The sequence below is a fragment of the Miniopterus natalensis genome, chromosome 1, assembly GCF_054644295.1.
Source record: "Miniopterus natalensis isolate mMinNat1 chromosome 1, mMinNat1.hap1, whole genome shotgun sequence".
Taxonomy (NCBI): Eukaryota; Metazoa; Chordata; class Mammalia; order Chiroptera; family Miniopteridae; genus Miniopterus; species Miniopterus natalensis.
In genome coordinates this window covers 163,276,529-163,394,575 of record NC_142081.1, presented here as the reverse complement: position 1 = coordinate 163,394,575, position 118,047 = coordinate 163,276,529, and the positions used below count along the sequence as shown (strand labels likewise).

Genomic DNA, 118,047 nt, shown 5'->3' with positions numbered 1-118,047 from the left:
ACAGGTGTCATGGATTTAATGAGTTTATCCCTTCAGTTCGTATTTGCAGCACCCAATATTCCTTTGAAACACCAGGCAGACTCGATGGCGGCCAAGAGGCAATTTCAGACCTCCAGAGTTTGAAAGTTCAGGCTCCCTGAGCATTCCGTGTTGCAGTAGCACTCATCTAAACTGGTACGTCCCTGAAGTTGGGCAGCTTCAAATGTGCCAGTTAAAAAAGCTTTTTCCCTTCAAGGGGAAGAAAAATCACTCCTCAAAACCCAGCAGATCTGGCTGTGAGGTCTGTTCTGTCCCATGTCTTCAGGCTGTTTTTTTTGTTTGTTTGTTTTGTTTGTTTGTCTTTCAATGGAGCACGAGAGACCAAAACCTAACCTGTGTTACAAGAAACAAGACAGTGATGGCTACAAGGGGCGTGATCAGGAAAACCTGAGATCCTCCTTTACCTCACGCATCCAATGCATGTGCTTCACAGAAAACAACAAAATAACAGGTCCACAAAATACAACAGCTAGAATTACAAAATCCATTCCTCCAAAGGTGGCGGATGGCAGGAAGGGGAAGGGAGAAGGTAAATGGCACGGGGAGAAAAGCATTCACATCAGTCCAGGCACGGGAGCTGGCAAATGCTAGCAAGGAGCTGCAGGAAAACTTGCGGTCCTTTCAGACTTACAGGTTAAAAATCCACAATATTGGTGTCAGGAAGGTTGTAACTTAGTGCATCAGAGACAAAGGTCCCAGTTCCTCAGAGAGAAGGGAATATGCAGAGGGCCCTTGGCAGAATGCGTCCTGCCTTTCTTGGTGGGGGAGGTGAACAAAGAAAGAGCTGCAAAGCCTCCTTCCAAACCCATTCATCCCCTAGGGGTGGCAGGTGACTCAGTGGCCTGCGGATGGAGGTCTGCAGTTTGGCAGGGAATGGATGCGGTGAGGGGACCTCCTCTGCAGAGGTTGAGCCACTCGGTAGACCGTCTTGTGGAAGAGTCTGTTGCTTAAGAAAACCACCCAGGAGAAGAGGCTCACCCAGGGGTCTGTGCTTCACCGGTACTGATCATGAAGAAAGGAAGGGCCATTGAAGAAGCAGGCACTGATAATGGGCCATCGCCCTTGGCAGCCCCGGCCATGAGGCCCCCATTACACGATGGACTGTCAGAGTCTAACCCTGGGGCCTGCTCACAGGGACCTCAGCATCTGCAGGGCTTTCTGGGATTGCCTGTTCCAAGAGTTTCGGGCTCTCCCCAGCTCTTGGCTCCAAATGTTTCAAAGGGATGTGTAGGGCATGAGGCAAACATCACACGCCCAGCTGCACTGAGGCCTCCAGGGGCGGGGTGCCCCAGAATCCAGAAATCGCTTACTGCAGGTTAGTCGTGACAGAAACTCGCGCTCCTGGGCCCAGCAACTGCAGGGAGTGGGGCTTTTTGTGCCTGAGGGGCCACCCAAGGCTTTCGGTGCACTTCTGCAGGTCGGCCCGGCGGGCAGCGCCCCACCGGCTCCCCAGCCGCTCGCGGCAGAAATGCCCCCCGAAGACAGCCCAGGGTAACAGGCGGCCACTGTACAAGAGGCCCTGCCCTGCAGCCATCTCCAAGCTCCGGGCCCGCCAGCAGCCCGGGGCCCAGCTAGGGGCGCGCGCGGCCCCTGCGCGGCGGGGCGGCGGCAAGGCGGCGTCGGAGAGGGGGTCCCGTTCTGGCCCTCAGGGCTCCTGGCGCGGCCCCCGGGAGAGGCCGGCGGGCAGCCCAGCGCCGAGGCACCCCGCGGGGAGCAGCGGGCCGTCGCGGGAGCCGCAGCGCCCCGGGTCTGGCGCTGTGGCTGTCAGCGCGCAGGAGCGCAGGCGACGCAGTGCGGGTGGACCCGAGCGGCAGCAGCCAGGGGGCCCGAAGACCCCGGGCTCGCCGCCCGCGCTGACCCGGCCGATTCGCTGCGCCAGCAGGTGGCAGTCGGCGGCCGAGGCGCCGCACGGACTGCGGGCGGCGGGGAGCAGCGGGCGGGCGGGCCGCCAGGGGCCGCTGTGGGGCGCCCGGCGCGGGGGCGCGGCTGCAGCCCGGGCCAGACCTCCCCTGGCGCCTGCGGGCGGCGGCCGGCGGGGAGCAGCGGGCGGGCGGGCCGCCAGGGGCCGCTGTGGGGCGCCCGGCGCGGGGGCGCGGCTGCAGCCCCGGCCAGACCTCCCCTGGCGCCTGCGGGCGGCGGCCGGCGGGGAGCAGCGGGCGGGCGGGCCGCCAGGGGCCGCTGTGGGGCGCCCGGCGCGGGGGCGCGGCTGCAGCCCGGGCCAGACCTCCCCTGGCGCCTGCGGGCGGTGGGAGACCAGCCCCAGGCGCACCCGCTGCGGGGACCCCGCTCCTCCTCCCTGCGAGGAGCTTCAGCACCAGAGGCGAGGACTTCCTCCATAGATTCTTACGCTTGATAAATACTCTCTGTGTGACAATTTATTGACTCAGTTTACATGGACCTAAAAGCAGTGCCTTTGTTAGTGGCCATTTTTATGTACGTGAATTTCCTGTTCGTATTTGCTTCTTGGAATGTTTGTCTTTTTTGTTTGTGATTTGTAAGATCTTTCACTATACAATGATTACCAACTTTTATCAGTTATATGCGTTACAGGGTGGGTTTGAGGAAAATTAAGCTTATAGGCATGATTTAACATCATTATCCACAGTGGCAATATGTTACTTCTGCTTTTTAAAAATTATTTCAAATATGTACACGAGTTCTCTGGAAACTGAGTGATAAATGTTTCCTAAAATTTCCCCAGCACTGAAGTTTTCATTTGTTTTTAAAATGAATTCATGCCTTAGGACGTACAGTGTTTATTGTGAGACTCTGATGATGGTCTTCTTGACCAATAAAGACAGGAATGATTTCTCACCTGGACCACTTCCATCCTGGTGTGTATGTTTAGGAGGGCCTTGAGAATCCTTGTGATTTGATTTTCCTATTTCCATAACATTTTCATGATTTTTGTATTCTTTGCATTGCTATTAATAATGGTCAGTCATAGTGTGCCTAGGTTTAAAGAAAGAGATGATTGTATATGTATATCTATAGTCATGCCAGAGGATGTAATGTTTTAATATTAGGTTAATGTGAGGGATGAAACAACAGGTTTCTGAGGAAAGAGAGAAGGAATGAGATACCCTGATCTCATTTGGTTATATGGAATAATAATCATCATTTCAAACTGCCTTCATTAAACACATTGAATTGTTCAGTGTCTGAAAGTGGCTAAGTGATGCTGTGCCTTGTTTTGCAAGAAGTGGGTACATATATGTACACTGTACATTTGGAGGAATGAAAATTCAGTAAGTCCCTTTGTTACTGGGAAACCCCGGTGGGGCTCGAGGCTGCCTGTCTTTGTATCCAATTCAGTGGAGGCAGGGTTGAGTCATATAAGGTGTTATTGAGAAGGCCGCCAACCCGAAGACAGGGAGCATAAGAGCACCCAAAACCTGTCTTGTGGAGTGGCCTGAGGGATGGGGTTATATGGGGCAAACTGGCACTGGGAATGGAATGCAGCTACTGCAGCCCTGGAAGTCATTCTTTTGATCTTGGTGCCTGGGGATGTCTCCATAAGGTGATATCTTCACTCCTTGTTCACAGCTGCGCCACCTCCTTAATTGCTTCAGTCTGGGATCAAGGGGAGTGTAGGGTGCAAAGGCTTAGGAGAAGGAAGCTTAAGAAAAAAAACCTAAATCCTTGCTTACAGAAGTATGTGTGTCCTACAATTTTATAAGTAATATAATTATATTTCAGATTAATTCAGGTGCTCAATCTTTGGACATTATAAGTGCCCCTCTAGAGTATGGGTTCTACATTATCAAACCTACAATTGGGACCATATATCCATTATCAAAGGCCCAAACGAGAGTGAAAGCAGCCAGGTGAATTTTTTTAAGGGGCTGTGAGGTAAAGAAAATTCACTACTGAAACCGAAGTCTTTCATAAATAGCTCAGTTTTATAATAGGAAGCAATTAGCTGTTGTTATATTTCTCAATCCACATACATTTTGATGGTAAATTAACTTAAACTGGATGAAAGCAAATGACTTGCCATGTCTTTAGAAAGAAATGATTCTGAAGCTGGATGTACAGTAAAACCAAGGAGCACTGGTGGTCTCCCAAAATGAAAGGGAAGGATGAATCATTTTACACAATTCTAACTATTGAATAGTTTCTATAGTAAGAGATAAAACTATAGAATTTTACACCAAAATAAAGTTAAAATATTCTGAGTATTTGCAAAGTAACATTAATATGTGGATAAACTACTTAATGTTCTTGTGTCCATGTGTAATGTTTGAAAAACACTTAAGCTCATTTTTGGGGTATAATTTGCAATTAGAATAACATTTAAATATTTATCCACATGGCTTTATTTTTGTCTTAATTTTTACAAGTTTTTATCTTTTTTTTTTTAATAGATCTGGGACTCAGATTTGATGCTGCAGCCCTGCCCAGCCCATCTTTTAAAAAAGTGAGCCATTGTGTTTATTACTGTGATTGACTTTTCTAGGAGGGGTATTAATTCATTCAATAAATATTTATTGAATGCCCACTGTGTACCTGGCAGAGTGCTAGGTCCTAGGGATAAGATCTCACAGACGAGCCTCTGTCTTCATGGAGCACCCACCAGATAGCACAGAGGTTTCACCTCAGGGGCCAAATCCAGGTGGCAGCAGCTTCCTGTGACATTATTGTGAGAGGATTCTGAGCTACCTCTGGGCTCAGCAGGGAGTATAGTGGCTGATTACTCAGGTCTGCCAGGGGCGCTCGCTGTTAGGGAGTTTGAGTGTGTGCTGCATTTTAGACACCCGTTCACGTTTTTATCTTTGATGTGACATATTTATAACTCTAAAGCAGGTAGTAACTTGAAAACACATTTTGATCTGAGAAGCTAAATTGTGAAAAGTCATTTTGTCACAGGAAGAGGGGATCCTTAAATCACAACTTCATTGTGCTAGAATAAAGTGGAGGAGTCCCATCTATGGGGCATATCAGCTTCAGGCCTCAGAAACAACTACTCCCTTTTCCCCTTCTTTCCTGGGTTAGCAAACTTCCGGCAACAAAACAGAACACATTTTGTGATGACAAATATGGCAGTTGCCACACAGGCCAGCAGGAACCCAATCACATCCAAAGAGTGGTACTGGAACCAGGTGAGGTCATGGGAGGCTGGCCGCAGGTGTTTGGCTCCTTTGTGGCGCATGACAAACTCGATCCAGAAGACTGCTCGATCTAGAGGTTTCATGGGCTGGTCATGATGAATTCTTGATAACCTCATTGCATTCTCTTTATATCTAAAGGAGAAGCACAAAGATACCAACATTTAGAAAAAGTTAATTTGCTTAAGCAAATCATTCCCATGAAAGGTTTTGAAGAGTTATACATGTGTTTCAAATAAATGTCATAGAATTGCAGAAGAAGAATATCATTTGGGTCTACATAGAAAGTTTAGCTTTTAAATTGGAATTTTCTGATGACAAATATTTTACAAAGTGAAGATGGAAGAGAGGGTGGGAAAATTACATCTTTTTAGCAGAGGAAATGATAGGAGTTATTTTAAGGGCTATAAATGTGAATGAAACAGGGGCTACATGGCAGGCCTGACAAGCTCCATGACCCAAAATAAGCACGCAAGATGATCTGATCATAAATTTCTAACTGGGCAGGTCCTTGTCAGTTGTCTCTTCCCAAGCCTCTAGCTTCCTTAGTGAAAGGCTAATCTTTACGCTTAAATGAGCCTGTCCATTGTTCTAATGCATCTAGGATAATATACCTTTGAAATGCCAGAGTAATTTCTCGAAGGCATAACCGCAAGTACCAGAGCACAGTGACCACAAATTTCTCCTGTTGCCCACAAGGCAGCTGTATTTTCTATAAATGTTAAATGTTAACTGTTCTGTACCTACCAACGTAAAAGAAGTATGTATCTCCATTTTACTTTTTATCCAGTCCTGGAGATCCCCCCGCACCTCCCCCGCCGGCCACCTCCACTTTGCTTTCTCCTGCTTCCTTAATCTACTAATGGATGTCATGTAACATTTCTTGTGTCTTCTCCTTTGATTGTAAAGGCAAAGAAAGAGCTGCCAAACTGCCATTCTCAAGAGCGTTTTTTTCATTTGTTGATATTGCTTCTGGACCTCAGTTATTAGCTCAAATAAATGTTTATAAAAATTTTTCGATAGGTTTGGACTTTCTTTGTTCAACATAAATCAAACGGTGAAATGCAGTTTTAGGACAATGCATTTGGAGTTTTTAAAGAGGAATTGTATGATGGCGAGAGAAATGCCTCCTCACTAGTCCCTATGTTTCTACTCTTCTCTTCATAACTCTGTTATCCATTTTCTGACCAGAATGATAATTATTTTGAAGCACATAAGATTATTACACTCTCCTGTCAAAATTTCCATCTGGCTTCTCAGCCCATTTAGAATAAATTCCAAACCTTTTTTGGTCTACAAGACCCTACATGGTATTAAAGAGAAAACCATAGGCTCCAAATGGCATTACTCCTGCTAAAAGACCATGATGCCAAACCTGTATTTAATACCCGATTCAACTGATATTTCAACTTCTCCCAGAAATATAACCTTAATCAACCAGTCTGGAACTTTCTGATCAATACCAATGATCAGAAAATCTGTCACTTGGACCCTCTCCATCTCCAATAGGAAGAAGAGGCAATCTCCATGATAAAACCCTTGCCAGCCTGGCAGGGCATGGCTCTGTGGTTGAGCATCGACCTAAGACCCAGGAGATAGAGGTTCGATTCCCAGTCAGGGCACATGCCCGGGTTGCGGGCTCTCCCCAGTCGGGGGCAGGGGGCAGCTGATCAATGACAACTCTCTCATCACTGATGTTTCTATTGCTCTTTCTCCCTCTCTCTTCCTCTCTCTGAGATCAATAAAGATATATATATATTTTTAAAAAACAAAACCCTTGCCATTTCTTTCCTGGAAAAAGATGCCCACGTCTAAAAATAATCTTTCCTTTTCTTTTGTTACTAACTCTCCTGCCACACACCTCTTCCTATACAAACCTTCCATTTTGTACAATCCCTCTAAGAGCCCTCCTAGTTGCTAATGGTATACTGCCTGATTCATGAATTGCTTAAAATAGCCAATTAGATCTTCAAGTTTACTAGATTGAATTTTGCATTTTGCCAATGGACAGACCCCTGGCAATCTCCTCTCCTGTCACTTTGTCCTATGCACACTCTGTTTTAGGCACATTGAACTCCTGGCTGTTCAATGAAGTTGCCAAGTATGTTTCCACCTCAGTACCTTTGCACGTTCTGTCTCCTCTGTCCCTCTTTTGGAGAAGTCTTTCTTGCAACACCCCAAGGCTGCTTTTAACTTCTGATGGAGGCCTTGGCCTCACTGTCGTGTCTCAGAGAAGCTTTTCCTGGTCACACTTATAGCACCTCTAGTCATTTCTTCTATGTTTTTGATTTTTTTTCACCATTTGATCCCTAGATTTCTAAATACAAGTGCACTGGTTTAATGTGATTTCAAATCCACTTGTTTATGAGTTAAGTGAAGTTGTTTTAATCAACTTGTTTAAGACAAAGACAAAAGTTGCTTTGATACAAGAATGAAGTAAGTCCTGCGAGGATGTGGATGTCATTCTACATCTGGTGTTTGTTCATAAGCAGAGGCCTCCCCAGCCACCCTAGGAGCTTATTGATAAAAAGACGTGGAGGAGCAACTATATAGCAAGGAAACATTTAGACTACAAATATTGAGAGTTTGTGAGGACTGTATGAGAGTTTTGGTTTGGCAGGGTGACTCTTCATTAACCTAAAAGCTCTCCAGAGACCCTTGGTGACATGTGTCTCTTAGACAGTGGTGATAACCCTCAAAGCAGCCCAGTGAAAGAGATCGGCCAGCTTTCCAACGATGGTGTCTTTGCTCCCTGGCAACTTGCTCTCACAGCGGGGGACTTTTACCTTTGTGCTGGCAGCTGGAAATCAGCTCTTGGTTGGTCACTGATTCTTTATTAAATTTGGACTTTATTCTCCCTTTGCCAGGAACAAGAGTGTGATTAACCAGTTATTTGTTTGGTTTGTGTTATTTCTTTATGTGGCTTATTGAAGAGATATTATCCTGTATGCTACTGACTTGTGAAATTATTCTAATTCCCACATGAACCTGTGCTGTATAAATTCCTAGCAAAGACAGAAATCAGTCTTTGAGTATCACTTGCTGCCTCCTCAGAACATAAACATACATTTTGTAAAGTATACCCTTAATTTCAGTATTAAAAAATAAGAAAAATGCACATATCCTAAGTAAACAGCTCAAAATTTCATAATTACCTAGTAAATTATCACGAAGTAAATATACCAATGTACCTACTACCTAGATACTGATATAGGATACTACAAGCTACTAAAAGTCCACATTTTCTTGGACTTTTATTCACTAACCCCTTCCATAAATTAACTGCTATCATTACTTTTAATACCATCGATTAGTTTTTCTTGTTTATATATTGGAATCATATAGTAATTCTTACTTTTATCTTTTCTATAGCAGTTGTAGTTAATTCCATGGCTGTACAGTATTCAATGCATGACAGTGCCACAGGTTATTGCTTCGTAATGTTCAATGGACATTTAGATGGTTTTTTTTTTTTTTTTAGCTATTTCTAGTAATGCTGATGTGAATATTTTTGTATGTTTTTTGGTTTACTTATTTATGCATTTCTGTTGTGTATATACTTAGAAGGGGAATTGCTGAGAGGAAGGTGCACGTATGATTATGATTTCAGCATTGACTCTGAATTATTTAGAAATGTGTTGCTTAATTTCCAAAGTTTATAGGTTTTTTTACTTTAGGTTTTTCTTTTATTTCTAATTTAATTCTAGTCTGGATGGACATATGCTCTTTACAATTTAAAAAATTTTGAATACTGAGTCTTGGTTTTGCCCCAGCATGAATGTTCAATTCCATTACTATTCCTAATGTTGTTAAAGAATATATGTTCTCTACCATTTGTATATATGTCAAATTGGTTAGTTGTTTACATATTTATTTTTTCCGCTTTTTTATATTATAGAAAAAGATCTTTAAAAATATCCTATTATGATTAAAAACGTGTATTTTGGTCTTTCTTTTAGTCTGCTTTTACTGTTTTTTTTACTTGGGGATTTATTAATAGGTATCACCAATTACTAATTTGTATTGTTTTGAAAGATTAACTATTTATCATTATGAAGTATTTATCTTTACTTTTAGTAGTGCTTCTGGTTTACTGTGTCTGATAATAGTATAGGTACATCCTTTTATGGTCACTGTTGAAATAGATCTTTTTTGTATCTTCTTACAGTCTTCTTGTACACTTTGATTTAGCATGGCTTCTAAATAGTATATTTAGTTTTTATTTTTAAAAAATATATCTTTATTGATTTCAGAGAGAGGAAAGGAGAGTGAGAGAGAGAGAGAGAGAAACATCAATGATGAGAGAGTCATTGATCGGCTGCCTCCTACATGACCCCGACTGGGGATCAAGCCCACAACCCGGGCACATGCCCTGACTGGGAATTGAACCCTGGTTGCCTGGAGCCTAGGTCTATGCTCAATCGCTGAGGTACGCCCGGCCGGGCTGTAGTTAATTTTTAAAATCCACTCAGACATTACTTGTGTTTGAAAGATTTAGTCTGTTTAAATTTTACTTCTTTACATATGTTCACACAAAATCATAGTAGCAATATTCATAATAGCCAAACTTGGAAACAAGCAAAATGTCCAGAAACTGATAAGAGGATAAATAAAATGTGCTATATTCATATCATAGAATATTATTTAGCAGTGCAAAGCTACAACAAGGATGACAACAAGGATGAAACTAAAAAACATTATGCTACGTGAAAGAAGCCAGTTCCAAAAGACCATATATTGTATGGTTCTGTTGTTATGAAATGTCCAGAAGGCCTAACCTGTAGAGACCAAAAGTTGATTAATGGAGGCTTGGGGGAGGGGAATGGGAAGTGACTTCTAAGGCATATGATATGTCTTTCTTAGATGATGAAAATGTCCCGAATTTATATTATGGTGATACTTTCATAGCTCTGTAACCATACTACATATATTTGAAAAATATAATTTCAACAGGTGAATTTTATGGTATGTAAATAATATCTCATAAAATCTGTTAAAATGATTATAATAAAATAAATTTATGAGTGTAAAGAGACTTATAGTTCAGAAATTTTAGGTATTGAATTGAAAGAATTTATGATTTTGAAGTAAATGTCTGATTGAAAATAAAAAAAGATTTAAGATGGGTTAAATCATGTTAATAATGTCAAAATTAGCCTATTAAATATAAGATGTAACTCATATGCACCATTGGTAAAAGACTTAATCGATAAATACTATCTATTAAAAAATATGTGATACTTACGAAGGGTCATTGATGACTGTCTTCAATGCATTGAGCAGACCTGTACTTGAAATAGTGTTCACGTCCAATCTGACAGCCGCTCCCTTGGTCTGCATGCGAGCAATGTTATCAGGTTGATCAGCAAACATAGGGATGCCCACCATAGGGATCCCATGGTAGATCGCCTCATAGATACCATTGGTTCCACCATGAGTTATAAAGGCTTTGGTTTTTGGATGACCTAGGATTGGGTGAATTTCAGCAAATTATGAACTGTAAGTCTTGGAATAAAATGAGAGTTGGGCAATAAAGGCACTGACAGAGACAACGTATTTAGTAACAAATTGGTCTGCACTTCAGACTGAATTAAAATGTCTTTCTGAACTCATAGGAAGAGGCACCTAAGTCTGCTGGAGAGACAGTGAAGGCTTTCATAGATCAAAGTGTTTCTTGTGACTCAAAAATGAATAGAAATTGCCAGTGGACAGACTGAAAGAAAATATTCTGGATTAAAAAAACAAAGTATGTAAAACAGAAAAGTGGTGTGGCATGTTAGAATATATTCTCTTAATAAAGTAGTGAAGTCACTGAGTGTGATATGTAGAAGTCAAGGCAGAAGGCAAGGGGATGGCAGTGGCACAGGAATCAGAGGAAGGAAAGGCTGCACTTTATAATGAAATATCTTATTACTTCCGAAGGAGATTCTGAGCCTTTTCCCAGTGGAAAATGGAGAGTCACTGGTAATACAAGAGGAGCTGATCTTTTTCAGGGGCAGTGGGTTAAAGGATAGGTGTAAGGAGAGAATAGGAGACGGAGATAATCGGGAAAGTGTAGAGATGTGCTCTGCGAGGGGTGGTTACACAGGAAACAAAGGCATGTGGTCTGTGGCCCTAAGGAACGTGACTGTGAAATAAGATGCCAACGGTTACAGCTGACCCTTTTCCCCTGGGACCGGGACATAAATACTGGGACATTTTTAATTTTTATTTTTGAGGTTTTCAGTAAGAAATGTTCAATAAATGTCCTTCCTAGTGACCTGTTTATCATTCTGGCTGAACTGACCGATTTCAGTGTTTTCCAGAATCTTACCAAGAAGGTCATTCTGGGGGATCCACTTATAGAGCCGAGTATTTGGCCCTAAGGTGTCTGGCTTTTTGCCATCGTATCTCCATATAACCTGTTAGGGTAAAGAAAGTAACATATTTCTTGAGTCAAACTACAGTTATATCATGTTAGAATTCTAAACAGATTCAGGGGCATCTGGGTAAAGCCTTGCCTGTTACAGATAGGAAATGAGGGCCAGACACGTCAGATAATGAGGCCCAATGACATGCTGATGCAACAGGAGCACTCACTCGTGCGACCTGCACTTATTTTTATATTCAGTCACGAATGAGCGCAACCGTGACGTTTCACACTTAGGAGTTCGACAAATGCGATGATCCATGACCAATTCATGCAGATAAAGTTTTTAGGGAGTCATATAATTGTAGTGTAAAACCCAGCAAATTACTAATAATCTACACATTGATTTTAACTATTTATTATACCTGCTCTCATCTTCCAGATTTAATGTTAACCTGTTTATTTCTTTTTGAATGATGGAGAAGTGCTTTACTTATATTCACTACTTTCATAAGTTACTTTATTGCAGTCTTACATCATATGATTTACAAAATCAATGCAATCAGCTCTTTGTGAGAATTAAATCACTTAATTTAAATGCCATTTAACAGTTTATTATTAAAAATAAATAATTTCTGTTTAATGAGTATGTTTAGCTACTTGTTAATCACCACTTCCAAGTGGTAATTTTTGTATAAATCCAGTATTATCACCCTTGCCGGGATTGAAAATTTTCTTAAAATGTAGAAATGAAAAGCCCATTGGCACTTCATAAATAATAGTCTGTCTGTTGAAAAGATCAAATATGATGATGGTGGTGCATTTTATTCGATTGACTCTTAGCACTTCAGAATGTGCCGCAGTGTACTGACAACACTGATTAATGTGGTTAATTAATTATAAATGGTCAAGCAATTTCTAAGTCCACTACTAAGCTGGATTATACATCTGTTTGCTGTGTGAGTGTTAACATTACTTCAGTTCTCAGCCAATTAGCGTGCGTGATAAGGAGAGAGCTACATTAGTTAGGAAACTGAAAGTGGTTCAGAAATGCCCAGAGACTTCAAGGGTATTCTCTGTATTAGAATAATCGATTCTTCTCTTACCTTATGGAGAAGTGTGTGGTGTGGGGAGGGCGTCTGGAACTGTCTGTGCTAGGCTGGCTTCTGGTGGACTCTTTTATATTCCCTCCCTCTCCCTCAATCATGAGAAGTAATTTTTCTGAGGGTTGCTTTGGGGCCCATTTATAAACACTGGGTCACCTTGCGGGCTGGGCCCACCTGCAGCCTTTCTTTTATGTCTTCCTGCTTCAGAATTTAGCAGATCCCAGCCACCAGGGAGGTTTTCTCTGTCTTTTTTACAGGCTGCCTTTTCTCTTTCCCTAAATGACTGTGGCTGGCTTGGGTCCCTGGGTGCAGCTTGGTGAGCCCTGGGCATCGTTTCTCTGAATATCGCCTTGAAACACTGAATAGGCCTAACCCCAAGTTCAGGAAGACTGAGAGAGGCCTGGATTACCTGTCAAGCCTGAACTGTGTCATGCCTTTCAGGCTGTTGTCATTCCCCGTTTAATGTTACTGTTAAATTTAACTCCATTCTGAGAACTTCTGTAGTGTTTACAGAACCCTAGGAATCCTGCAAGAAAATGGAGCAAATGACTAGATAGAATTTGGTGGTATCTTTACCTGCCTACGATACTATTATAACACCAGACTTCACACTATGCCTCTTAAATATGCTTCTTTGTGATCACAGTGTTAATGCCAAAGTTATTGTCCATCAGAAATACTCTCTGTACTACTTTAGCACCTGCCATGAGTATTGTGTTTTTCAAATTGATATCTGAGATAAATTGGAGCTATCATGATAGTTTACCTTTCATGTAGCAATTTCTGTAATCCGAGACGCTTTACAGAGTTAACACACTCATTAGTTTTCTACTCTAAGGTAGTTTATCTAACCTTTTGAGGAATCTGGGCAAGGGCTGATGCAATCATATTCGCACTTTCTTCCGTCATGTTAGTGACCATTGACCCCAGAGTAAACACGACAATACCGTTTTCTCCAGAGCTCTGGGCAAACTCTTCCATTTCCTGTGAGGGAAGAATTTAACCATCACAAAAGAGCAACAGCACAGTGAACACTATTGAAAGGATTGCTACAAACAAGTAAAGAGAGAAAATTAAGTATTATAAGGAGTTATTAGTGTAGTGTAGTATTTCAACTTGCTCAATTGATTACCAAATTATGTATACGTTTACTTTTAAGTACTTCACAGGATGTGTTCTCTGTGACTCTGATAGAAAATATAATCTTGATCTATTAAATGAGGAATTATAGGCTGACATATATTAGGTTATGAAAAATATTCTTTTTTAATTTATTGATTTGAGAGAGAGAGAAAGGAGAGATTTGTTGTTCTACTTATTCATACACTCATTGGCTGCTTCCTGCATGTGCCCTGACTAGGATTGAATCCACAACCTTGGCATATCCAGAGGATGCTCTAACCAACTGAGCTACCCAGCCAGGCCAATAATATTCTTAACAGTAACAAAAACAACAATAGTAACAATATTTAATATTACTCTGTGTCACTATGTGCCAGAGATATTTTAAGTATTTCATATGCATGTTAATTTTTTTTCTTCCTAATAGATATATGAAGTTGATATCATAAGAGTAGGTGTCGTCACATCTTTAATGTCTAGATTTCCATTATTTGCCTGAACTCTTGCAACAACCCCCTCTTTGCCTTTCCACTCTAGTCCGAGTACAATTCAATCCAGTGACTGTATCTTGAGGGCTTTTTAAGAAAGGAAGTCTGATCATATCTCTTCCTTTTTTCCTTTTCATTGGCTTCCAAATGTTTTCATTAGCTGCTTCAAAGTCCTTGTAATTACTTATCTCTAACTCACTTCTCCAGCGTCATCTGCCTCTTTATTCAGCCTCTTCCTGATTGGACTTCTGGGGAATTGTCATTGTTTTTCCTGCTTTACCTTTAGTGTCTTCCTCTTTCCCATTCCTTCCTGCTTTCACTGCACATCTTCCAGGTCCCACATAATTATCAACGATACGAAATATTTTCTATAATCCCAGCTGGGTGTTCTCTAGCATTTTGGTCTTACCTTATTATAATACCCTTCACACAATTTTTATTACTTATATTCTGCCTTTCCAAGTAGAATGCCAGGTTTCTATGGGTAGGAATTGTGTCTACTCCTTTCTTCCTTCCTTTTCTTTTCTTTTCTTTTCTTTTCTTTTCTTTTCTTTTTTTTCTTTTCTTTTTTCTTTTCTCTTTTCTCTTTCTTTCTTTCTTTCTTTCTCTTTCTTTCTCTTTCTTTCTTTCTTTCTTTCTTTCTTTCTTTCTTTCTTTCTTTCTTTCTTTCTTTCTTTCTTTCTTTCTTTCTTTCTTTCTTTCTTTCTTTCTTTCTTTCTTTCTTTCTTTCTTCTTTCTCCCTTTCTTTCTTCCTTTCTCTTCTCTCTCTCCTTCCTTTCTTTCTTTCTTTCTTTCTTTCTTTCTTTCTTTCTTTCTTTCTTTCTTTCTTTCTTTCTTTCTTTCTTTCTTCCTTTCTTCCTTTCTTCCTTTCTTCCTTTCTTCCTTTCTTTCCTTTCTTTCTTTCTTTCTTTCTTTCTTTCTTTCTTTCTTTCTTTCTTTCTTTTTCTTTCTTTCTTTCTTTCTTTCTTTCTTCCTTCCTTCCTTCCTTCCTTCCTTTCTTTCTTTCTTTCTTTCTTTCTTTCTTTCTTTCTTTCTTTCTTTCTTTCTTTCTTTCTTTCTTTCTTTCTTTCTTTCTTTCTTTCTTTCTTTCTTTCTCCCTTTCTTTCTTTCTTTCTTTCTCCCTTTCTTTCTCTTCTCTCTCTCTCTTCTCTTTCTCTTTCTTTCTTTCTTTCTTTCTTTCTTTCTTTCTTTCTTTCTTTCTTTCTTTCTTTCTTTCTTTCTTTCTTTCTTTCTTTCTTTTCTTTCTTTCTTTCTTTCTTTCTTCCCTTTCTTTCTCTTCTCTCTCTCTCTCTTCTCTTTCTCTTTCTTTCTTTCTTTCTTTCTTTCTTTCTTTCTTTCTTTCTTTCTTTCTTTCTTTCTTTCTTTCTTTCTTTCTTTCTTTCTTTCTTTCTTTCTTTCTTTCTTTCTTTCTTTCTTTCTTTCTTTCTTTCTTTCTTTCTTTCTTTCTTTCTTTCTTTTGCATAAAAATTCTTTTTATCTTATGTTTTCTATTAACAATTTGTGAGAATTTTGCACTCCAGAATATTCCTATAGCTGACTCACATGAAAATAATCTCCCCCCATACTTAATTTTTTTAAATCTTTTCTGTTGAAAATATTATAGGTGTCCCCTTTTTATCCCCACTGATCCCCTCCACCCCACATCCATCCCACCCCCAGGCTTTCCCCATTCCAATGTCTGTGTCCATGGGTTATGCTTATAAACATATGAGTTCTCTGATTAATCTCTCCCCACCTCCTCCCCCTCCCCACCTTCCCTCTGAGATCCCTCAGTCTGCTCCATGCTTCTATGTCTCTTTCTCTGTATATTCAGCACTTATCTCTGGACTATGCTGGTCATTTTAAGAATATTCTTTGAATGAGCGATTCACACTTCCTTATGTGTTGAATAATGAAGACCATAATTTAACTGACCCTATTTCCAAAGTCTCCCAAGTATAATTCTTTATTCTGTCATGATAATATCATTCAGATTCTTGAAACAGTATAGAAATATGAGTTTCTAATTGGCAGGTCACTTTACCCAGGTTCCCATATCTCTCATAGTGTGATTGGATATTCCCAAATGAAGAACACAGAATCATTTCTACTGGAAGTGCAAAGTAAACAAAGTAAAACAAACATGAATAGGTTCACCTTAGGCAGAGGCTTAGCAGGTTTGCAGTGGAGGCCTCCAACAAATTCAAAATGTGGCAAGAGTGGGTGGGGAAACTCAAAATCCCAATAGGTTCGAATGAGCCACATTTCAGCTTTACTCTTTAACTCAGATAATGTGGTGGGTCTTCCTGAAGGGAAAAAGCAAAAACAAAGGCAGAGAAAATGAGAGTAGTGTAATGTGAATATACCGGGTGATTTTCTGAAAGGAGCTTGTAGTAATATAGCCAAAGATGTATAAAAGTGATTGGCTTGAAAATATATACATATACATATACGTATATGTATACGCAAACACACACATGTACATTATATATGTGTATATATATAATATAGACTTTTCTCTCTGTCACATCAGATTCCCATATCTGATGTTACATCAGTATATTCAGAATCATAAACAATTACTTATCTAAGCAGTAAAGAATGAAACATTCATTTGTTTACTCTGTAAAGCTTCTAAATTAACTAATGCAAATGTAAACAGAGGTTTCAACTCCTCAGTCAATTAACCCCTCTATACACACGGAAATGCCTTTCCCTAGAATACTCAGTCTAGATTCTACAATTTAGCAAGCTACTTCCTTGTTTCTAGATTTTACAAGTAAACTGTGAGGTTTTTGAGAGTATGGCTACTATTGCATTTGGTTCATGTTAGGAGCTTAATAATATTTGTGTATTAAATAAAAATATTTGCAAAAAGCAGCTGGAAAATTTTCACAAAGTATGGAAATAAATGTGCTCACCCTTAATTTTGGCTCATTTTGTCTTTAATGGAGAAATATAGGTTTCAAAAAATATAGACATAAAACAAATTATCCACCCTTCAACAAGATTTTAGGCCTTTAAAACAGATGATTTATAAACACTTAGTGAAGAAATGTAATTATTAGGAACTTCAAATTGTAGGTTCCCTAATCTGAGACAGAGCCATTCTATTTCTCCATTGTCAAAGAATTCTTCAGGTAATATGGCAAAACAGTTTAATTTTTAAATAAGAAAAATGAGGAGAAACAAGTGGAAACAATTTCCCCAATGATCCGTAGACATTGTGTTAGAAATATGTAACTCCGCAATCTACATTTGTGCTTTGATGAAGATGTTTAGTGAAATTTCCAATACCTTTATTAAAGATGAAACAATTATAGTAAAATTGATGTGTAAGACAAATGGGCAGAGCACAGAGGATTTTTAGGGCAGTTAAACTACTCTGTACAATGCTATAATGGTGGATACATGATATTATAAATTTGTTCAAAGTCACAGAATATACAACGCCAAGAGTGAGCCCTAATATAAACTTTGGACTTTAGATAATAATGATATGTCAGTATATTTTCATCAGTTGAAACAAATGTCCTTCTCTAATGGGGGATGTTGACAATAGAGGAGTCAGGGCATATGTGGGAAATCTCTACTTAATATTGCTGTGGCCCTAAAACTCTTCCATAAAATAAAGCCTATTATTAACAAGCAAATAAAGAAGAATGGATATGTGATTGCTTAAAGAACTCCCCAGTGCTTCAATTTGGGGTCTCTGACTTCCTGGAGTATTCTATACTAGTGGAACCCAGGGTTCAAACTAACCTCATAATTTAAGCATTTCTATAATATAGGGTATCCCCCCCCAAAAATATATATATATATATACACACTTTGAATAATTATTAATTCCAATGTGTTAAATTTGGAAAGAAACATCAATTGAGCTATCAGAAAAAAGTGTGTATACATTTTTTTGGGACACCCTGGATTTGTGAGATTTAAAGATCATTATATGTTATTATATAATCATTTAACTTATAAAAGACAAATTCCGTTCAGTTAATATTTATATAAACTCACCTTCCAAGGACTAGGAAAGTTAAGACTTCAAGTAAAGATGTGGCTTACCTAGTACTTCTCTGATAAACTGATCCCACTTCTTCTGATTATATGTTTGGAACCAGAAGTCAAAATAGAGCACGTATATCATATTTTCTACCCTCTCCATGAAGGTCATCTGATCACTTAATCCTGACAAGACAACAGGTACGTAGGACGGAGGGAATGGAAGTCCTCCGCTATACTTTTCAATTGTGTAGCCCGGAGAGAAGCGGAGACTGTACACCAAAGGTATTTTAAGTAGTTCTGCCAGCAGCTCACCACAGGGTCCAACGGCGTCTGCAAGAGCGACATCAAACCTTGATTCCTGTAGTTTTGTCATAAGTTTCCTATTCAAAACAGCATCTTTGCAGAGCTTTTCAGCAAATTCAGAACCTTCCCAAAACATTTCTTGCATTAGTGAAAAATGTGTCCAAAATCTATGTTTTGGTAGATCATATGTCCATTTATTGATTAGCTGCATGAAAAATAATTCGAAATCATCTTTTGTTAAAGATGTAGGAAAAATCTCAAATTTAATAGCAGATGCCTTATTGGGAACAACAAGAATTGAAGCTGAAGATGTCAGAACAGTTACTTCATGACCTCTGTGGACAAGTTCATCCAGGATTGTCTTCATATTCAGCCAATGGCTATATTCTGTGGGCCACACCAGCACCTTTCCACACCACCCAGGGCGAATGTGACAGCTCAGCTGTAGCAGCAGCAGAACGGAAATCCACTTCGTAGGCATCCTGGTGGAGCAGTGTTTCTTTTCAAATGGCTGGTCCCTTTTACCATGGTTCATGCTTATGTCCAAGAGAAATTGATCAGAACGTTAAAATATAACTGCTACACCTGAAAGTAAAGCAGTCATAGAATTTGGATCACAAGTGGAAAAAGCAAAAGATAGATTAATAGTTAGGCAATCATGACACAAAAACGTCTCATTCCGTTGTCGTAGTTTTAGATTCCACACAAACACACACACAACGTAAGGTTTTATTTATTTTTGGAACCTAGCTCATGTTTAATTGTGACATTTTAAAATTGTACAAGTGTTTTGACATCTTCCCCCTTTCCTCATATTTAGTCTCTAAAATGGCAGGAAAACACTAACCGATCACAGGTGTCATGGATTTAATGAGTTTATCCCTTCAGTTCGTATTTGCAGCACCCAATATTCCTTTGAAACACCAGGCAGACTCGATGGCGGCCAAGAGGCAATTTCAGACCTCCAGAGTTTGAAAGTTCAGGCTCCCTGAGCATTCCGTGTTGCAGTAGCACTCATCTAAACTGGTACGTCCCTGAAGTTGGGCAGCTTCAAATGTGCCAGTTAAAAAAGCTTTTTCCCTTCAAGGGGAAGAAAAATCACTCCTCAAAACCCAGCAGATCTGGCTGTGAGGTCTGTTCTGTCCCATGTCTTCAGGCTGTTTTTTTTGTTTGTTTGTTTTGTTTGTTTGTCTTTCAATGGAGCACGAGAGACCAAAACCTAACCTGTGTTACAAGAAACAAGACAGTGATGGCTACAAGGGGCGTGATCAGGAAAACCTGAGATCCTCCTTTACCTCACGCATCCAATGCATGTGCTTCACAGAAAACAACAAAATAACAGGTCCACAAAATACAACAGCTAGAATTACAAAATCCATTCCTCCAAAGGTGGCGGATGGCAGGAAGGGGAAGGGAGAAGGTAAATGGCACGGGGAGAAAAGCATTCACATCAGTCCAGGCACGGGAGCTGGCAAATGCTAGCAAGGAGCTGCAGGAAAACTTGCGGTCCTTTCAGACTTACAGGTTAAAAATCCACAATATTGGTGTCAGGAAGGTTGTAACTTAGTGCATCAGAGACAAAGGTCCCAGTTCCTCAGAGAGAAGGGAATATGCAGAGGGCCCTTGGCAGAATGCGTCCTGCCTTTCTTGGTGGGGGAGGTGAACAAAGAAAGAGCTGCAAAGCCTCCTTCCAAACCCATTCATCCCCTAGGGGTGGCAGGTGACTCAGTGGCCTGCGGATGGAGGTCTGCAGTTTGGCAGGGGATGGATGCGGTGAGGGGACCTCCTCTGCAGAGGTTGAGCCACTCGGTAGACCGTCTTGTGGAAGAGTCTGTTGCTTAAGAAAACCACCCAGGAGAAGAGGCTCACCCAGGGGTCTGTGCTTCACCGGTACTGATCATGAAGAAAGGAAGGGCCATTGAAGAAGCAGGCACTGATAATGGGCCATCGCCCTTGGCAGCCCCGGCCATGAGGCCCCCATTACACGATGGACTGTCAGAGTCTAACCCTGGGGCCTGCTCACAGGGACCTCAGCATCTGCAGGGCTTTCTGGGATTGCCTGTTCCAAGAGTTTCGGGCTCTCCCCAGCTCTTGGCTCCAAATGTTTCAAAGGGATGTGTAGGGCATGAGGCAAACATCACACGCCCAGCTGCACTGAGGCCTCCAGGGGCGGGGTGCCCCAGAATCCAGAAATCGCTTACTGCAGGTTAGTCGTGACAGAAACTCGCGCTCCTGGGCCCAGCAACTGCAGGGAGTGGGGCTTTTTGTGCCTGAGGGGCCACCCAAGGCTTTCGGTGCACTTCTGCAGGTCGGCCCGGCGGGCAGCGCCCCACCGGCTCCCCAGCCGCTCGCGGCAGAAATGCCCCCCGAAGACAGCCCAGGGTAACAGGCGGCCACTGTACAAGAGGCCCTGCCCTGCAGCCATCTCCAAGCTCCGGGCCCGCCAGCAGCCCGGGGCCCAGCTAGGGGCGCGCGCGGCCCCTGCGCGGCGGGGCGGCGGCAAGGCGGCGTCGGAGAGGGGGTCCCGTTCTGGCCCTCAGGGCTCCTGGCGCGGCCCCCGGGAGAGGCCGGCGGGCAGCCCAGCGCCGAGGCACCCCGCGGGGAGCAGCGGGCCGTCGCGGGAGCCGCAGCGCCCCGGGTCTGGCGCTGTGGCTGTCAGCGCGCAGGAGCGCAGGCGACGCAGTGCGGGTGGACCCGAGCGGCAGCAGCCAGGGGGCCCGAAGACCCCGGGCTCGCCGCCCGCGCTGACCCGGCCGATTCGCTGCGCCAGCAGGTGGCAGTCGGCGGCCGAGGCGCCGCACGGACTGCGGGCGGCGGGGAGCAGCGGGCGGGCGGGCCGCCAGGGGCCGCTGTGGGGCGCCCGGCGCGGGGGCGCGGCTGCAGCCCGGGCCAGACCTCCCCTGGCGCCTGCGGGCGGCGGCCGGCGGGGAGCAGCGGGCGGGCGGGCCGCCAGGGGCCGCTGTGGGGCGCCCGGCGCGGGGGCGCGGCTGCAGCCCCGGCCAGACCTCCCCTGGCGCCTGCGGGCGGCGGCCGGCGGGGAGCAGCGGGCGGGCGGGCCGCCAGGGGCCGCTGTGGGGCGCCCGGCGCGGGGGCGCGGCTGCAGCCCGGGCCAGACCTCCCCTGGCGCCTGCGGGCGGTGGGAGACCAGCCCCAGGCGCACCCGCTGCGGGGACCCCGCTCCTCCTCCCTGCGAGGAGCTTCAGCACCAGAGGCGAGGACTTCCTCCATAGATTCTTACGCTTGATAAATACTCTCTGTGTGACAATTTATTGACTCAGTTTACATGGACCTAAAAGCAGTGCCTTTGTTAGTGGCCATTTTTATGTACGTGAATTTCCTGTTCGTATTTGCTTCTTGGAATGTTTGTCTTTTTTGTTTGTGATTTGTAAGATCTTTCACTATACAATGATTACCAACTTTTATCAGTTATATGCGTTACAGGGTGGGTTTGAGGAAAATTAAGCTTATAGGCATGATTTAACATCATTATCCACAGTGGCAATATGTTACTTCTGCTTTTTAAAAATTATTTCAAATATGTACACGAGTTCTCTGGAAACTGAGTGATAAATGTTTCCTAAAATTTCCCCAGCACTGAAGTTTTCATTTGTTTTTAAAATGAATTCATGCCTTAGGACGTACAGTGTTTATTGTGAGACTCTGATGATGGTCTTCTTGACCAATAAAGACAGGAATGATTTCTCACCTGGACCACTTCCATCCTGGTGTGTATGTTTAGGAGGGCCTTGAGAATCCTTGTGATTTGATTTTCCTATTTCCATAACATTTTCATGATTTTTGTATTCTTTGCATTGCTATTAATAATGGTCAGTCATAGTGTGCCTAGGTTTAAAGAAAGAGATGATTGTATATGTATATCCATAGTCATGCCAGAGGATGTAATGTTTTAATATTAGGTTAATGTGAGGGATGAAACAACAGGTTTCTGAGGAAAGAGAGAAGGAATGAGATACCCTGATCTCATTTGGTTATATGGAATAATAATCATCATTTCAAACTGCCTTCATTAAACACATTGAATTGTTCAGTGTCTGAAAGTGGCTAAGTGATGCTGTGCCTTGTTTTGCAAGAAGTGGGTACATATATGTACACTGTACATTTGGAGGAATGAAAATTCAGTAAGTCCCTTTGTTACTGGGAAACCCCGGTGGGGCTCGAGGCTGCCTGTCTTTGTATCCAATTCAGTGGAGGCAGGGTTGAGTCATATAAGGTGTTATTGAGAAGGCCGCCAACCCGAAGACAGGGAGCATAAGAGCACCCAAAACCTGTCTTGTGGAGTGGCCTGAGGGATGGGGTTATATGGGGCAAACTGGCACTGGGAATGGAATGCAGCTACTGCAGCCCTGGAAGTCATTCTTTTGATCTTGGTGCCTGGGGATGTCTCCATAAGGTGATATCTTCACTCCTTGTTCACAGCTGCGCCACCTCCTTAATTGCTTCAGTCTGGGATCAAGGGGAGTGTAGGGTGCAAAGGCTTAGGAGAAGGAAGCTTAAGAAAAAAAACCTAAATCCTTGCTTACAGAAGTATGTGTGTCCTACAATTTTATAAGTAATATAATTATATTTCAGATTAATTCAGGTGCTCAATCTTTGGACATTATTAGTGCCCCTCTCCCTTCCCCCTCTGATTAGGTAAATTAGTTGATATCTATCAACCTTACACTATACTAAATCTTATTCTTAAATTTATTATTTTGCTGCAATGCTAAAATCTTTGCTTTTGCTGCACGCAATTACCTCTTCTAGGTCTTATGAACTGACATGCTCTAGAAAAGAGAGCAATAAGAAGTATTAGACAAATCATAATAAAGAACAAAAAATGAAGAAGGCTCCCTTTATGCCAGCCCAGCTGGGTAGCCAAGAAGTAAAAGCAACAAATTCCTTAGTAAAGAAGACTTCCCTTTGTTTAACATGGGAACGAGTATCTTGGACTCTCTGTAACTTACGCTGTATGAGTTCAGAGTTATCAGTTAGATTGAAACAGCACATACCCTTAAAATCCTCACACCCCGGGTTGTGTCTGAGTAATAAGTGATCAATGGCAGCTTGATTTTCTAGGATGGCTTCTCTTACTTCCCCTAGTTCCTGACCTATAGCTGCTATAGCTTGGCAGGTAGAATTCAGAGCTTTTACCATAGCACAAGCCAAATTAGTTACTTCAGCATTGGATAATCCTACCATCACTGGGGTGACAAATATAGCCATAGAGATATATTCAGCCTGGCTAAACAGATGTACTTCAGCATTGCAGTTTTCATCTCAAATGAGCTCAGGGCACACTCACTGAGGATGAGGCTTCTGTGGCAATATTACAGTCAAGCGTCCAATTGTGCAAGGCCTCCGGCACTATTCATAGGTACATAAGAATATGCTGTTAAACCACAGAGCAGGAACCAACCCGGGGGAAGGCAAACATGCCCATTTCCATAAGATATAGAGGAATTTTCTTTTGAACAGTTCAATTGCTGCTGATTTTTCAAAGAAAAACAGTTTCCTGGACATCCTGTAAATTATATACACCCTCCTATGGAACCCCCTGCTACTTTAATAGAAAACATAGTACGATCCCTTTCAACAACAGGGCAATTGATAGCATCTGGTCCCAATGCAGATGAGCGTCCTGACAGTTTTAGCTCTCAACCTTGCCTGAGGCCTAGATGTTATCTCTACTGAGGAAAGGTCAGGGAGTCCAGGAGTCCAAACCGCATGACCAAGTATAAGACAGGCCATCCTGGTGGGGAGGTCCCACCCTACCCTACAGCTGTTCCTTGCTAGGCACCTGGGGCTTTCCACCTTGGTGACCTTCTGTACCTGGCCCCTTGTCCTTGCTCTGCTCATGTCTGACTGCCTACTACATCCCCCCCAAAGATCTTGGCTCTGAATTATTTTAGGGAAGAGGGGCACAGAGTCTCGTGTTATAGGTATTTCCTGCTGAAAGGGGGTGATGTTTTCCTTCAGAGCCAAGAGATCCTTGCTCTCTCTCAGAGGGACAGTGAGGCCTGGGCACAAACGGAGGTGGCAGTGGTATCTAGAGGTGGTTTCCCCTCAGTACGAGTAGGGCTTGCAACCTGGTGGAGACAAACTGTTATAAATTTTAGTATTATTGGGGCAAAGCTAGAACAACAAGAACTATGACAAATGGTCTGGTGGAAGGAAAAACCAAACCAAACCAAAAAAAATTCAGTTCTAATATTTCCCTATTGAAACAATTTTCCCCCTAAAAACGTATTGCCACAATTCACTCATTAATAATCACCAAGTTCTGGAGGGATCAGGTAGGGAGAAAAATATAATTTACCTAATTGCTTTAAGAAACAAGTTTCCTTATGTCTGAAAAACAGAAATATTAGAAATCAGCAATACTTTTAACAAAAGTTAGAAAAACTATCATTATTTTCAGTTCATTCAGTCCCATAACCAATTTTTGTTTCTCCTGATTTTTCTTGCCAGTACTTCTATAAATCCAGATACTCTATAGAGCTCTAATAATTCTCATCCAGTTAAAAAGGGGATGATCTGAAAATTTATCCTCAGAGAGTGTAATTTAAAATAAGTCAGAGTCCTTTCCATGGATCCCTCAGAAGATGTGACATTTCTGCAAATGCATTACAACAAAACAGTGACTGTCTCTATATAACAAGAAGAAATTTAAAATGACACAGTTATGGATTTGATTATAATGCAGTTGACATGGAATCCTATCCTTTCTGCAAAACACAATATTCCAGAATAACAATTAGAGTTATAAATGAAAGTATGTTAGAATTTATAGACTCCTGGAGATTTTATATCTATTTCAATAACATATATATATATATATATATATATATATTTATTTATTTATTATTTCTTTACTTGACAAAGCTTCCTATGTACCTTAAGAATAAGCTTTTTTTCATAAGGAGAGAAAACAAAGTCCTTAAGGCATTCCAGGGCCTACTGGTGTGAACTAAAGCCAATTCTGGGTTAAGAAAAAGTTTCTTAAAATTCAAACCCTGGGAAGGTTGTCAAACTTATTTGACTAAAAGATCATATGTCATTATTGTTATGAAACAGTATTAGAGTATTTATTTATTCAAAGTGACAAGAGATATTAAATACAAACATAGGCTAGCAAAACTTCAGTTCCCATGATTAAGAAGATGGCTTTTTTTTTTTTTTTTAAAGTAATCAAGTACCTGATTAATATAACATAATATATAACCATTTTCATAATTTATAAAACTTTTGCATCCTAGGCAAATGCAGGAAAGACTTTTTCCCTTTTAACAGGATGGAAAGGACTGAATGAATTCTGTATTAGTTCACTTTAGATTCATTTATCTAATTAAATTTATTATTCAGATTACCTATAATTTCCTTTTAAGATTTCTCTTTATAACCCTTCTACAGCTTTCACAAACCTTCTTACTTATTCAGAAATAACCAGCTTTAGAGAAACTCACGTTCTTTTTCCCTTCAAAATGCATCTCCACGCCTCATGCCTTCTTTTACCAAAATTATACAATTTCTTTCTAATTAGTTAGAATTCTTAACTCAAGAACCTTAATTTTTAGGTGACATGTAATTAATTAACATTCCTCAGGTTAGCAATATATTCACTTTTTTTAAAAAGATGTATTTCAAATAAAATGCAAGACATGTTCATTAACAGATTCAAATCCATTCTCTAGATTCTCTGTAATAAGAAGCCAAAAGTAGGCAACTCAGATTAACATTTCAGTATCCTGTTATTTCAAAATACCTAGATATTTAATAATTTTTATTATTTAACCCAGCAAAACTCCAGTCCTAAGTTACCAAGGACTTTGGAAAACTGTATATATATATATAATTATTACTGAAAAGCCTTATAAAGGCCCTTCATTTCAGTTATATCTAATTTATTATGTCTCAACAACCTTGAGATTTTAAAGCTGATTATTATTTCCCAGGGCATTTTCTTGGCACATTTTGTAACTCCTTGGCCTGGGGTGGCCTTTAGGTGAAAATACTTTTTTCTCTCTTCTTCTACTTTATAGAGTGGGTGTGGCCCCCTTCCAGGGGGCATTTCGACAACTCTCGCTATTCTGGGAGAAAACTTAGGGGGTTTAAAAAGATTTTTTCCCCATATTTTCCTTTCTGAGTAGAATATAATACTGTGACATCTGGTACATAAGAAGAGATCTTATCCTATTTTAAAACAGAAACAAAACTAAAGTAAATGAGTGAGTGCTCTCAAAAGGAGGGACTGGGACTGGGACAGTAGCCTTAGCATCTTTATCTCACACGAACCCAGTGCAGCAAAAGACCTTCATTCTAAGCAGTACAAAGCCCAGACAGCAGACAGGATTCCCAGTGCTCACAAATGGCTAAGAGCAGACTAAGTCCCTAAAAAGACAAAAGCAAGCAAAGAATATCTACAACCAAAGTCACATTGCAGACAGACAGACAAAACTCTCACTAATTAAGCATTTCAAGCCACTGATGGCCTTGAGAGGAGAGCAGGGCAGCAAGTTCCTGCGATCCCCTCCGCCCTGGGTTCAGCCTACCACAAGCAGCTGGGGACTCCAGCAAAGTGGGATATGATCCCCTCTTTAAACAAATTCTAAGCAAGATTACAGGCAAGGTTACACAAGGCAAAACTACCCTAATATATAATATTTACAAATGCTCACGACAGGCAGACATACAACAGACAACCACTTGCGGCCTACTGACAACTAGACAGAACAGCACAGCTAGACAGAATAACAGACCGAATGCCCTGCGCCACACAGGGCTATGTCTAGACCCTAAGCTGATCAGGTGTAGGTGTGGAGACCAGGCAAGGACCAAAAGAGGCCACTTGCAACCAGGAACTGGCCAAGCTCACCCCAGATAGGGGACTACAGACAACAGATGTCTCTCCTTACAGTGTACAAAAGTACAAGTCCACCAGAATGCGGCCCAGCGGGCTGCCAGGTGGGGTTGCCAGTGCATTTCCCATGCTTTTTGAGTTATACAACACCCACAAACAACAGAAACAGAAGGTACCTTAAATGTGCCACTCCTGGCTTACAATGCCCGGGACTTACAGATCAGATGGGAACAGGCGCGCGAACAGAACGCAGACCCAACTGACAGCGAAGGTGACTTGGAAACCAGCCCTGAAGGAAAGTCCCCGCCTTAAATAACTCAGCAGCTGCTGGGGACTTTCTACAGGTGCTTGCACGAAGTCTCCCAAGTCCAGCAACCACCCCCGAGTCCTTTGGCACTCCCCAAAGGGCTTACCTCGGGACTAGGTAACCGGGAAACCCGGATGGGGTTCGGACTGCCTGTCTATGGATCCAATTCAGTGGAGGCAGGGTTGAGTCATATAAGGTGTTATTGAGAAGGCCGCCAACCCGAAGACAGGGAGCATAAGAGCACCCAAAACCTGTCTTGTGGAGTGGCCTGAGGGATGGGGTTATATGGGGCAAACTGGCACTGGGAATGGAATGCAGCTACTGCAGCCCTGGAAGTCATTCTTTTGATCTTGGTGCCTGGGGATGTCTCCATAAGGTGATATCTTCACTCCTTGTTCACAGCTGCGCCACCTCCTTAATTGCTTCAGTCTGGGATCAAGGGGAGTGTAGGGTGCAAAGGCCTAGGAGAAGGAAGCTTAAGAAAAAAAACCTAAATCCTTGCTTACAGAAGTATGTGTGTCCTACAATTTTATAAGTAATATAATTATATTTCAGATTAATTCAGGTGCTCAATCTTTGGACATTATAAGTGCCCCTCTAGAGTATGGGTTCTACATTATCAAACCTACAATTGGGACCATATATCCATTATCAAAGGCCCAAAGGAGAGTGAAAGCAGCCAGGTGAATTTTTTTAAGGGGCTGTGAGGTAAAGAGAATTCACTACTGAAACCGAAGTCTTTCATAAATAGCTCAGTTTTATAATAGGAAGCAATTAGCTGTTGTTATATTTCTCAATCCACATACATTTTGATGGTAAATTAACTTAAACTGGATGAAAGCAAATGACTTGCCATGTCGTTAGGAAGAAATGATTCTGAAGCTGGATGTACAGTAAAACCAAGGAGCATTGGTGGTCTCCCAAAATGAAAGGGAAGGATGAATCATTTTACACAATTCTAACTATTGAATAGTTTCTATAGTAAGAGATAAAACTATAGAATTTTACACCAAAATAAAGTTAAAATATTCTGAGTATTTGCAAAGTAACATTAATATGTGAATAAACTACTTAATGTTCTTGTGTCCATGTGTAATGTTTGAAAAACACTTAAGCTCATTTTTGGGGTATAATTTGCAATTAGAATAACATTTAAATATTTATCCACATGGCTTTATTTTTGTCTTAATTTTTACAAGTTTTTATCTTTTTTTTTTTAATAGATCTGGGACTCAGATTTGATGCTGCAGCCCTGCCCAGCCCATCTTTTAAAAAAGTGAGCCATTGTGTTTATTACTGTGATTGACTGTTCTAGGAGGGGTATTAATTCATTCAATAAATATTTATTGAATGCCCACTGTGTACCTGGCAGAGTGCTAGGTCCTAGGGATAAGATCTCACAGACGAGCCTCTGTCTTCATGGAGCACCCACCAGATAGCACAGAGGTTTCACCTCAGGGGCCAAATCCAGGTGGCAGCAGCTTCCTGTGACATTATTGTGAGAGGATTCTGAGCTACCTCTGGGCTCAGCAGGGAGTATAGTGGCTGATTACTCAGGTCTGCCAGGGGCGCTCGCTGTTAGGGAGTTTGAGTGTGTGCTGCATTTTAGACACCCGTTCACGTTTTTATCTTTGATGTGACATATTTATAACTCTAAAGCAGGTAGTAACTTGAAAACACATTTTGATCTGAGAAGCTAAATTGTGAAAAGTCATTTTGTCACAGGAAGAGGGGATCCTTAAATCACAACTTCATTGTGCTAGAATAAAGTGGAGGAGTCCCATCTATGGGGCATATCAGCTTCAGGCCTCAGAAACAACTACTCCCTTTTCCCCTTCTTTCCTGGGTTAGCAAACTTCCGGCAACAAAACAGAACACATTTTGTGATGACAAATATGGCAGTTGCCACACAGGCCAGCAGGAACCCAATCACATCCAAAGAGTGGTACTGGAACCAGGTGAGGTCATGGGAGGCTGGCCGCAGGTGTTTGGCTCCTTTGTGGCGCATGACAAACTCGATCCAGAAGACTGCTCGATCTAGAGGTTTCATGGGCTGGTCATGATGAATTCTTGATAACCTCATTGCATTCTCTTTATATCTAAAGGAGAAGCACAAAGATACCAACATTTAGAAAAAGTTAATTTGCTTAAGCAAATCATTCCCATGAAAGGTTTTGAAGAGTTATACATGTGTTTCAAATAAATGTCATAGAATTGCAGAAGAAGAATATCATTTGGGTCTACATAGAAAGTTTAGCTTTTAAATTGGAATTTTCTGATGACAAATATTTTACAAAGTGAAGATGGAAGAGAGGGTGGGAAAATTACATCTTTTTAGCAGAGGAAATGATAGGAGTTATTTTAAGGGCTATAAATGTGAATGAAACAGGGGCTACATGGCAGGCCTGACAAGCTCCATGACCCAAAATAAGCACGCAAGATGATCTGATCATAAATTTCTAACTGGGCAGGTCCTTGTCAGTTGTCTCTTCCCAAGCCTCTAGCTTCCTTAGTGAAAGGCTAATCTTTACGCTTAAATGAGCCTGTCCATTGTTCTAATGCATCTAGGATAATATACCTTTGAAATGCCAGAGTAATTTCTCGAAGGCATAACCGCAAGTACCAGAGCACAGTGACCACAAATTTCTCCTGTTGCCCACAAGGCAGCTGTATTTTCTATAAATGTTAAATGTTAACTGTTCTGTACCTACCAACGTAAAAGAAGTATGTATCTCCATTTTACTTTTTATCCAGTCCTGGAGATCCCCCCGCACCTCCCCCGCCGGCCACCTCCACTTTGCTTTCTCCTGCTTCCTTAATCTACTAATGGATGTCATGTAACATTTCTTGTGTCTTCTCCTTTGATTGTAAAGGCAAAGAAAGAGCTGCCAAACTGCCATTCTCAAGAGCGTTTTTTTCATTTGTTGATATTGCTTCTGGACCTCAGTTATTAGCTCAAATAAATGTTTATAAAAATTTTTCGATAGGTTTGGACTTTCTTTGTTCAACATAAATCAAACGGTGAAATGCAGTTTTAGGACAATGCATTTGGAGTTTTTAAAGAGGAATTGTATGATGGCGAGAGAAATGCCTCCTCACTAGTCCCTATGTTTCTACTCTTCTCTTCATAACTCTGTTATCCATTTTCTGACCAGAATGATAATTATTTTGAAGCACATAAGATTATTACACTCTCCTGTCAAAATTTCCATCTGGCTTCTCAGCCCATTTAGAATAAATTCCAAACCTTTTTTGGTCTACAAGACCCTACATGGTATTAAAGAGAAAACCATAGGCTCCAAATGGCATTACTCCTGCTAAAAGACCATGATGCCAAACCTGTATTTAATACCCGATTCAACTGATATTTCAACTTCTCCCAGAAATATAACCTTAATCAACCAGTCTGGAACTTTCTGATCAATACCAATGATCAGAAAATCTGTCACTTGGACCCTCTCCATCTCCAATAGGAAGAAGAGGCAATCTCCATGATAAAACCCTTGCCAGCCTGGCAGGGCATGGCTCTGTGGTTGAGCATCGACCTAAGACCCAGGAGATAGAGGTTCGATTCCCAGTCAGGGCACATGCCCGGGTTGCGGGCTCTCCCCAGTCGGGGGCAGGGGGCAGCTGATCAATGACAACTCTCTCATCACTGATGTTTCTATTGCTCTTTCTCCCTCTCTCTTCCTCTCTCTGAGATCAATAAAGATATATATATATTTTTAAAAAACAAAACCCTTGCCATTTCTTTCCTGGAAAAAGATGCCCACGTCTAAAAATAATCTTTCCTTTTCTTTTGTTACTAACTCTCCTGCCACACACCTCTTCCTATACAAACCTTCCATTTTGTACAATCCCTCTAAGAGCCCTCCTAGTTGCTAATGGTATACTGCCTGATTCATGAATTGCTTAAAATAGCCAATTAGATCTTCAAGTTTACTAGATTGAATTTTGCATTTTGCCAATGGACAGACCCCTGGCAATCTCCTCTCCTGTCACTTTGTCCTATGCACACTCTGTTTTAGGCACATTGAACTCCTGGCTGTTCAATGAAGTTGCCAAGTATGTTTCCACCTCAGTACCTTTGCACGTTCTGTCTCCTCTGTCCCTCTTTTGGAGAAGTCTTTCTTGCAACACCCCAAGGCTGCTTTTAACTTCTGATGGAGGCCTTGGCCTCACTGTCGTGTCTCAGAGAAGCTTTTCCTGGTCACACTTATAGCACCTCTAGTCATTTCTTCTATGTTTTTGATTTTTTTTCACCATTTGATCCCTAGATTTCTAAATACAAGTGCACTGGTTTAATGTGATTTCAAATCCACTTGTTTATGAGTTAAGTGAAGTTGTTTTAATCAACTTGTTTAAGACAAAGACAAAAGTTGCTTTGATACAAGAATGAAGTAAGTCCTGCGAGGATGTGGATGTCATTCTACATCTGGTGTTTGTTCATAAGCAGAGGCCTCCCCAGCCACCCTAGGAGCTTATTGATAAAAAGACGTGGAGGAGCAACTATATAGCAAGGAAACATTTAGACTACAAATATTGAGAGTTTGTGAGGACTGTATGAGAGTTTTGGTTTGGCAGGGTGACTCTTCATTAACCTAAAAGCTCTCCAGAGACCCTTGGTGACATGTGTCTCTTAGACAGTGGTGATAACCCTCAAAGCAGCCCAGTGAAAGAGATCGGCCAGCTTTCCAACGATGGTGTCTTTGCTCCCTGGCAACTTGCTCTCACAGCGGGGGACTTTTACCTTTGTGCTGGCAGCTGGAAATCAGCTCTTGGTTGGTCACTGATTCTTTATTAAATTTGGACTTTATTCTCCCTTTGCCAGGAACAAGAGTGTGATTAACCAGTTATTTGTTTGGTTTGTGTTATTTCTTTATGTGGCTTATTGAAGAGATATTATCCTGTATGCTACTGACTTGTGAAATTATTCTAATTCCCACATGAACCTGTGCTGTATAAATTCCTAGCAAAGACAGAAATCAGTCTTTGAGTATCACTTGCTGCCTCCTCAGAACATAAACATACATTTTGTAAAGTATACCCTTAATTTCAGTATTAAAAAATAAGAAAAATGCACATATCCTAAGTAAACAGCTCAAAATTTCATAATTACCTAGTAAATTATCACGAAGTAAATATACCAATGTACCTACTACCTAGATACTGATATAGGATACTACAAGCTACTAAAAGTCCACATTTTCTTGGACTTTTATTCACTAACCCCTTCCATAAATTAACTGCTATCATTACTTTTAATACCATCGATTAGTTTTTCTTGTTTATATATTGGAATCATATAGTAATTCTTACTTTTATCTTTTCTATAGCAGTTGTAGTTAATTCCATGGCTGTACAGTATTCAATGCATGACAGTGCCACAGGTTATTGCTTCCTAATGTTCAATGGACATTTAGATGGTTTTTTTTTTTTTTTAGCTATTTCTAGTAATGCTGATGTGAATATTTTTGTATGTTTTTTGGTTTACTTATTTATGCATTTCTGTTGTGTATATACTTAGAAGGGGAATTGCTGAGAGGAAGGTGCACGTATGATTATGATTTCAGCATTGACTCTGAATTATTTAGAAATGTGTTGCTTAATTTCCAAAGTTTATAGGTTTTTTTGCTTTAGGTTTTTCTTTTATTTCTAATTTAATTCTAGTCTGGATGGACATATGCTCTTTACAATTTAAAAAATTTTGAATACTGAGTCTTGGTTTTGCCCCAGCATGAATGTTCAATTCCATTACTATTCCTAATGTTGTTAAAGAATATATGTTCTCTACCATTTGTATATTATGTCAAATTGGTTAGTTGTTTACATATTTATTTTTTCCGCTTTTTTATATTATAGAAAAAGATCTTTAAAAATATCCTATTATGATTAAAAACGTGTATTTTGGTCTTTCTTTTAGTCTGCTTTTACTGTTTTTTTTACTTGGGGATTTATTAATAGGTATCACCAATTACTAATTTGTATTGTTTTGAAAGATTAACTATTTATCATTATGAAGTATTTATCTTTACTTTTAGTAGTGCTTCTGGTTTACTGTGTCTGATAATAGTATAGGTACATCCTTTTATGGTCACTGTTGAAATAGATCTTTTTTCTATCTTCTTACAGTCTTCTTGTACACTTTGATTTAGCATGGCTTCTAAATAGTATATTTAGTTTTTATTTTTTAAAAATATATCTTTATTGATTTCAGAGAGAGGAAAGGAGAGTGAGAGAGAGAGAGAGAGAAACATCAATGATGAGAGAGTCATTGATCGGCTGCCTCCTACATGACCCCGACTGGGGATCAAGCCCACAACCCGGGCACATGCCCTGACTGGGAATTGAACCCTGGTTGCCTGGAGCCTAGGTCTATGCTCAATCGCTGAGGTACGCCCGGCCGGGCTGTAGTTAATTTTTAAAATCCACTCAGACATTACTTGTGTTTGAAAGATTTAGTCTGTTTAAATTTTACTTCTTTACATATGTTCACACAAAATCATAGTAGCAATATTCATAATAGCCAAACTTGGAAACAAGCAAAATGTCCAGAAACTGATAAGAGGATAAATAAAATGTGCTATATTCATATCATAGAATATTATTTAGCAGTGCAAAGCTACAACAAGGATGAAACTAAAAAACATTATGCTACGTGAAAGAAGCCAGTTCCAAAAGACCATACATTGTATGGTTCTGTTGTTATGAAATGTCCAGAAGGCCTAACCTGTAGAGACCAAAAGTTGATTAATGGAGGCTTGGGGGAGGGGAATGGGAAGTGACTTCTAAGGCATATGATATGTCTTTCTTAGATGATGAAAATGTCCCGAATTTATATTATGGTGATACTTTCATAGCTCTGTAACTATACTACATATATTTGAAAAATATAATTTCAACAGGTGAATTTTATGGTATGTAAATAATATCTCATAAAATCTGTTAAAATGATTATAATAAAATAAGTTTATGAGTGTAAAGAGACTTATAGTTCAGAAATTTTAGGTATTGAATTGAAAGAATTTATGATTTTGAAGTAAATGTCTGATTGAAAATAAAAAAAGATTTAAGATGGGTTAAATCATGTTAATAATGTCAAAATTAGCCTATTAAATATAAGATGTAACTCATATGCACCATTGGTAAAAGACTTATCGATAAATACTATCTATTACAAAATATGTGATACTTACGAAGGGTCATTGATGACTGTCTTCAATGCATTGAGCAGACCTGTACTTGAAATAGTGTTCACGTCCAATCTGACAGCCGCTCCCTTGGTCTGCATGCGAGCAATGTTATCAGGTTGATCAGCAAACATAGGGATGCCCACCATAGGGATCCCATGGTAGATCGCCTCATAGATGCCATTGGTTCCACCATGAGTTATAAAGGCTTTGGTTTTTGGATGACCTAGGATTGGGTGAATTTCAGCAAATTATGAACTGTAAGTCTTGGAATAAAATGAGAGTTGGGCAATAAAGGCACTGACAGAGACAACGTATTTAGTAACAAATTGGTCTGCACTTCAGACTGAATTAAAATGTCTTTCTGAACTCATAGGAAGAGGCACCTAAGTCTGCTGGAGAGACAGTGAAGGCTTTCATAGATCAAAGTGTTTCTTGTGACTCAAAAATGAATAGAAATTGCCAGTGGACAGACTGAAAGAAAATATTCTGGATTAAAAAAACAAAGCATGTAAAACAGAAAAGTGGTGTGGCATGTTAGAATATATTCTCTTAATAAAGTAGTGAAGTCACTGAGTGTGATATGTAGAAGTCAAGGCAGAAGGCAAGGGGATGGCAGTGGCACAGGAATCAGAGGAAGGAAAGGCTGCACTTTATAATGAAATATCTTATTACTTCCGAAGGAGATTCTGAGCCTTTTCCCAGTGGAAAATGGAGAGTCACTGGTAATACAAGAGGAGCTGATCTTTTTCAGGGGCAGTGGGTTAAAGGATAGGTGTAAGGAGAGAATAGGAGACGGAGATAATCGGGAAAGTGTAGAGATGTGCTCTGCGAGGGGTGGTTACACAGGAAACAAAGGCATGTGGTCTGTGGCCCTAAGGAACGTGACTGTGAAATAAGATGCCAACGGTTACAGCTGACCCTTTTCCCCTGGGACCAGGACATAAATACTGGGACATTTTTAATTTTTATTTTTGAGGTTTTCAGTAAGAAATGTTCAATAAATGTCCTTCCTAGTGACCTGTTTATCATTCTGGCTGAACTGACCGATTTCAGTGTTTTCCAGAATCTTACCAAGAAGGTCATTCTGGGGGATCCACTTATAGAGCCGAGTATTTGGCCCTAAGGTGTCTGGCTTTTTGCCATCGTATCTCCATATAACCTGTTAGGGTAAAGAAAGTAACATATTTCTTGAGTCAAACTACAGTTATATCATGTTAGAATTCTAAACAGATTCAGGGGCATCTGGGTAAAGCCTTGCCTGTTACAGATAGGAAATGAGGGCCAGACACGTCAGATAATGAGGCCCAATGACATGCTGATGCAACAGGAGCACTCACTCGTGCGACCTGCACTTATTTTTATATTCAGTCACGAATGAGCGCAACCGTGACGTTTCACACTTAGGAGTTCGACAAATGCGATGATCCATGACCAATTCATGCAGATAAAGTTTTTAGGGAGTCATATAATTGTAGTGTAAAACCCAGCAAATTACTAATAATCTACACATTGATTTTAACTATTTATTATACCTGCTCTCATCTTCCAGATTTAATGTTAACCTGTTTATTTCTTTTTGAATGATGGAGAAGTGCTTTACTTATATTCACTACTTTCATAAGTTACTTTATTGCAGTCTTACATCATATGATTTACAAAATCAATGCAATCAGCTCTTTGTGAGAATTAAATCACTTAATTTAAATGCCATTTAACAGTTTATTATTAAAAATAAATAATTTCTGTTTAATGAGTATGTTTAGCTACTTGTTAATCACCACTTCCAAGTGGTAATTTTTGTATAAATCCAGTATTATCACCCTTGCCGGGATTGAAAATTGTCTTAAAATGTAGAAATGAAAAGCCCATTGGCACTTCATAAATAATAGTCTGTCTGTTGAAAAGATCAAATATGATGATGGTGGTGCATTTTATTCGATTGACTCTTAGCACTTCAGAATGTGCCGCAGTGTACTGACAACACTGATTAATGTGGTTAATTAATTATAAATGGTCAAGCAATTTCTAAGTCCACTACTAAGCTGGATTATACATCTGTTTGCTGTGTGAGTGTTAACATTACTTCAGTTCTCAGCCAATTAGCGTGCGTGATAAGGAGAGAGCTACATTAGTTAGGAAACTGAAAGTGGTTCAGAAATGCCCAGGGACTTCAAGGGTATTCTCTGTATTAGAATAATCGATTCTTCTCTTACCTTATGGAGAAGTGTGTGGTGTGGGGAGGGCGTCTGGAACTGTCTGTGCTAGGCTGGCTTCTGGTGGACTCTTTTATATTCCCTCCCTCTCCCTCAATCATGAGAAGTAATTTTTCTGAGGGTTGCTTTGGGGCCCATTTATAAACACTGGGTCACCTTGCGGGCTGGGCCCACCTGCAGCCTTTCTTTTATGTCTTCCTGCTTCAGAATTTAGCAGATCCCAGCCACCAGGGAGGTTTTCTCTGTCTTTTTTACAGGCTGCCTTTTCTCTTTCCCTAAATGACTGTGGCTGGCTTGGGTCCCTGGGTGCAGCTTGGTGAGCCCTGGGCATCGTTTCTCTGAATATCGCCTTGAAACACTGAATAGGCCTAACCCCAAGTTCAGGAAGACTGAGAGAGGCCTGGATTACCTGTCAAGCCTGAACTGTGTCATGCCTTTCAGGCTGTTGTCATTCCCCGTTTAATGTTACTGTTAAAATTTAACTCCATTCTGAGAACTTCTGTAGTGTTTACAGAACCCTAGGAATCCTGCAAGAAAATGGAGCAAATGACTAGATAGAATTTGGTGGTATCTTTACCTGCCTACGATACTATTATAACACCAGACTTCACACTATGCCTCTTAAATATGCTTCTTTGTGATCACAGTGTTAATGCCAAAGTTATTGTCCATCAGAAATACTCTCTGTACTGCTTTAGCACCTGCCATGGGTATTGTGTTTTTCAAATTGATATCTGAGATAAATTGGAGCTATCATGATAGTTTACCTTTCATGTAGCAATTTCTGTAATCCGAGACGCTTTACAGAGTTAACACACTCATTAGTTTTCTACTCTAAGGTAGTTTATCTAACCTTTTGAGGAATCTGGGCAAGGGCTGATGCAATCATATTCGCACTTTCTTCCGTCATGTTAGTGACCATTGACCCCAGAGTAAACACGACAATACCATTTTCTCCAGAGCTCTGGGCAAACTCTTCCATTTCCTGTGAGGGAAGAATTTAACCATCACAAAAGAGCAACAGCACAGTGAACACTATTGAAAGGATTGCTACAAACAAGTAAAGAGAGAAAATTAAGTATTATAAGGAGTTATTAACAGTGCTTGTTATGTTCAGTTGTGTTAAGATATAAAGTTACCCTCTTAACCAACCCTAAGCATACCGTTCAGTAGTATATGTATTCTTACCTTTGTGCAGGCCACCTCCAGAACTTTTTCTCCTTGCAAATTGGAACTGTATAGTTTTTATACTGTAATTCTCCCTTTCCCTTTTCACCAATCCCTGACAGCTATCCTCCTGCTTCCTGTTTTTATGAATTTGACTAGTCTAAATACCTTACATAAGTGAAATCATACTGTATTTGTCTTTTTGTTAGTGGCCTGTTTCACTTAGCAAAATGTCCTTAAGATTCAGCTATGTTATAGCATGTGTTAGAATTTCCTTCCATTTTAAGGCTTAGTAATATTCTTCTACAGATACCCGAACTACCAAAAAGACAAACAAGTGGGTCCTAGAGCAAATTAATCCTGAAATTTCACTGGAGACAAAAATCACAAAACTGATGCTTTCATTCTTTGGGTATATCACGAGAAGGCAGGGCTCCTTGGAAAATATAATAATGCTGGGAAAAACACAGGCATTAGGAAAGAGGAACATCAAATACGAGATGGATTGACTCCTTAAAAGAAGCCATAGGCATGAGTCTAAAAGAGCTGAGAGGGCTGTTAAAACTAGGATTTTGTGAACATCACTCATTTCTAAGGTTTTCAGGAGTCAGAGCTGACTCAAGGGCACTTACCACACAATACATCATTGTGTGTATTAATGGTTTCTTGATTTATCTATCAGTGGGCCCTTGGGTTGATTTCATCTTTTGGCTCTTGTGGTAGTGTTATGAATATGGGTGTTAGAAATATCTCATCAGGGCTCTAATATCATTGTTTTGGATATACACCCATAAGTGCTATTGCTGGACCAAATGGTAATTGTTTTTAATTTTTTGAGGAACCTCCATTCTGTTTTTATCAGTGGCTGTTTTTAACAGACCTAATCCCCCAGTTCCTTTGCAGTATACATACAGTTGATGAGCTTGAATTCCTTTATTACATATACATGTGCAAATGTGTGTGTGTGTATAAGGAAGAAGTGAAATAGAGCCAGTACACAGTATTGAAGAGGAAATGATTTTAGACAATATTATATCTCCAGACTCTTCATTTATAATGTTACTAATTAATAATATGTATTCTTTTAATGAGACTACACAGCAGAATCTTAACTCACCTTTATTTCTTTATTGTAGTTCTACCAAATTACTTACATTTATGCTTGTCAGGTTTTCTGAAGAATTATTGTAGTATATTCATTAATATTTTATTTATTTGACTATGAATACTAAGAAAAAGTTCATTATGATTAGAATGACTTTATATCTTTATCAGCTCTATAATAATTTATATCTCATCTTAATTTTTGTCAAATTCTCCCAAGTTTTCTCCTAGATCATTTAAAAAATTTTATTGAAGTATAGTTGACATACTATATTAAATTTGTGTCAGGTGTACAACATAGTAATTTGACATTTATATACCTTACTGCGTGATAAGCACTGTAAGTCTAGTAGCCAACTCAGTGCACAAAGTTATTATAAGTATTATTGACTCTATTCCTTTTGCTGTACATTACATTCCTGTGATTCATTTATTTTATAACTAGAAGTATGTACCTCTTATTCCCCCCCCCCCCCGTTCCCAACCCCCTTTCCTCTGGCAACCATTAGTTTCTAATTTGTATCTATAAGTTTGTTTCTGTGTTTTTTTTTTAAGATTACACATAGAATTAAAATCCTATGGTATTTGGTTTTCTCTGTCTGATTTATTTAACTTAACAAAATACCCTCTAGGTTCATCCGTGTTGCATTTAGCAAGGTGTCGCCCTTTGATATCGGTGAGTAATTTTTCATGGTATGTATATACCACATGGATTTTATCCATTTACCTATCGATGGATACCAAGGTTGCTTCCAGAGCTCAGCTATTGTAACTAATGCTGTAATGAACAAGGGGGTGCATATATCTTTTCAAATTAGTGTTTTTTGTTTTTTTTTTCTGATAAATACCCAGAAGTGGAATTGCTGGGTTGTATGGTAGCTCTATTTTTAATTTTTTGAGGAACATCCATACTGTTTTCCATAGTAGCTGCACTGATTTACAACCATGCCGCATGCACAAGAGTTCCCTTTACTCCACATTCTTGCCAACACTTTTTATTTGTCGACTTATTTCTGGATATTTATTTTCTAGTCTACTACTTTACTGAATTCATTTATCAGTTCTAGTAATTTTTTTGGTGGAACCTTTAGGGTTCTCTTTATATAGCATCATGTCATCTGCAAATGGTGACAGGTTTACTTCTTCCTTTCCAATATGAATGCCTTTTAATTCTATTTTTTCTCTGATTGCTATGGCTAGGACTTCCAATACTATATTGAATAAAGGTGGCAATAGTGGGCATCCCTGTGTTGTTTCCGATCTTAGAGGAAAAGCTTTTAGCTTTTCACCATTAAATATAATGTTAGCTGTGGGTTTGTCATATACGGTCTTTATTATGTTGATGTATGTTCTCTCTGTACTCACTTTTTGGAGAATTTTTATCATGAATAGATGTTAGATTTTGTCAAATACTTTTTTCTGTATCTATTGAGATGATCATAGAATTTTTTATCTGTGGTTTTGTTGATGTGTGTATTACATTGATTTTTTGTGTGGATATTGAACCATTCTTGCATTGCTAGAATAAATTTCACTTGAACATGATGTATAATCCTTTAATATATTGTTGAATTCAGTTTGCTAATATTTTGTTGAAAATATTCACCTCTCTTTTCATCAGAGATATTGGCTTGTAATTCTTTTTGGTATTGCCTTTGTCTGGTTTTGCTATCAGATTGGTTTTCATAGAATGAGTCTGGGAGTGTTATTTCCTCTTCAATATTTTTGGACTATTTTGAGAAGGATAGGTATTAATTGTTTGGTAGAATTAAATGTTCAGTAGAATTCACTTGTGAAATCATGGGTCCTGAACTTTTGTTTGTTGGGAATTTTTTATTATTGTTTCAATTTTCTTGCTAGTAGTTGGTCTGTTCAGGTCTTTTGTTTGTTTTTTCAGTGTTAATATGAATAATCTATGTTCCTTTTTTTAAATTTATTTTTTATTTTTGTTTAAAATGTTACAGATGTCCCTTTTTCTCCCCAATGACCCATTCCACCCCATCCCATCCCCCTCCCCCGTCCCTCTCCCCACCATTGCCCATGTCCTTGGGTTGTGCATATTTGCATATAAATTCTTTGGTTACTCTCTCCCCCTCCACTCACCCGCCCTCCTAGATCCCTCTGACATTCGTCAGTCTGATCCATGCTTCCATGTCATTGAATCTATTCTATTCATCTGCTTATTAAGTTCTTTAGATTCCACATATAAGGGAGACCATGTGATGTTTGTCTTTCTCTGCCTGGCTTATTTCACTTAGCATAATATTCTCCAGGTCCATCCACACTGTCCCAAAGGGTACGAGACTCTTCTTTACAGCTGCATAGTATTCCATGGTGTGAATGTCCCACAGCTTTTTTATCCACTCATCTACTGATGGGCACTTGGGCTGTTTGCAGATCTTAGCTATTGTAAACTGTGCTGCTATGAACATAGAGGTGTATATATTCTTTCTGATTAGTGGTTCAGGATTCTTAGCACCCTCTCAGGCACATGTCGTTTGTTGATTTGTTGATGGAGCCATTCTGACAGGTGTGAAGTGATACCTCATTGTGGTTTTAATTTGCATCTCTGATGTTTAGCAACGTTGAGCATTTTCTCATGTGTCTCTTGGCCATCCGCATGTCCTCTTTGGAGAAGTGTCTATTTAAGTCCTTTGCCCATTTCTTAATTGGGTTGTTTGTCTTCCTCTTGCTGAGTAGTGTGAGTTCTTTGTACACTTTGGAAATTAGCCCCTTATCAGATGCATCCTTGGCAAATATGTTTTCCCAGACCGTGGGGTTTCTTTGTATTTTGATGCTGTTTTCTTTTGCTGTGCAGAAGCTTTTTAGTTTGATGTAGTCCCATATGTTTATTTTTCCTTTTGTTCCTCTTGCCCTAGGAGATGTATCAGTGAAAAGTCCACCAAGTGGTATGTCTGTGACTTTACTGCCTATGTTTTTTTCCAGGACTTTTATGGTTTCGTGACTTACGTTTAAGTCTTTTATCCATTTTGAGTTTAAAAATATGAAACGCTTCACGAATTTGCATGTAATCCTTTTGCAAGGGCCATGCTAATCTTCTCTGTATCATTCCAATTTTAGTATATGTTCTGCCAAAGCGAGCACGATCTGTTCAGTTTTTATGCTTCTTCCTGGTTCATTCATTGAAGGTTTTATATTTCTTATATGGCTTTTTCTGGAGATTTCTTCTGTTCTTTCATTTGGAACCTATTTCTTTGTCTCCCTATATTTGTTACCTCCTTGTGTTTGTTTCTATGTATTAGATCAATTTTCTTTGACTCCCAGTGTTCGTGGGGTGACCTTATGTAGTAGGTGTGCTGTGGATTCCAGTGGTACAGTCTCCTTGATCATGCAAGCTGAGTGCTCTGAGAATGTTCCTTGTGTGGGTTATGTGGGCCCTTCTGTTGTAATTGAATCTTGATTGCTATTGGCCAATTCATGTGTGGGATCGACCCTCAGGCTGCCTGATTGTGGGAATCAACTCCAACCATGGCATGTGAGCTGCTGTGCAGGTGCTGACCCCATGAAGTGAAATTTGCCCCAGCAGGTTTTGGTGCCTGTTGTGATCTCCCTTTTGATATGCTGCTTGTGAAGCTTATCAGAACCTGCTCTGTTGTTGTCTGAAGCTGGCCACTGAGAGATTTGGTTTTTGGCCTCTTGAGAGGGACTCTGCTGCAGGCCAGCAGGCAGGTCAGCAAAACTCCCAAAGCACTCCCATGAAATCTGCTTGCCTCTGCTTGCCAGCTACCTGTTAGGCTCAGTCATTGAAAGAGCGTCTGGTGCCACTCTTTAGCAGGGTGTAAGCTCCACAGGGTGAGGTGAGGGTGAATCCAGAGAGTGGGGCTATTGTTTTCCCCCAGGCTGATGCTGTAGGGGGGAGTACTCCACCCAAGAAAGATGGTGACTCTGGTATTGGAGAATGAATTAGCACAGGAATCCTGGCAGTTGCCCCTTCAGCTTCCTCCCCAGAGCCACAAACCCCAGACTCTCCTCATTCAATTCTAGTCTGCCCCACCTTTCCTTCACCAGAGCTCAGGGGGAGTGGCAGCAAAATAAATTCTGTGCTTTGGCCCTTTAAGAGAGTGCCTGCGTCTCTACCATCTTTCCCTGGTGGATAGAAACTCTGCTGCTGGTCACAATCAGATGTTATGTGGGTGCCTATACTCTGGTATTGGGAACCCAGGCTGGTGTTTAGACCCCATGCTTCTCAGGAGGAACCCCCTGCACCTGAAATATCCCTCTGGAACCTCAGCCACCGCCTGTGGGACTGGGCCAGCTCTTCTCTCATCGTTGCCCTTCCTACCAGCCTCAGTGTGGCTTCTTTTGTAAATACTCGGTTATAAGTCTTTTTTTCAGCTAGTCATTCAAGATGAATATTCTATAATTTAGTTCTAATTCCAGTTTGGAAGGATGTGAGTGTAGCTTCTACCCACTCTGCCATTTTTGGATCCTCGGGAGTTCTTTTTTATTTATTTTTTAATCTTTACCTGAGGATATCTTTTCCATTGCTTTACAGAGAGTGGAAGGGAGAGAGAGAAAAAAAGAGAAAGAGAGACAGGCAGACAGACAGGCATCAATGTGAGAGAGACACATCGGCTGGTTGCCTCCTGCGCTCAAGGGATCAAGCCTGCAACCGAAGTACGTGTCCTTGGCTGGAATTGAACCTGGGACCCTTTAGTCTGTGGGCTGATGCTCTAACCACTGAGACAAACCTGTTAGGTCAGCATTTTCTTTTTTTAAGAGGTAGGCCTCTATCGCTATGAATTTCCCTTTTAGATCTGCCACTGTTGCATCCAATAGATTATGGAAAGTTGTGTTTTAATTTTTATTTGGTTCAAGGTAGTTTTGATATTCTGTTTGATTTCCTCTTTTACCCACCTGTTGTTTAGTAGACTCTTGTTTAGTCTGCATGTGTTCATGTTTTCTTTTTTTAGTTGATTTTTAATTTCATTAGTTGTGATCAGAAAATATGCCTGATATCATTTCCGTCTTGAATTTATTGAGACTTGTTTTGTGACCTAACATGATCTATCCTGAAGAATATTCCATATGCCTTTGAAAAGAATGTATATGTTGCAATTTGTGGAGGATATGTTTTTGAAATATCAAATTCAACTGGTCTAATGTGATATTTAAGGCCATTGTTTCCTTATTGATTTTTCTGTTGGGATGATCTATGCATCAATGGAAGTTGGTTGTTAAATTCCCCTGCTGTTATTGTAATACTGTCAGTTTCTCCCTATATGTCTGTTAATATTAGCTTTATATATTTAGGTGCTCCTATTGTGGGTACATACATGTTTACAAGATGTTATGTTCTCTTCTTGGATTGACCTCTTTATTATTATGTAATTCCCTTCTTTGCCTCTTTTTACAGCCTTTGTTTTAAACTCTGTTTTGTCTGATGTGACTATTGCTACCCAATATTTTCTTTTCATTTTTATTTGCATGATACATCTTTTTCCATATCTTTAATTTTATTCTGTGTCTTTCAATCTGAAGTGAGTCTCTTTTTTTAGGCAGCATACAGATGGCTCTTTTTTTTTTAATCCATTCAACCACCCTATGTATTTTTTTATAATTCATTTTAAAAATATATCTTTATTGATTTCAGAGAGAGGAAAGAAGAGGGAGAGAGAGAGATAGAATGAGAGTCATTGATTGGCTGCCTCCTTCACCTCCCCTACTGGGAATCGAGCCCGCAACATGGGCATGTGCCATGACTGGGAATCGAACCGCGATATTCTGGATCATAGGTCAATGCTCAACAGTGGATCCACACCTGGCTGGGCTAGCCTATGCATTTTTAATAGAACATTTAGTCCATTTACATTTAAAGTAATTATTGCTAGTTATGTACTTTTTGCCGTTTTGGTAATTGTTTTTTTGGTAGCTTTTGTAGTTCTCTGTTCCTTTCTTTCTTGATCTCTTCCTTAGTTTGCTGATTTTTTTTTTGGGGGGGGTGTTCTTTGTTGTTATTGTTGTTTTGGGTGGTATATTTTGTAGATTTATGGTTTTTCGTTACCATGGAGTTCATATATATATTGATCTATATCTGTAGCAGTCTATTTTAAGGTGATATGCATGCAAGTTCAAAACATTCTAAAAGAGGTACATTTTTACTGCCCTCTTTATATTTTGTTTTTGACATCATATTTTACATCTTTTTATTGCTGTGTATCTCCTAAATAGTTATTGTAGTTATAGTTAATTTACTACTTTTGTGTTTGAACCTTTATACTAGGTTTTAAATTGCTGATCCATTGTGTTTATTACATATTTGTTTTTACCAGTGAGGCTTCTTTCTTATTTCTGGTTATGGCATTTTTGTTTGATTGTTTGTTGTGGGGGGTTTTTGTTTGTTTGTTTTTTTGCTTAAAGAAGGCCCTTTCGCATTTCTTGTAAAGCTGGTTTATTGGTGATGAACTTTATTTTTTGCTTGTTTGGGAAATTCTTTATCTCTGCTTTAATGCTGGATGATAACCTTGCCTGGTACAGTATTCTTGGTTGTAGGTCAATTCTTTTAGCACTTTAAATATATTCTGCTACTACCTTCTGGCCTGTAACTTTTCCCTTATAGGTCAGCTAATAGTTTTATGAGGTTTCTCTTGTGTTTTTCTCTTGCTGTCTTCAGTGTCATCTCTTTATCTTTTGTCATTTGAATTATGACATATCTTGTAGATCTCTTTGGATTTATCTTTTTTAGACTCTCAGAACCTTCTGGACGTGGGCGCCTGTTTACTTCCCCAGGTTAGGAAAGCTTTTACACATTATTATTTCAGGTAGCTCCTCTGCCCCTTTCTCTCTCTCTTGTCCTTCGGGGGCCCCTATAATGTGAGTGGTCATACTCTTGATGTTGTTCCAGAGGTCTGTTAAACTATTCTTCTTTATAAAGATGTTTCCCTTTTTTATGTTGCTCTGATTGGTGATTTTCATTATTCTGTCCTCCAAGTTGCTACCCCATTCTTCTCCATTCTTTATTATGCTGTTGATTTCCTCTAGCATATTGTTTTCATTTTAATTATTGTATTCTTTAGTTCAGACTTTTTTTAACATTGTGTAACTCTGTTAATGTTCTCACTGTGTTCCTCTATTCTTTGTCATGTTTGGTGAGCATCTTTATGACCATTATACTAAATATTTTATCAGGCAAATTACTTATCTTTGTTTCTTTAGTGTGTTTTCCCCTCTGAGGTTTTATTTGTACTTTCATTTGGGACATATGGCTGTTTCCTCATTTGTTTTATTCTCTGTGTCTGTTTCTAAGAATTAGATGAAACAGCTACTCCCCTGAGCTTGATGGAGTGGCTTTGTGTAGGTATGATTTCTGTGTAGTCTATGTGTGCTATGTGGCTTTGGCAGGCTGGTTGGAGTTGAAGTGGTTGCTTGAGGCACCAGGGTTCCTTGCACATGGGTTAGCCACAGTTGAGACAGACATGGGCCAATTTCCCCAGGATGCACAGCTCCAGGGGAACCCTACTAGGCTGGCTGCCTGGGTTTGGGGCAGCCAGGGGCATGTGGCTTGAGCAGTGCCATGGCAGTTAAACTCTATGAGCCTGGAGTGGGTTTGGGGTGAGTTTCCTAGGGCATGCTGTGGTGGCCTTGCAGGTGGTATGCAGCACTTGAATTGAATTCCTGCCCATGCTATCTGTGGAAAGAGAATGTAAACATCTGCACTCACTGGCACCTCCAATGCCAAAGAGTTTCCCCAGAACCTGGAGAGTTCTTGCAGTTTCTCAACTTTATCCAGTCTCTCTCATTTATTATGCAGAAGCTATTCATTAAACCCTCAATTGTTCTTTCAGGAGGAAATACTCTACCTGTAGCTATATAGTCTGTGTGTTCATGGGAGGGTGTGAGTTCAGGGTCTTCTTATACTGACATCTTGGACTTCTTTCCCTACATCACTTTTTATATAGTGGAGAATCACTGAGTCTGGTATTACTGTCTGGAATATCCATGAAATGGCCCTAAGAATCCTATTTGTAATCCAGAATTGTACTTGTATAGTTACTAATTTGAGTGACCATGTTTCTGGCTTGTTTATGATACCTTTTGTTCTGAAATGGATGTTGCAGTAGAATGTGCTATGTGTAACTAGCTGTGAGAGGCCCTCGTCATCACCTCACTGAGTCTCCCGGGGAGCACCTTCCCCACAGTGAGGGAGGTACAGCTGGGCTCTCTGCAGCCGAGATCTGGTCACCCTCTTGAGTAGCTCAGTTCAATGTATATAAAGTTCCTAGTGAAGTCATGTTCATCTGGAATTGTTTCCGAATTATTCTCACTGTAGTTTCTGATCATTATCAGTTTTTAAATTTTATTACTTTTTGTACTAGAAAAATTCCAAATTGCTCAATGTACCTTCTACCCATCCCTTGCCCTGCCCCCAAATATGTAAGGAACCAAAATTTCATGGATATCTGGCCCAAACTTCCTACTCACCTATTTTTCCCTCCTGATTTTTCTGTTTTAAATTGCTTGCTTGTTTTTTCTCTCTGAAAAATAATGACCTAACCCTTCTAACATAAAATGTTTACTTTATCATTCTAATCATTGTTTCAAGCTTTTGTTTAAAATATTAAGATATAGTTGACATATAACATTCTGTAAGTTTAAGGTATGCAGTGTGTTGAATTGATTCATTTATATATTATAATATGAGTACTACCTTAGCATTAGTGAACACCTCTGTTAGGTCACATAATTATCTTTTTGTGTGTGTGTGGTGAGGATATTTAAGATCTAGTCTCTAGAAACTTCCAAGTATATTATAGAGTATTGCTGGATATAATCACTATATCTCCTAAACTTAATCATCTTTGAGTTGCAAGTTTGTAACCTTGACAAACTTCTTCTTAACCACCCATTCCCTTTCCACCAGTCCATGGTAATCACCTTTGTACTCTCTGTTTCTATAAATTTGCCGTTTTTTAGATTACACATATAAGTGATATAATATATTATTTGCCTTTTTCAGTGTGACATATGTTACTTAACATAATGCCTTTATGGTCCATCTATGTTGTCCCAAATGGTAGGATTTCCTTCTTTCTCATGACTGAACACTATTTTAATGAGTGTGTGTGTGTATGTGTATTTCACATCTCTACCCATTCATCTTTTGGCACACACTTAAGTTGTTCTCATTTATTGGCTATTTTGAATAATGGTACCATAAATATGGGATTATGGATATATTTTTGATACCCTGTTTTTCTTACTTTTGGATATATACCCAGAAGTAGGATTTCTGAATCAAATGGTAGCTGAATTTTAATTTCTTTGAAAACCTCTATACTGTTTTTCATAGTGATTGCATTGATTTTACATTCCCACCAACGGTGCACAAGGTTCTGTGTTTTCTTGAAGATCATTGAGTTTCTTTATCACAGCTATTTTCGATTTTTTATGGGGTAAATCATATATCTCCATGTCTGTTTGGTTGTTGGGGGATTATTGTATTTGGTAATCTAATGTTTCCTGGGTTTTTCATGTTCTTTGGAGTTTGCTTTGCTGTTTTTGCATTTGAATTAGCAGTCACCTACTTACCTTTACTACTTTCAGGGTAGAAGTACCTCTTGTCAGTACTGCCCTGGATAAGGCTTCTTCAGGCCTTGTGTGAATATGCCTGCTCTGTGCTTCTTGCTCCCTCTTGTGGGAGAATTCTTAAGCCCCTATGTCTTCTCTCCATCCTATAAAGCACCAGGCCAGATGCTGATAGCCTCCCCGTTTTTCTCCTGAAGGTGGTGCTACAGCTTAAGTTTGTGGTTTCTTTCTCTGGTTGGCCAAACCCTGTCCTGCATCTGCTCTTGCTCCCTAGCTTTCTATCAAATTTTGCTCTCGCTGCTGCCCTAGGCAGCTTGTACACTGAGCTGTCCACAGAGGGCAGGAAGTATGGGTTTGGAATGCAGCTCACTGTTGGCGCCCTCAGGCCAGCTGGGAGAGTCTGCAAGAGAGGTTTTCTTCCTGGCTTGTGGTCAGGCTTCCTGATGGAGTACAGATGCAATCGGGCGGAACCCTGACTCTTTAACGCCCTCTGGTAATCTTATATGCCACTCTCCTGATCTGCTTCCTCTTGCCAGTTACTGCGCTCCCAGTTTAGTACTCTGGATGCTGTGAGAGAGAAATGAGCCCTTTAGAAGCATCCTGAACATTCGGGAAAGCTCGGCATCCACTCACTGGCTCTCCCTATCTGCTGTGGGAGAAATCACAGGCCTTCTTTAGCCTTAAACTTTGCTGACTTGGAGGAGGAATGATGCTGGCAAAATCAAGCTTTCTTCTCACCCATAGCAGTGCCTTTAAATTCATATATTTTGTGCTCCAACAGAGTGCTGAACTTCTCTTTTAGAAATCTGGACTTCCACAAGAGCTCCCTAATCCACAGGTGACCGCCCAAGTCAGGGCTCTGTAGGTGCTACGAGGCTGCAGCTAGCAGGCCTGGAACCAATTCTCAACATCCTGTAGGTATCACAGCCAGTACTGGAGTCTTTCTGCCTCTTACCCGATGCGCAGGTGGGTAAGACTCTTCTAAGGTCCCCTGGCATATGATGCTGGATCCCCAAACTTCCACACAGGCACTTTTGTTCATGAACAGATAACACATTTTTTGTTGTTGAAGGGGAACAAAAATAAGACATGTCTTATGGTTAATTATGCCAGAGGAATTATGATCCATTACCATGGGATGTTCTCTAGCATTATTGTACCTTTAGGTTTTATTTTTATTATAATTCTTTTCACACTATTCTTATTACTTGCTTATATTATATCTTTGCAAGTAGAATACCTGATGTGTGTGACCAAAATCTGTGTGTTCACTTCTCCTGTGCATATCTATTACTTATCCTTGCACGATGCTAGTCACTTTAAAATTAGTCTTTGAATTAATGGGTGATACCTTTTTATGTGTTGAATAATGAAGACCATAATTTAACTGACCCTATTTCCAAAGTCTCCCAAGTATAATTCTTTATTCCGTCATGATAATGTCATTCAGATTCTTGAAACGGTATAGAAATATGAGTTTCTAATTGGCAGGTCACTTTACCCAGATTCCCATATTACTCACAGTGTGATAAGACATTCTGAATGAAGAACACAGAATCATTCCTTCTGAAAATGCAAAGTAAACAAAGTAAAACAAACATGGATAGGTTTACCTTAGGCAAAGGTTTGGCAGGTTTGCAGTGGAGGCCTCCAACAAATTCAAAATGTGGCAAGAGCGGGCGAGGAAACTCAAAATCCCAGTAGCTTCGAATGAACCACATTTCAGCTTTACTCATTAACTCAAATAATGTGGTGGGTCTCCCTGAAAGGAAGAAACCCAACAAACAAAAGTTAGAGAAAATGAGAATATTGTAATGTAAATATACCATTTAGTTTTCTGAAAAAAACAAACAAACAAACAAACAAAAACAAAAAGTTTGGAATAATGTAGCCAAAGATGTTTAAAGTGTCTGTAGTTTCAGAACAAGAACATATTTATATAATATACATATTTAATATTATTTTGTTTATATATATGAACAATAAAGAGTCTTCTTTAACATCACATCAAGACATTCAAATCATAGAAAATGATTAAACTTAACCCAATATAGAATTAAACATGCATTTGTTTACTCTGTTAAGCTGCAAAAGTAGCAGATGCAAATGTAAGCAATGACTTCAACTCCTCAGTAAATTAATTCTGTTATGGCCATGGGAAGACTTTTCCCTAGATTATTTAGTCTAGTTTCTGCAATTTACCAAGCTATCCCCTTGATCTTAGATTTCCTCAAACCTGAGGTTTTGAGAGTGTGGCTCAATTCCTGGAACTATAACTGCATTTGGTTCATTTTAGGAGCTTAAAAATACTTGTGCATTAATAAAAATATTTGCAAATAAAAGCTGGAATATTTTCATAAAGCATGGTAATAGATGTGCTCACTCTTAATTTTGGCTCATTTTGTCTTTAATAAAGAGAGAGATTTCACAAAGTACAGTTTACTGACTTACGTATCCACCCTTCAAGAAAATTTTAGTGTTTGAACAGATGAGTTGTAAGTACTTAGTGAAGGGATATGAAGTCATTAGAAACCTCAAATGATAGGTTCCTGAGTCTGGGATAGAGCACTCTCTCTCTCTACTAGAGAATCCTTCAAGTAACATGGAAAATAGTTCAATTTTTAAAACAAACTAAACCATATAAGAGGAAGCAATTCCCCAATGATACTATGATTTAAGCATTTCTATATTTGTGAGAATGAGATCATTTTATAATTTTATTTTATAATTTACTTATAAAAGACAAATTTCTCTGACTTAATACTTATGCATACTCACCTTTCAAGGCTCTAAGAAAATTAGGAGTTTATACTACCAAGTAAAGACATGACTTACCTAGTACTTCAGTGTAAAACTGATCCCACTTCTCACTAAATGCTTGGAACCAGAAGTCAAAATAAAGCACGTATATCATATTTTTTACCCTCTCCATGAAGGTCATTTGATCACTTAATTCTGACAAGACAACTGGTACGTAGGATGGAGGGAATGGAAGTCCTCCAGTATACTTTTCAATTTTATAACCAGGAAAGGCCCGGAGACTGTACACCAAAGGTCTTTTAAGTAGTTCAGCCAGCAGCTCACCACAGGGTCCAACAGCGTCTGCAAGAACGACATCAAACCTTGATTCCTGTAGTTTTGTCATAAGTTTCTTGTTTAAAACTGCATCTTTACAGAGCTTTCGAATATAATCAGAATATTCCAAAATCATATCTTGTGTTAGTGAAAAATAAGTCCAAAATGTATCTTTTGGCGTATATGTCCATTTAGAGATCAGCTGCATGATAACATCCTCAAAATCATCTTTTGTTAAAGATGCAGGAAAAATTTCAAACTTAATGGCAGATGCCTTATTGGGATCAACAAGAATTGAAGCTGAAGATGTCAGAACAGTCACTTCATGGCCTCTGTGGACAAGTTCATCCAGGATTGTCTTCATATTCATCCAATGGCTATATTCTGTGGGCCACACCAGCACCTTTCCACACCACCCAGGGCGAATGTGACAGCTCAGCTGTAGCAGCAGCAGAACGGAAATCCACTTCGTAGGCATCCTGGTGGAGCAGTGTTTCTTTTCAAATGACTGATCCCTTTTACCATGGTTCATGCTTATGTCCAAGAGAAATTGATCAGAAAGTTAAAATATAACTGCTACACCTCAAAGTAAATACATTTCATGAACAGTCAGAACATTTTATGGAAAGTCAAAATATCATAAAATAGATGACCTTCTTTTTATCCAAATCTGTGTAATGCCTACAAGTGCTACCACCCAGCTAGGAGTCATCTTTACAATTCCCCTACATTTTGTAATACATTATAGATGAATGTGTTAACTAAGGAATTTAGAAGAGATTGTGCCTGTAATCTCTTCTCATGAAGAAAGGGACATAAAGCTATTATATAGCTGACAAAGAATTACATGGATGCTCGTTCAAGAGATTTTATTTATTTTTAAAACATATGTTTTATTGATTTCTGAGAGAGGAACTGAGAAGGAGAGAGAGAGAAACATTAATAATGGTGAGTCACTGATCGGCTGCCTCCTGCATGCTCCCGACTAGTGATGGAGCCCACAGTCCTGGCATGTGCCCTGACTGGGAATCAAAGTGAGTTCTCCTGCATCATAGGTTGATGCTCAACCACTGAGCCACACCGGCCAGGCCAAGAGATTTTATTTTATTTTTTTTTTGGGATTTTACTTTTTATTTGTTTTTATTTATTTTTATTTTTTAATATATGTTTATTGATTTCAGAGAGAGTAAAGGAGAGGGAGGGAGAGAGATAGAAACATCAATGATGAGAGAGTCATTGATTGGCTGCAGCCTGCAACCCGGGTGTGTGCCCTGACCGGGAATCGAACCCCGATCGCCTGGATCCTAGGTCGACGCTCAACCACTGAGCCACACCCGGCTGGGCGAGATTTTACTTTTTAAATAAAACTTTGTGAACATGTAATTCACACACCATTCAACTGATTAATTTAAAATGTACAGTTTAATAGTTCATAGTGTAATCACAGAATTGTGCTACCACCATGATGATCGTATGAAGAGCATGTTCATACCCCAGTGAAACCTTTATCTTTTACATGGAACTCCCTAATCTCTTACGCCCCACACCCTATCTAAGCATTAACCTGGTTTGTGTTTCTATAAAGAAGGAGGATTTCTTGTATGGAATAATATAATATGTGCCCTTTGTGACTGGCTTCTTTTACTTAGCATAATAATTTAAGTATTCATTCATATTGTAGCATGTGTCATGATTTTACCCCTTCTTATTGTAAGATAATATTTCACAGTATAGACAACCACATTTAAAAAATCCGTGCATCAGTTGATAGACATTTATCCCCCAATTTTGGCCGCTATGAATAATGTTGGTTTCTTTTAACATTCATATGCAAGTTATGAGTGAACATGTTTTCCTTTCTCCAGGGTATATACCTAGAAGTGGAACTGCTGCACCATATGGTAACTATGTTTAACCTTAGTGAGAAATTGGCAGACTATTTTGTAAGATAGATGCATCATTTTCCATTTCACCACCAAATGTGATGGTTTTAATTACATCCTTGCCAACACTTATTATTTTTCTCTGAGATTATAGCCAAGCTAGTGGTGATGAAGTCATATCTCACTGTGATTTTGACTTATCTTTTCCTAATGTCTAATGATATTATTACCTTTTCATGTTTCTTGACCACTTGAATATGATCCTTGGAGAAATGTCTATTCAAAAACTGTCAATTTTTGAGTGGATTATTTGTTGTCTTCTTGTTGTGTTCTGGATATAAGTCCCTTAGAAGTAGTGTATAGCAACACAACTGCTTTCTGTATATTGATATGTATGTTGCACATGGACTGAGTTTATTAGTTTAAAAATTTTCTTGGTGTGGTTTTGAGGATTATTTATATTATAAGATCTGGTCATGTATAAACAGAGGTAATTTTATTTCATTCTTACTGATTTTGATACCTTTTATTACTTTTTGTTGCTTAATGATATGGCTAGGACATCAGTAAAGTGTTGAGTAGAAGTGATGAGACTATCTGCCTTGTTTTTTTTTTTAAATTTATATTTATTGTTGAAAGTATTACAGGTGTCCCATTTCCTCCCCCAATTGACCCCCTCCACCTTGCTCCCACCCCATCCCCAGGTCTTCACCCTGTTATTGACTGTGTCCATGGGTTATGCATATATGCATACAACTTCTTTGGTTAATCTCTTCCCCCATGGCCCCCCCTTTCCTCTGAAATATGACCGTCTGTTGCATGCGTCAATGTCTCTGGATCTATTTAGTTGGTCAGATTCTTTTGTTCATTAGCTTCTTCTTAAAGAAGACTCTTCATCTTTTCCTGTAGTGCTGGTCTGGTGGTGATGAACTCCTTTAGCTTTTCCTTGTCTGAGAAGCTCTTTATCTGACCTTCAGTTCTAAATGATAGCTTTGCTGGGTAGAGCAATCTTGGTTGTAGTTCCATGTTTTTCATCACTTTGAATATTTCTTGCCACTCCCTTCTGGCCTGCAAAGTTTCTGTTGAGAAATCAGCTAACAGTCGTATGGTGCTCCCTTGTAGGTAACTAACTGCTTTTCTCTTGCTGCTTTTAAGATTCTCTCTTTGTCTTTAACCTTTGGCATTTTAATGATGAGGTGTCTTGCTGTGGGCCTCTTTGGGTTCCTCTTGTTTGGGACCCTCTGTGCTTCCTTTACCTGTAAGTCTATTTCTTTCCCCAAGTAGGGGAAGTTTTCTGTCATTATTTTTTCAAATAGGTTTTCAATTTCTTGCTCTCTTTCCTCTCCCTCTGTAACCCTAATAATACGTATGTTGGGCCTCTTGAAGTTGTCCCAGAGGCTCCTTATGCTATCTTCATATTTCTGGAATCTTTTTTCTTTTTGCTCTTCTGGTTGAGCATTTTTGTTTCCTCATGTTCCAATTTGCTGACTTGATTTTCAGTGTCCTCTACTCTACTGTTGATTCCCTGTAAATTATTATTCATTTCAGTTCATGTAACCTTCATTTCAAATTGGTACTTTATTATGTCATCAATATTCTCAGTTATTTTCATAAAGCCCTTACTAATATGGTTGAACATCCTTATAAACAAAATTCTGAACTCTATATCTGTTAGCTTGCTTGAATCTCTTTCATTTCGTTCCTCTTCCAGAGATTTCTTCTGTTCTTTCCTTTGTGACATGTTTCTTTGCCTCCACATTTTGGCTGCTCCCAGGTGTTTGTTTTTATGTATTAGGTAGAGCTATGTCTCCTGGAATTTGTAGAGTGGCTTTTTGTAGAAGGTGTCATGTAGGGTCCAGTGGGTCAGCCTCCCCAGTCACCTGAGCTGGGCTTTCTAGGTGCTCCCCTGTGTGGGCTGTGTGCACTGTCCTGTTGTAGTTGAAACTTGGTTGCTGTTGGTGTAACTGGGAGGAATTTACCCCCATACCAATCAGCTCTGAGGACCAGCTGCAACTACAGCCAAAGAGGTGCTGTGCTAGAGACACCCCTATGGAGCAGGATTTACTTCAGTGGAGCTTTGGTGTTCACCAAGTGTGCCCCTTGAGTGTGTCAGTCGTGCATGTGGTAGGGTTGTAATCCAGCATGGTCGAGTCTGACCACCAGGTGCACTGTCTCTGGGGCCTCCCGGGAGGTGCAAAGTCAGCCTCTGCCAGTGCCTTGCCCAGGGCCACCCAGCATGAGCTACACAACAAACCATAGTTGGCTGCTACTTGTGCTGGGCTTGACGTCCAGGAGAGAACAAACTATGACCCAATGCAGGCTGCCGCTAGTGCCAGGCCTGGGGTCACTGGTCAAGCCGTATGGGGCACACTGCTGCTTGTCTGAGGGATTTTAGGAAAGTCCTAAGCATTAGGCTCCAGAGGCCACTTGCGTAGAAAAGACACCAGTAATGGCCTAGATGAGCTTTCAGGTAGGGAGGGGCGGGGCCTCCGGGAACCACAGGGCGGGACCAAAAGTGTGAATCAGGTGGTGGCGATTCAAATATGGTGCCTGCCTGCTGGCTGTGTGCGGGGAGGGCTTGCCAAAGGAGCAATGATCTCTGCCAGATCTCCTGCCTCAGAGAAAGCTGTCCCTTCAGCTCTTACCCTGACTTCAGGCAGGTTAGTTCCCCTGCAAGTGTCCCAGGTCCTTTCAAGCTGCTGCCCAGCGCTGGGCTCAGAGGGAGCGCGTCGGAGAGAGTCCATGCGCGGGCCCTTTAAGAGGAAAGCCTGGGGCTTCCGCAGCGACAGTCCCGCTGGTTTCACAGCCCAAAGGTGTGGGGACTTCTCTTCCCAGCCCTGGAGCCCTCGGCTGGGGGCCTGCTGTGGAGCTGGGACCCCTCCCTCCTCCAGGAAATCTCCGCCACCCAGATGTTCTCCTGGGTTTAACCCGCCGCACCAGGTGGGGGCCCGCGGCTGAGTCTCCAGGATTCAGCCCAGATCTGCCCGTGTCTCTTCCCCTTCTACCACTCTTGGTGCTTCCTCAGTTCCCTGGTTGTAGGGCTTCTGTTCAGCTGGATCTCAGGAGGTTCTGAGTGATGGTGGTTCTGTATTTTAGTTGTAATTTTGATGTGGTTGCAGAAGGTGGCGGGTATAGCAGTCACCTATGCCACCATCTTGTTTCCTCCATCTCTTTGCCTTGTCCTTAATCTTAGAGAAAATGCTTTGATTTTTTTAGGTTTGAATAAGATGTTAGCTGTAGGCTTCTTATATATGCCTTTCATTATTTTCAGGTAATCTTCTTCTGTTCTCAGTTGTTGAAAATTTTTATCATGAAAGGGTCTTGAATTTTCCCATATGCCTTTTCTGCATCTGTTGAGATGATCATGAGTTTTTTCATTTTTCATTGTGTTATTGTGATGCATCATATTCATTGATTTTCATATGTTGAACCATCCTTGCATTCCAGAGATGTATCCCACTTGGCTGTGGTGTATGATCCTTTTAATGTGCTATTGCACTTTAATAGTGCTTTGTGGAGGATTTCTGCGTTTTTGTCCATCTGGGATATTGGTCTGTAGTTTTCTTGTACGTCTTTTTCTGATTTGGTGTCAGGGTAATGTTGGCCTCATAAAATGAGTTTGGAAGTGTTCTTTCTTCTTCAGTTTTTGGGGAAGAGATTATGAAGGATTAGCACTGATTCTTCAAGTGTTTGGTAGAAAATTCCAGTGACATCACCTGGCTTTGTGCTTTGCATTTTTGGGAGGTTTTTGACTACTGATTCAATGACTTTACCAGTTATAAGTCCCTTCAGATTTCCTATTTTTTCATGGTTCAGTGTTGGTAGGTTTAATATTTCTAGGAATATATCAATTTCTTATAGGTTACTCAATTTCTAGTGCAGAGTTGTCTATAGTAGTCTCTTATGATTCTTTCAATTCTTTGCCATTAGATACAGTGTCTCCTCTTTAATTTCGGATTTATTGTTGATCTGCTTTCTTTTTTTGTTAGTCTATCTTATAGCTTGTCAATTTTTTTTTGTCTTTAAAAAAACTAGTAATTGTGATGATGGTATTCTATTTCATTTTATTTGTGTTCTAATCTTAATTATCTTTTTCTGCTAACTTTATGCTTAGATATTCTTTTTCAAGTTCTTTAAGGTGTAAAGTTTAGATGATTCTTTGAGATCTATCTTTTTTATTAATGAAGGTATTTTTCATTATAAACTTCTCTCTGAATGCTGCTTTTGCTGCATTCTAATACTGCTTTTGCTGCCTCCCATAATTTTGTGTTTTCATTTTTATTTTTCTTGAGATATATTGTACTTCTCCTTTTGATTTCTTCTTTGACCCACTGGTTGTATATGAGTCTGTTGGATTTGGTAAATATCCATAGATGTTTGAATTTTAGTTTTCTTTCTGTTCTTGGTCTCTGGTTTCATACCACTGTAGTCAGGAAAGATCTTGATATAATTTCAATCTTGTGAAACTTCTCAAAATGTGTTTGTTACTCCCATTTGGTCTATCGTAGAGAGTCTTCTGTGTGTGTTTGAGAAATATAGATATTCTGCTATGTTCTGTGTATGTCTGCTGGGCTCATGTGGTCTAAAGTGTTGTTCAAGTTCATTTTTCCCTGTTGATTTTCTGTCTCAGTGTTCTGTCCATTAATGAAAGTTGGTTATTGAAGTCTCCTACTATTATTGTATTGCTGTCTATTTCTCCCTTCAGTTTGGACAATGTTTTCTTTATATATTTAGCTACTGTGATATGTGTTGCATATGTATTTATAATTGTTATAGCTCCCTTATGACTGACTCTTTCATCACCACATAATGCTCTTCTTTATCTCTAGTGATGATTTCTTCCTTAAAATCTATTTTGCCTGATATAAGTATAGATATACTTGCTTTCCTTTGGCTACCATTTACATAGAATATCACTTTCCATCAAAAAGAATAAAATAGTTTCGAATGAATTTCGCCTTGGAGGTAAAATCTTGTGTAGTCAAACTATACAGTATCACTGAAAGCAATTAGAAGACTTCAGTGATGAAAAGACATCCCATGTTCACATTTTGGAAGACTTGTAAAGATGGCAATAACCCCTAGAGCAATCTACACATCGAGTGCAATCCTTATCCATAACCCAGTGGCCTTTGTTGCTAAGTGGAAAATTGGTCCTGAAATTCTTATAGAATTGAAAGAAGCCCTTAACAGCCAAAGAATCTTGAAAAGGAAGAATAAAGGTGTTGGATTCAGACTTCCTGATTTCAAAGCCTAACACAAACTCACAGTAATCAGGACTTTTTGAGATACATATACAGATCAATAAAATAGATGTGAGAATCCAGAAATATACCTTCAGCTTATGGACAACTGATTTTTGTCAAGGAATCCAAAGCAATTCAATAGGGAAAGAGCTGCTCTTTAAACAAATGGTTTTGAAAAAATGGGGTATTCATATGCTAATGAATGAAGTTGAATTTTTATCTCACATTATGTACAAAATTAACTCAATATGTATCCAAAACCTAAATGTAGGAGGAAGAATTATAAAACTCTTATTAGAAAACACAGAAGTAAATCTTGATTTTGTATTTCGCAGTGATTTCTCTAATATGACACAAAAGCACAAGCAACCAAATTAGAAATAAATAATTGGCCCCATTAAAATTAAAAACTTTTGTACATCAAAGGACACCATCAAGAACTGAAAAGACAAGCCATAGAATTGGAGACTATATTTGCAAATCATGTATCTGATAAAGGACTTGTATCAGGGACCTATAAGAAATTCTTGCAAGTCAATAGCAAAAAGACAAACCAATGCAATTTGAAGAACAGGCCGGGGTTTCTAACAGACATTCCTCCAAGGAAGACATACAAGTGGTCAACAAGAATATGCAAAGGTGCTCATCATTAGGCCTCAGGGACATGTGAATCAAAATCACAATGAAATATCTCTTGGTAACCACTAGGATAGCTACAATCAAAAATAGGAAAAAGTTTTGATAAAGATGTGGAGAAATTAGTACCCTCTTGCATTGCTGCTGAGAATAAAGTGGTGGAGCCACTTTGGAAAACGGTCTGGCAGCTCACCAAGTGCTTAAACATAGAATTACCAGGTAGCCCAACAACTCTACTCTTAGGCTTATGCATTCCCTCAACAGTTGAAAACAGGCGTTCAAATCAAAGCCTCACATGAATGTTCATAGCAGCACCATTCGCAGCAGGCTACTTGTGAAACCCACTCAATTGTCCCCCAACGGATGAGTGGGCAACTGCATCGTGGTATGTCTATAGGATGGAACTGAATTCACTGTGAAAGGAATTAGGTAGTAGTGTGTGCCATATTGATGGATATTAACCCGTGTTACATGAAAAAAGCCAGACACAAATGGCTACATTTTTATGATTCCATGTATATGAAATGTGCAGAATAGGCAATCAGTCCGTAGATAAAGAAAGCACACTAGTGGTTGCTGGAGACTATGCAGAGGGAGATGCAGGAAGTCACTGCTTAATGAACGGTCTCTTTCTGAGGTGATGGAAATGCCCTGAATCTAGTTGTGGTGCTATAGCACTACATGGTAAATATGGGCAGTGCCCCAGAATTGCACACTTCAAAATGGTTAAAATGGTGAATTTTAGTTTTGTGAATGTACGTTATTTAAAACAACAACAACTACAATAGATGTCTGGTCAGATTTCTACTACAGCCCAGGTTTGTCAGGCATTGGGTTATACCACAAACTTAATTCCTACATGGTTGAAATAGGAATTTCTGTTAAATTTATTACCTTTTACATGTGTATATGTAACATTTTAAATATATCTTAGGTAATTTATATAGAAGTTAGAATCATTGTGGAAATATTTTTATCCATTTAATAGTGATAGTTGTTAATGCAAGTTGAATTTTGCTACATATAGCAAGTATATAGAAGGGATGTTTTTAGTGCTTTACTATGTGTTGAATTCATCCTTTCAACAACCTCACAATGAAGATCATACTGTTACTGCCCGGCCGGGCATGGCTCAGCTGTTGAGGGTCGACCTGGGATCCAGGCGATCGGGGTTTGATTCCCTGTCAGGGCACATGCCCGGGTTGCAGGTTCGATCCCCAGTTGGGAGCATCCAGGAGGCAGCCGATCAATGACTCTCTCATCATTGATGTTTCTATCTCTCTCTCCCTCTCCTTTCCTCTCTCTGAAATCAATAAAGATATATATTTAAAAAAAAAAAAAGAAGATAATGCCGTTACCCCGATTTCCTTTTGAGTGGGGAAGCGAGGGATAGTCAGGTTAAGTAAGTTTTCCAACCCCACATAACTCTGTAGTAGTTTTGCAGGGACTTAAATTTCCATCATTATAAATTCTATTTTCTTCCAAATGATTTCCTCTGTGTTTATACAAAGTTATATATATTTTATTTCCAAATAATAGAATGCTTATCTTTAAAAATATGTTTAATTAAAAAATATATTTCTACTTAAAATTGACATACAATATAATATTAGTTTCAGGTGTACAACATAGTGATTCAACACTTATATACCTTACCAAGTGTTCAGCACCACAAGTCTACTTAACCACCAGTCACTGTAGACCAGTGATTTTCAACTGGTTTGCCCCAAGAATTTTTAAACCATGCAACCCCTGACCATTTATTCAGGGGCACGTTTCCCTTAGATTATCAAATGAAGAAATGACAACAGCCAACACGACAACAGCCATTCAGTGTGAATGAATAAGTATTATACCTATTTGTTTTGTCAAGTTTGCAAAGAATATGATACATTTTTTGTTGTACCACAGAATTTTAGAAGCTAGTTTACGTGTGCCATGAGATGAAGCAGGTTGGAAATCGCTGCTGTGGATAGTTATGACGAGCTTATTCGCTCTGTTTCCTCTGCTCTATGTTGCATCCCTGTGAGTTATTTTATAACAGGCAGTGTTTACTTGTTAACCCCTTTTCTCTTTTCTGCCCATCTCCCCACCCGTCTCTACCCTGGCGCCCATCGGTTTGTTCTCTGCCTGTTTTACTGCTTAGTTGTTCAGCAATAGTGCCCGTAAGCTGCCTGTCCTCTGTGACTGCTGTCTCACTTACCACTTCCACGGGGGGCGTGCTCACTGACGGGCAGCTCTGCAAGGGCCCGAGGGAGCATCCTGCACACCCTGCGGGGCCAGAGACAGGCCCGCAGGACCGTCCCGGATGCAGCAGGGAAAGCAACACGGTTCACTTCTATTTGAAAGTCTTATTGCACATTACGCTCTCTAAAAAGTCGTTTTCTCAGATTCTGAAGTTTGATTAATCTTTTCTGGGAAAATATTTTATTGATTTAATTTACATTTCCCTCAGTTTTGGTGACTTTTGCCACCAGTTATATATTATAGACCATTTTTACCTTTGTGAATAGCCTGTTCATACACTCTATCTATTTTCATACAGGACTGTTTGCCTTTTTGTTTGTTATTTTTAAAATTTCTCATCATACAATGAGTACCAATTATTTTTTATTTTATGTGTTGCAGGATAGATTTGAAGAAAGTTAATTAGCCTATATGAATGATTTGACATGATTACGCATTATGGCACATTCTTAGTTCTGTTTTTCTTTAAATGTGTGCCAATTATATATAGAAGTTTTATGGAAAGTTTTATAGTAAACTTTTCCTATAATTCTCCCAGCATGAATGAGACATCCTGATCCCCTTTGGTTATATGGAATAATAATGATTATTTCAAACCCCCTTCATCAAACACATTGAATGTTCACAGTATCTGTAAGTAGCTAAGTGATGCTGTACCTTGTTTTGCAAGAAGTGGGCATATATATATATACACACACACTTGGAGAGAATAAAAATTCACTAAGTCCCTCTCAAGTATGGGTTCTGTATTATGGAACCTACAATTGGGACCATATATCCATTATCAAAGGCTGAAATGAGAGTGAAAGCAACCAGGTGAATCTTTTTAAGGGGCTGTTAGGTAAAGAGAATTAGCTACTGAAACCAAAGTCTTACATAAATAGCCCAGGTTTATAATGGGAAGCAATTAGCTGTTGTTACTTTTCTTAATCCACATACATTTTGATGGTAAATTAACTTAAACCTGAAGAAAGCAAATGACTTGCCATGTCCTTAGGAAGAAATGATTCTGAACCTGAATATACACTAAAACCAAGGAGCATTGTTGGTCTCCCACAATGTAAAGGGAAGAATGAATCACTTTACATAATTGTAACTAACAATAATTTCTTTAGCAAAAGATGCCACACACTCCAAATATTTTTATGAAAATATAGTTTAAATATTCTCACTATTTGCATAGAAATATTGATATGGTAAATAAACTACTTAATGTTCTTGTGTTTATGCCTTATGTTTGAAACATAGTTAAGCTTCATAATTTTTTTGCTATATTTTTGAATTAGAATAATAAAATTCAATATATACCCACATAGTTTACTATTATTTTATTTTTTCTCTTTTTTTTTTTTTTTGGCATGAATATTTTTAACTCTGAAACATATATTAAATACCTTGAACAGAAATTTTGATCTGAGAAGCTAAATTGTGAAAAGTCATTTTGTCACAGGAGGAAGTGACCCTTACATCACAACTTCATGCTGGAATAAAGTGGAGGAGTCCCATCTATGGGGCATATCAGCCTCAGGCCTCAGAAACAACTACTCCCTTTTCCCCTTCTTTCCTGGGTTAGCACACTTCTGGCAACAAAACAGAACACATTTTGTGATGACAAATATGGCAGTTGCCACACAGGCGAGCAGGAACCCAATCACATCCAAAGAGTGGTACTGGAACCAGGTGAGGTCATGGGAGGCTGGCCGCAGGTGTTTGGCTCCTTTGTGGCGCATGACAAACTCGATCCAGAAGACTGCTCGATCTAGAGGTTTCATGGGCTGGTCATGTTGAATTCTTGATAACCTCATTGCATTCTCTTTATATCTAAAGGAGAAGCGCAAAGATAACACACTGAGTGAAAGTTAACTTACCTAAGCATATCATGCCCATGAAAGGCTTTTGAAAATGTCATACATATGATTCAAAATAGTGTCATTTATTGACTTGTAGAAGTAATCTATATTTTGTTTCTTAATATGTGATTTGGCCTTCAAATTGGAATTTTCTGGTGACATATATTTTGAAAAGCGAAGATGGAAATTTAGTTGCCATAGTTCATTCTTTTCTGGCAGAATAAATGATAGAGGAGCCATTGTTATAGCTATAAATGAGATGTTGGAAATACAGTTTTAGAGTGATTTTCATGAAAAATTTAAAGGGAATAGTGTCATCATGAGTGAAATGCCTCCTCAATAGTTCCTGAGCTTCAACTCTTCCCTTTGATCATCTCTAATTTCAGTCATTGGAATACACCTTTCTGTAATGAGGCTCTCAGCCTGCCTAGTAAGCATATGAAAAGATGCTAAATAAGAATGGCTCTAAGGGAAATGCAAATCAAGACCTCAAGGAGAGACCACTTCATACCACTAAGATGGTAATAAAATAGACTGATGATAACCAGTGTTGGCCATGACGTGGAGAACTTGGATCTGTCATACACAGCTGACGGGATGTGAAAAGTTGCAACTTCTTTGCATACCAGTTTGGCAGTTCCTCATAGTTACCATATGACCCAGCAATTCTATTTCTAGATTTCTACTTAAAAGAAATTAAAACATGTTCCCTCAAGACATGTATAACAATGTTCATAAGGGTAAAATATGGAAACAACCAAAATGTTCATGAACTAATCAATGGATAAATAAATGAAACACACCCATACATGGACTATTGTGGACAACAAAGGGGCTCTGTAATAAATCAGTCCAAAGGTTACCTGACAGGGTGGTCTGATCATAAAATTCTAAAATGGTAAGGTACTGGTGGGTAGTCCCTCCCAAGACCACATAATCTTGTTATCTATCTTGTAATCCTTATATTATCTCTCTAATTCCAAACATATTCAAGAAACTGCCAAACAGTTATTCTCAGGAGCATTTGAGATTTTGCATCCCTGCATGTTGACTGTTTGGTTCAAATAACCTCATACAAAAATTCTCTATGGGTTTAGCTATGGCCGGCATGGCTCAGTTGGTTGGGTGTCATCCGGTATATCTGGCGGTTGCTGGTTTTATTCCCTGTCAGGGCACATGCCCAGGTTGCAGGCTCCATTCTGGTAGGGGGTGCGCAGGATGCAGCTGACCATTGTTTTGCTCTCACATTGTTGTTTCTCTCTTTCTCTCCCTTTCTGTCTCTAAAAATCAATTTAAAAGACCTTTACACAAAAATTCTCTGTGGGTTTGGATATTTCTTACACTGACACTATTATTCAGCAATACAAAACTACCACATGGATGAAAGTCAAAAACACTCTAAGTGAAAGAAGCTACTTGCAAATATTGTATGATTCTGTTTTTATAAAATGTCTAGAATATGGTAATTTATTGGACAGAGAGTCGATTAATGGTTGTATAGGGCAGGGGGAATAGTGAGTGACTTCTAAGGCATATGAGATTTCTTTTTGTCATGGTGAAAATGTCCTAAATTTAGGTTATATTGACAGTTCATAACTCTGTAACATAACTACCTATATTTTATTTTTATACTTTAAATGTTTAATTTTATGATATTAAAATGTATATCATTGTAAAATATGTTAACATAACTATGATAAGAAAAGTCAATTTTTCTGCCAAAAATGATTTTCAACATAAGAATGTCCAAACCTGTAGGGAATTTTTATGCGTTTATTTGAGCCAAACTCAGGACTTGCTGGGGAGCAAGATCTCAAGTGCTCTGGGGAATAGGAGTTTTGCAGCTGTTTTTATGCATTTGAGATTAAGGAGAAAATAAAGGAACATTACCTGGAATTTGGGAGGAAGCAAAGCAGGGATTTATTACGGGATACAATTAAGCAGACTAAGTGCTCTCTGGAGAGTTAATGCCCCTTCTGAGGGGTATTATTTCTGGTATTTCTAGGGAGTGTTAACCTAGTTGCACAAGAACAATGGACAGGGCTGGTTTAAAACCTTTCACTATAGAAGTTATAGGCCTGGGGCCTGACTACTCATCATGACCTGTGCACATAGGAATTTATAATCAGATCACTCTGTGAGGTACTTTCCATAGAACCCCTTTCTCTGTCCACAAGATTCATAGTTTCAGAAATGTTTGACACTGAAATGAAATATTTTATGCAACTTCTTGTTTTCCTCATTCTGTGGGTTCTATCATAGTTTAAAAAGTAGGTCCTTGCAGTGACCAATATAATGCTGTGCTTCTTTGTGTAGAAAATTGTTGTGGTAATTGGTTACCCATTAAATTGGGTTAAATACGCCATTGAAATTAATTTCTGGTTGAAACTAAAAGCAGATTTAAGATTGGTTAAGTTATGTGAATTCTTTCAAAGTTTACCTCTCAGCATGGGATGAAATTCATACTCATCCCCGACAAAAGAATCTCTGGAAATACTTCTAAAAATTGTGATACTCACGAAGGGTCATTAATGACTGTCTTCAATGCGTTGAGCAGGTCTGCACTAGACATTGTCTTGAATTCCAATTGGACAGCCGCTCCCTTGGTCTTCACGTGAGCAATGTTATCGGGTTGATCCGCAAACATAGGGATGCCCACCATAGGGATCCCATGGTAGATCGCCTCATAGATGCCATTGGTTCCACCGTGAGTTATGAAGGCTTTGGTTTTTGGATGACCTAGGATTGGGTGAATTTCAGTAAATTATTAATTATAAGCCTTGAAATAAAATGAGAGTTGGGCCAGAAGAGCTCTCAGAGAGGCAGTCTAGATGACACATTATTATAGATATGAAACTGCATTAAAATGTGTTTAGATCTCAGAACAAAAATTACTTTAGTTGCTGCAGAGGTAAACTGGTGTGGCATTGTGACCTGAAAAATGAATACAAGATTGCTGGGTAGACAAAGCAAAAGAGAAAGTTCTGGATAAAAAAATAACACCTGCAGGAAAAAGAAAAAGAAAGGGAGAGGCCAGGTTAGAACATACTCTCTTACAGAGATAGTGAAGTCACCGAGTCTTCCATGTGGTGTCCAGGCAGCAGCAAATGTGAATGTGGTGACTCTGGAATTGGAAAGAAAGGAGCACTCTTAACCTGAAATGTGTTGTCACTTCATGAAAAAGATTATGGATATTTCTCTACAGAAAATGGAGAGTCACTGGTAATAAAATAGATGCTTTTATTTTTCTAATCGCAGTTAGTACCCATCTAGACAGAGAAAGAGTAGAAATGAGAAGGCGGGAATCAGGAGACAGTGATGATCCAGGTAGTTATTGAAAAGTTCTTCATGAGAACTAATTACACCTGAAATAAAGATATTTCATTCTAGGCATAAGGAAGGAGACCGTGTGTAGTAAAATGCTAACTTTTATATCTTTTTTTTTTTCTCCCCCCCAGGACTGGAAAACAAATATAAGGAAGGTGAGGTTTTATTTTCGAGTCTTTCTACAATAAATGTTCAATAAATGTGTTTCCTTTTGAACTCTTACCACTCTGTTTGCAGTTAGTGTAATTTTAGTGTTTGTTTTCTAGAGTCTCACCAAGAAGGTCATTCTGGGGAATCCACTTATAGAGCCGAGTATTTGGTCCTAAGGTGTCTGGTTTCTTGCCATTAAACCTCCATAGAACCTGTTAAAGTAAAGAGAATATTTTATTCCATGAGTTGATCTAAAGTTATAGCAGATTTGAATCTGAAAGAAATTAGAAGATAACCTAGTTAAACCTCTTCATAGACAGATAAATAATAAGGACAGAGGTATTAAAATTGAGAACTATTTTAACACTGGTATAGTGGAAATGCCCATAGTTTGAGTGCTTATTTTTATATTTAATGAAGTATGAATGCAATTATGATGTTGAACACATAGAGGAATACAAATGAGATGATCAATGATGAAGTGAGTATTTAGTAAAATTTTTGGTATAGTCATTATCATTCTAGTGTAAACGGTAGACAATTACTACACATTTCTCTATTTATTATAATTGCTCTCTCTTTACAGTGTAATATCGGCCTGTTTTAACAAATGTTATAGGAGGGAGTTTTCTTATATCCACTTGTTTCATAAGCTGTTTTTTTACATGAAAGATTTAACTTTATTTTTACATTTTTCTGTTTTATTTGTCTATTTAAGGTCACTAATTGTTTTTTCTTTGTAATCTTTTTTTCTTTTCTATTGAATTTACTGGGGTGACAGTGTTGGACAAAATTATACAGGTTTCAGGTGCACAATTCTACAAATGTCATCTGCACACTATACTGTGTGTTCAGCACCCCAAGTCAAGTCTCTGTCCATCACCATTTACCCCCCAACCCCTCTTCCCCCTTTCCCTCCCCTCATCCCTCTCCGCCCGCAATCACCACACTGTTGTCCATGACAAGTCAGTGAGATTTCCCTCTTCTTTTCCTGTTTCAACTCGCCCCCCCCCCACTCTCCTTACCCCCACCCCGAGGACAGTCAGCCTGATCTCTGTCCATGAGTCTCTTTTTCTTGTTTGTTCACTTTGTTCATTAGATTGCACATATGAGTGAAATGCTATGGTATTTGTCTCTCTCTGACAGGCTTATTGCACTTCGCATAACACTTGCCAAGCCCGTCCTGGCTGTCCAGGAGGTAAGATTGTCTTCTTTTTATGGCTGAGTAGTATTCCATTGTGGAAATGTATACAGCTTTTTTCTTTTTTTCTTTATTCTTTTTTTAAAATTTTATCTCCAGGAACTGAAGATTTTTTACTATTTCTGAGTTTGGAAATTTTTTAAATGTAAAAATGAAGAGCCTGTTGGCACTTTATTACAGCATAGCTGCTGAAAAAAATCCAGAATTGATTTATGCTAAAGGTTTTTCAACTAACTGTTAACAGTTCAGTGACACAGATTAAAGCATGGACCACACTGATTACTATGGGACCTGTAGCCAAGAAAATATTATGGCCAGGACCAAAATAGATTCTGATTTTGGAATTCTTCAGTAATTCTCATAAACTGGATTGTAATTTACAAGTGCTTAACATTTATTTGCTCTGTGAATGTAAAAGTAGCATCAGATTTACAACAAATATTAGCATAGGCTATAAGCACAAATTATATCAAGGAGAATAAAAAGCAGTTCAGAAATACCGCAAAGACTGCAAGGTGTATTCTGTATATAGGAAATTCATTTACTATTGTGATTTGGAGGGGGGGCATCTGAAACTGTCCCGTACTGGGCTTGCTTCTAGTTGACTCCATATTGTACACCCTGCTCCTTCCTCCAACAAGAGGAGTTTTTATTCTGATGGGTTAGATTTTAGGAGCCACATTTTATAAAGCACAGGGTCATATTAAAGGGTAGACCTTTTTTCCCCTCCTCCTCTCGAATTTATCTCCCTCTACTTTTATAGGACCTAGTCTGCCAGATCATGACTGTTTCTTTCTGTAAATCATGGTGGCTGGCTCGGGTCCCTGGACACAGTTTAGTGAGTCCTGGCTGTGCTTTCTCTGGATAGCACCTGGAAAAGCACACTGGATAGGCCTATTGCAAAAATTAGGGGTTGTTAGAGTGGCCTGGGTTACTTAGCAAGCCTAAACTGCACCATTCCTTTCAGACTCTTATCAATTCCTGCTTAACATTATGTTAGAATTTAAATCCTTTCTGAGAGCATCTGGAGTGTGTACAGTGCCTTCAGGAATCCTGCAACGAAAAGGAGCGAATGACAGGGCAGAGTCTGGTGATCCTGGTACCCACCTGCAATATCATCAGAGCAGGAAACCTTACCCGGTGCCTCTTAAACACATTTCATTCTGATCACAATGTGAATTCCAAAGTTACTGTCCGATCCACCCTTTGTACTGCTATTGTAGCATGTGCCTTGTATATTTTGGTTTGAATTCATAGCTGAGATAAATGGGAGCTATCACAATGGCTTACAAGGCACACAGGAAATTTATGTAATTAGAGCCTTCACTGAGTTGTCCATGATTAAGGTGCTGAGTCTAACCTTTTGTGGAATCTGGGCAAGGGCTGAGGCAATCACATTGGCTCTTTCTTCTGACATGTTACTGACCATTGACCCCAGAGAAAACACGACAATACCATCTTTTCCAGAGCTCTGGGCAAACTCTTCCATTTCCTGTAAAGAAAAAATTGCTGCATCACTGTGTGGAAAGTGAAAACACTTTGGCTTTCTACCCACCTTCTCTAAGGCTCTTTGTTTTTAATGTTACTAATTCCTAATACAGATTCTTTGAATGAGGCCACACAGCAGTTCTGAATTCACCTTTTATTCTTTATCATTATAGTTGTATTAAATCACTTGTGTTTATTTCAGGCAGATTTTCTGTAGAATTCTTTTAATTTAGGTCATAAGTGTTTTATTTCCCTAAGAATTATGACTAGAATCACTATATTTTCTTTTCTTTCACTTCTGTAATACTTTAATATTTGTCGTAGCTTCTGAAACACTTCCTCTGAGACACTTTTAATGGCTGGAGGTAAAGGATAATTGACATTCAGGAGTGTGGTATAATGGTTTGGAGGTTCCTTGAACTAGTCCTAAGAGTCCTATATGTATATAATCTTGATTTATATATGTATATAGTTACATATTTGATCGGCCATGTTTCTCAGCTTCTTTACATATGGCACCATTTACCCTGAAATCATATTGTAAAATCAATGTCCCTTTAGAAAGTGCTGTGTGTAACTAGCTGTGAGAACTCCATTATCACCTTAGCGGGTCCTCCATGGAGCACATTAATGGCGAGAGAAGTTGACCAGAGCTGAGACCTGCTTCAGTAGCTCAGTTTCACCTATGTAAGTCTCTGTTGAAGTCGAGTTTTCCTGGAATTATTTGAAAATAATTTTGACTTTTGATCCCTAATCCTTGCCAGTATTTATAATTTCATTACTTTCCATACTGGTGTAATTCCTCATTGTTCAATGTACTTTTCTCAAAACGTGAAACGTAGATGAGCCACCTGTTTCCTACATATTTTGTTAAAACTGCACATTCATATCTTTTTTTGTCCCTCTTTTAAATTTATTATTTGTTTTTTTCCCTCTTTAAAAATAATGACCAAAACCTTCTGAAGTAAAAATATACAGCACTTTCCAAGTTTAATCATTGTCATAAAGGTCTTTTTGAAATGGTCCTTTAACAGGTAAAAGAAAAGAGATGAGCCTCGTAGAACTGTGTCCATGTGACTGCATAACAGTTAGGGCTTTCTTCAACAGGATAATTTTCCACTGGTGACATCAGTTTCAATGTGAAGGCCACTGAACTCTCCTATGGCCCACCTGCTGCCTCTAGCTAAGGCGTGGGATTCCAGTGACCTGCAGCAGCATTTAAAGTCACATGTGTTCAGTGTTTTGTCTCATTAATTGGCTGCCATTAGCTTTCTTATTGACCATAGAAACCACAAGAGACTACTCTCAATAATCATACACCAACAAATCTGACAACCTAAAATAAATGGATAAATTCCTAAAAATAGACAACCTACAAAGACTGAAAGTTGAGGAAATGGAAAAGCTGAAGAGAGTAGTTATTAGTTAGGTGATTGAGTTAGTAATGAAATGTCTCTCAACAAGGGAAAGTGCAGAACCAGATGGCTTCATGGGTAAAGCGCACACCAATTTAAATAAGAATCCTGATTCTTCTCAGACTCTTCCAAAAAATAAAAGCGGAGGGATCTCTTCCAAAGTAAGTTTATGATAACCTGATAAACCAGACAAGGACACCATAAGAAAACAAAACGATACATTAAAAAGATTACACTAAGATTCAGGAGCCGTATGCTAACGATGCAGGGATGGTTCCAATTCCACAATTCAGTAAATGTGGAATTTACACAACATTAATAGAATGAAAGATAAAAATCATGATCATCTCGACAGACACAAAAGTCTTTTGACTAAAATTCAGCATCCAGCCATTACGAGAACTTTCAATAGCATGGGTACTGAGGAAAGACCACAACAAAATAAAGGTCATCCAAGACAAGCCCACAGCGAAAATACTCAATGTCTTGGAAAACTGAAAGCTTCTCCACTGAGATCAGTAATAAGACCAGAACGCCCATTCTTGCCATTTTTATTCAACACATTACCTGGAGCCCTAGTCAGAGCAATCAGGCAACAAAATGAAATTAAAGTCATACAATTTGGAAAGGAAAAAGTAAAATGGTGTTTATTTACAGATGCCATCATAATATATATATAGAAAATACGGAAGACTCCATTAAAAATGCTTAGAATTAATAAACAAATAAAGTAAGGTTCCATTTTTCAAAATCAATGTAGGAACGTCGGTTGCATATTTATGCACTCACAACAAAGTATCAGGACGGAAACGTCCTTGCTATTTGTTTTGAAAATTATTCTTTCTCGATAAGACACCAAAAAACACAAAAGCAGAAGGGAAAGTGACAGGTGGGAGTACCTCAAAGGAAAAGCTTCTGCATAACAAAGGAAACCATCAACAACCTTAAATGCAACCTACAGAATGGGAGAAAATATTTGGAAATCATATATGTGATGAAAGGTTAATATCCAAAATGTGTAGAGAACTCACCCATCTCACTAGCAAAAAAAATAGCACTGAGATTAAAAACTGGGCAGAGCTCTGAAGAGACATTTTGCAAAGAAGACATACAAGTGGACAATAGGGACATGAAAAGGGGGTCAGCATCACTAGTCATCAGGGAAAAGCAAATGAGAACCACACTGAGATACCATCTACCACCTGGTAGGTTGCCTGTCATCAAAAAGATGAGAGAACAAATCCGGTGTGATGTGGGGAAAGGGGGCACGTGTAGTTTGGCAGGAATGTAAATTGGTACAAGCACTATGGAAAAGAGTGTGGAGTTTCCTGAAAAATTAAAAATAGAACTATCGTGTGATCCAGCAATCCCAGTTCTGCGTATACTATATCCAAAGGAAATGAAAACGGGATAGTGACAAGATATCTGTACTCCCATGTTAATTGCAGCATTGGTCACAATGCAAGAGATGGAATCAACCTTGGGATCCTTCAAAGGATGAGCAAGGGACATATATATACTCACACGTTGGAATGTTTTCAGCCATGAGAAAGGAGGACATTATGCTGTTGGTTCTAACATAAACGGACTGTGAGGGCATTAATGTTTAGCTGCATAAGCCAGACAGAGAAAGGCAAATAGTGCATATCATCACTTATATATGGGATCTAAAAAAATTAAAAAGGCACTCGTAGAAAAGTGGTTGCAGGAGGTTGGGGGTGGAGGAAATAGGGAGATGTTGGTATAAGAATATAAACTTTTTTTATCTATGAGATGCAAAAGGTCTGGGGATCTAATGCATAACCTGGTGACTAAAGTTGATAGCACAGTGTTGTGTAATTGAAATTTGCTGAGAGCAGGACTTATATGTCCTCACACAGACAGAAAAGGAGAAATCTGAGAGGTGATGGATGAGTTAATTAACTACCTGAACAGAATCTCTGCTCCATGTACATATATATCAAATCACTTTGTACACTCTAAATATCTTATAATTTTTTATGTCACTTATATCTCAATAAAGGTAAAAAACCCCACAAAAACAAAAAAAAACACAACAGGATTATATTGAATAGAACTTTTTCTAATTTTAGCTCAGGCTTTAGACCCTGTGAAAGTTATATATAGCTGAATATTTTTGATCAAAATAGAAATTGGGTTAACCGTTGAATGAGACATCTGTTTTATGTCACTGCCAATGAAATGGTAGACAAACAGGACATCTTAAGAGATAATAAAATAATTAATAAAAGATGCCTGTTTGTAATTGTCTTAAAGATATGGTACCAATTTAAAGCATATTGCGTTATTGTTTTCTTCATAAGGAGTATCCTGTATGCTGAGAATTCTTTTGCAATTTTGTAGTATGGGGGATTTTCAGGTACAATCAGTAGGAATTACTTGGTCTATTAAAAGTGCGGGATTTTGGGTCCTTGTTATATATGCAGTTTCGTTTCCTTTGTGCTCATTTTGTCCATCAGCTGTGATGCTGAGAATCATGTTCCCAAAGGGATCCTTACTGAGACTTTTGTGCCAGCTTGGTGTATGGCAGAAAGCACCTACTGTAACAGGCTCTTTATGCTAAGACGTCAACCTGGGTCCCAAATGGGGAATTTTTTAAATGCCGGAGTGGTGTAAATATTGAGTTTTCTGCAAATATTGTTGGAACCCATATTCACATTGACCAGAGGAATTGTCTTCCCTTTAAGGTAGAATATTGGTGAATTGCCTCAAACAAGAAGAAGAACAAGAAGAGCAGGAGTAGGTTTACCTTAGGCAGGGGTTTGGCAGGTTTGCAGTGGAGGCCTCCAACAAAAACGAAATGTGGTAAGAATGGGCGAGGGAATTCAAAGTCCCAGTAGGTCCGAATGAGCCACATTTCAGCTTTACTCATTAATTCAAATAATGTAGTGGGTCTTCCTGAAAGGAAAAAGCAAACAGAAGGTAGAAGAAAAGGAAGCATTTTAATGTAAGTACTATACTAGGAAATTTTCTGAAAGGTGCTGGGAATATGTAGCCAAAATGTTGTAAAGTGTCTGGGGTTTGATAATATAAATATTTATACATATAGTGTATATGTATACATACTCATATATATGATGAAAAATATAAAATTTGTGTGTTTCATGTTTATGTTCAAATATATAAGACAAAGTGCTAGAGACTTTTTGTCTCTAATGTGACATCAGTACATTCACAATGATAAACAGTTATTAAATGTAAACCACTATAGAATTAAACATATTTGTTTACTCTGTAAAGCCACAGAAGTAACAGATGCAAATGTGCACAGTTATTTGAGCTTCCTACTCAATTAACCATTGGAAACACATTGCCTAGAGTATTCAGCTTAGTTTCTACATTTTTGCAAGCTAACCCCTTTATACCAGATTCTCTAAAAATTTCAGATTTTTGGAAGTATATCTCAGTTCCTAATACTAATTATTTCATTTTGTTCATTTTAGGAGCTTAATAATCTTTGTATATATTTAATAATGATATTTAGAGTTGTAATAAAGAAGGATTTCTTAGCCTTTGGGACAGCATGGAGGAACCTGGAGATTATTATGCTAAACAAAATAATACAGTCAGAGAAAGACAAGTATCACATGATGTCACTTGTATGGGAATCTAACTAATGGACAAAATAAACTGATAAACAAAATAGAGTCAGAGACATGGAGGCATGCAACAGACTGAGGAATCTCAGAGAGGAGTGGGGTGGAAGAGATTAACCAAAGAACTTAGATTCATATGTGCATAACCTACAGACACAGACAATAGTACAGTGAAGGCATGGGGAGGGAGGAGAAGCGGGGTTCAGGGATTGGAAGGGTGGAAAAATGGGGGACATCTGTAATACTTTCAACAATAAAGATAAATTTAAAAATAGTGCAAATAATGATACATGGAAATAACAGCTGGAAACTTTTTGTAAGATATGGAAATAGATGTGTTCTTTTTTTAAAAAAAATACATCTTTATTAATTTCAGAGAGAGGAAGGGAGAGAGAGAGATAAATATCAATGATGAGAGAGTCATCATTGATCAGCTGCCCCCTGCAAGCCCCCAACTGGGGACTGAGCCAGCGCCCCAGGCACGTGCCCTGACCGGGAATCGAACCACAATCTCCTGGATCCTAGATTGATGCTCAACCACTGAGCTATGTCCAGCAGGGCTCCCTTAATTTTGGCTTATTATGTATGTAAAGGGGTATACCGTTTTTTAAAATATGGTCTAATGAGTTTAATGTCTACAATTCAACAAGAGTTTCAGCCTTTAAAAGAGATGATTTTAAGCACTTAGTGAATGAATGTGTAATCATGAGAATCTTTGAATTATAGGTTCTTGAATCTGGAATGCAGCCATTGAATCTCTCCATTGTGAATAATTTTTTTAGGTAATATGCTAAAACAGGTTAATTTTTAAATAAGAAAACTGAGGATAAACAAGTGGAAACAATTACCTCAATGCTTTTTCGACCACTGTGCTAGAAATAAAGTCACTTCTCAATGTACATTTCTACTTTGATCAAGGTAGTGAAATTTCTAATGCCTCTTTTTGAGATGAAAAAATTATAGTAAAATGGATATGTTGGAAATAAGTACAGCTCAGAGAATTTTTAGGGTAGTGAAACTATTGTCTATAACGTATGTCATTATAAATTTGTCAAAACCCATGGAATATGTAACAGCGTAAGTGATCTCCAACATAGACTATGCACTTTGGAGGAGGATGATGTGTCAATATATGTTCAGCAGCTGTAACAAATGTGTCACTCTGGTGCCATAGGTTGAAAATGAGGGGTTCTATGCATGTGTGGGGGCCGGGGTTATATGGGAAACCTTACTCAATATTGCTATGAACTTCAAAGTGCTCTAATGATAAGTATATGATGGGTAATATTTTGACATTACATTTAAGAAACAACAAAGGGAGAATAAAACACTTAACCTAGAAAAAAAGAATAAAAAAATAAATTATATTACAAACAGCAAAGAATTAATGTGTAACTGCCTCTAGCACTCAGTGCTTCTGTGTGTGGTTTCTGCCTTCTGGAAGTGTCCTGTACTAATAATGGACCACAGGGTTAAAAATGATCTTATAACTTAAGCATTTCTATAATATTTCTAAGATTGAAATATCATAATATTATTTAGTCATTTTACTCATAAAAGAAATTTCCCCTGACTTAATGTTTATACAAACTCACATCTCATGGCACTAGATAAGTTAGGACTTCAAGCTACCATTAAAACATGACTTACCTAGTACCTCAGTATATAACTGGTCCCACTTCTTCTGATCAAATGTTTGGAACCAGAAGTCAAAATAGAGCACGTATATCATATTTTTTACCCTCTCCATGAAGGTCATTTGATCACTTAACTCTGACAAGACAACAGGTGCATAGGACGGAGGGAATGGAAGTCCTCCAATATGCTTCTCAATTGTAGAGCCTGGAGTGAAGCGGAGACTGTACACCAAAGGTATTTTAAGTACTTCAGCCAGCAGCTCACCACAGGGTCCAACGGCGTCTGCAAGAACGACATCAAACCTTGTTTCCTGTAGTTTTGTCATAAGTTTCTTGTTCAAAGCTACATCTTTACAGAGCTTACGAAAAGAAATATAAAGTTCCCACAACATATCTTGCATTTGTGAAAAATAAGAAAAAAATGTATCATCTGGTATATGTATCCATTTGGAGAGTACTTGCATGAAAATATGTTCAAAATCATCTTTTGTTAAAGATGTAGGATAAATCTCAAAATTAATAGCAGATGGCTTATTTGGATCAACAAGAATTGAAGCTGAAGATGTCAGAACAGTCACTTCATGGCCTCTTTGGACAAGTTCATCCAGGATTGTTTTCATATTCATCCAATGACTATATTCTGTGGGCCATACCAGCACCTTTCCACACCACCCAGGGCGAACATGACAACTCAGCTGTAGGAGCAGCAGAATGAAAATCCATTTCATAGCCATCCTGGTGGAACACAGTGTTTTTCAAATGACTGATCCCTTCTGCTATTGTTCATGCTGAAGTCTAAGGAGAAATTAATCAGGTAGTTAAAATATAACTGCTACACCCAAAGTAAATACATTTCATGAACAGTCAGAGCATTTGGATGGAAGTGGGAAAAGCAAATACAGATGATCTTGTTTGTAAACAAGTGGGTTTACAGCTATTTTATGCTTGTTACGTGATATCCATGACCTTGCACATACAAGTGTTCTGTCTTATATTCTAAAGGAGTCCCTTTAAGAAGAAAAGGAAAGGCCCCAAACCAGAAACTAGAAAATATGAGAAAGAAATAAAAATTTCACAGGTAAAGCCAAATATTCAATAAATACATCATGTCAGACATTTAAAAAGTTACTACACAGGTAAAAAGAAAAAAGATATATAACTCAGTTCAAAATACAATAAGTAATTAGAGCATATACAACACAAAACGATTGAAAGGATGATCCCTTTACATAAAATGTGGAAGGGGAGTAAAAATTTAATTTTTATAGAATATATTTGAAGTGAAATGCATATTAGCTTCAAGTAGACTGCTATAGATATAGAATGATATACATAATGCTTATGATGACCACAAACCAGAGCCCTAAAAATGTTATACAAAGAACAAAGAGGAAGGAATGCAAACAAAACACTAAGGAAAAACAAACCAGGAGGGAAGCAATGAGGAGAAGAAAGGCCTAGAGGAGAACTCTGAAAACAACCAAAAAGCCATTAACAAGTGGTAATAGGTAAATAACTATCGATCCTTTTAAGTGGAAATGGGTTTAATGCTCCAATAGAAAGACTTAGGTTGGCCCTGGCTGGGTGGCTCAGTTGGTTGGAGCATCTCCTGTGCACCAAAGGGTTGCGGGTTCGTTTTTCAGTCAAGGCTGGCTTTTGGGTTCCTTCTCCAGCAGGAAGTGGGCAGGAGGGAGCCTATCAGTATATCTCTCTCCTTTCCTTCCTCTCTCTAAGGAATAGACATACTTCTTTTCCATTGGTCAGTGTAGGATAGTCAACAGTTAACAATTAACATGATATTACAATGAGGAGTTCTGTGGTTTCTGCTTTGGAGTAGTGATTAAGCCCTGAGGAGTCTCATAAAAGGAAGTAAAGTAAATACTGTTAAGTAAATTATATCTCACTGTATACTCTACCAGGACTGCCAGGTAGAAGCAGATGGGTCCACTCAGAACAGCCCTGGCTTCTGGCTATAGGAAGGCCGTGCCAGGAACACTCAAGAGACCCATAACCCATGACTTCCAATGCACGGGAGTGGTGCTCTGAGACCAAGGTGACCAGCTTGTAATGGGGATGCCCACCTGTTCGGCAATAAGAACCATTTTCTACCCTGTGCGGGCATGGCTCAATATTTGAATATTGACATAGGATTCAGGAGATCATGATTCGATTCCTGATCAGGGCACATGCATGTGGCGCGGGCTCAATCCCCAGTCGGGAGCATGCAAGAGGCAGCTGATCAATGATGACTCTCTCATCATTGATGTGTCTATCTCTCTCTCTCCCTTCCTCTCTAAAATCAATAAAGACATATTAAAAAAAAAAAAAAAAGCATTTTCTATGGCCACGGTGGCAATGCCTCACAGAGATCCTGGAAGTCCCTGTAGCACAATGAATATAACATGGGAGTCAGTAAAAAAAGGAAGACTTCTCCAAAGAGACTGAAAGTATAAAAAAGAACCAGATAGAAATTGTGGAGCTGAGGAACTCACCATAGTTGCCTAGTAATCATTGATAATACATTGGTTAAAGAAAGTGAATTTCATATTGCACATCTCCTCCTAAAGTGATATAATGGTTTGACGTGTTAGAAGACAAGACTATTCTAACAATACTTCTCTCTTTAGAAATATATGCATTCATTTACTTCAAATACCAGAGAATAAAGAGGTTTCATGTGGGAAGCTGAATTTTCTTTAGGGGTGTAGGGAAAGGCAAGCAGAGAAAGCCCAGTGGCTCAAGAGTCCTCCAAGTGATACAGATGTCACCAGGAATCAAGAAGCCTTCCCTTCCACAGCTTAAAGTCTTGCCCTCCTTTGCATATTTGACAGAAGAAAGCCTATTGTAAGAACAAGTTCCTGGACCATCTGTGGTCAGAGGAGTGCATGATGAGTGAGATGAACTGGAAGACACGATCTCTTTCACTTCCATCTCCACATCGTTTATTTTTCTGTCCTAATAAACTGGAACCCTTCTGAAGCATTGAATAGCACAATTTAATGCAGAAGGAAGGTGGCTTGGATAACTTCCTGGTAGGTATGGGAGGCTGAGAAGCTATGCCATGATTCAGTCCATCAAGTGTTTTCGTGCCCTGGCCAGATTGGCTAGTGGTTAGAGCACTGGCTGGAAGACTGAAGGGTCCCGGGTTCTATTCTGCAGATACCTCAGTTGCAGACTCGATCTCTGGCCCCAATCCCGGTGTACGTGGGAGGCAACCAAGGGATGTGTCTCTCTCACATCGCTGTTTCTCTCTCTTTTTTTTCTCTCTCTCTCCCCCTCACACTCTCTCTGAAAAGCAATGGAAGACAATAACCTTGGGTGAGGATTTAAATAAAAAAATGATTTGTGCCCTGTCTCCAAAAAATTATAAGTATGAGAAGAACCACTAACTATAAATATTGCCAAACATGTGAGAAAGGGTTGTAATGGGGATTTACCAGCAACAAGCTGAAAATTTTCTCTTTTAAATATAATTGGTCAAGCGATCTCCTCTGTCAGATTGTCCTCAGACTAAATCAGCGATGCTGTCAGTGATGGGTAACTTGTCAAGATGGAAAACTGACTTTGTTGTAAAAGCCTATTTGCACCTCTGTTCCATTATTACCCAAAATGTTTTCTGAGCTTCTTTGTGACTTTGGGTCCTTTGTTTGGTTTTGTTTTCCTATAGAGCCACCAAGCCACCCACCACCCCATTCTCTTTCTGGCTCTCTACTTTGTTTGCCATTTGTAGCCTTTCTTTTTCACATTAGAGTACTGTGTTCACTATGATATCTAGGGCCTTATATTTTATGACCGGTGATTCCTATTCTGTTTCAGCAGATTTACTCCAAACTTTGCTCTTGGATTATTTGTTTAGTCTTTGATTTGCCACACCCTCCAACTCTACTTGCTCGCCAGCTTTCTACTTTGATTGTTTATCATGCTGCCTAGTTTTCTTCACGTTACCTTGCATGTCCTTTGCTATGGCATCTCTTTTAAGAGCTTATTTTCTATGAGCTATGATTTCTGATTAATTATTATCCTCATTATCTTAGGAACTTTGGCCTTTGGATTATTTGTATAATCTTCTTTTGGACAGACCTACTCACCCTCCCGCTTCACTCACCAACCAGGTTTCTACTTTACTTAACATTCAATGCCCAGTTTTCCTTCACATTACCTTGAATGCCTCAATTAAGAGCTTATTTTTTATGACTTGTAATTTATGATTAATTTTTAGCAGATTTAGTTTTGAAACATTCGCCTTGGTTCAAGCCACTTCCTGTATCCTTACTAAATGTACGTGTGTGCCTGTATCTATATAATATTTACATCTTATATATATAATAATAATTTATATATATAAAGATTAATGATTTATAAACTCAGATATTTATTTCCTCTATAATCTAAAATTAACCTTATATACCTTCTTAATTATTGAGAGTATCCATGACATTTCTATTAAGGATGGTTAAGTTCCATTTGAAAGGAGTGTTTTTCTTAGGATTTCAATATTTTTATCATAGTGACATAACAAAAGCTGTTTTATATATGTGAGAGATGGTAATAAGGAAATGCCTCTCTTGGCTAAGATAAGTTTGGCAAGTTGAGTGATATAATTTGGTTATGGAAAGTGTATTTTAAAAAGACCACTCAGATGAAGAAAAACGAACTTTCTTGGTCCTCTATATTGTAATACGACTTTCGGTAGCACAGTATCTCTCCAAATAATATGTGAAATTTTGAAATTAGTGTCTTTCTCTTCTCTTTTAATTAATGCAACATGCAGAGTAGTTAGGTCCAGGTGCCAGACTGCTGTGTTTTAATACCATCTTCATCACTTCCTCCCCATGAAAACTTGGGTAGGGTAGCTGAACTTCCTGTACTTCAGTTTCCACATTTGTAAAAAAAAGAATAATCGTAATTATAAAAAGGATTTCTGTGTTTGTTATCTGTGAGTTAATATACATAAAGCACTTGGAAGCTTTTCTGGAAGAGAGTAAATTTTCACTAAATGTTCACTAATTTCCTTCTGCCTCCTGCAAACAGGAAATGAAGGACATGCTCAATAGATATTTGTATTGAATGTGCTTACAAATTAGAAATCATTTAGTTATGAAAAACATACCAGACTTTCACATTTTGCTTCATTTTCAAAGTGAAGGGAAATAGTGATTGTAAAATCAGAAAACAGACATTATAATTCTAATGTTAATACCCAACATTTTACCTTTAGTTCGTGGATGACTTAATCCATTGAGAAGGAAGGAGTAATACTAGATAACGCCCAGAGAAAACTCTTTCACATATAAGCAATTTTTCTTCTTAATCGAGATATTACATGATAGAGATATTAGAATAGTAGAATAATTGAAACTAGACAAGAGATATCAGAGGCTTTGATTCTAAAAACCAAACAAAGTTTAGCTGTGAGCTCATAGAACTGTTTAATTTTCAAGGCAAGTAAACATAAAGATTTCACAAAACACTGTTCTTTCTTATACATAGATTTTTTTTACTAGAATCCGGTTTGAAAATTATATTTTCTCATGATTGACAATCAGTTGATTTTATGAACATATTAAACAAAGTTTTCTTCTGTAGTATATTACAGATGCTACATATTCTTGCAGCTCCTATTGGGAGGCGGAGGCCTATTTCTCCATCCCTTGAATTTGGGCTTGCCTCATGTCCTGCTTACCAATAGAATGTGGGAGAAGTTATACTGTGTCACTTCTAAACCTAGGCCTTCAACTTTCACAGACCCTCTTCTGGAACCCTGCAATCATGTGACAAAGCCCAGACTTGCCTGTGAGAGAGCTTACTGAAGTGAGAATCAAAATACCCTAATCTGCTAAACCTCAGACATGTGTGTGAGGCTTTCTTTGACCAGTATGTCCCAGTCAAACTGACAGCTCACTGTATCATAATGAATGAGCCCAGGCAAGTCCCAAAGAATAAACATTTACTGAGCCCAGCCCAAATTTCTAATCTGCAGGAAACTGAGCAAAGTACATGGTTGCTGTTTTAAACTCTGTTTCAAGCAGTGAAATAAGGATACAAAGAAACATGCTCCAGATAAAGAGGAGGGGAAATTTCCAAAGAAACACACAAACTAAAGGAAATGGAGGGAAGCAATCTACCAGGTACAGAATTCAAAGCAATGGTTATAAACATGCTCAAGGAACTTAGAAGAATAGAGGAATTCAGTGAGAACTTCAACAAAGAGATAGGAAGCATGAAAAAAGTCTAATTTATGTTTAAGATCATTGTTTCCTTATTGATTTTTCTGTTGGGATGATCTATCCATTACTGGAAGTTGGTTGTTAAGGTCCCCTTTTGTTATCGTAATACTGTCAATTTCTCCCTTTGTGTCTGTGAATAGTTCCTTTACATATTTAGGTGCTCCTATTTTAGGTACACACATTTAAAAAATGTTATACTCTCTTCTTGGGTTGACCCATTTATTATTATGTAACCCCTCCTTTGTCCTTCTTTTATATATATATATATATATATATATATATATATATATACACACACACCTGTATTGATTACAGAGAGAGGATAGGAGGGGGGAGAGAGAGAGAGAAACATCAATGATGAGAGACTCCGCAGTCATCAGCCGCTTCATGCCCGCCCTTGACCTGGGATTGAGCAAAAATCCTGCATGTGCGCTGACAGGGAATGGAACAGTGATCTCCTGGATCTTAGGTCGATGCTCAGTAGCTGAGCCATGCCTGCTGGGCTTGATCTCTTTTTACAGTATTTGTTTTAAGCTCTATTTTGTCTGATATGAATATTGCTATCCCGGTTTTCTTTTCATTTTTATTTGCATGGTATATCTTTTTCCATACCTTCAATTTTACTCTGTGTCTTTCAGTCTGAAGTGAGTCTCTTTTAGGCAGCATACAGATGTGTCTTTTTGTTAATTTTTTTTACCCATTCAACCACCCTATGCATTTTTAATAGAGCATTTAGTCCATTTACATTTAAAGTAATTATTGCTTCTTATGTACCTTTTGCCATTTTGGTAACTGTCTGCTTGGTAGCTTTTGTAGTTCTCTGTTCCTTTCTTTCTTGATCTCTTCCTCTTGGTTTGGTGGTTTTGTTTAGTTTTTTGGGAGAGTGTTCTCTTTTTGTTGTTTTTTTGGTTTGTTTTGGGTGGTATGTTTTGTAGATTGATGGTTTGTCATCACCATGGAGTTGATATATATCGATCTATATCTGTAGCAGTCTATTTTAAGGTGATATGCATGCAAGTTCAAAAAGAGGTACATGTTTACTGCCCTCGCTATCTTTTGTTTTTGATTTCATATTTACATCTTTTTATTGCTGTGTATCTCCTAAATACTTGTTGTAGTTATACTTAATTTACTACTTTTGTCTTTGAACCTTTGTACTAGTTTTTAAGTTTCTGACCCATTGTATTTATTACATATGTGTTTTTACCAGTGAGGCTTCTTTCTTGTTTATGGCATTTGTGTTTGTTGTTGTTGTTTTCTTAGAGAAGGCCTTTTCACACTTCTTGTAAAGCTGGATTATTGGTGATGAACTTTATCTTTTGCTTGTTTGGGAAATTCTTCATCTCTGCTTTAATGCTGGATGATAACCTTGCCTGGTAGAGTATTCTTGGTTGTAGCTCTATTCTTTTAGCACTTTAAATATATTCTGCTACTACCTTCTGGGCTGTAACTTTTCACTTAGAGGCCAGCTAATAGTTTTACGAGGTTCCTCTTGCATGTGACTGTTTTTCTCTTGCTGCGTTCAGTATCCTCTCTTTATCTTTATTTTTTTTCATTTGAATTATAACATATCTTGTTGTAGATCTCGTTGGATTTATTTTGTTTTAGATTCTCTGAACCTCCTGGACCTGGATGTCTGTTTCTTTCCCCAGGTTAGGAAAGCTTTCAGACATTATTATTTCAAGTAGCTGCTGTGCATCTTCCTCTCCCTGTTTTCCTTCTGGGGCCCCTATAATGTGAGTGGTGATACTCTTGATATTGTTCCTGAGGTCTGTTACACTAATCTTGTTTTTAGAATTGTTCCCTCAGTTTTTGCTGTTCTGATTGGGTCATTTTCACTATTCTGTCCACAAATTGCCACCCCATTCTTCTCCATTCTTTGGTATGCTGTTGGTTTCCTCTAGCATGTTGTTTTCATTTTAATTATTATAATCTTCAGTTCAGGCTTTTTTTTTTAACATTGTGTAACTCTTTGTCAATGTTCTCACTGTGTTCCTCTGTTCTGTGTCATGTTTGGTGAGCATCGTTATGACCATTATATTGAATAGCTTACCAGGCAAATTTCTTATCTCTGTTTGTTTAGGGGTTTTTTTTCCCCTGAGGTTTTATTTGTACTTTCATTTGGGACATAGGGCTGTTTTCTCACTTGTTTTATTCCCTGTGTCTGTTTCTAAGAATTAGATGAAACAGCTACTTCCCTGAACTGGATGGCATGGCTTTATGAAGGTATGATTTCTGTTTAGTCTGTGTGTGCTGGGGAGCTTTGGCAGGCTGGTTGGAGTTGAAGTGGTTGCTTGAGGCACCAGGGCCTCCCTGGCACGTGGACTAGCCACAGTTGAGGCAGACATTGGCCAGTTTTCCCAGGATGCACAGCTCCAGGGGCACCCTAATAGGATGGCTGCCTTTGTCTGGGGCTGCGAGAGGCATGTGGCTTGAGCAGTGTCATGGCATTTAAGCTCTCTGAGCCTGGAGTGGGTTTGGGGTGAGTGGCCTAGGGCATACTGTGGTGGCCTTGCAGGTGGGATACAGCACTTGAATTGAATTCTGCCCCATGCTATCTGTGGAAAGAGAATGTAAACATTGGCACTCACTGGCACCTCCAATGCCAAAAAGTTTACCCAGAGGCTGGAGAGTTCTCAGGGTTTCTCAACCTTCTCTATTCAGTCTCTCTCTCATTTATTATGCAGAAGCTATTCAGTGAATCCTCAGCTGTTTTTTGGGAGGGAATGCTCTACCTGTAGCTGTATATTTTGTTTGTTCATAGGAGGGTGTGAGTTCAGGGTCTTCCTATACTGAAATCTTGGACCTTCTCCTATAATCACTTTTTATAGGCTGAAGAATCGCTATTTCTTGAGTCTAGCATTACTGTCCGAAAATTCCATGAAATAGTCCTAAGATTCTTATTTGTAATTTAAAATTGTACTTGTGTAGTTACTTATTTGAGTGACCATGTTTCTGGCTTGTTTATGTATGACACCTTTTTTCTGAAATGGATGTTGTAGTGAAATGTGCTATGTGTAACTAGCTGTGAGGGGCCCTTGTCATCACCTCACTGAGTCTCCCGGGGAGCACCTGCTCCACAGTGGGAGAGGTACAGCTGGGCTCTCTGCAGGAGAGACCTGGTCACCCTCTTGAGTAACTCAGTTCAATGCATATAAAGTTCCTAGTGAAGTCATGTTCATCTGGAATTGTTTCCGAATTATTCTGACATTGGTCCCTGATCATTATCAGTTTTCAAATTTTATTACTTTTTATACTAGAAAAATTCCTAATTGCTTAATGTACCTTCTACCCTTCCCTTGTCCCCCCAAATATGTAAGGAACCAAAATTTCATGGATATCTGGCCCAAACTTCCTACTCACCTATTTTTCCCTCCTGATCTTCCTATTTTAAATTAATTGTTTTTCTCTGGAAAATAATGACCTAACCTTTCTAGCATAAAATCGTTGACTTTCTCATTCTAATCATTGTTTTAAGCTTTTGTTTAAAATATTAAGATATGGTGACATATAAGATTCTGTAAGTTTAAGGTATACAGTGTGTTGAATTGATTCATTTATATATTATAATATGAGTACTACCTTTGCATTAGTGAACACCTCTGTTAGGTCACATAATTATCTTTTTGTGTGTATGGTGAGGATATTTAAGATCTAGCCTCTAGAAACTTTCAAGTATATTATAGAGTATTGCTGGATATAATCACTATAGCTCCTAAACGTAATCATCTTTGAGTTGCAAGTTTGTACCCTTGACAAACTTCTTAACCGCCGATTCCCTTTCCACCAGTCCATGGTAATCACCTTTGTACTCTCTGTTTCTATGAGTTTGCCTTTTTTGAGATTACACATATAAGTGATATCATATATTATTTGCCTTTTTCAGTGTGACATATGTCACTTAACATAATGCCTTTATGGTCCATCTGTGTTGTCCCAAATGGTAGGATTTCCTTCTTTCTCATGGCTGAACACTATTTTAATGGGTGTGTGTGTCTGTTTGGTTGTTGGGGGATTATTGTATTTGGTAATCTAATGTTTCCTGGGTTTTTCATGTTCTTTGGAGTTTGCTTTGCTGTTTTTGCATTTGAATTAGCAGTCACCTACTTACCTTTACTACTTTCAGGGTAGAAGTACCTCTTGTCAGTACTGCCCTGGATAAGGCTTCTTCAGGCCTTGTGTGAATATGCCTGCTCTGTGCTTCTTGCTCCCTCTTGTGGGAGAATTCTTAAGCCCCTATGTCTTCTCTCCATCCTATAAAGCACCAGGCCAGATGCTGATAGCCTCCCCGTTTTTCTCCTGAAGGTGGTGCTACAGCTTAAGTTTGTGGTTTCTTTCTCTGGTTGGCCAAACCCTGTCCTGCATCTGCTCTTGCTCCCTAGCTTTCTATCAAATTTTGCTCTCGCTGCTGCCCTAGGCAGCTTGTACACTGAGCTGTCCACAGAGGGCAGGAAGTATGGGTTTGGAATGCAGCTCACTGTTGGCGCCCTCAGGCCAGCTGGGAGAGTCTGCAAGAGAGGTTTTCTTCCTGGCTTGTGGTCAGGCTTCCTGATGGAGTACAGATGCAATCGGGCGGAACCCTGACTCTTTAACGCCCTCTGGTAATCTTATATGCCACTCTCCTGATCTGCTTCCTCTTGCCAGTTACTGCGCTCCCAGTTTAGTACTCTGGATGCTGTGAGAGAGAAATGAGCCCTTTAGAAGCATCCTGAACATTCGGGAAAGCTCGGCATCCACTCACTGGCTCTCCCTATCTGCTGTGGGAGAAATCACAGGCCTTCTTTAGCCTTAAACTTTGCTGACTTGGAGGAGGAATGATGCTGGCAAAATCAAGCTTTCTTCTCACCCATAGCAGTGCCTTTAAATTCATATATTTTGTGCTCCAACAGAGTGCTGAACTTCTCTTTTAGAAATCTGGACTTCCACAAGAGCTCCCTAATCCACAGGTGACCGCCCAAGTCAGGGCTCTGTAGGTGCTACGAGGCTGCAGCTAGCAGGCCTGGAACCAATTCTCAACATCCTGTAGGTATCACAGCCAGTACTGGAGTCTTTCTGCCTCTTACCCGATGCGCAGGTGGGTAAGACTCTTCTAAGGTCCCCTGGCATATGATGCTGGATCCCCAAACTTCCACACAGGCACTTTTGTTCATGAACAGATAACACATTTTTTGTTGTTGAAGGGGAACAAAAATAAGACATGTCTTATGGTTAATTATGCCAGAAGAATTATGATCCTTTACTATGGGATGTTCTCTAGCATTATTGTAGCTTTAGGGTTTTTTAATTGTAATACTTTTCACACCATTCTTATTACTTACTTAAATTATCTTTCCAAATAGAATACCTGGTGTGTGTGACCAAAATCTGTGTGTTCACTTCTCCTGTGCATATCTATTACTTACCCTTGCACAATGCTAGTCACTTTAAAATTAGTCTTTGAATTAATGGGTGATACCTTTTTATGTGTTGAATAATGAAGACCATAATTTAACTGACCCTATTTCCAAAGTCTCCCAAGTATAATTCTTTATCCTGTCATGATAATGTCATTCAGATTCTTGAAACAGTATAGAAATATGAGTTTCTAATTGGCAGGTCACTTTACCCAGATTCCCATATAACTCACAGTGTGATAAGACATTCTGAATGAAGAACCCACAATCATTCCTACTAAAAATGCAAAGTAAACAAAGTAGAACAAACATGAATAGGTTTATCTTAGGCAAAGGTTTGGCAAGTTTGTGGCGGAGGCCTCCAATAAATTCAAAATGTGACAAGAGTGGGCGAGGAAACTCAAAATTCCAGTAGCTTCGAATGAAGCATATTTCAGCTTTCCTCTTAACTCAAATAATGTGGTGGGTCTCTCTGAAGGGAGAAAGCCCAACAAACAAAGGTAGATAAAATGAAAATATTGTAATGTAAATATACCATTTAGTTTTCTGAAAAAAAGTTTAATAATGTAGCCAAAGATGTTTAAAGTGTCTGTGGTTTCAGAACATGAACATATTTATATAAAATACATATTTTATATTATGTTTATATTTATGAACAATATATATAAAATGTAAGAGTCTTCTCTAACATCACATCAAGACATTCACAATCAGAAAATGATTAAACCTAACCCAATATAGAATTAAACATGCATTTGTTTACTCTGTTAAGCTGCAAAAGTAGCAGATGCAAATGTAAGCAATGATTTCAACTCCTCAATAAATTAATTCTACTATGGCCATGGGAAGACTTTTCCCTAGATTATTTAGTCTAGTTTCTGCAATTTACCAAGCTATCCCCTTGATCCTAGATTTCCCCAAAACTGAGGTTTTGAGAGTGTGGCTCAATTCCTGGAACTATAAGTGCATTTGGTTCATTTCAGGAGCTTAATAATACTTGTGTATTAATAAAAATATTTGCAAATAAAAACTGGAATATTTTCATAAAGCATGGTAATAGATGTGCTCACTCTTAATTTTGGCTCATTTTGTCTTTAATAAAGAGAGAGATTTCACAAAATACAGTTTACTGACTTACGTATCCACCCTTCAAGAAAATTTTAGTGTTTGAACAGATGAGTTGTAAGTACTGAGTGAGGGATATGAAGTCATTAGAAACCTCAAATGATAGGTTCCTGAGTCTGGGATAGAGCACTCTCTCTCTCTACTAGAGAATCCTTCAAGTAACATGGAAAATAGTTCAATTTTTAAAACAAACTAAACCATATAAGAGGAAGCAATTCCCCAATGATACTATGATTTAAGCATTTCTATATTTGTGAGAATGAGATCATTTTATAATTTTATTTTATAATTTACTTATAAAAGACAAATTTCTCTGACTTAATACTTATGCATACTCACCTTTCAAGGCTCTAAGAAAGTTAGGAGTTTATACTACCAAGTAAAGACATGACTTACCTAGTACTTCAGTGTAAAACTGATCCCACTTCTCTCTAAATGCTTGGAACCAGAAGTCAAAATAAAGCACGTATATCATATTTTTTACCCTCTCCATGAAGGTCATTTGATCACTTAATTCTGACAAGACAACTGGTACGTAGGATGGAGGGAATGGAAGTCCTCCAGTATACTTTTCAATTTTATAACCAGGAAAGGCCCGGAGACTGTACACCAAAGGTCTTTTAAGTAGTTCAGCCAGCAGCTCACCACAGGGTCCAACAGCGTCTGCAAGAACGACATCAAACCTTGATTCCTGTAGTTTTGTCATAAGTTTCTTGTTTAAAACTGCATCTTTACAGAGCTTTCGAATATAATCAGAATATTCCAAAATCATATCTTGTGTTAGTGAAAAATACGTCCAAAATGTATCTTTTGGCATATATGTCCATTTAGAGATCAGCTGCGTGATAACATCCTCAAAATCATCTTTTGTTAAAGATGCAGGAAAAATTTCAAACTTAATGGCAGATGCCTTATTGGGATCAACAAGAATTGAAGCTGAAGATGTCAGAACAGTCACTTCATGGCCTCTGTGGACAAGTTCATCCAGGATTGTCTTCATATTCATCCAATGGCTATATTCTGTGGGCCACACCAGCACCTTTCCACACCACCCAGGGCGAATGTGACAGCTCAGCTGTAGCAGCAGCAGAACGGAAATCCACTTCGTAGGCATCCTGGTGGAGCAGTGTTTCTTTTCAAATGACTGATCCCTTTTACCATGGTTCATGCTTATGTCCAAGAGAAATTGAGCAGAAAGTTAAAATATAACTGCTACACCTCAAAGTAAATACATTTCATGAACAGTCAGAACATTTTATGGAAAGTCAAAATATCATAAAATAGATGACCTTCTTTTTATCCAAATCTGTGTAATGCCTACAAGTGCTACCATCCAGCTAGGAGTCATCTTTGCAATTCCCCTACATTTTGTAATACATTATAGATGAATGTGTTAACTAAGGAATTTAGAAGAGATGGTGTCTGTAATCTCTTCTCATGAAGAAAGGGACATAAAGCTATTATACAGCTGACAAAGAATTACATGGATGCTCGTTCTAGAGATTTTATTTATTTTTAAACATGTTTTATTGATTTCTGAGAGAGGAACTGAGAAGGAGAGAGAGAGAAACATTAATAATGGTGAGTCACTGATCGGCTGCCTCCTGCATGCTCCCTACTAGGGATGGAGCCCACAGTCCTGGCATGTGCCCTGACTGGGAATCAAAGTGAGTTCTCCTGCATCATAGGTTGATGCTCAACCACTGAGCCATGCTGGCCAGGCCCAGAGATTTTATTTTTTATACTATTGAGATTTTATTTTTTAAATAAAACTTTGTGAACATATAATTCACACACCATTCAACTGATTAATTTAAAATGTACAGTTTAATAGTTCATAGTGTAATCACAGAATTGTGCTACCACCATGATGATCGTATGAAGAGCATGTTCATACCCCAGTGAAACCTTTATCTTTTACATGGAACTCCCTAATCTCTTACTCCCCACACCCTATCTAAGCATTAACCTGGTTTGTGTTTCTATAAAGAAGGAGGATTTCTTGTATGGAATAATGTAATATGTGCCCTTTGTGACTGGCTTCTTTTACTTAGCAAAATAATTTAAATATTCATTCATATTGTAGCATGTGTCATGATTTTACCCCTTCTTATTGTAAGATAATATTTCACAGTATAGACAACCACATTTAAAAAATCCGTGCATCAGTTGATAGACATTTATCCCCCAATTTTGGCCACTATGAATAATGTTGGTTTCTTTTAACATTCATATGCAAGATTTGAGTGAACATGTTTTCCTTTCTCCAGGGTATATACCTAGAAGTGGAACTGCTGCACCATATGGTAACTATGTTTAACCTTAGTGAGAAATTGGCAGACTATTTTGTAAGATAGATGCATCATTTTCCATTTCACCACCAAATATGATGGTTTTAATTACATCCTTGCCAACACTTATTATTTTTCTCTGAGATTATAGCCAAGCTAGTGGTGATGAAGTCATATCTCACTGTGATTTTGACTTATCTTTTCCTAATGTCTAATGATATTATTACCTTTTCATATACTTGACCACTTGAATATGATCCTTGGAGAAATGTCTATCCAAAAACTTTGTCAGTTTTTGAGTGGATTATTTGTTGTCTTCTTGTTGTGTTCTGGATATAAGTCCCTTAGATGTGGTGTATAGCAACACAACTGCTTTCTGTATATTGATTTGTATCTAGTACATTGACTGAGTTTATTAGTTTCAAAACTTTTTTGGTGTGGTCTTTAGGATTATTTATATGATAAGATCAGGTGACTACAAACAGGTAATTTTATTACATCATTTCTGATTTTGATATCTTTTATTTATTTTTGTTGCATAATGATATGGATAGGACATCAGTAAAGTGTTGAGTAGAAGTGGTGAGGGTGAGCATCTTTGCCTTGTTCTTAATCGTAGAGGGAATGCTTTGAGTTTTTTCTGTTTGAGTTTGATGTTAGCTGTAGGCTTCTTATATATGCCTTTCATTGTTTTCAGGTAGTTTTCTTCTCTTCTCAGTTGTTGAAAATTTTTATCAAGAAAGGGTGTTGAATTTTCCCGTATGCGTTTTCTGCATCCGTTGAGATGATCATGAGTTTTTTCATTTTCCATTGTGTTATTGTGATGTATCATATTAATTAATTTTCATATGTTGAACCATCCTTGCATTCCAGAGATTTATCCCACTTGGCTGTGGTGTATGATCCTTTTAATGTGCTGTTGCACTTTAATAGTACTTTGTGGAGGATTTCTGCGTTTTTGTCCATCTGGGATATTGGTCCGTAGTTTTCTTGTACGTCTTTTTCTGATTTGGTGTCAGGGTAATGCTGGTCTCATAAAATGAGTTTGGAAGTGTTCTTTCTTCTTCAGTTTTTGGGGAAGAGATTATGAAGGATTAGCACTGATTCTTTAAGTGTTTGGTAGTAAATTCCAGTGACATCACCTGGTTCTGTGCATTGCATTGTTGGGGGGTTTTTGACTACTGACTCAATGACCTTACCACTTACAGGTCTCTTCAGATTCCCTATTTCTTCATGGTTCAGTGTTGGTAGGTTTAATATTTCTAGGAATATATCAATTTCTTATAGGTTACTCAATTTCTAGTGCAGAGTTGTCCATAGTAGTCTCTTATGATTCTTTTAATTCTCTGCCATTACATATAATGTCTCCTCTTTAATTTCTGATTTTCTTTTTGATCTGTCTTCTTTTTTTCTTAGTCTACCTTAAAGCTTGTCTTTTTTTTTTTTTTGTCTTTAAGAAAACTAGTAATTCTGATGTTATTCTATTCTCTATTTCATTTTATTTGTGTTTTAATTTTAATGATCTCTTTCCTTCTGCTGACTTTAGGCTTAGAGATACTTTTCAAGTTCTTTGAGGTATAAAGTTTAGATGATTCTTTGAGATCTATCTTTTTTATTAATGTAGGCATTTTTCATTATAAACTTCCCCCTGAATACTGCTTTTCCAGCATTCCAATACTGCTTTTGCTGCCTCCCATAATTTTGTGTTTTCATTTTTATTTTTCTTGAGATATATTGTACTTCTCCGTTTGATTTCTTCTTTGACCCACTGGTTGTATATGAGTCTGTTGGGTTTGGTTAATTTCCACAGATGTATGAATTTTAGTTTTCATTCTGTTCTTGATTTCTAGTTTCTTACCACTATAGTCAGGAAAGATCTTGATATAATTTCAATCTTGTGAATCTTCTCAAAATGTGTTTGTTACTCCCATTTGGTCTATTGTAGAGAGTCTTCTGTGTGTGTTTGAGAAGTATAGATATTCTGCTATGTTCTGTGTATGTCTGCTGGGCTCATGTGGTCTAAAGTGTTGTTCAAGTTCATTTTTCCCTCTTGATATTCTGTCTCAGTGTTCTATCCATTCATGAAAGTTGGTTATTGAAGTCTCCTACTATTAATGTATTGCTGTCTATCTCTCCCTTCAGTTTGGACAATGTTTGCTTTATATTTTTAGCTGCTGTGATATGGTGTGCATCTAAGTGTATAATTTTTATATCTTCATCATGAATGATGCTTTTATCACCAAATAATACTCTTCTTTTTCTTTTCTGATGATTTCCTCCTTAAAGTATATCTTGTCTGATATAAGTATAGGTATACCTGCTTTCCTTTGGCTACCATTTATATAGAATATCATTTTCCTTAAAAAAAAATAGTTTGGAAAGAATTTAGCCATGGAGGTAAAGTCTTGTGTAGTCAAACTGTACAATATCACTGAAAGGAATTAGAAGACTTCAGCGATGAAAAGACATCCCTTGTTCACAGGTTGGAAGACTTGTAAAGATGGCAATAACCCCTAAAGCAATCTACACATTCAGTGAAATCCCTGCCCATATCCCAGTGGCCTTTGTTGCTAAATGGAAAATTGGTCCAGAAATTCTTATAGAGTTGAACGAAGCCCTAAATAGCCAAAGAATCTTTTTTTTTTTTTTTTTTTTTTAAATATCTTCATTGATCTCAGAGAGAGGAAAGGAAAGGGAGAGAGAGATAGAAACATCAATGATGAGAGAGTCATTGATCGAGCCCACAGCTCAGGCACATGACCTGACCGGGAATCGAACCCCCATCGCCTGGATCCTAGGTTGACGCTCAACCATTGAGCCACGCCCAGCCGGGTAGCCAAAGGGTCTTGAAAAAGAAGAATAAAGTTGTTGGATTCAGACTTCCTGATTTCAATTCTAACATAAATCCACATTAATCAGGACTTTTTGAGATAGATATACAGATCATTAATAGATGGGAGAATCCAGGAATATACCTTCACCTTATGATCAATTGATTTTTGGCAGGAAATCCAAAGCAATTAAATAAGGAAAGAACTGCTCTTTAAACAAATGGTTTTAGGAAAACGGGGTATTCATATGCTACTGAATGAAGTTGAATTGTTATCTCACATCATATACAAAACCTAAATGTAGGAGGTAGAACTATAAAACTCTTATTAGAAAACACAGAAGTAAATCTTGATCTTATATTTGGCAGCGGTTTCTATAATATGATACAAAAGCACAAGCAACCAAATTAGAAATAGATAATTGGCCCCATTAAAATTAGAACTTTTGTACATCAAAGGACACCATCAAGAACTGAAAAGACAAGCCATAGAATTGTATCTGATAAAGGACTTGTATCAGGGACCTTATAAGAAATTCTTGCAAGTCAATGGCAAAAAGACAAACCAATGCAATTTAAAGAACAGGCTGGGGTTTCTAACAGACATTCCTCCAAGGAAGACATACAAGTGGTCAACAAGAATATGCAAAGGTGCTGATCATTAGGCCTCAGGGACATGTGAATCAAAATCACAATGAAATATCACTTGGTAACCACTAGGATAGCTACAATCAAAAATAGGAAAAAAGTTTTGGTGAAATGTGGAGAAATTAGTACCCTCTTGCATTGCTGCTGAGAATAAAGTGGTGGAGCCACTTTGGAAAACGGTCTGGCAGCTCACCAAGTGCTTAAACATAGAATTACCAGGTAGCCCAACAACTCTACTCTTAGGCTTATGCATTCCCTCAACACTTGAAAACAGGCGTTCAAATCAAAGCCTCACATGAATGTTCATAGCAGCACCATTCGCAGCAGGCTACTTGTGAAACCCACTCAATTGTCCCCCAACGGATGAGTGGGCAACTGCATCGTGGTATGTCTATAGGATGGAACTGAATTCACTGTGAAAGGAATTAGGTAGTAGTGTGTGCCACATTGATGGATATTAACCCGTGTTACATGAAAAAAGCCAGACACAAATGGCTACATTTTTATGATTCCATGTATATGAAATGTGCAGAATAGGCAATCAGTCCGTAGATAAAGAAAGCACACTAGTGGTTGCTGGAGACTATGCAGAGGGAGATGCAGGAAGTCACTGCTTAATGAACGGTCTCTTTCTGAGGTGATGGAAATGCCCTGAATCTAGTTGTGGTGCTATAGCACTACATGGTAAATATGGGCAGTGCCCCAGAATTGCACACTTCAAAATGGTTAAAATGGTGAATTTTAGTTTTGTGAATGTACGTTATTTAAAACAACAACAACTACAATAGATGACTGGTCAGATTTGGACTAGAGGCCAGGTTTGTCAGGCATTGGGTTATACCACAAACTTAATTCCTACATGGTTGAAATAGGAATTTCTGTTAAATTTATTACCTTTTACATGTGTATATGTAACATTTTAAATATGTCTTAGGTAATTTATATAGAAGTTAGAATTATTGTGGAAATATTTTTATCCATTTAATAGTGATAGTTGTTAATGCAAGTTGAATTTTGCTACATATAGCAAGTATATAGAAGGGATGTTTTTAGTGCTGTACCATGTGTTGCATTCATCCTTTCAAGACCCTCACAATGAAGATAATACTGTTACTCCAATATCATGTTCACAGAGGAAGTGAAGGGTTAGTCAGGTTAAGTAAGCTGTGCAACCCCACACAACTCTGTAGTAGTTTTGCACGGACTTAAATTCCCATCATTATAAATTCTGTTTTGTTTCAAATGCTTTCCTTTGTGTTTGTACAAAGTTATATATATTTTATTTCCAAATAATATGCCTATCATTAAAAATATGTTTATTTAAAAATGTATTTATAATTAAAATTGACATACAATATAATATTAGATTTAGGTGTACAACATAGTGATTCAACACTTATATACCTTACCAAGTGTTCAGCACCACAAGTCTACTTAACCACCAGTCACTGTAGACCAGTGATTTTCAACTGGTTTGCCCCAAGAATTTTTAAACCATGCAACCCCTGACCATTTATTCAGGGGCACGTTTCCCTTAGATTATCAAATGAAGAAATGACAACAGCCAACACGACAACAGCCATTCAGTGTGAATGAATAAGTATTATACCTATTTGTTTTGTCAAGTTTGCAAAGAATATGATACATTTTTTGTTGTACCACAGAATTTTAGAAGCTAGTTTACGTGTGCCATGAGATGAAGCAGGTTGGAAATCGCTGCTGTGGATAGTTATGACGAGCTTATTCGCTCTGTTTCCTCTGCTCTATGTTGCATCCCTGTGAGTTATTTTATAACAGGCAGTGTTTACTTGTTAACCCCTTTTCTCTTTTCTGCCCATCTCCCCACCCGTCTCTACCCTGGCGCCCATCGGTTTGTTCTCTGCCTGTTTTACTGCTTAGTTGTTCAGCAATAGTGCCCGTAAGCTGCCTGTCCTCTGTGACTGCTGTCTCACTTACCACTTCCACGGGGGGCGTGCTCACTGACGGGCAGCTCTGCAAGGGCCCGAGGGAGCATCCTGCACACCCTGCGGGGCCAGAGACAGGCCCGCAGGACCGTCCCGGATGCAGCAGGGAAAGCAACACGGTTCACTTCTATTTGAAAGTCTTATTGCACATTACGCTCTCTAAAAAGTCGTTTTCTCAGATTCTGAAGTCTGATAAGTCTTTTCTGCGAAAATATTGATTTAATTTATATCAATAAAATCAAAAGTCCCTCAGTATTTGTGTCTTTTTCCTCCAGTTATACATTATAGACCATTTTTACCTTTGTGAATAGCCTGTTCATACACTCTATCTGTTTTCATATAGGACTGTTTGTCTTTTTGTTTGTGATTTATAAGATTTCTCACCATACAATGAGTAGCAATTATTGTTCTGTTATATGTGCTGCAGGATAGATTTGAGGAAAGTTAATTAGCCTATATGAATGATTTAACATGATTACATACTATGGTACATTTTTAGTTCTGTTTTTCTTTAAATGTGTGCCAATTATATACAGAAGATTTATAAAAGTTTCTATAGTAAACTTTTTCTATAATTCTCCCAGCATCTAAGTTTTAACTTGTTTTTAAAATGAATTCATCCTTTGGCTGGACAATATTTATTGTGAGACTTTGATGATGGTCTTCATGGCCATTTACAACAGGAATGCTTTTTCTCATGTGGACCTCTGTGATCTAGCTGTGTATGTTTTAGGAGGGCTTTGAACATCCTTGAGAAGTAAGTTTCTATGTCTACGATTTTTATATTCTTTGCATTGTTATTGATTATGGTCAGTCACAGTGTGTCTGGGTTGAAAAGAATATGGTGACTGTATATTTTTTGACATGCCAAAGACATTAATGTTTCCATATGAGGGTCATGGGAGGGATGAGGCTTCTGAGGAAAGAGCGAAGGAATGAGACATCCTGATCTCCTTTTGGTATATGGAATAATAATGATTATTTCAAACCTTCTTCATCAAACACATTGAATTGTTCACAGTGTTTGTAAGTAGCTAAGTGATGCTGTGCCTTGTTTTTCAAGAGGTGGGCATATATATGTACACACATTTTTGGAGAGAATCAAAATTTACTAAGTCCCTCTAGAGTATAGGTTCTACATTATCAGTTTAGATTATAGATTTGACCGAGTATCCATTATGAAATGCTGAAATGAGAGCAAAATCAACCAAGTGAATCTTTTTAAGGGGCTATAAGGTAAAGAGAATTAGCTACTGAAACCAATAATAGCCTAGGTTTATAATAGGAAGCAATTAGCTGTTGTTATATTTCTCAACCCACATACATTTTGATGGTAAATTAACTTAAACTGGACAAAAGCAAATAACTTGCCATGTCTTTAGAAAGAAATGATTCTGAAGCTGGAGTACAGTAAAACCAAGGAGCATTATTGTTCTCCCAAAATGAAAGGGAAAGATGCATCATTTTACATAATTCTAACTAATTGAATATTTCTTTAGCCAACGGTGCCACACACTACAAATTTTTTTTACCAAAATAAAGTGATAATATTCTGAGTATTTGCATAATAACACTGATATGATGAATAAACTACTTAATGTTCTTGTGTTTATGCCTAATGTTTGAAATATAGTTAAGCTCAATCATTTTTTTGATATGTTTTAGAATTAGAATAATAAAATTCAATATATACCCACATAGCTTTACTATTATTTTATTTTTCCCCAGGTTTTTTATCTTTGGCATGAATATTTTTAACTCTGAAACAGATAGTAAAACCCTTGAACAGAAATTTTGATCTGAGAAGCTAAATTGTGAAGAGATTCTTGTGACAGGAGGAAGTGACCCTGACATCACAACTTCATGCTGGAATAAAGTGGAGGAGTCCCATCTATGGGGCATATCAGCTTCAGGCCTCAGAAACAACTACTCCCTTTTCCCCTTCTTTCCTGGGTTAGCAAACTTCTGGCAACAAAACAGAACACATTTTGTGATGACAAATATGGCAGTTGCCACACAGGCCAGCAAGAACCCAATCACATCCAAAGAGTGGTACTGGAACCAGGTGAGGTCATGGGAGGCTGGCCGCAGGTGTTTGGCTCCTTTGTGGCGCATGACAAACTCGATCCAGAAGACTGCTCGATCTAGAGGTTTCATGGGCTGGTCATGTTGAATTCTTGATAACCTCATTGCATTCTCTTTATATCTAAAGGAGAAGCGCAAAGATAACACACTGAGTGAAAGTTAACTTACCTAAGCATATCATGCCCATGAAAGGCTTTTGAAAATGTCATACATATGATTCAAAATAATGTCATTTATTGACTTGTAGAAGAAGTAATCTATATTTTACTTCTTAATATGTGACTTGGCCTTTAAGTTGGAATTTTCTGGTGACACATAAATTGAAAAGCGAAGATGGAAGTTAATTTGCCATAGTTTTCTTTTCTGGCAGAATTAATGATAGGAGCCATTGTTATAGCTATAAATAAGATGTTGAAAATCACTTTCAGAGTGATTTTCATGAAGAATTTAAAGGGAATAGTGTTATCATGAGTGAAATGCCTCCTCAATAGTTCCTCAGCTTCAGCTCTTCCCTGTGATCATCTTCTCTTTAATTTCAGTCATTGGAATACACCTTTCTGTAATGAGGCTCTCAGCCCCTAGTAAGCATATGAAAAGATGCTAAATAGCAATGGCTCTAAGGGAAATGGAAATCAAGACCTCAAGGAGAGACTACTTCATACCACTAAGATGGTAATAAAATAGACTGATGATAACCAGTGTTGGCCATGACGTGGAGAACTTGAATCTGTCATACACAGCTGACGGGATGTGAAAAGTTGCAACTTCTTTGCATATCAGTTTGGCAGTTCCTCATAGTTACCATATGACCCAGCAATTCTATTTCTAGATTTCTACTTAAAAGAAATTAAAACATGTTCCCTCAAGACATGTATAACAATGTTCATAATAGTAAAATATGGAAACAGCCAAAATGTTCATGAATTATTCAATGGATAAATAAATGAAACACACCCATATATAGACTATTGTGGACAACAAAGGGGCTCTATAATCAATCAATCGAAAGGTTACTTCACAGGGTGGCCTGATCGTAAAATTCTAAACCAGTAAGGTCCTGATGAGTAGTCCTCGGGTTTGTAAAAAGGATTATCTTTGAGTTAATCAAGCCCTGTCCATTGTTCTTTCACAAGTAAGTTACCTTATCTTTGAAAAGATTAATGCTCTCAGACTTCTCCCAGGGTTAACTACCCTCTCCGGACCACATAATCTGGTTCTCTATCCCGAATGCTCCTGTTACCTCCTTAATTCCCAATGTATAAAAGAAACTGCAAAACAGTCATTCTGAGGAATATTTGAGAGGTTTCTTCCCGGCATGTTTACCGTTTGTTTCAAATAACCTCATATAAAAATTCTCTATGGGTTTAGCTATGGCCGGTGTAGCTTAGTTGGTTGGGTGTCATCCGGTATATCTGGCGGTTGCTGGTTTTATTCCCTGTCAGGGCACATGCCCAGGTTGCAGGCTCCATTCCCGTAGGGGGTGTGCAGGATGCAACTGATCATTGTTTTGCTCTCACATTGTTGTTTCTCTCTTTCTCTTCCTTTCACTCTTTCAAAAAATTAATTTCAAAGACCTTTAAACAAAAATTCTCTTTGGGTTTGGATATTTCTTACATTGACACTGTTATTCAGCAATACAAAACTACCACATGGATGAAACTCAAAAACACTCTAAGTGAAAGAAGCTACTTGCAAATATTGTATGATTCTGTTTGTATAAAATGTCCAGAATTTGGTAACTTATTGGGCAGAGAGTCGATTAATGGTTGTGTAGGGCAGGGGAATGGTGAGTGACTTCTAAGAATATGAGATTTCTTTTTGTTATGAAAATGTCTTAAACTTAGGTTATATTGACAGTTCATAACTTTTTAATATAACTACCTATATTTTATTTTTATACTTTAAATGTTGAATTTTATGATATTAAAATATATATCATTGTAACATGTTAAAATAACGATGACAATAAAAATCAATTTTTTAAGCCAAGAGTGATTGTTCACATTAGAATATCCAAACCTGTAGGGAATTTTTATAAGTTTATTTGAGCCAAACTCAGGACATGCTAGGGTGCAATATTTCAAGTGCTTTGGGGAATAGCAGTTTTGTAGCTGTTTTTATGCATTTGATTAAGGAGAAAACAAAGGAACATTACCTGGAGGTTGGGAGGAAGCAAAGCAGGGATTTATTATGGGATTCAGGTAACAAGATTATGTGCTCTCTGGAGAGTTAAGGGTCCTTCTGAGGGGCATTATTTCTGGTATTTCAAAGGAGTGTTAACCTAGTTGCACAAGAACAATGGACAGAGCTGGTTTAAAACTTTTCAGTAAGGAAATTATAGGCCAGGGGCCTGACTACTCATCATGACCTGTGTAGATAGGAATTTAAATCAGATCTCTCTGTGAGGTACTTTCATACAACCCATTTTTTTGTCCACAAGATTCAAAGCTTCAGAAATGTTTGGCTCTGAATTGAAATGTTTTATGCAACTTCTTGTTTTCCTCATTCTGTGGGTTCTGTCATAGTTTAAAAAGTATGTCCTTGCAGTGACCAATATAACGCTATGCTTGCTTGTGTAGAAAATTGTTGCGGTAATTGGTTACCCGTTAAAATGGGTTAAATGCGCCATTGAAATTAATATCTGGTTGAAACTAAAAGCAGATTTAAGATTGGTGAAGCTAGGAGAATAATTTCAAAATTTACCTCTCATCATCGGATGACACTCATACTCATCCCTGACAAAAGAATCTCTAGAAATACTCTTAAAAACTGTGATACTCACGAAGGGTCATTAATGACTGTCTTCAGTGCGTTGAGCAAATCTGCACTAGACATTGTGTTGAAGTCCAGTCTGACAGCCGCTCCCTTGGTCTGCATGCGAGCAATGTTATCGGGTTGATCCGCAAACATAGGGATGCCCACCATAGGGATCCCATGGTAGATCGCCTCATAGATGCCATTGGTTCCACCGTGAGTTATGAAGGCTTTGGTTTTTGGATGACCTAAGATTGGGTGAATTTCAGTAAATTATTAATTATAAGTCTTGAAATAAAATGAGAGTTGGGCAAGAAGAGCTCTCAGAGAGGCAGTCAGTTTAGATGACACATTATTACACACATGCATCTGCATTAAGACGTGTTTAGATCTCAGAACAAGAAGTACTTTAGTTGCTACAAAGGTAAATGGATAGGGGTGTGGCACTGTGACTTGAAAGATGAATACAAGATTGCTGGGTAGACAAAGCAAAAGAGAAAGTTCTGGATAAAAAAATAACACCTGCAGGAAAAAGAAAAAGAAAGGGAGAGGGCATGTCAGAACATACTCTCTTACAGAGATAGTGAAGTCACCGAGTCTTCCATGTGGTGTCCAGGCAGCAGCAAATGTGAATGTGGTGACTCTGGAATTGGAAAGAAAGGAGCACTCTTAACCTGAAATGTGTTGTCACTTCATGAAAAAGATTATGGATATTTCTCTACAGAAAATGGAGAGTCACTGGTAATAAAATAGGTGCTTTTATTTTTCTAATGGCAGTTAGTACCCATCTAGACAGAGAAAGAATAGAAATGAGAAGGTGGGAATCAGGAGACAGTGATGATCCAGGTAGTTATTGAAAAGTTCTTCATGAGAACTAATTACACCTGAAATAAAGATATTTCATTCTAGGCATAAGGAAGGAGACCGTGTGTAGTAAAATGCTAACTTTTATATCTTATCTTTTCCCCCCAGGACTGGAAAACAAATATAAGGAAGGTGAGGTTTTATTTTCAAGTCTTTCTACAATAAATGTTCAATAAACATGTTTCCTTTTCAACTCTTACCACTCTGTTTGCAGTTACTGTAATTTTAGTGTTTGTTTTCTAGAGTCTCACCAAGAAGGTCATTCTGGGGAATCCACTTATAGAGCCGAGTATTTGGTCCTAAGGTGTCTGGTTTCTTGCCATTAAACCTCCATAGAACCTGTTAAAGTAAAGAGAATATTTTATTCCATGAGTTGATCTAAAGTTATAGCAGATTTGAATCTGAAAGAAATTAGAAGATAACCTAGTTAAACCTCTTCATAGACAGATACATAATGACAGAGATATTAAATATGAGAACTATTTTAACACTGGTATAATGGAAATGCCCATAGTTTGAGTGCTTATTTTTATATTTAATGAAGTATGAATGCAATTATGATGTTGAACACACAGAGGAATACAAATGAGATGATCAATGATGAAGTGAATATTTAAGAAATTTTTTTGTATAGTCATTATCATTCTAGTGTAAAAGATAGACAATTACTACACATTTCTCTATTTATTATAATTGCTCATTTTACAGTGTAATATTAGCCTATTTTAATATGTGTTACAGGAGGGAGTTTTCTTATATCCACTTGTTTCATAAGCTATTTTTTTACATCAAATATTTAACTTTATTTTTACATTTTTCTACTTTGTCTATTTAAGGTCACTAATTTTTTTTTTTTTAATCTTGTTTCTTTTGTATTGACTTTATTGGGATGAAAATGTTGGACAAAATTATGCAGGTTTCAGGTACACAATTCTACAGACATCATCTGCACACTATACTGTGTGTTCAACACCCCAAGTCAAGTCTCTGTCCATCACCATTTACCCCCCAGACCCTCCTCCCCTTTCCCTCCCCGCATCCCTCCCCACCCGCAATCACCACACTGTTGTCCATGACAAGTCAGTGAGATTTCCCTCTTCTTTCCCTGTTTGTTCAACCCTAACCCCCCCTCTCCTTACCCCCACCCCGACAAGCATCAGCCTGATCTCTGTCCATGAGTCTCTTTTTCCTGTTTGTTCATTTTGTTCATTAGATTACACACATGAGTGAAATGCTATAGTATTTGTCTCTCTGAGAGGCTTATTTCACTTCACCTAACACTCTCCAGGCCCATCCTTGCTGTCCAGGAGGTAAGATTGTCTTCTTTTTATGGCTGAGTAGTATTCCATTGTGGAAATGTACTACAGTTTTTTTCTTTTTCTTTCTTTCTTTTATCTCCATGAACTGAAGATTTTTTCCTATATCTGGGTTTGGATATTTTTTAAATGTAAAAAAGAAGAGCCTGTTGAAACTTTATTACAGTATAGATGCTGAAAAAAAATCCAAAATTGATTTATGCTAAAGGTTTTTTAACTAACTGTTAACACTTGAATGACACACTTCAAAGCATGGACCACACTGATTACTATGGGACCTGTAGCCAAGAAATTATTATGGCCAGGACCAAAATAGATTCTGATTTTGGAATTCTTTAACAGTCCTCATAAACTGGATTGTAATTTACAAGTGCTTAACATTTACTTGCTATGTGAATGTAAAAGCAGCATTATATTTTCAGCAAAAATTAGCATAGGTTATAAGCAGAAATTACATCAGTTAGGAGACTAAAAAGCAGTTCACAAATACCCAAAGACTGCAGGTGTATTCTGTATATAGGAAATTCATTTACTATTGTGATTTGGAGAGGGGGCATCTGAAACTGTCCCGTACTGGGCTTGCTTCTAGTTGACTCCCTATTATACACCCTACTCCTTCCTTCACCAAGAGGAGTTTTTATTCTGATGGGTTAGATTTTAGGAGCCACATTTTATAAACCACAGGGTCATGTTAAGGGGTAGACCCTTTCCCCCTTCCCCTCTCTAATTTATCTTCCTCCACTTTTATAGGACCTAGTCTGCCAGATCATGACTGTTTCTTTCTGTAAATCATGGTGGTTGGCTCGGGTCCCTGGACACAGTTTAGTGAGTCCTGGCTGTGCTTTCTCTGGTTAGCACCTGGAAAAGCACACTGGATAGGCCTGTTTCAAAAATTAGGGGTTGTTAGAATGGCCTGGGTTACTTAGCAAGCCTAAACTGCACCATTCCTTTCAGACTCTTATCAATTCCTGCTTAACATTATGTTAGAATTTAAATCCTTTCTGAGAGCATCTGGAGTGTGTACAGTGCCTTCAGGAATCCTGCAACGAAAAGGAGCGAATGACAGGGCAGAGTCTGGTGATCCTGGTACCCACCTGCAATATCATCAGAGCAGGAAACCTTACCCGGTGCCTCTTAAACACATTTCATTCTGATCACAATGTGAATTCCAAAGTTACTGTCCGATCCACCCTTTGTACTGCTATTGTAGCATGTGCCTTGTATATTTTGGTTTGGATTCATAGCTGAGATAAATGGGAGCTATCACAATGGCTTACATGACACACAGGAAATTTATGTAATTAGAGCCTTCACAGAGTTGTCCATGATTAAGGTGCTGAGTCTAACCTTTTGTGGAATCTGGGCAAGGGCTGAGGCAATCACATTGGCTCTTTCTTCTGATATGTTACTGACCATTGACCCCAGAGTAAACACAACAATACCATTTTGTCCAGAGCTCTGGGCAAACTCTTCCATTTCCTGTAAAGAAAAAATTGCTGCATCACTGTGGGGAAAGTGAAAACGCTTTGGCTCTCTGGCCACCTTCTCAGGGCAGAAGGCCGCAGTTATGTAAACATGATATAACAGTCACAAGAGGTGCCCTGTTAGCTGGCTAGTGTCTGAGCCGTGCTGGCTGAGAGCCACTATTGTCCTGGCCCCTGTAGGACTGGCCCAGGCCTTTGAGAGGTGCGGGTTTGCGGATTGTTCCCCAGGTTGCAGTTAGCTCCCCCTGGGTGGGTTTGTCCCCCGAGGCGCAGTGTGCCCCCTAGTGCCCCGCCAGCCACCCCCTAGAGGGAGTGTGGGTTTGTCTCTGTAGATTTGGCCTGCCCTAGCCAAATAAAGAAAGTGTCTCATCCTCCTTTGGCTCCACAGTTGTCTGAGGACTGTGCCCGGATCTAGAGTGAACCTCCCTGGCCCTGTCTGGCCACTACAGTTAGCATAGTCCTTGGCATGACCCTTGGGTGGTCCTCTGCATTACAGTCACTGAAGAGCAATAGCATGGTGAATGCCATTGAAAGGCATGCTTCAGACAAGAAAGGAGAGAAATCAGGTGTTGTCTGGGATTATGAGTCCTTCCTTTGGTTTGAGTTGTCATAAAATACACATAACATAAAATGACCATCTTAACAGTTCCTAAGTGTACAATTCAGTAGTATGTATATTCACATTGTTGTAGAACCATGTTACAGAACTTTTTCATCTTGCAAAACTGGAACTGTACCCATGATGCAATATTTCCCCGTTCACCAGTCCCTGGTAACTATGATTCCGCTTTCTGTTTCCGTGAATTAGACCAGTCTTCATACATCATAAAAGTGGAATCATGCAGCATTGCCTTTTTGTCAGTGGCCCATTCATTGAACATGATATCCTCAGGCTTCATCCGTGTTATAGTGTGTGTTAGAGTTTCCTTCCATATTAAGGCTGAGTCAAATTGCATCTTGTGTATGCACCACATTTTATTTATTGATTTTCGTGTTGATGGGCCCTTGGGCTGCTTCTACGTTTGACTGTTGTAAAGAATGCTGCTATGAATTTGGGTGTGCAAATATTTTATTGAGATTGTGATTTTCATTCTTTTGGATATATACAAAGAAGTGGAATTGCTGGGCCACATGGTGATCCTAGTTTTATTTTTGGAGAGGATCGCCATTCTGTTTTCAGGTTATTTTTTTGTGTTTTTTTGTTTTTTCTATAAACAGATTCCTTAGTTCAGTTTCTGTGGAAGGGTGCATGTTACTTGAGATTGATTTCCTTTATCATGTATATTTTTGCAAGTGTGTATATGTATATAACCAAGAAATGAAGCAGAGCCAGTACACAGTAGTGAGGAGGAAATACTGTTAGACAATTTTCTCCAAGGCTCTTTGTTTATAATGTTATTAATTACTAATACAGATTCTTTGAATGAGGCCACAGAGCAGTTCCAAATTCACCTTTTATTCTTTATCATTATAGTTTTGCTAAATCACTTGTGCTTATTTCAGGCACATTTTCTGTAGAATTATTTTAGTTTAGTCATTAGTGTTTTATTTCCCTAAGAATTATGACTGGAATCACTATATGTGTTTTCCTCTCACTTCTCTAATACTTTAATATTTGTCATAGTTTCTGAAATACTTCCTCTGAGACACTCTTTAATGGCTGGAGGTTAAGGATAGTTGATATTCAGGAGTGTGGTATAATGGTTTGGAGTTTCCTTGAACTAGTCCTATATGTGTATAATCCGGAATTATATATGTTAAGTTACATATTTGATCGGCCATATTTCTCGGCTTCTTTACCAATGGCACCATTTACCCTGAAATCATATTGTAAAATCAATGTCTCTTTAGAAAGTGCTGTGTGTAACTAGCTGTGAGAACTCCATTATCACCTTAGCGGGTCCTCCATGGAGCACATTAATGGCAGTGAGAGAGGTTCACCAGAGCTGAGACCTGCTTGAGTAGCTCACTTTCACCTATGTAAGTCTCTGTTGAAGTCGAGTTTTCCTGGAACTGTTTGAAAATAATTTTGACTTTTGATCCCTAATCCTTGCCAGTATTTATAATTTCATTACTTTTGATACTGGTGTAATTCCTTATTGTTCAATGTACTTTTCTCAAGAAATGAAACAGATGAGCCAACTGTTTCCTGAATATTTTGTTAAAACTGCACACTCATATCTTGCTTTGTCCCCTCTTTTTTAAATTTAGCATTTGTTTTTTTGTCTCTTTAAAAATAATGACCAAAGCCTTCTGAAATAAAAATATACAGTACTTTCCAAGTTTAGAAAGTTATGACTCTTCATTGTCATAAAGGTCTCTTTGAAGTGGTGCTTTCACAGATAAAAGAAAAGAGATGAGCCTCTTCAAACTGTGTCCATGTGACTGCATAACAGTTAGGGCTTTCTTCAACAGGATAATTTTCCACTGGTGACATCGGTTTGAATGTGAAGGCCATTGAACTTTCCTATGGCCCACTTGGTGCCTCTAGTTAAGGTGCAGGATTCCAGTGACCTGCTGCATAATTTAAAATCACATGTGTTCAGTGTTTTGTCTCATTAATTGACTGCCATTAGCTTTCTTATTGACCATAGAAACCACAAGAGACTACTCTCAATAATCATACACCAACAAATCTGACAACCTAAAATAAATGGATAAATTCCTAAAAATAGACAACCTACAAAGACTGAAAGTTGAGGAAATGGAAAAGCTGAAGAGAGTAGTTATTAGTTAGGTGATTGAGTTAGTAATGAAATGTCTCTCAACAAGGGAAAGTGCAGAACCAGATGGCTTCATGGGTAAAGCGCACCCCAATTTAAATAAGAATCCTGATTCTTCTCAGACTCTTCCAAAAAATAAAAGCGGAGGGATCTCTTCCAAAGTAAGTTTATGATAACCTGATAAACCAGACAAGGACACCATAAGAAAACAAAACGATACATTAAAAAGATTACACTAAGATTCAGGAGCCGTATGCTAACGATGCAGGGATGGTTCCAATTCCACAATTCAGTAAATGTGGAATTTACACAACATTAATAGAATGAAAGATAAAAATCATGATCATCTCGACAGACACAAAAGTCTTTTGACTAAAATTCAGCATCCAGCCATTACGAGAACTTTCAATAGCATGGGTACTGAGGAAAGACCACAACAAAATAAAGGTCATCCAAGACAAGCCCACAGCGAAAATACTCAATGTCTTGGAAAACTGAAAGCTTCTCCACTGAGATCAGTAATAAGACCAGAACGCCCATTCTTGCCATTTTTATTCAACACATTACCTGGAGCCCTAGTCAGAGCAATCAGGCAACAAAATGAAATTAAAGTCATACAATTTGGAAAGGAAAAAGTAAAATGGTGTTTATTTACAGATGCCATCATAATATATATATAGAAAATACGGAAGACTCCATTAAAAATGCTTAGAATTAATAAACAAATAAAGTAAGGTTCCATTTTTCAAAATCAATGTAGGAACGTCGGTTGCATATTTATGCACTCACAACAAAGTATCAGGACGGAAATGTCCTTGCTATTTGTTTTGAAAATTATTCTTTCTCGATAAGACACCAAAAAACACAAAAGCAGAAGGGAAAGTGACAGGTGGGAGTACCTCAAAGGAAAAGCTTCTGCATAACAAAGGAAACCATCAACAACCTTAAATGCAACCTACAGAATGGGAGAAAATATTTGGAAATCATATATGTGATGAAAGGTTAATATCCAAAATGTGTAGAGAACTCACCCATCTCACTAGCAAAAAAAATAGCACTGAGATTAAAAACTGGGCAGAGCTCTGAAGAGACATTTTGCAAAGAAGACATACAAGTGGACAATAGGGACATGAAAAGGGGGTCAGCATCACTAGTCATCAGGGAAAAGCAAATGAGAACCACACTGAGATACCATCTACCACCTGGTAGGTTGCCTGTCATCAAAAAGATGAGAGAACAAATCCGGTGTGATGTGGGGAAAGGGGGCACGTGTAGTTTGGCAGGAATGTAAATTGGTACAAGCACTATGGAAAAGAGTGTGGAGTTTCCTGAAAAATTAAAAATAGAACTATCGTATGATCCAGCAATCCCAGTTCTGCGTATACTATATCCAAAGGAAATGAAAACGGGATAGTGACAAGATATCTGTACTCCCATGTTAATTGCAGCATTGGTCACAATGCAAGAGATGGAATCAACCTTGGGATCCTTCAAAGGATGAGCAAGGGACATATATATACTCACACGTTGGAATATTTTCAGCCATGAGAAAGGAGGACATTATGCTGTTGGTTCTAACATAAACGGACTGTGAGGGCATTAATGTTTAGCTGCATAAGCCAGACAGAGAAAGGCAAATAGTGCATATCATCACTTATATATGGGATCTAAAAAAATTAAAAAGGCACTCGTAGAAAAGTGGTTGCAGGAGGTTGGGGGTGGAGGAAATAGGGAGATGTTGGTATAAGAATATAAACTTTTTTTATCTATGAGATGCAAAAGGTCTGGGGATCTAATGCATAACCTGGTGACTAAAGTTGATAGCACAGTGTTGTGTAATTGAAATTTGCTGAGAGCAGGACTTATATGTCCTCACACAGACAGAAAAGGAGAAATCTGAGAGGTGATGGATGAGTTAATTAACTACCTGAACAGAATCCCTGCTCCATGTACATATATGTCAAGTCACTCTGTACACTCTAAATATCTTATAATTTTTTATGTCACTTATATCTCAATAAAGGTAAAAAACCCCACAAAAACAAAAAAAAACACAACAGGATTATATTGAATAGAACTTTTTCTAATTTTAGCTCAGGCTTTAGACCCTGTGAAAGTTATATATAGCTGAATATTTTTGATCAAAATAGAAATTGGGTTAACCGTTAAATGAGACATCTGTTTTATGTCACTGCCAATGAAATGGTAGACAAACAGGACGTCTTAAGAGATAATAAAATAATTAATAAAAGATGCTTGTTTGTAATTGTCTTAAAGATATGATATCAATTTAAAGCACATTATGTTATTGCTTTTCTTCATAAGGAGTATCCTGTATGCTGAGAATTCTTTTGCAATTTTGTAGTATGGGGAATTTTCAGGTACAATCGGTAGGAATTACTTAGTCTATTAAAAATGCAGGATTTGGGTCCTTGTTATATATGCAGTGTACGTTTCCTTTGTGCTCATTTTGTCCATCAGCTGTGATGCTGAGAATCATGTTCCCAAAGGGATCCTTACTGAGACTTTTGTGCCAGCTTGGTGTATGGCAGAAAGCACCTGTTTTAAAAAGCTCTTTTTGGCCCAGCCGGTAGTGACTTCGGGTTGAACATCAACCTATGATTGAGGATTTGGGGTTGCGATTCCGGGGTGCGGCACATGCCTGGGTTGGGGGCTCTATCCCCAGCAAGGGGCATGCCGAAGGCAGCTGATGAATGACACTCTCATCATTGATGTTTCTATCTCTCTCTCTCCCTCTCCTCCTCTCACTGAAATCAATAAAGATATATATTTTTTAAAAAGGCTCTTTATGCTAAGATGTCAAACTGGATTTCAAATGGGGAATTTTTTATATGCTGGAATTGAATAAATGTTGGGTTTTTCTGCAAATATTGCCGGAATACATTCATAATGACAAGAGGAATTGTTTTTTTTGTAAGGTAGAATACTGGTGAGTATCCTCAAACAACAACAACAAAAACAGGAATAGGTTTACCTTAGGCAGAGGTTTGGCAGGTTTGCAGTGGAGGCCTCCAACAAAATGGAAATGTGGTAAGAATGGGCGGGGAAATTCAAAGTCCCAGTAGGTCCGAATGAGCCATATTTCAGCTTTACTCATTAATTCAAATAATGTAGTGGGTCTTCCTGAAAGGAAAAAGCAAACAGAAGGTAGAGGAAAAAAAAGCATTTTAATGTAAGTACTACACTTGGAAATTTTCTGAAAGGTGCTGGGAATATGTAGCCAAAATGTTGTAAAGTGTCTGGGATTTGATAATATAAATATTTATACATATGGTGTATATGTATACATACTCATATATATATGACAAAATATATAAAATTTGTATAGTTTATGTTTATGTTCAAATATATAAGACAAAGTGCTAGAGAATTGTTGTCTCTAATGTGACATCAGTACATTCAAAATGATAAATAGTTATTACATGTAAGCCAACATAGAATTAAACATATTTGTTTACTCTGTAAAGCCACAGAAGTAACACATGCAAATGTGCACAGTTATTTGAGCTTCCTACTCAATTAACCATTGGAAACACATTGCCTAGAGTATTAGCTTAGTTTCTACAATTTAGGAAGCTATTTCCTTTATAACAGATTTTCTAAGAACTTTCAGGTTTTTGAAAGTATGTCTCAGTTCCTGATAGTTACTATTGCACTTTGTTCATTTTAGGAGCTTAATAATCTTTGTATATATTTAATAATGATATTTAGAGCTGTAATAAAGAAGGATTTCTTACCCTTTGGGACAGCATGGAGGGACCTGGAGATTATTATGCTAAAGGAAATGAGCCAGTCAGAGAAAGACAAGTATCACATGATGTCACTTATATGTGGAATTTTACTAAGGAATGAAATAAACGAGTGAACAAAATAGATTTAGACACATGGAAGCATGCAACAGACTGAGGAATCTCAGAGAGGAGTGGGGTGGAAGAGATTAACCAAAGAACTTAGATTCATATGTGCATAACCTACAGACACAGACAATAGTACAGTGAAGGCATGGGGAGGGAGGAGAAGCGGGGTTCAGGGGATGGGTGGGTGGAAAAGGGGGACATCTGTAATACTTTCAACAATAAAGGTAAATTTAAAAAATAGTGCAAATAATGATATTTGCCAATAACAACTGGAAACTTTTCATAAGATATGGAAATAGATGTGTTCTCCCCCCTTTTTAAAAAAATATATCTTTATTGATTTCAGAGAAAGGAAGGGAGAGGAAGAGAGAGAGAGAGAGAGAGAGAGAGAAATATCAACGATGAGAGAGTCATCATTGATCAGCTGCCTCCTGCCCGCCCCCAACTGGGGATCGATCCTGCCCAACCCAGACATGTGCTCTGATTGGGAATTGAACCACGATCTCTTGGGTCCTAGATCGAAGGTCAACCTCTGAGCCATGTCCAGCAGGGCTCCCTTAATTTGGACTTATTTTGTATGTAATGGGGAGATATCGTTTTAAAAAATATAGACTAATAACTTTAATGTCCACACTTCAACAAGATTTTTTGACCTTTAAAGGAGATGATTGTAAGCACTTAGCGAATGAATGTGTAATCTTGAGAATCGCTGAGTTATAGGTTCTTGGGTCTGGAATGGAGTAATTGTATCTCTGCATTGTGAATAATTTTTTAGGTAATATGCCAAAAGAGTTTAATTTTTATATAAGGAAACTGAGGATAAACAAGTGGAAACAATTACCTCAATGCTTTTTCGACAGCTGTGCTAGAAATAAAGTCACTTCTCAATGTACATTTCTACTTTGATCAAGATAGTGAAATTTCTAATGCCTCTTTTTGAGATGAAAAAATTATAGTAAAATGGATATGTTGGAAATAAGTACAGCTCAGAGAATTTTTAGGGTAGTGAAACTATTCTCTTTAATACATGTCATTATAAATTTGTCAAAACCCATGGAATATGTAACAGCGTAAGTGATCTCCAACATAGACTATGGACTTTGGAGGATGATGATGTGTCAATACATGTTCAGCAGTTGTAACAAATGTGTCACTCTGGTGCCATAGGTTGAAAATGAAGGGTTCTATGCATGTGTGGGGGCCGGGGTTATATGGGAAACCTTACTCAATATTGCTGTGAGCTTAAAAGTGCTCTAACGATAAGTATATGATGGATACTATTCGGACATTACATTTAAGGAACAACAAAGGGAGAATAAAACACTTAACCTAGAAAAAAAGAATAAAAAAAAGAAATCATATTACAAACAGCAAAGAATTAATGTGTAACTGCCTCTAGCACTCAGTGCTTCAGTGTGTGGTTTCTGCCTTCTGGAAGTGTCCTGTACTAATAATGGACCACAGGGTTAAAAATGATCTTATAACTTAAGCATTTCTATAATATTTCTAAGATTGAAATATCATAATATTATTTAGTCATTTTACTCATAAAAGAAATTTCCCCTGACTTAATGTTTATACAAACTCACATCTCATGGCACTAGACAAGTTAGGACTTCAAGCCACCATTAAAACATGACTTACCTAGTACCTCAGTATATAACTGGTCCCACTTCTTCTGATCAAATGTTTGGAACCAGAAGTCAAAATAGAGCACGTATATCATATTTTTTACCCTCTCCATGAAGGTCATTTGATCACTTAACTCTGACAAGACAGCAGGTGCATAGGACGGAGGGAATGGAAGTCCTCCAATATGCTTCTCAATTGTAGAGCCTGGAGTGAAGCGCAGACTGTACACCAAAGGTATTTTAAGTACTTCAGCCAGCAGCTCACCACAGGGTCCAAAGGGGTCTGCAAGAATGACATCAAACCTTGATTCCTGTAGTTTTGTCATCAGTTTCTTGTTTAAAACTGCATCTTTACAGAGCTTCTGAATGTAATCATAATATTCCCCAAAGATATCTTGCATTAGTGAAAAATAAGTAAAAAAGCCATCTTTTGGTGTATTTGTCCATTTAGAGATCAGCTGCATGAAAAGATCCTCAAAATCATCTTTTGTTAAAGATGTAGGAAAAATCTCAAAATTAATAGCAGATGCCTTATTGGGATCAACAAGAATTGAAGCTGAAGATGTCATAACAGTCACTTCATGACCTCTGTGGACAAGTTCATCCAGAATTATCTTCATATTCATCCAATGGCTATATTCTGTGGGCCACACCAGCACCTTTCCACAACACCCAGGGCTAAAGTGACAACCCAGTTGTAGCAGCAGCAGAACGGAAATCCACTTCGTAGGCATCCTGGTGGAACACAGTGTTTCTTTTCAAATGACTGATCCCTTTTACCATGGTTCATGCTTATGTCCAAAGAGAAATTGATCAGAAAGTTAAAATACAACTGCTACACCTCAAAGTAAATACATTTCATGAACAGTCAGAGCATTGGAACAGAAGTGGGGAAAGCAAATACAGATGATCTTTTTTGTGAGCAAGTGGGTTTATAGCTGTTTTATGATTGTAAGTGCTATCCAAGACTTGCACATACAAGTCTTCTGTCTTATATTCTAAAGAAGTCCCTTTAAGAAGAAAAGGAAACGCCACAAACCAGAAACTAGAAAATATGAGAAAGGAATAAAAAATTTCACAGGTAAAGCCAAATATTCAATAAATACATCATGTCAGACATTTAAAAAGTTACTACACAGTAAAAAGAGAAAAGGTATGTAACTCAGCTCAAAATACAATAAGTAATTAGCACATATACAACACAAAACGATTGAAAAGATGACCCCTTTACATAAAATGTAGAAGGGGAGCAAAAGTTTAATTCTTATAGAATATATTTGAAGTGAAATATCTATTAGCTTCAAGTAGAATGCTGTAGATATAGAATGATATACATAAAGTTTATGATGACCACACATCAAAGCCCTAAAAATGTTATACAAAGAACAAAGAGGAAGGAATGCAAACAAAATACTAAAGAAAAACAGGAAACCACAAGGGAAGCAATCAAGAGAAGAAAGGAGTAGAGGAGAACTATGAAAACAACCAAAAAGCCATTAACAAGTGGTAATAGGTAAATAACTATCAATGATTCCTTTAAATGTAAATGGATTTAATGCTCCAATAGAAAGACATAGGGCAGACCTGGCTGGGTGGCTGAGTTGGTTGGAGCATCATCCTGTGCACGTATACGTGTCAAGGTATATGCCTGGCTTTCAGTTCAGTCCCCAGTAGGAAGTGTGCAGGAGGGAGCCAATCAGTGTATCTCTCTCCTATAGATATTTCTCTCTCTCTCTGTCCCTTCCTCACTCTCTCTAAAACCTCCACAAAAAAGTAAAAGAAATAGACATATTTATTTTCCATTGTAAGTATGGGATAGTTAACAGTTAACAATGGACATGATAATAACAATGAGGGGTTCTGTGGGTTCTGCTCTGGAGCAGTGATTATGCCCTGAGGTGTCTGGAGAAAGGAAATACTCTGACATTCCAAAGGTATGTTATTGTAGATGCAAAAATACAATAGGCTAAATCAAGGCAAAGACTGATCTTTTTCAAAGAAGATACTGGCCTAGGACATGACCTTCTGCCATGACTCATTTTAGTTAGAAAGTTTTCATTTCAGATCATCCCATGTGGTTACTTTAGGTCTCTGGGTTTGTAAGGCTGCCATGCAGGCCTCCCCTAGGCTTGTCAGGTTTATTATGTGGCCCCCTCTTTGTCCACATTATCTAGAAGATTTTAGGGAGGATTGATGGTTTTTCTTTCCTAAGTATTTGTAAATATTCACTGGTGAAGAAGTCTGGGTTGGGAGTTTTCTTCGTTGGCAGTTCTATGACTCAACTGCAAGTTTTAACAGTTTTTAACCAAGATTCAATTTCTTTACTGGATATTATTAGGCAATTCAAAATGTATATTTCTACTTCTGGTGTAACTATTTATAAATTGTGTTTTATACTAATATTTTCATTATATAGCATTTTGTTTATATAGTTACACCTAAAACACTGTTAAGAAAAATTTTAATATCTGATTGTTCTGTATTACTTTTATTTCTTTATGTCTGATACTGATAATTTGTATCTGCTCTATTTCTTTCTTGATTCAATTTGCCAGGAGTTGATTTATTAGTAGATTAATTTGGTCTGTTTAGAGCCTGTTTTTGGACTCATCGATCATCTTCATTGTATGTTTGTATTATATTTATTTGTCTAATATGAATTTCTTCTACTGTGGTTTTACTTGCTATTGTTTTTCTAAGATCTTGAAATGCAAGCTTAGATCACTGTGTATTAGACTTTTTACTTTTTTCATACATGTGATTTTAGACTAAATTTCCTTTGAAGTGCAGCTTTAGCTGCATTCCTTAAACCTTTATACATTTACTTTCCATTATCATCAGGTAGATGTATTAACATTTACACTATGGTATCTTCATTGTCTCTGACTTATTTAGAAGAACATTCTTTCATTTCCAAATTTAGAAATAGAAAATCTTTTTTGTTGATTTCTAACTAAATTCCAGTATGGCCAGACAATATACTGTGTAAGAATTTAATCTTTTCAAATTTATTGTCTTGGTTTATGGGCAGACATATGGTCAATTCTGGTATTTTATTACATATGCTTTTGAAAAAATGTACATTCTGCAGTTTATCTATCTATCATCTATCTATCTCTCATCTATCATCTATCTATCTATCATCTATCTATCTATCTATCTATCTATCTATCTATCTATCATCTATCTATCTATCTATCTATCTATCTATCTATCTATCTATCTATCTATCATCTATCTATCTATCTATCTATCTATCATCTATCTATCTATCAATCTATCATCTATCTATATCTATCTATCTATCTATCTATCTATCTATCTATCTATCTATCTATCTATCTATCTATCTATCATCTATATCTATCATCTATCTATCTATCATCTATCATCATCTATCTATATCTATCATCATCTATCATATCTTAACCTGTCTTGCCTAGGCGTATGAAGGGGTATGGAGAGTGAATTCTAAAGGGTATGAAATTTCTTTTGGGGTTGATGAATTCAAAGCAATGGTTATAAGGTTGCCCCAGGAATTTATGAGAAGAATAGAGGAAGTCATTGAGAATTTCAACAAAAAGAGAGTAAGCATGAAAAAGGACATAAAAACTATAAAAAATAACCAGTCAAAAATAAAAAATACAATAACTGAAATTATATAGAAGAAATCAACAGCACATTAGATAAAAAAGAGCATTGTATCAACAATTTGGAAGACAAGGTAGAAGAAAACAGCAGATAAGAACTGCAATAAGAAAAAAGTGTTTTAAAACACTTTTGTGTAGATAGATGATGATAGATGATAATTTAAGGAAACTCTGGGACAACATCCCCAACATAAGGGTGCCAGAAGGAGAAAGAGTGAGCAACAATTGAGAACCTATTTGAAGAAATAATAATTAAAGAGTTTAAAAATGGCGGTGGACTGAGTCGAAGCTACAGTGACACTCTCCCGGGACCAAACTGGAATTATAGCTAAAATAGAGAAAAAACATCCTAAAAACTCAACTGCAACTGAAGATGAGCTAGAGAGCACCCTCATAACCAAGGAGGAAAAGTGGAGCCCACATAGAGACTGGTAGGAAGTGCAGAGGCAGGAGGAGGCTGACTGGGCTCCCACAGGCAGCAGCTGAAGGTCCAGAGGGAAATCTCAGCTGTGGGGGTTCC

The 118,047-nt window shown here is 38.4% G+C and overlaps 4 protein-coding genes, 1 non-coding gene and 1 pseudogene across 11 annotated transcripts; all 6 read right to left on the bottom strand.

The window, feature by feature from the left end:
* Positions 1–4,992: 4,992 nt before the first annotated feature.
* LOC107526767 (UDP-glucuronosyltransferase 2B31-like) lies at positions 4,993–18,998 on the bottom strand. Of its 2 annotated transcripts, none has more exons than XM_087816658.1 (6): positions 18,260–18,998; positions 16,349–16,497; positions 13,455–13,586; positions 11,461–11,548; positions 10,393–10,612; positions 4,993–5,282 (listed from the first exon to the last, which is right to left on the bottom strand). In XM_087816658.1, exons 1-6 carry the CDS (start codon positions 18,981–18,983, stop codon positions 5,003–5,005), a joined length of 1,593 nt encoding a protein of 530 aa, XP_087672784.1. In that variant the 5' UTR covers positions 18,984–18,998; the 3' UTR covers positions 4,993–5,002. The 2 variants fall into 2 exon arrangements, with proteins under 2 accessions (XP_087672784.1, XP_087672789.1); XM_087816663.1 differs by having other exon boundaries at positions 18,512–18,983.
* Positions 18,999–29,478: 10,480 nt separating this feature from the next.
* LOC107545856 (UDP-glucuronosyltransferase 2B31-like) lies at positions 29,479–52,460 on the bottom strand. Of its 3 annotated transcripts, none has more exons than XM_087816640.1 (6): positions 51,728–52,460; positions 50,506–50,654; positions 37,929–38,060; positions 35,934–36,021; positions 34,866–35,085; positions 29,479–29,768 (listed from the first exon to the last, which is right to left on the bottom strand). In XM_087816640.1, exons 1-6 carry the CDS (start codon positions 52,443–52,445, stop codon positions 29,489–29,491), a joined length of 1,587 nt encoding a protein of 528 aa, XP_087672766.1. In that variant the 5' UTR covers positions 52,446–52,460; the 3' UTR covers positions 29,479–29,488. The 3 variants fall into 3 exon arrangements, with proteins under 3 accessions (XP_087672766.1, XP_087672773.1, XP_087672769.1); XM_087816647.1 differs by having other exon boundaries at positions 51,977–52,445; XM_087816643.1 differs by lacking the exon at positions 37,929–38,060 and having other exon boundaries at positions 51,728–52,445.
* On the bottom strand, positions 42,345–42,451 carry LOC148094484 (U6 spliceosomal RNA). The gene has a single exon (XR_015713695.1). It is a non-coding gene; the product is annotated as a U6 spliceosomal RNA (small nuclear RNA).
* An 11,060-nt stretch (positions 52,461–63,520) lies between the features above and the next one.
* Positions 63,521–77,438, bottom strand: LOC107545721 (UDP-glucuronosyltransferase 2B31-like). Of its 3 annotated transcripts, none has more exons than XM_087816632.1 (6): positions 76,678–77,438; positions 74,181–74,329; positions 69,868–69,999; positions 67,431–67,518; positions 66,349–66,568; positions 63,521–63,800 (listed from the first exon to the last, which is right to left on the bottom strand). In XM_087816632.1, the coding sequence occupies exons 1-6, from the start codon at positions 77,396–77,398 to the stop codon at positions 63,521–63,523; spliced, it is 1,590 nt and encodes a 529-aa protein (XP_087672758.1). In that variant the 5' UTR covers positions 77,399–77,438. The 3 variants fall into 3 exon arrangements, with proteins under 3 accessions (XP_087672758.1, XP_087672751.1, XP_087672753.1); XM_087816625.1 differs by having other exon boundaries at positions 74,181–74,325; positions 76,674–77,398; XM_087816627.1 differs by having other exon boundaries at positions 76,930–77,398.
* A 10,999-nt stretch (positions 77,439–88,437) lies between these two features.
* Positions 88,438–90,570, bottom strand: LOC107545720 (UDP-glucuronosyltransferase 2B31-like; annotated as a pseudogene).
* An 8,498-nt stretch (positions 90,571–99,068) lies between these two features.
* Positions 99,069–114,660, bottom strand: LOC107541922 (UDP-glucuronosyltransferase 2B31-like). Of its 2 annotated transcripts, none has more exons than XM_087816605.1 (6): positions 113,891–114,660; positions 111,364–111,512; positions 105,509–105,640; positions 103,097–103,184; positions 102,010–102,229; positions 99,069–99,348 (listed from the first exon to the last, which is right to left on the bottom strand). In XM_087816605.1, the coding sequence occupies exons 1-6, from the start codon at positions 114,609–114,611 to the stop codon at positions 99,069–99,071; spliced, it is 1,590 nt and encodes a 529-aa protein (XP_087672731.1). In that variant the 5' UTR covers positions 114,612–114,660. The 2 variants fall into 2 exon arrangements, with proteins under 2 accessions (XP_087672731.1, XP_087672736.1); XM_087816610.1 differs by having other exon boundaries at positions 114,143–114,611.
* Between the last annotated feature and the right edge of the window lie 3,387 nt (positions 114,661–118,047).

What these genes read in the sequence shown, in the direction of transcription:
- LOC107545856 (XM_087816640.1), bottom strand. Translation starts at nt 52,445, where the DNA reads ATGCCTACGAAGTGGATTTCCGTTCTGCTGCTGCTACAGCTGAGCTGT. An exon ending in TTGCCCAGATTCCTCAAAAG is followed by an intron (nt 36,022 to 37,928) that starts GTTAGATAAACT and finishes TTACCCTAACAG; the next exon opens with GTTATATGGAGATACGATGG. An exon ending in ACAGTCATCAATGACCCTTC is followed by an intron (nt 29,769 to 34,865) that starts GTAAGTATCACA and finishes CTTCTCCTTTAG; the next exon opens with ATATAAAGAGAATGCAATGA.
- LOC107526767 (XM_087816658.1), bottom strand. Translation starts at nt 18,983, where the DNA reads ATGCCTACGAAGTGGATTTCCGTTCTGCTGCTGCTACAGCTGAGCTGT. An exon ending in CTGCTAAGCCTCTGCCTAAG is followed by an intron (nt 13,587 to 16,348) that starts GTGAACCTATTC and finishes CTTCCCTCACAG; the next exon opens with GAAATGGAAGAGTTTGCCCA. An exon ending in ACAGTCATCAATGACCCTTC is followed by an intron (nt 5,283 to 10,392) that starts GTAAGTATCACA and finishes CTTCTCCTTTAG; the next exon opens with ATATAAAGAGAATGCAATGA.
- LOC107541922 (XM_087816605.1), bottom strand. Translation starts at nt 114,611, where the DNA reads ATGCCTACGAAGTGGATTTCCGTTCTGCTGCTGCTACAACTGGGTTGT. An exon ending in GTTATATACTGAGGTACTAG is followed by an intron (nt 111,513 to 113,890) that starts GTAAGTCATGTT and finishes TTTTCCTTTCAG; the next exon opens with GAAGACCCACTACATTATTT. An exon ending in TCCCCAGAATGACCTTCTTG is followed by an intron (nt 102,230 to 103,096) that starts GTGAGACTCTAG and finishes ACCCAATCTTAG; the next exon opens with GTCATCCAAAAACCAAAGCC.
- LOC107545721 (XM_087816632.1), bottom strand. Translation starts at nt 77,398, where the DNA reads ATGGCTATGAAATGGATTTTCATTCTGCTGCTCCTACAGCTGAGTTGT. An exon ending in CTGCCAAACCCCTGCCTAAG is followed by an intron (nt 70,000 to 74,180) that starts GTAAACCTACTC and finishes TTTTCTTTACAG; the next exon opens with GAAATGGAAGAGTTTGCCCA. An exon ending in TTGCCCAGATTCCACAAAAG is followed by an intron (nt 67,519 to 69,867) that starts GTTAGACTCAGC and finishes TTACTTTAACAG; the next exon opens with GTTCTATGGAGGTTTAATGG.